Here is a 144,179-nt window from a genome sequence, read left to right on the forward strand (position 1 = left end):
GTTTCAGCTCAATATACAGAGTACCACGTCAGGTATTGTCATCTGTTTGCAGTGTGTAAAACCTCCCAAGTCTGCTGAGAGTTATCTGCTGAAAATAAGATTTGCAGTCTCAACATTGGTGCAAACAAGCGATGGTGGATATATATTTTGCATCCTGGGCAGGAGAAAGCTTTAAACCTCCTCTGTGTTTTAATAGCTAAAGCTGAACTTGAGCTAAACGGGGACACCACCTGTCAGAAGGAGCCATTAGTGGGAAATCCCATTACCCGTAATCCTATAGGCCATGTGGTAAGAGCGCAGTAACTCGTCACCACTTTCTCCCTCCGGTGTCTGTCGTACGGCTCTGCTGGCACCGTTAACAGTTGTGCTGTCACATCAGTGGTCCTGGCGCCAGGCCCGTGAGTGCCAGTGTGAGAAGGAGGCACGACCCCTGGCAGACGTCCTCCCAGGTGGATCAAGAGGCTCGCTCAGGATATTAATGCCGCTCCGTGCCAGCTGCACTTTACAGGCGCAACAGTAAGTCACTTCATCTCAGGTTGTGTTGTGCCTGATGGTGAATGCTGTTCCCTGACCAGTCTGGACTGTCAGCTGTGTGCATTAGGCATGCTTCTCATCAGTCGTGGGTTTTTTTTTTTTTACATATTTCTTGAGCAAAAGCCTTTTAACTCGCTGTTCAACATATTTGGTATAACAAATGTTGGGTCGCCAATTTTACTAAAATAATACATTTCCACTTGTCTACCTGTGGTTAAATCAGATCAAAGGGTCACTACTTCAAATAATCTGTTTGAGTTCTAAAAGTTTGGACCTGGTGCAGAAAAAAAATTGTTATTGTTATTGTTGTTTTAAAAAATCAAAGGTCTTGTTTTCAAACCCAAGGTTAAGTTTGAGTCCAAGGTTGTGCATAGCAAGGCAAGGCAAGGTAAGTCAAATGTATTTATAGAGTACCAATCAAACACAGGGATATTCTCAGTGATTTACAAAGAAATGTAAGAAATTAAAGAAATACAGAGAAATATATTAATAAAAGAAATACATTGGAGCTTTAAAAGAAATGAAAGATAAAAACAGCATAAAGGTTTTTTAAAACAGCATAAAAAGTAGAATTAAAAAAGGTAAGAGATTTATTAAGTTAAATTTAATAAAGTCAGTAAAATCTACAGTTTATTTGAAAGCCTGTGCAAATAACAATGTTTTAAGTCCTGATTTAAAAGAAGTGAGTGTTTCAGCAGGTGTTCAGGGATTTTTTTCCACAGGAGAGGGGCGTAGGAACTAAAAGCTGCTTCACCTAGTGTGTCTCTAGTTAGACTTTAAGGCCCCATTTACACAACAATGTTTCATGTGACAACACCTAATCTATCAAAAAAAATTGTTGCGTTTACACAAGCAGGCAATGGTGTGGTTAGTCTGCCGGACCACAGAGGGGCGCTGTTGCTTGCTTTTGTAATGAAACCACATACACATGTGTGCAGGGAACAACAGGCTTTAAACATGAACAAAATCAAGGTTTGCACATGTGCAGTAAGAGCGCTCCGTAGCCTCTGCAGGGAGGAATAGCGACCATGAAAGAGTCTTTCCACCCTGGGAGCCACGATAAAAACTTCACAGATGCCGTGGATCCAAACTCCGATGTCGTGTAAACAGACCCCCCAAAAGTGAAGAAAGTTTTGCACCTACACTCATAGTTGTTGTTGTGTAAATTGAGCCTCAGCTGTCCGTTGACACACTAACGAGGCTCGGAGCCACTGAAAATCTGGCATCTCCGTGTAGACAATGGGAACACTGCTACTGAGTAAAACTATTTGTTTGCAATACTTTTTGGGATTTATCTTTCACCAGACATGTTGCTCCTCATAGCAGAAGCACTTCAAGGTTGCATGTAGCCTTTACAGTGGTTTCAGTTATAGTGCTGACATGTTTCAAGTGTGAATTTTGATCACCTTAATTGAGCTTTTTGGCCTGCCAGCATTAGGAAGTTCATTCTCTTAGAGATAATTGTGGTGACTTATTCCAGTGGGCTCCATTTAATGTGAAATCTCTTTGGAAGTCAAATTTTTCTCTTTTTTGTAGCTGTGGTTCTTCACTCTATTTAATAAATTAGACTAAGTTTGAAGAACTTGATTCATTTTGATGTAAACCAATTGAAACAATTTGTTGAGCTCGTCCAAGTATTTTTTTTGTTCAGTGTTGAACCAGATTTTGATTTGGTCGCTACAATAAGATGATCAGCATTTAAGATTGTCCCAAACCAAAGTCCAGACTGTACAACTTAACAGTTAATTGTAATTGCAACATAAACATTTATCTGATACTACATTGTTGCTATACTAACACATTGCTTCAGTTTCATAAACATTACTAAAAAGTAACTATTTGAGAACATAAGTATTGTTTTTTTTCACTAGTGTGACCAAGATGAAAATTTCGATGTGGTCATGCTTTGTTCTGTGGAGTTGTTCACTTGAAAGTGTTGCTATGTTGGGCCTGAGTGCATTCAGTGATCGGTAGGATTCATCTGAGCACATCCCAACAGATCGTTTCAGGGTTGTCCATTCTACCGTGTTTCAGTATTTTGTGTATTCTTGGAACAAGTCAGAATATCACTTTATTTCCTGAAGAAAGAAATGACAAATATAATTAGTACCTTGACTTTGGTGTCTCCCCACCACAAATACTGTTCTTGACCAAATCTTCACAATTAGTCCCTCACACTTTGGAGTGGAGCCCGGTGACAGACTGGTGACCCGTCCAGGGTGTGTTTTGCCCTCGCCCATTGTATTCTGGGATCAGCATATGGCCCCATGACCTGAACATGAGAGGCGGGATAGAGGATGGATGGATGGATGGATGGATGGATGGATGGATGGATTGGAACTAAATGTTTGAGAAACAAGTTTCACTTCCCATAAGAAGGATGATTGCCTTCCGCTTGCCTCGTGATTTTTCCTATTTCTCACTTCATCGCCAAACAAGTCTGCATTTTTCTTGTACAATCAAACCAGCTCACCCCATTAATCACTTCACCCTAACCTAGTGACAAGGGAAAAGGCAGCCTGCCAAAGCGGATTGCCACGGCCATGCTTCCAGGTCCAGTGCTGACTGTTTCCCTAAAGGACTCGGCACACAGACAGAACCTTGACCTTGCAGCGCTGCCAGGGAGCGACAAGGACTCGCCAGGCTGCGTCAGGCTGGACACACAACTCCACAGAGAGAGAGGGAAGGGGCGGAGAGGGAGAGAACAGGGAGGAGAGGATGAGAGAGTGGGCGGGGTGTGATGGGCACGCTCAGAGTACAGGAGGTGAGGGCCTGAGCTGCCTCTCTCGCTCCGTCTCTCTCTCTCTCTCTCTCTCTCTCTCCCTCTCTCTCTCTGAAGCTGGAGGTGAATGAGTAAGGATGGTGCCTCGCGTTCATCCTGCCAGTGTGGACTCGTCGCCAGGCCGGTCGCTGTCTCCCTGTGCCGGTAGGGCTGCTGCTGCTCTCATGTCAGCTCGGTGTTCTGTTTTCTGTTAGGGACCCCTATTGTTTCATGTTCTCTGGTACCGGTCGTGCTGCCAGCGGCATTCAGGGCTGCTGTCTGGGCAGGTGTCGGGCACAGCGGACTGCTGCAGCTGCACTGGCATTATCCACCATCCCCATCACTGTTCCTCCTCCCCACCTCCACCCAATCATCCCCACTTCCATCTCTTTCCTGTAGTCTGATGTCATTACAGCTGATGCTTGTGCCAGAGGAGGACCACAGCTCGCTGCAAACTCGTGCTGAAGGGGTGTTGCAACTTCTCAGACAGTGCCTGCTCTGTTGCTGTTGTTGTTGTTGTCATTGTCCTTTCAGTCCCTCCTCCCCCTCCTTTCTTTTTTCACCTCCCTTCATGCCGTGGCTGTTGTGTCCTCCAAACAGAAAAATAGAAGGTGGTCACTTATTTTCAAATCAGCCTCAGGCAGAATATTGATGATGTGCACTTCCTGCAGATTTTGTGTTGATTGTTAATGTTATTTGATTGATCCGATCAGGGTACATGTGATTACCTCCATTGTTACAAAGACCTCACTGGAGTGTTGGTTAGAGGTTTTTAGACATTCCTTTGTATCCGAGTTAAAGCATGTTAAATAACATTTTGAATGACGTTGACGATAGTAAGCAAAGGTTTCCTTGGAAATTGGGATGTTTGCCCATATCAACGTATCATATTTGTCTCACCCAAACAGTTGTATTTAACCAGCCTAAACTATAGGTGGCTTTCAAAACATGTCCAAAAGATATGCTACCTCTGACTTTCCAAGAAGCAGTCGAGTCTAAAGTTAACAAACTAGTTTCTCTACAAACCCAAGCGAGTAGATGAGGTGCCAAGGACCCAGTTGTTCTGATGCCTAAAATTGCAATTTTGTTGAATACTCACACAGTTACTCCGCCCAGCACTCCCACGGTGGATTGTCTACCTCAAGCTGCCCAAAGCTAACAAAGTCGAGTTGCTACAGAAAATTAGCCAAGTAGTTCTGTTACCAAAACAAATACATATTACCAAGTACTATTGGGTCCTCAAAATACCAAAGTCAGTAAGGTGCTGAGAGCAAGCCTATTGATTTTACTTACACAACCTCTCAAAATAATTTTGATTGATCCAACCGATCCAGATATGTTATTTGTTTGAAACCACCAAAGCTGTTGTGGCGCCAAAACTTTCGAAAGTTGTTCTCATTAAAAATGGTGTAGCTGTTGGCCTCGTTGCTTAACAAGTACTTCCTAAGATGTTCTTGAAAGTCAATTCTTTACCCAAACAAAGCAAGTAACCAAGGTAAGTGAAAAAAACCAACAACATGATAACCAACATACAATATTAGCAGAAGCGTTTGAATGTCTGGTTATAATGCAGTAACCTATTTCAGTAGTAATGCGAGCAAAACTGATGCATAAACCTTCTGTTGGCCTGTTCATAGTCTGCTGAACTATGCGATGGCCGATTGTGTTTTGTTGTTGTCTTTTTTCTCAATCTGCCGCATACTGATTCCTCTTTTTGCTGAGTACAGAGTGGCCGTGTGATGAATCCCTTATTGATCCTTTAAACAGACCCGGGAATAGTTCATTACATCAGGCCACTCTATGCTAAGCTCGGCAGCATTCAGCTAACAAAGTTGAGCGGCTCCTGCGCCACACTCCCCTACCGCTGCAAACGAAAAGGGTGGTCACTCACAGTCAGCCTTCCATCACACAGCATTTTGCTTCATATCTTAATACAGTTTAATAGGTTTTAGCAGAGCTCACATTAATTCAAAAATAATGAGCTGCAGGCCATGGCCCAGGGCTCAGGATTATGGGTAATGTGTGATCTTCATGGATAGAGTTCCATCTCTAAAGCTAGATCTGTTATTTTGGTCCTCAGTGTACTGCATGTCCTCCGGGGCGGGATTTTCAGATTGGTTAGATTGTGCAGCATTAAGCTGCTTGGTATCAGATAATTCTACAACGTTGAAATCCTCCGTGGTTATGAATTAAAATGGGCCGAGCTCAGCTGTTGTTTTTATGCTCACAAGAGTCACCGTGCATTCAGCCTTTTGAGAAGTTCCAGTTGAGCAGTTTGCAGCAAAAGATGGAGAATTAGTCTTCTGTGAAACATTTATTTACACATTTTAGCCCACCTGAGCCTAGTGTGCAACCCACATGTCAAAAACTAAATGCTCAGAATGGTTAATTCGTTCCAGTCATGATGGGAGTTGTTCTCCATTCAGTGAGGGGCAGTGAAGCATTTCAGTCAGTTTGAATGCGAAATACATCAGCGTGTGCTAAATAAATGATGGGAGCTTTTCGTCAACGCGAAGAAGGAGGGAGGGAGGGAGGGAGGGAGGGAGGGAGGGAGGGAGGATGCTGTGACATATGTCTGATGAGTCATCCTGCAATGTCATTCAAAGGCTCCGTTACAGACCCAAATCACCAAACTCAGGCTCACTTTACCAGTCTGTCAGTCATCATCACACCGAAGAGTCTCCACTACCACGTCTTCACCTTTTTCAAGCCATGGTTAATCAGCCTATAGAGTGATCAGATTAGCTTCACCATTTGATATTGTTATTGGTTTGAAATGTGTCTCTTTCAATACAAACTGAAGTCATACAAAGTTGATGTGTGATTTTCCCCATTGGCAACACTTTGGCTGTATGTGGAATAATCCCTTCATTGTGGCCTATGCCATCATTTCCTTTAAAAGTGTAGATACAAAAAGTGGCACATGTTTGTATTCCACTGAAATTGAGCTTTTCTTCTCTGATTTAACATCCTCAGTGCTTCACATTGTTAGTCATATTCACACACTCATACAGCGATAGTATGGCTGTGGTGCAAGGTGGTCAAGTTCCATTCCTACTTTATTTCAGATTCATTGTCTTACTTGAGGACACTTATGAATGTACAATATGGACAGGGTGAGAACGGGGAACTCACAAACTTGGGATTGAAAGATGAATTGCTCCATCAATTGATCCCTCGTCCACCTTCATCTACCCATTGTTGCCTTGTGAATAGAGGAAAAAGCTTTGCGTCGCTGTTTTATTAAAGTCTTGGATGAATGCAAAGGAAGGCAAAGGTCTTGACTGTGGTATTTTCACACTGCTGTGCCAGTGTGTTTTGTGGTGGCCATGATGGGACACAGTTGGCTGTTTTTGTTTGTCAAGGCTCAGTTTAATGTCAGTTCATCACTTTGAAACCTTGTGATTTACATATTCCACTGTACACAATGTAATACAAATGAGCTTTAAGTCAGTGGAGGTTCAGTCTTGGTTCATGTTCACCTGGACAGTGAATAGAAGATCAATAGATTACGTTCCAAAACTGGTAATCAAAAGAGAATACAATTCTTAATGATGTTGCTGTCCTGTTCAATCGGAAGAGGAATAATTAATAATCATTTGTTAACAGCGCAGTATGTAAGATGTAAGAGTGAAAAAGTAAACTGAGTGGTCGTTAACTCTTAATGCTTTTATAGCTGGCCCAGAAGCAACTTTCTCAGTCTTCAACATTCATGAACACAGTGCAATCTTCTATAAGACCAGCTAGCCCAATGAATGGGAAAACATTCTGTTGGAACTGCTGCTGTCCAACTCTTCGGATTATGGGAGACTGGTTGCTCACTAGGAGACAAACCTCTGCAGAGAGGCAATCCTCCACCTCTCTGAGTCTCAGTAAGAAGATGTTTGGTTCAGTCAGCAGGCCATGCAGATTATAAAGTGTTTATGCATGCCCAGTGCGAGTGAGCCCATTGGGCCTCTGGGATTGTTGTGGCAGAGACAATCTGCAGGAGGGTATTCTGTCAGTTCAGAACAAACGCTCCAGAGAGACTGTACCACTATGGGGGATGAAGAACGGGCTGTCAAGTGTTTTACTCTTACTCATATGCCAAGGTGAGAGTTAGTAATAAAGTACAGTTGGTTCCAATCAGCGTTGACACACTATTTAAGAGTGTTTTTGGGGTTGTTACAGGCTTTTGGTGCAATGGTGCATTCAGGTACTCACGTGAACTGGCTGCTGCTTTACTTTGGCTTAAAAAAGGCTCTTACAGTAAGCATGAGACATTTTAAAGAGAAAGTTTAACCCGCTGACTGCTGTATCTCCCTACAGTGTAGATCATTAGAAAATATAACACAACCGAGATCAAATATAAATATTAAACCGCTCCCAGTGTAACACAGTCAAGACACAGTGTTTGAGTTGGATTGAATTTCGCTGGGATTCATCAACATTAATACGCAGTGGGACTTTTTTCCATGTGTGAACTGAAAGGAACTTTCATAGTGTGAGTGGTCCTCGAGCTTAGCTGAAACAAATGGAGTCTCAAGCGTTCAGGTGTTCCGTGTCGATGGAAAAGCTCATCCTCCTCAAATGCCTCAAAGGCTGAGGAAATGGTTACTACACTTCTGGAGTCATGTTGTTTGACAATAAATCCTGACGAGGGTTGCAAAGGGACGGAACATTTCCGCTAAATTTCCAGAAACTTTCCATGGAAAGTTAAGCTGGGGAATTTTGGAAATATTCCAAATTAAATAAATATTTATAAATGAACTGAATTGTCGCTGAGCTGACATTGCACGTGGCCACCTGAATAAAATGACTTTAGAACAAGCGTACGTTCAATAATACGTTTGAAAAGTCACTAAATGAGACAATCAAGCACAGGTTGCTGTGTTGACGCCTGCATGACACATGATCACATATTTTAACACAACAGACTACATTTTAACTCATAATTCATATTACCCGCAAATAGATTGGTCATGATTAATTTCAGGGGATTAGATGGCCTGTAAAGGAATGTAATTTTATTTATTTTTTAACTCACCATTAATAAGGATTCGTCCAACAATAAAGCAAGCTGCTCACTAAGCGCTGCTTTCGAGGTGACTGAAAGCGTGTACAGAAACCTTTATTCATTCACAGCAGTCACACAGGTAGAGGTAAGTTGTGTTGTAGCCACAGCTGTCTTGGGCTACTGACAGTAGTTGTAGTATTATTCATAATCATGCGTTGTAGCCACAGCTGTCCTGGGCTGCTGACATTAGTTGTAATATTCATAACCATGCGTTGTAGCCACGGCTGTCCTGGGCTACTGACAGTAGTTGTAATAATATTCATAACCATGCGTTGTAGCCACAGCTGTCTTGGGCTGCTGACAGTAGTTAACTTGTAGTAATATTAGCCATAATTATGAGAAGGGAACATGAATGCCAGTTGAAAGTGCTAATTATTCCCTCTATTCAAAGGACATAGCAAAAGGGAGATATGGCAGGCTCTTACCTTGGTTATGGTTATATTAACCCTTTTACCACCTCAGGCTCCAAATGTGCATCAGAGTTCATCAAACTGAAGCCTTTTTCAACACAAACTCTCCTCTGGGTTGTTGCAGAAAAACCTCCTCCACCCCCACTTGGAAGGGATTTCTGCAGATGGCAAGCCTTGTTTGGCCATGTCAACAATCACATCAGAGTATGGTTGTGAAAATATTTTAACATGGCTAAAGGAACTCAAAGTGAGAAGTCAGAGATTTTAGCGCTCTTGCCAGAAACATGCCAGCCTCATACATGCTCTTGTTTTGAAACCATATTGGTAATCCATTCACCCATCCCAACCCTCGTTGACTTCCTTAGCATTTCCCTGGCCCAGGGGTCAGCAACCTTTAATGCTCAAAGAGCCAGTTGGTCCCGTTTCCCACTGAACACAACACCCATACCCGCATGTGCACTCCAACTCACCCATGCGCACACATGTCTATATTGTCCTTCACAATATCACTGTGATATTATGGTGAATAATGTCAAACAAGCACACTACAGCAAAAGCTTGTACTTTACAACAGACGTGCACATCAGTCTTTTATGTTGACACTTCCACAGACAGACCAATAATTACATTTAAAACATGACAAACAGAAACTCCCATAATGCATTGCAGCTCTCAGCTCCTTCATTGCTCCACATTATTAAAATGGAAGATAAATGTAGGAGATCTGGATTGTTAGAACCATGAGTGTGATGGTGTGTCTTTAATGTCCTGTAGTTGTTGTGTAATTCACTAGAATGTTCCGTCACTCTCAACAAGTCTGCAATGAACCTCCCGGAATTGTAGTGGTTTTACTGTGAAAGGTACAGGAAGCTCCCAGCTTCAGACCCCAGTTGAGCCGCTGTCATGACCTGCAGCATCAATTCTACGTTCTTCATGCCATTATTGTTGTAATGACTTTACATCACTGCTCGTTCACGACCCGCCTACATTTTACCACTCTTTGCAGCGGGACTGCGCAACGCAATTGGCTCTGGGTGTGCTTTGCCTTACCTCCCATACCACCCTGCTCTGGGATGACCTGTAGTGGGACAGAGGCTCAAGGAGCTGCAGTGGATGGACGAAAGAGCCGCGGGTTGCCGACCCCTGCCCTGGCCACTTTATTGTGTTCAGTCAGCAGCTTCATTTATCACATTAAATAATTTTTGCCTCCAACAATTTTTTTCCATTTGTCAGTGAGATTCAAAAGATTTGAACATAGATATTCCAATACAAAGTTCAAGGTTTTAGTCAAGTCTAATTGTTTTACTTTGCTAAAGGTGGTGTTAGTATTTTAGTACATCTCACTTCCTTCCTTTGGTTTCCTCAGCATTTAATGCTTCACTAAAGAATAACGTACCTTTTTTGAATATGCAATAATATTAACAAAGACAATAATCATATCATCCTTTCTTCAATCAAAGCATGCCTAATGCTAACGTGTGGTTCGCCCACAAAATGATGTCACCACAGTGGTTGGAGATTTAGATTTAGAACAGGTTAACAATGTAAAGAAAACATGAGCAGTTCCAGCAATCAGCCATAAAGAGACCTCACATCACAATCCACATTCATTAGTAAGTCATCACGACTGTACTGTGTTGTATAATCACTCTGATCGCTTCAGAAATATTTTTGTTGTGGTTGTAGATTTGCTCATCATAAAAGATTGTGTTTTGGCTTCGGTGGTGACCTGCCCTCTCTGAGTGCTCTCCTGGTGTTTTCTACTAGTTTGTAAGAAAATCAAGCGTTAAGCATATCAGACCTGTGAAGTACGTGGTTGACTTTGAAGATGCAGTCTTGTTAAACCACTTGACTATCTGAAATCTGATGACCTGTGATGCTTGTGGCTTTTGCTGAAGGTTTTTGTCACGTTCAAGCTGAAGGAAACAAGTTTTGAGGTTCAGATATTTCCGAGGCTGGAAGAGGAGGATGTACTGCACGTATCCCAGGTTAAATAATGAGCTGCTCATCCCCAGCTTGAAAGTAATATAAGTAAATACCAAGTGAAGTTTAATATGTTATGGTGATCCACAGTAGACAGTGAGCCTGATGTGAGCAAGAAGCAGAACTGTTACGACCCTCAGTTGTTCATACTGACTCCAGTTATCACTCAAGCTTCAGCTCACAGAAGACTTGCCAACCGCAACAGACCAAGAGCGCCCAAGTTGGATTATTATTTCAGTGACTGTCAACATAAAACTACCACGTCCCAGGAGAATATGGACTGGGAGTCATGACACCACGGAGGCAATACTGTTCTTACTGTCCTTTCACTGAGCATGTGCACAACAAGTAGTTACTAAGAAGGTGATGCATTTTCAGCGTACTCAACAAGTTGTGTTTTACCCCGTTTCAAATGAAGATGGAGTTAGCGTGTTTCAGTAAGTTTCAATTTAGGAGCATTTTAGAAAAATGTTGTTTCAACTGGCACCAGGCACTGTTGTCAAAGGAGTCTTATTGTGTTGTTTTCATCTGATGCAAGGATGATCAAAAACATAATGGCTGTGAAATTTAAGATCGAAAAGAAACCAAACATTAACCACTTTTATTTTTACCCACTGTTATGTAGTAATCATTTTACCTATGATCAACCGTTTGTATAAAAGTTGTGCCCATGAGGTTCTAACTCACAGTATTTTCATTGGAACTCTTCAGTCAAATCCTATTGTGTAGTTTAACTGTAGTGACTTGTTGGTTTGATCCAGTTCTACACTTGATGTCTTGATGGGATGGTGTGGAAATTGCCTTATTCTGTTGCTGTGGTATGAAGATGTGTTGGTAATGAAGACCCAGGTGTCTTGATTTTACATTTACAAAACAATGACCCAATTCTCATCACCTGTGCTCCAGACATTGGCAGCTTCACTGCAGCCCAGTCTCGTGGTAATCTGTTTTGTCAGGTAGTTTAGAGGCCTGTGGGTAACGTGAGAGAATAAGGTTGCCCACAGGCATTATGGGGAAGAGGCTGCTCTTGTCTGGCGATTACACTCAAACTGGCAGGCCCCGATAGGCTTGGCAGTTATTCAGAGACTGTATCTATCCCTTCAGGACACAGAAAAACATTCTTGTCTTGGGGGAATTCTTGCTGTTTGAGTCACCCGTTGAAGATGCTGTACTTGTCAGTACTTCCCTCTTTCCCAATGTGACAGACAGTTTGTGGCGCTCACCTCATTCAAGAGCTGCTGACAAATGGTGGAATTAAGACCGAAAATAGAAACACGAATGGGAGGATGTACAGACATGCTTCCTCTCATTTTTAACAGCTTGTGCTTATAAGATATCATGTATTTATTTATTGTTTCGTTGAGGGAAATAACCTCTACTGACAGTTTGAATCGTATTTCCATAGAAGAGAATGTTTCTGAGACATAAATGGGAGTAATCCTTCCAGACGTGTTGAGGCAGTGTGTGAGAGGTCCCCCAGGGTTACAGGCAGTATTCACACACAACACACACAATCTGTCCTCACTTCTTTATACGTCTCTGTTAGACGAATAAAGCTGAAGTATTTAAGAAAGCTGATACACCAATTACTTGACCTCATCATCCTTGCTTTCATGTTCAAACGCCATCCTGGGGACCTGCCCGGGGCTGTCAAGCTTTCCAAGGCTTCTTCTTAGCTTCACTTGCTGTGCAACAACCTTGCCCTGTGCAGAAGCGCAAGTTCAGAAAGTCAGCGGAGGTTGTGTTGGAAGAGCAAACCTTCTGGAAGAGAATAGATGTTATGGGGCACGAAGTGACACCACAGACATCTCCATCACAGCATATGATTGCTGTAAATATAATAAGGCAAACACAAGCATTTTTAATGACCCGTTCAACCTAAGTATGCATACAATAGAGTCCTCTGAATTCTTCCTATTGTGTGTGTACTCTCCTGAATCCCTTATATAACACTGCATCTGTCTCAGTTATCCCAGCATCCCTTGCACGTACACGTGCTGTATGCACAACTCACGCTCCGGATGTGTTTGTGCTGATCCTACAGACTAATATTGACTGCTTCGCCAGATGGGACTTGCAATTAGTCTAATTACAAATGCTCAGCAAACCTGCAGGACAGAAGATGCCTTGAAACTCAAACCCAAACGTCAACATAACAACAATCTGATGTCAGCGAGCGTGAGTTAAAGTGGTCATTTATAAGCCTGCCTTTGCAAAGTTATGTGAAGGAAAATTGTGCAGATTGACGTGAACGTATGGTGGGGGATCCTGTTTGGAGTATTAGGGATTACTCCGAGTGGAGACAATATGACTGAGAGCAGCATTAGCAATGGCTTGTAATGGCATGTGAGCTCTGTGCTGATAATGCCTCAGGGTGGAAGTTGTGTTCTAGTGGACATGGATACGGGGAATGTTGCATCTCTATAAGTGAAACATTATACAATCTATATTATTTATCATAATTTACAGTAGCGAGCACATTAGTAAATGCACCTGGCATTGCCTTCACCATTGCACTCACTTATTTGTAGTAATTGTTACATCGGACACTTTAAATGTTTGTTTATATTATCTTCGGTTGGCTAGTTATTAAATTTACTGATTAGCTGGTTTGTTCTCTGTACTGTTTCATACAATCAGTTCATTACCAGTTCCTCTTGGTTTGTCACAAATTATTATTTGATGTGACTTTCAATTGAAAAGCAAGAACGTAGCTATGATCAGTGTCCAGGGTTAGTGCTACTTTAGAGAGTTAAAAGGGCGACAAAACTTGATTGAAAGTAAGGAAATGCAACTCATCTGTAAATACAGTAAAGTCTCGCGCATTGTAGCCCACAGGTTAGATACTTTTAGGACTCACTAAGGTTTATGAGGTCAACAGTAGCTAAAGTCAGGTTTTAGGGATTCACCAATACCACAATTTTTAAAGGACACGTACAAGTACCAACCTTTAGCTACTTGCTGATACTAGCACCAATACAGGAACTGATTAAATGCCATAAAAACTAAATCATACTCCATGTGCAAACAACACATGAAGGCTATTTACCGTCCTATGCTACTGTAGACCGAGGGACCAAGCTCACTGTCAAAGAGTGTATTATTAGACTTTAATCGTGTTTAGCATGTAGCATCACTGGTGTGTGAGCCTGAAACTCTTTAGCATGTAGTGTGTAGCACGGCTCAGAATAAAATCCTCCTGATTCACTGATCAGTTAAACCACTATTGAAATTGGGCTAGCTCTCCTGGTCCAAATGTCTCTGGTGATTAAATTGGTGATGATTAAGTTGCTGGTGTTCTACCAACTCTCTTTCTCCTCCTCTTGATATTTTGGCTGAACATGGTTTACAGTCTACCTTACTTTTGTCATTCTTATCAATATTAAAGAATCTCCAAACTGTGGACATCACTCATCCTCTCTTGTGGACCTCCAAGCGATGTTGTTGATGGATGATGCTGTGTGATACTCACCAGGTCATAATGGGGATCATTCAGGAGTACGAGTATGCGGCAAAGTTCCCGGGAAATTTGTGTGTGTGTGTGTGTGTGTGTGTGTGTGTGTGTGTGTGTGTGTGTGTGTGTGTGTGTGTGTGTGTGTGTGTGTGTGTGTGTGTGTGTGTGTGTGTGTGTGTGTGTGTGTGTGTGTGTGTGTGTGTGTGTGTGTGTGAATGGGATTACCGGGTGAAGTGCTTCGGGATGGCTCAAGCAGTTGAAAGGTGCTATATAAGTAAAATCCATTTACCATTGTTCACCAACATTGTTTAACTGCTCGCACTCAGAACTCATGCTGTAAATGCGGTTGCGGGGGCCCGGCTCAAGCCGACCCCTCCAGGTGCCCAGTCAACCGCCCACTGTCCCACGTCACCAGCGTCATGCCGGGGGTCATATCCACCGTCCGTAGTAATCCACTACGCAGCAGAAGACAACTGGTCCCAGTTAGTGTGGTTGAAAAGTCTGGTTTCAGAAAACACCCTTGACCCAAGATGTAATCTGCCCAGTCGCAAATATTTAGCAGAGGGAGCTCTACCTGCATTGTATCCTTAAGTAACAGAAGAAAAAGGAAAACAAAGACAGTTTCATGGTTGTACTGTTTAATAAATAGTGCTTCGGCAAGATTCATGTTGTTGTGATTTCCCCCTTATTGCATCCAAGCTAAATATTAGCATATATTAATGTAATATGAACAGGACTGTTTTAATATAGTCACAAAATCCTCATACTAGTGTGAGCATGCATCAAAAGTGTTGATTTCAAGCTATCTCAAAATATTGAGATATACAGTATATCGTGATTTCGTCATATGGCCAAAGAATATCGAGATATTGATAAAAGGCCATATCTTCCAGCCCTACTTGCAACACACTGAAATCTACTCTTCTGTAGTTTTTGGAATTTAAAGATAGATGACAAAAAGAAAACAAAACTGTTTTGTTATTCTGACTGAGACTAAAACTTCATTATTTGTGTGTTTGGTTAAACTGGACAACCTCACTCTGCCTCCCACACAGCTGCAGTCACTGTTCCCTGAATGCAGGGCTATATTTGTTCCCTCACTATTTAAGTATAACTCTGTGGGTGTGTCCTGCACTGAACTACTTCCCCATTTCTTTAAGCACAGCCGAGGTGTCAGCTGACAGGAGGAGAGCAGAGTGGACATTATAAGACCTGTTATGTGATCGCGTGTTTTCCACTGAGGGAAGCTGAGGCCCCGTTTAGTGTCCAGTGAATGGCAGGCCAACCGATCTGACGAGTGGAGGGAGCGATTACAGGAGAAAACACAACATGGCGTTTAGGTTTTATTAGGGTGCCGATAGAAGCCAAAAATAAACCCCCCAATCAGCCTGTGTAATCGAGTGTGTCACACCAGGCTGCCACTCCCTCCTCCTGACGGGCAGGCACACACAGCTCACTATGCAAACCTCCTTCCACTTCAGCTCTGGGTTTGTTCCCTGGCAGAGGTGACAACTCCAGCAGGAGGAGAGAAAGAGTCTTTATTGCAGATGCCAACATCAGCAGAGCTCCAGAGCGAGTGAACGTGTCCAAACAGAGGTGCTGCCTGTCCTTCAGAGTGGGGTGTGGCAGGAGCTGGCAGAGGCGAGCGTCAGGCAGGTCACTTCTTACCCAGTCCCGTTAAACACAGCTACGCTGACGTTCCTGCAGAAGTCCATCACTGTGGAAGAGAGGAGTCCTGCTGTCAGTGCCGCTTGGGATATCTAGGAGGACATACGTCTTTCCAGACGGGTCAGGACTCCACTGTTCACTTGACACCACGACGGTAGGTCCGTGTCCTTCCCATTATTCCTCCAGAGGCTTGATTTTTGGTAACTCCAGCAGTACTACTACATATGCTTCTTAAGGAAACAGTTTTCCTCTTTGAAGGGACACAGACTGACATTTAATTTTCGGAGTTGCTTGATTCCATTTTTCCTCCCGTTGCTGTCTGTGACATTTCAAATCCATCCTGGTAGGCCTGAGCCTGATGGGTTTTATTCCTTCTTCTTCTGGTATTTAATAGATCCTCCCTTTCCTCCTTCATTAGTTCATCCTGTGCCTCACAGCAGACGATGTACAACTGCTCCTCCTGCACTCCCAAACCTTTTTCTTACCCCTTCTCTGGATAATGTGCCCTTGAAATCAGCAGGGGCAGCAGGCAAATCCACAGCCTGTCATGGCCACTCAGCCTGGATCACAGACGGCATCATGTTGCACCGTTGGTCCTTGCTCAGAGCAGACGGTGGAGGGTGCAACCCTTCACTCTCTCAGACAGTAGAGCTCTACACTCCATGCCAGTTGTGAGCGATGAATGAGAGTAAAGAGGAGGGAAATTAAGCCGACTATTGTTTCATAATTGTGTCCTATTTTCTGATCCTTCAGGCAACGGTCAACGGTGTTAGCAAGGAGGTCATCCTCGCAGCTTTGACATTGAGAGGATACAATCTTGCACTATATTGAAAAACTTGAATGTATTGTTTTTACTAAGATCATTGCTCCTCCAGTGGACTGTCAAGCTTTCAGTGTTGACTCTCATCATCTGCCACCCTGATGTGAGTTCAGTGAGAACAGAAAATGGACGAGTGGCTAGAGTGTTGCAGTGCGTTGGTTCCCATCCTGTTGTCTGAAACCCCAGAGCTTTGAAATCCAGAACAAGACACTTGTACATAGATATACGTTTATATAGGAGACCTTGAAACATGTTCAGTGTTTTGGTTTAGATTTTTAATCTTTTTAACTTTTTTTTTCCTTTCTACAAAGTCCATTTTTTAAATGTTTTTCAATGTCAAAATCAAATACAAATATAAAACATTAAGCGATGTATAAAGGTGTTGAAAACCAGAATGAGAGGGAACAGGAGCACAATAAGATAAGAATGCTGTTTTTTTAAACCCAAAATTGTAAAACGAAGCAGGTCAGGGACATGTGTGTTACAACCTCTGGTCATCAGATTTATTGTTTGGCAGTCTGAAAATGAAAGTCCTACGTTCCATACACTCAAGTTTTATGATAATTGATATCCATTGATTGATTGTAGGAGGTTTTCCACAGAGCCATATCCTTGTCTCACTCGGCCTTTTTACATCCATCGCTTGGTTCTTGAAGGTTGCTGTTTGTGCATGTTGGTGAGAGTGGGTTTGTCATGTGTGTTTGGCTTCACTGCAAAGTTCTAGCAAATCGAGAGACTGGATTCAAAGTCCACTGCACCCTTACTTTATATGGAATGCAATCTGTGACTATCTATCATCTTAGATAGATCAGGTATTATCTCATGTTACTTTCTCCATAATAATGAGGCCAACAAATGTTACTTAACATGTTTTATATCCTGATTAATGAATGTTTGCTTGTTTTACAGAAAATTCAAAGTGAAGGACTTTACAAACTGGTCACATAATTATGCATAGAGGCAAGACAGTGCAGGAAAACAAACACCATTTATAACATTTTCCATGACCTGCTGGTAATGATGGTGTGATACAAACTCTCTATGGTCACTGCTGCATTGCAGACGAATGTGATATGACGAATGTGTATATGATGTACCTGATTCCCATTTGTTTCAGGTTGGAAAGTGTACAGCCCTTATGTGAATGTTATTGCTGTAAAAATCAGTAATCAACATGTCTGCCCTCTGCTGCCGTGACACATTCTCAACAGCAACACTGGTTGATGATTTTCTGATCCAATTTTCTGATCTGTTATTATGGAAACAGATACTCAACAGTATATGTTGTAAGAGTTTCGGCAGCGATGGGTGGACTATTCCTGGCACTTTAGCAGAATTGACAGTCACTGCTCCACCTCACATAATTAATCATCTCACACACTTGGTGCCTGAAGGACACCTGGTTACACAGTGAGGTGATTGGCGACCAAAGTTTCCTCCGTTCAGTCGCTTGATTTTATTTGTGTTGTCAACTGCAACAAGGAAAAAGATTAAAGTCCAATGAAAGCCACATTTGTAAATGTACAAACGTTGTCTCCCTACTTCTACACGGCTTGGCCTCTCCACTTTGGATAACTCCAACTCAAGAGATCCTTTCATAGTTCAAGTGTTTGCCCTTTTAAAGTTGGGGAAATCAGGTGCTTCCAAACCTCAAAAACATAGCTCACTTTCCCACTTTCTCTCAGACCACTCCCTTCTCCTCAGGAATGAGAACAGCTTCGTTACAACCACACCAAAAGTGGAGTTTTATTGGTATGAGAAGGCAGATGTTGAGGTGTATTACCCAGCTGTCTCTTGCGTCTGTAAAGTTTGGCAAAATAACAGCATGGAGTGTCACTAAAAGCAGCAAACAGAAAAGAAGTAATTGCAAAAAGTAAAAAAGATCAAGTATGTGCTGCTGCAATGATCTGGGGCCTCATTAATAAAACTTTGCATATGATTCCTACTAAAAATGTGCGTGCGCCCAAAAGCTGAAAATGGCTTGCGCCAGAAAGAATTTGGATCAATAATACTGTGTGTATGCACATCTGCATGCACTTTCCTTTTATAAATCACAATCCACCTGGAAGGTTGTTCATCTCCCAGCCTCAACACGCCCATTTTCTACCATAAATGGTGAATGCAAAGTGCCACGTCAATATTTTTACCTCTCAATCACCCTGTTGATCGTCGGCATTTGACGCTAAATCATCACAGAAAAGACGAAGAAAAAGAGTTTTATGGAGAGAGAAATAATCATGGAGGAGGTGGAGGTCAGGAAAATGTTGTTATTTGATGATCAGGGTGGTGGAATCACTAATAAAAGAAAAAACAAGTGATCGGCAGCACGTCGTCACTGCTGGAAATAGAGAGATCAATGACTGCAGAGGTGGAGAAGAAGAGTCTGATCTGAAAGTGGAGGTCACAGGAGAGTGACATCATTGGGCAGCACCAGAGCACACTGCTGGGTGCAACAACCCTCATGGTTGTGACAGCCAGCACGTGTCCGGGTCAAAGAGAGGAGATATTTTGGTGGAGACACAGCCAACCAATATAGTTCTATTTTATCTGTTTGTTAAATGTACGGATTAAATATTTGAACAGGGACTGTAAAAAGGGTCAGTGGACTTTGTTTCATCCTGTCACTACAGAGTTGGAGGCGCATGATGATGAGGAGGTCGTCTGTCTCCAGCAGCAGAGCCTCCCGAACACATGACTGTACTGGTGTTGTGCCAAAAACTGATTCTTGTCCACGCGAGTGGCTTTTCTCAGGATTTACAACCATAATGTAAAAATATACTAAACTGTATCATGCACCACGTACACTATACGGAATAGAAAAGGTTTCATCAGATGACATTAAACTTTCTCAGCAAATTATGTTTTGCCATCTTGGAGTAACAGGGGTTGTGATAATTAGGGAGGCATTGCCCTGTGCTGTCTCTTTTAACATACAAACAGTTGAAGGTTTGAGCTTCACTGTGAGACACATCATGAGACAAACAACTGTTAAGGTTTATTGAGCTCGCCGCAGAAAACACCCACGTTTACATACTGAATATTGCAGACTGTAGGAAATGTAGCATGATGTCTGAAAGAAGTGGGAAAAGAAACAACCTTTCAAGCACGATGGGATGGATGATTTGATCCTTGGGGGGTTTGTCAGAACTATTGATGCATGAGTATTCGTATTGTGGAAACACTGTTTCCATACACAATGCATTCATGTTTTGCATGTCAAGATTTTTGGCAGATCAGAAGAAGTCCTGCTGTCCTCCAGAGTGCAGGGTTTGTATATTGCTGCACACATCACGGCAATGGGTCAGAAGCAGAAAAGCACAAACATCTGCAAAGAAATGCAACTATATCATCACATAGGATGTTTAACTGACATCAAGCAGCTTTTGTCAGAACTCCAAACCATTAATTTACAGCAAGTAACTTTAAATGACCTCACAAACATTCTTCAGCCACACCAGGACTGATGTTTGATGCCTTAACTTCACATAAGTCTTCTGAATTACTTCCCGTTGTCAAGACTGGAACAGTTCCTCTCAGTTGAAGGTTTGCTTTAAAGCAAACTGGCAGAACAGCTTCCTGACTCAGCGGTTGAAACAACTCAGGACTCAGTATTTAACTTGAGGTGCTGCATCCTTTCTCATGCCAATGACTGAATAGCAGCTGAGACTGTAGGTTTACTGATCCCTGGCTATAGTAGTCACAGCAGTAACAAACAGAGCCACACTGAACATCCAACTCAAGGACTTTGTTGCCTCAAAAAATATGACATTTTCCCACAAATAATTAGTACGTAAAGTAACTGAAGTCACTGGCTTGCTCCTTGGAGTTAAACACGCCAAACATACATGATTTCTTATAGAACACTAAGGAAAACATGCCTCTTTATTAAAAGCAATGAACAGATAAGTGTTTTCATAAAACAAAATGGTGTATATACCTTTTAGTGGCATAACAATGAACTTACAAGCCTTAAACTTGTAAGTTTCTGAGTTGTTTTTACCCTATTTGTCGTGCAACATAAACTATTTTACCAGTGAGTAACTAGCTGTTCTAGTGTGTCTATCAGGAGTAAAATCACTCGTTTGATTACTTACATCCATTAATGTCACAATGATTTGTGTGAAGAAAACTGATTGAAGTCTGCCTGCCCAGGCTAGAATATATTATGAACAGTTCCAAATATGTCTGGAGGGGATTTTTAAACAGCTTTTCCATTCCTATCTGCATTTCTGCCTCTTGCCTCAACTTATCACCGAGAATCTAAACTCACCCCGATGCGATTGAGGTACGAAAGAATCAGCAGCATCACCAGCAGGCACTCTACCTTTCTCAATGAGTATTACTTGGATGGGCTGACGTCCGATTGCTAGGAGGTTTATTTTTATGGACTAAATGTGAGCGAGTTGGTCGTCCAACTGATGGTTGCCGATGCAGTGTCGCTCCCCGTATCTGTGGAGGACATCTGAAAAAGGCTTCCTGTCTTCAATCAGCAGATAGCATCGGAGGTTAGCGCCGATTGTCCGCCTGCCGCTCAGACCTGACAATAACAAACACTGCAGATAGGAAGTGATGATAAAAGCTCAAACCCCAGCGTGGAACACACGTACGGACAGCTAAAAGCATACAAATGCGGTCACTCCGGATTTATTCCCGGCAGTGACCGATTGATTTTTGAGTCTGAAGCAGCACTATGCACTATGATGAATGTATTACACTTCACTCAAGCTGGGATTACTGCAGGATCGCTCAGAGGATGAATGACACTTAATACGATTTCACTTTTTTGGACATAGTTTCAATTGTGAATGAAAACATGACACTGAAGACTTCTGCTAAGATCTGAAGATCTGGACACTTTATTGGCTTCAATGGTCAGAAAATCAAAGGTTTTTAAAAGCTGTGTTTAAGCAAAGCTGAAGACAAATGTATCTTCCCAACTTTCTGAAGGTCCATTTAAAATGAAACTTTATGAAGATTAATGTATAAGCACTATTACAGATCAGTTATTCAGGCCCCATTTACAATATTTACAAACAAAAACACAAAACTTTAGTTGTGTTTTGGGTGTTTGTTTATAACTGAAAACAGAACTTTATGAAAAGAGCTCCAAAAGCGGAATAAAAAAAAAAAAAAAAGTTTACTTGAAATGTGAAAAAAGTTTCCCACCATGTTTTGACTGATTCCCCCACTATTACTTAACGAAGTAAAACATGTTTTGGTACCCAAGAGTGCAATGTGTGATGGAGTTTGTCAAAAACCGTATGAATTCTGTTTGGATTTTTAATCAATGAGTTACAAGTAGAAATGTCATAAAAATTAGACATTGCAAGCTTTCATTTCTCTTGTTAGGAACTATCCTGACTGTGGTATTGATAAAGCCTAATCTTATCATATCTTCTATTGTAAAGATGAATGTATTACATGACTTGGAGCACAACAAAAATCAATCGGCAAGATCATATGGTCCCTGAACTTTCCATTTTAAATGCTATTTATTTGTTTTTTGTTCACTTGTTCCACTGCATCAACCTTGATTCCCCACCCCTGGTGATTGGTAACCTGCTTGTGAATATTCCCCCTTATCTGAGAAGGTAGCAATCCTGCAGTCAAAAAAGATGAAATAAAAAATAAATGGATGAAAGAAAAGCTGAAATATTCCAAAGACTCTGGAATCAGGAGATATTCCATGAATTGAGACATGGTTTATGGCTGTGGGTAATGTTGTGGCTTGGAAAAATACTCTTATCTAACAACCAAAATTATCCCTGATGACCGTAAAGCAAGTGTCCTGATCTATTGTACACAGTGGAGTGGAATTACACAGCAACAGACACCCAATAAAGTCAGCATGACGTGTTTTTCCAATAGGTGTAGTTTCCATTCATTAATCACTTCAGATATTTTCATTATTAATTGAGTCTTTTGGAGCAAATAAAACCAAATTGAAGAAGATAAGTGAGACATTTGCAACAATTTCTTGTATAATGATAAATGGTAGTTATCCTGGAAAGTGATTCAATGAACTTTGGCCAAATAAACCTTCTTTCATCCGTAGAAATACCACAAAACTGCTTCAAGATAATGAATGGACAGAATCAGATTTTTATTGACTAGCCTTGCGTATTAGCTTAAATAATGAGGGGTTGCAGGCTGTAATGTTGAAACGCCACAAAGTTTAATGGAATAAAAAGAACCAGGAGCTAGTTCAGGGCTGGTGCCAGGGCCAGTTCTTAAATGAGCACCGCCAAACAACCGATTCTTTTTTCACTATTAAGTGAACCAGGTGAGAGCCACGTCATTGCGTCACTCCAGAATGTAATACGTCACTGATTTCACCAATGTATGGCTGACAGCGCTCATACAGGTACAAGGAGACGGACTGCATTCATCGGTTTGGTCCGGGTCACTGCATCTAGTCTGGCCTGAACCTCGGATGAGCAAGAACAAGAGTCTTGTTTTAGTCCGGAGTCCCAGAGTGGCCAGAGAGAGAAAAAAACATGTGAATGGGCTCAGGGCTTATTTTTCAACATTTGAGCATTACATGGTGAATTTCTGCTCCTTTCACTTTACTTCTGGACTTGTCTGAATCAAACGCTTCAACATCAAGAGGAATGGAGTTGTAGAAAGATAGAATGCAGCTCTACAGCCATTTCCAATGACAACTTATGTAAACACACTCTGATCAACAACAACAGTTGTCTTTCACATGAAGCGCCATTAAAAGGCATAATTTATGGATTTAAAAAATCCAAGCTTTCATTTACAGTAGTCAGGAGTTTGTTTTTTAGTTGCTGATGAACCAAAAGTCTCCTTCATTATAAAGAAGTTCTGTGGTAGAAAATAATGGACTGTGAGCGGAGCAACGCAGCCTCATGAGGACCTCAGCCTGCCGTCATAACATGAAACAAGACCTGAAAGTGAAGCAAGTTCCAATGATGTTACGTGCAGCAGCTCTGCAGCACAGTAGTTTGAGAACCACGGCTCCCCGATCGCAGATTACATTATCTCGTTTCCTCGTATTATTAACTTCAGGGAACGACTTATTATGTCGTTCCCAAGTGTTATTTACATTTTTTTCTCTATAACCACTCCTGGGCCCTGTGTTTGCTGTAGATTTCAGAAAGCTGGTTCAACCTATTTTCCACCTCATAGGTAGCGATAACTCCTGATAACACCTGATGACATGTGAGCCCGGTTCTAGCTCCTCTCTGGCCCAGCAATGATTTGGGGCCAGCGTAGCACCCGTTTAGCCTCAGTTTAGCCGTTTGGTGGTGGAAAGACAAAGAACTGGTCCCTGGCTCTGAACTAGCTCTTGGTTTTTTTCGGGTGGAAAAGCCCCCCACTTAAACTATTTCTTCATTTTCATTTCCATTTTTAAAGCTGCAGAAGATAAAAGTTGAGTTGTAAGCTGAGCCTGTGTCTTTGCCCTTTGTGGCTCACTAACGGTGCTGCAGATTCCAGGTGTTGGTTTGGATCTAGAGCTTAGGGCCAGCTCAGGAACAGGATGGAGGAAGAGTTACAGCAGCAGGATTAGCAGAGATAAGCTGAATAACTACATTGTGGTGGTCAGAGGAGCTACTACCGAGGAGCGTAGACATGGAACAGATTCACTTCCCATATGGTCATCAGCATAATATCAACTGTGTTTGCATCTGTTTCCATCGGACTCTGCAGCCTGCTGGCTATAAGGCCCTGTGTGTGCCGGTTTGCATGCGATGTTACCTACATGTGCACATGCAAGTGCATGAAGTGTGTTCCTGCTTGATGTGGGTTGTGCATTCTGCTGCTCCACGCTGTTGAGGAGCATCATGCTTGTGCATCATGAGGGCTAGTAGTGTTGAGTTAATCCCCCCCCCCCTCCCCAGCCCCCAGGCCACACGTGGGTGGGTTCTGAGCTTGGGGATTACAAGGCTGAACCCAGGCCAAACGGCTTTAGAGCGAGCAGCTCTAGAGCGAGGGGCGGGCCGGGGCCACGCTCGCTCGAGGCTCTGGGGTGACGTGTGTTAAGCACAGACAGAGCGTGAGGGCAGTCTCTGCTGGGATCTTTGTTTTCACATCCAAATGGACCTTTTCCCCTGCATCTGTAAACAGGGTGCAGGTCTCACACCGGAGATAATTATAAGTGTGCTGGCACTGGTGAAAATGTGCTTCAGTCGGAGCATAAACTTGGTGCAGGCTCATACAGGACACAGTTTGTGAGTTAACAGCTGTGGAAATAATAGACCTGTTTGTATATATTTAGCTGCAACTCAGCAATAAAGTGAGGTGTAAAAAAGAGTTGGGTCAAGTATAATTTCATATTTCAAGCTGCAACAATCACTCTAAATCCAGTAACGCAAACATTATTCTTGCCTGGATTGCTTGCATTATTTTAGGCCCCATATACACGACAACGAATACAGGTCTCTGCACAAAACTTTCTTCACTTTTAGGGGGTCCGTTTATACAACACCAGTGAGCAGATTCACTGTATCCACAAAGTTTTTACCGCTGCTCTCAAGGTGGAAAGATTCTTTCACAGTCACTATTCCCTCCTGCAGAGACTGATGGAGGCTACAGAGCCTGTTACTGTGCATGTGCATCTCTCCCCATCCCTCCCCTTCCTTCCGCTCATCCACTTATAAACAAACATGGCGACCCGTAGTGGTGTGACTCATGGTCTGTATTTTAGTTGTATCCTCCATATCAATAGTTTATAGTTAAGACTCTCCCTGATAGCATCCGATGCATCATCAGTCCATACGGATGCCAGGTTCTCTACATTTTTATTCATATTTAAAGTGTATTGTTCTCTAAAAACATGTCTGTGTGGTTTCACTACAAAATCAAGCAACATCGCAATGCCTGGCATACTAACTAGATCATTGTCAGTGTGTCTGTAAATGCACTCCTTTGTTTAATGGGTCACCTGAATTGTTGTCATGTAAACAGCGCCTTCGAGAGCGTCTACATAAGAATGCTGGCCTATCATCCACACGAGGCAGCATTTTTGAAGCGCAAAAAAATATTTTTTTTAACACGGGTCCCAGAGTGGGGAACCTAAAACCCCAGCATGTGCCCTTCACACCCCAAGGAATGGACAGCAAAGACGATCATCTGTGGAAGAAAGTTGATGTAATCGCCCCCCCTCTCCCCCACCGTGGTCCGTGATGTCATCAAATAACCACAACAATCATGGACTACAAGTTCCAGTGGAGCAACAGAAACTACTGACGCTAGCAGTAGGAGTAGCAGGGCCATAGATCTATAGAGCTAGCGTTATATAAAAGGTTTATGAGCAGGAATCCACTTCGAAGTTTCTATGTGCTCTGTCTCCTTCTGCGTTTTTGGTGCATTTGGTAAGTCACAGCGCCCCTAAAGGTATGGTGTGTGTACTACATGCCCTGAAGCCTCGTGTTGAGCTGTGTTCATAGTGACGTGTGGGCCGAATTCTATTTTGAGAACCTCTGGGAGAATAATTATCGTTTTGGCTCATGTGGATTTGGCCTGAGTCCAAGGACACAAAGTGTTTTTCAAAGCCTATATGGTTCAACGAATGTCAGCCTGTCTGAACAAATAAGTAAGGCCTGCTAACTCAAATTAAAACGAATCAAGTCATGAGCCGAATGTCCTTCTCAGAGTTTCTTTGTTGTGTGTCAGATACTCTGATCAGTGTCTTTATATTGGCTCTCATTCCCAAACCCATAGTGCCAAAATAACTGAGGCAACAAGTGCCAATAAAACAACATTCTTACAAAACAGGATACCAAGCTTTCCAAGCTTTTAGCTGATCTAACATCAGCTGTTGCAATTCAGCAGTGTTGATCCAAACAACACTTGATGCAGAGTTTCATTGTGGTGCAATTGTTTGTCAGCAAAAAGTGGAACAAATTGCTGCATGATGACTGAGGCTCATTGGTTTTGGAGCATTTTCAGGAGCTTCACTGCCCACCAAATGTGAAGTTTAAAGGTTTTGCAGCTCTTGGACCAATATTAAAGGGTTTTCATGTGTACATACAACACTGCAGCACATCAAGTTATTGTAGTGGCTACTTGTGGTTTTGCACCATTAAGAATTCCTGTAGATAACCATAAACATACCCTTATAATCCTTTGACTAATTGACTATGTAGAACACTGTCACCCAGAACAGCATTGTCTCTTCTCTCTCGTCATTAGAAGACATTTTAAAACGTGCTCTATTACAACATTGATCACTTACTTCCCTCTGCAGGACTGACACATCATTACATCTAATGGAATATGAAATAATAATTTATCGGTGCACAGATCCAGGCTGCTGGAACTAAGCATGGAGCTATATGTTCATCTCTCTAGTTACATCAGCCGCAGTGAAGACAACAGCCATCAAAGTGTAACTCACTGAAGTTAAAAATGTGGATTTCTGTAAATGTTTCAGCCTGTTGTTGATGTTGCATTACCACAATGAGGTAGGATTAGGATTACACAATGCATGGGTACATGTTTGGTCAATCGGAAAGAGCATTAACCTTCCACACACTGTACGATTTCAACCATCTTAGGTCACAGCCCACCACACTCTACCACATAAACTAAGCCACAGCAGGAAGTTTGCTGCATGCAGCCTGGAAGCCTAAAACACACGCTGACTCACAGCAGGCATGTTACACAATCACATTATTGTAGTGCAACACATACGTGTGATTGTGAAATATGTGATCACATCCTAAACATAAACATGTGCGGGGCCTCACGGTTATGACATATGTTTGGAAAAAATTCCCCAAAAAAGAAAGAGGAGGAGAATATGGATGCGACCGTGGCTCAGACAGAGAGGCCAAGTTGAGAAGGTAATCTTGCAAAGCTTAAGGTAAAGTATTAGCACTTTTTAGCATTTTACATCAGCATCTACCATTCTGGTTTTTCATTTTCCAACCAAACACTTTATCTAAATGAAACAGAAGCTATAATCCCTCAAATATCTGACACCGTCTGATATTAACCACAGGCTTGTGAGTGCTGTCTCAGCCGTCCATGAACCTGGCTCACAGTGCGACGTTACGGCCACCGATTAGAGCCACGACCAAACATTTCTCCCACGATCGCAATCTTTCTTCTGCAATAGCCAAAAGCTGCAGTGTGGAGAAGCCTTTAGGCCCTGTTCACACCACACCACTTCCAGTGAAGGCACATTGTCTTTGTGTTTCTCTTTCAGCAAAGTTTTGTGTTTGGATGGTAATGGTTTGAATATGATGTCCATTTGCAAGGAAAGGACAGAGACAATGTAGTTTTCCTTTTAGGCCACTAGTTGGTGTTGTTTCTATGTAATATAGACATGCACAGATGCACACCGACACCCCCCCCCCCCCCGGTTGTCTGACCAGAAAAATAACAACCGGTTTTGCCAAAAACTCTGCTGATCCCCATGCCTGCTCTATGCTGGCAGTGAATAGAGCAGGCATTTGCTCCACTCCAGGACAATCAAAGTCTTTCATTGACTGATTGATTGATTGATCGATTGATTGATTGATTTAAAATAGGCTTATTGCAATGTTAAGGTTTTTTGATGACAATGGTCGGTTCCAATTGTTTTCTGTTACCTGAATGCGTCATTACAGCGGGTTGGCCTGTGACTGGCTGAAAGTGGAGAAATGGGTGGGTCAGGTGAGCGTGCAATGTCTGCATGTGCTGCCTGTGTCTGTGTCAGGAGAATGGAGGAGAATGGAGGTCTTGAACGCTCCAGGTTGAACTCTGTCAATGTTTAAAAGATCAACATTGATGGAGAAAAAAAAACCAACATTCTTACAAATACTCATTGGGTGGTGTAACATTTTTGTGAACAGTTTCTGTGTGTTAGAAGTGTGTGGAGACAGCAGAAGGCTGTCTGCTTTGATCTGGTTGCTCCCCTCAGAGGACCATCGGGCTCAACACAGCAGGGGGTCAGAATAATTTCTCCCCGCAGCTGCTGTTTATTGCACGCTTGCTTATTTTCACATAAGTTCTCAGTGCGGAATAACACGCACATGTACAATACCTGGCTAAATATATCAAATACACAGACATACATGGGGGGTTCAGACCGTGCAATTCTCATCCACTACGGTCATGCATGCGTGCTTGTCTGTCTGTGTGCACCATCACTTAAATCGTCACATTAAATCCATCCTGCTGTAAAATGCTGCACAAAGCCTTTGATGGTCTGAGTTAGCTCACCCATTTCTGGTGTCGGTCTTCTTCTTCTACTCACAATTGAAAACAATTTCCATTTCTTTTGCAAACAGGCGCCTTGACAAAGGCCCTGAAGCAGGTTCACTATAGTATCATCAATCTTTCTGTTAAATTAGCCGCCATCACTCCAGAATAGCAGATAATAACAATGTGGCTATGAATGTGTTTATGTAACCGCGATCAGATAACATGAGCGGTGGAATGGGTTAGTGAAAGAGAAGCAATAGGAGAGTTGGAGAGAAGGACAGTTCTGGCAACGTTCGCCTCGGAAACTCAGTTCTCCACACAGGGAGCGAAGTTAGCTTCAGAAAGCTAAACCGGATCTCTGGTGTCTGAGGTGTAAAATGGGAGTTTTGGACTTGCGGGGCTGCAGCTTTGTGTAGAGCTGTGACCTTATCAGGAGCACATTAAAACACATTTCAAGTTAGCTTCAGGCGAATCTAACAAATGCTGGCCAAACAAAGGCTTGCTTACTGTTAGCTGTGTCTTCAGCACCATCCGTGGGGGCGTGCTTGCTGTGAGGCCGCGGTGTGTTGGGAATTATTACCGGGTCAGAATCTGGCGTCCCAAATCCGACTTGAGCTTACTCAGTTGCCAAAGTGAGCTTCTGCTTGGCAGGCCCGGGGAACTGCACGGCTGGAGGGGAAAGAAGTTGGCTTGCAGCTATGTGGGTCCCGGTGAAGAAAAGGAGAAAAAAAAAAGAAGAAGAAATCCACAGCTTTTCTGCTCATCCAGCGAGGTTAAAAGGTTCTGGTCCGGTCCGCCTGAGTTACCACACCGCTCTTTGTGTCCCTATATGCAGTTGTGTGTCTTGCCTGATGGGAATCTGTCTGGGAGACAATGCATTCCTTTTATACCTGCACGTCGTGGTCCTGGCACCCCGCTGTGTTCACAATGGCCTTAGCCAATCAGAGCAGGATTCGCCTCAGAGGTTCTTGGGCGGGTGCTCCGGCTGGTGACGGAGGCTTTGGATCTCCCTGGCACTGGAGAGCAGTCAGAGCTGCATCCGGAGACCCCCTAGTGGGGGTCACGGGATCAATGGCAAATTTTTACAGGCCCGTAAAAGTCATGCCCCTCCCCCTTCATGAGGATGAGTCAGCAATGGACGTCTAGGGCTCAACAATAGTTTCTCTGAACATTTGTTTGATTAGGTTATTTATTTTGTATGGAACACTTTGGCTCAAACAATTTTATAAATAGTTTTGCGTTAAGGAGTTTGAATAAGCATTGAGAATGAGATTGTAGACCATCTTTCTACCACTAATGTGCATTAACATTCAGGCCCTGTTCACACTACAACGTTTTCAAGTCAAAAGAGGATTAATATAGTATGATTACTTTGTTTAGTACCTAGTAGTTGTGTACATGCTCAGTCGATGGACAATCGGAACTATGTTTCAAGACATGACAGCAAATTCATGACTCCCAGTCACCAAAGTGCAGATAAGCTATGTGATAAAGTTCAGTATTGTGGTAACGATACTACTAAATTCAAACATTGTTTTTACCCTGAATTTATTTAACATCTTCGATATAGGTAAGTTTTTGTTGGGTTTTTTTGGGAGGGGTTATTTGTTTTTTTATATATTTGATGTAACATAATTGTCTATGTTGGTGTCCTGAGTTAAAGGTATACAGGAGGATTTTCCCGAATTTTTGGAAAGAACCGCCCTCTCCACCTTTTGAAAAAAATGCGCATGCGCAACGCTGTACCTGCTCCCGAGACGGAACGCCTACTAAAACGCGTGCGAGAGACGTGCACGAGCCCAGTTCTCCTCGTGCACGCTCTGTTTACAAGTCACAAGTCGGCATCGCTCACATAAGCTCACTTTACAAGAAGATTTGCACCAGAGGGGGTGAAACTGTATAAAAATGTCGGAGAATAATGCGTGGGGTCGGCCAGCGGCATGATGAGAACCGTGTGGAGTGAGCTGCGCGCAGGGACGAGCACGTACGACGGGCTTACGTCATATATCACCAGAATGATTGACAATTGGGAGGACCAGTTATTTTGATGATCCACCCGGAAGAAGAAAATCCTCTACTATACCTTTAAGATAGCTTTTTAATTTTTTTCACTTATTTCTGCTTGTTACCTCCTCTGTAGCAGCGGTGCTTCCCGGCGCCGAGCAGAGCATCTGGGGAGGTGGACGCGCAGACACATTAGTCTCCGGCTCCCCTGCTCATGCAGACTGCTCAATTTACTTACCAACCGGAGCAGAAAATGCAGTGTCAATGACTCTGTTTTCATCCCCACTGGATGAGAACCAGTTCCATTCAGCATGTGAAAGTATCGCAACAGTGGGAGCGGCATGTTGTCAACTCTAAAGTGTGTGGGGCGGTGGTTGTCAGAATCCCAGCTGGTGCTTCCCGCTGGTACCAGGAGCTCTGAGGAAGTGAAACTGTTGTTGTGATGAATGTAACTTGCTGCTTTGCACCAGAGTGTGACAGGTGCGTCTGTACGACAAGTCCTTTAAAAAGACATCTGGTGCTGAGTTGTCTCTTTGCAAACTGGCCTGGAACACACTCGTCCAGCCACTGTGGAGCAGCTGGCTGTTACCTGCATTCCTCAATGGGCTTTTTAGTGCTGTCAATTGACGGCTACACAAGGAAGTGAGCAACAATCAATGCAGTGGCACAGATGCATGTAAATTGGCTGAAAACAAAGAGCCACAGGTCTGTGCTGGAGCTGTAACTTAAGGTGATATTTATTGAGCACTCGACTCTGGTAATCATTTCAGTTATTCCTGTCATGTACAGTCCGGTCTGGTTCCAGTTGGTGTTTGGATTCTGCACACGTACCTTTAAAAGGTCACAGGGAGGGGAGACTGGAGCAAAGTGCTCTGAGCTCAAGGAAAGAGCTGAATAATACGACGTGTTGTATTGCTAGAGCTTTTTGATCAACATCAGGGAGCCATTAGAGTCATGTTAGAGTCCTTGTCATTACATGACATCACATCACATTACATTATAGCCCGTTATTTGACAATCAAGGAAAAGGAAGCAGTTGTCATTGCACATGTTTAAATAATGAAACTGGTCAAGTTACTCAGACTAAAAATTCTGATGCCCCAGAAGTGAAGAAAGTGTGTTCTCTCTCTCCCTGGCTTCTTTCAGTTTTTATAAAGTGTGTTGCTCCAACCAGCCAATCAGACACCAAACCCTATATAGTGTCAACAGGGGTTTGGCCAATCCCAATCAAGGTAGGCCCTCCCTTTGACTCCTCCAACAATCAGGCAGCTCTGCTCTGGCACATGGCACCACGAGAGGAAGTACTTCCTATTCTTAGGAAAACTTAGAATACAACGTTTTTTTGGACGAATGTGATGCATGTGAAAGTGTTTAAAAGCTGTATAATATGACCCCTTTAAGTTAAAGGTATCCTCAGTATCCAGTCACCCTTAAATTAGTGAAATGTTGGTACTACTCAGCTTAATGAGGTTTGAATAACAAAGACACTAGTGAAATAGTTATTAAATAGACCTAATTGGTTGAATTTAGGTATTAAAAAAAAGGCTAAAATAGTTAAAATCATGGGTTAGTTGGGGATGATTTAGATTATGTGAAGTTTATGTTGATCAGGAAAACATTTTTTTGTGCTAAAGAAAAAATGAAACACATAATTCGACTCACTAATTTATTCTATTCTTCTAATGTCTTGACAAAATCAAATCAGACAATAACTTATTTGAAGAAACATAGTACTCGTTGAGGGTTAACAATCAAGACAGCAGGTGGAAATAATCGGTTTGCTGCACATTCCCTTTGGCTTTGGTGACAGCAGAATGTGAGAAAGATCAGTGAGTTTTACGATTGTGTGGAAACAAACCCATTTTGAGCCTATAAACTATTCGAGTTGATGCTGAGTCACATTATGCTAATGGGCCCTTCCCCTCTGTTAGCTTCTGGCGCAGCTTCAGACTCATTTGCGAGGTAAAAATACATCCTATCTCTTTTAACCAGGGTACTGTCGGGCTAATCACAGTGGAGATAGAGATGAGGGGGCTAAAAATAGGCAGCTGTCCTGCTCTGTGTCGCTGCATTGAATCAGGAGTGGTGTGAGTTAACCACTGCAGCTTTACCTTGAGCCTTGTGCACATGCTGGAGGCTGACAGTGACCGACAGGCCTGATAGTGTGAGGCTGCATCACGTGTTTGAATAATGGACTGAGGCTGTACATTTTAGGCATTTTATTTAAAACAAAACCTTTCAAGATCCATTTCTTGTGCTTTAGAATTCAATTTTCTTAATCTTAATCTTATTGTCAGAAATCTGTGGATGGTATTGGTCCTCCTCGTAGAAACAGTTGTCCTGAACTTGTCCCTCAGTGTTTCAACCTGCTACACTTTATAGAACCTTTAGCCATCTGGGAGATGTTTGGCTTCTCTTTATTAAGCTCTGTAATAGTTCATTTGCCACTAACTCCTTCCTCAATCTCACAAATGATATGCTGTAATAAGGATCATTTTCCACATTACACAGAGTCTTGAAGATATATTTTGTTGAAGTGTATGTTCAGAAATGATATGCTTTAAATGGAAAAAAATAAGGCTTTATTTCTGAATCAAACATGTGATTTTTCTGGAACTGACTTCAGTGAGTGAAAAATACAAATTTAATACCAGCAGAAAGAAGGCAGACAGAAAGTCCAGATGAAAAAAGAAGAAGAAATAAAGAGGGTTGCATAATTCATCTCAAAAGTTTAACTGATGCATCAAATCAGTGGTCATCACTTTTTGAATTGAACAGGACATTGGATTTCTTATAAGAAAGTGTTCCCTTGGTGTGTGTGACGTTACATAATTACATGTAACACTTTATAACACATAATTGAAACATAATTTATTTGTGTTTATTTAGTGTTTATTTAGTGTTTATTTAGCGTTTATTTAACGTTTGTTTGAAAACTTGCACTAGTTTTTTGTGTTCATATTTTAATTGTGATATTTTGAATTGTAATGCATCATCAGGTCAACTGTCTGTTAAGAAAAGAGTTTGCCACAGCAAAGGGACAAGACAAGCACTCGCTCCTTTAGCAACATTCACAGAACAACAGAAATGTAGAAATTACGAATTTAGGGTCACTTTCTTGATAAATGGTTAATAACTTATGTAAAGTATACACAAAGTAAAGTTTGAGGATAGATTTCAGTTGAAGCTATAGTTGTGAAGGCATCACAGCACTGATTGAACTCCAGCTAGCTTTGGTCAACAGGAAGCAGCAGGTGCCACATCTTTGTAGACTCGTGTTTTTTTACAATCTGACCTTGGACTAACTGTAAGCCTCCAACCAAACCAACCATATTAATCTTCATTTTCACAGTGCTTTGCTGTGTGCAGTTGCATAGCAGTGATAAAATCTTTGTTTCGCTAGATACACACCCCTTGTTTGGGTAATGATGTCAATGTACGGAAATGAAGAGGCCCCTCGCCACTCTGTTGCTTTGGTTGGAGGGAGGGAATCACCCAATCAAACATTGGCACCAAGACGGGCGGAGACGTGAGTCAGACGTTCCCCAATTACTGGGGCGTTTGTTTAAAGGATGCTTCAGTTGGTCATCTGGCCAGGCAGCTGTTACTCATTCTGGATTGGCCAAGATAGGATCACTGGTCCTCAGTTTTAGACCTTTGATCAGTGGTGGAAATTATCAGACGCTTCACATGTACCTGAAGGCTGACATCTTAGGACAGTCATATGGAGAAGTGAGCTCACATTACTCTAGTTGTATACCCTCCAGGAACAAAGAGGACGTCCAGGGGTTTTCCCCTCCAGCCTCGACCTTACTGCCACCATTCTTGTGCTATTAATATAAACACCACCAGAGCTTCCTCTCTCTCTCTCTCTCTCTGCTTCTTACTTGTTGCCTCTTCCCATTTAAGACCGTCTCGACCACTCATGCTCCCGCTGCCACACGACCCACTGCGCCCTGCAGGAATTCCCTCCCTCTTCCTTCCAACGCCCCTCCTTGACTTGAACGGTCTCTGAAGAAAGGCCAAAGTTTGAGAGGTGTCCTCAGAGAAGCAGGGGAGAAGGCATTGCGCTGTCAGGGAGCCAACACCACTCTTCAGCCTGGGGACGGAGTTCCGTGAAAAAAGCTTGGGACGGAGGAGTACTAAGATCAGGACCTGGGACAGAGGTGTACCGTGATCAGGGGTGGGGATGTTCACTGGTGGGCAGCATGTGGTGTCTTCAGTGTGCCTCTGACAGGACTCAGTCTTTGCTGGAGCTGGAGGCAGACAGCTGGTGAGTGTGTTGGTGCTGCTGTAAGATACATGTCATGTACTTACTCTTAGACTGTCGGTGGATGTTGAACTGATTGCCCGGCTCCACTGATGAAGGAGTCATTAATATCCAACAGAATTACTGCTGTCACTCATTAAGTCAACTGGCTTCCATGCAGTGTTTTTTCTTTTATAATTGTTTGGTTTAAATGCGGAAGAAGATTTTTATTGGCAGTACTTGATTCACCAGTTCAGTGTAAAGCCAATGAATGCGTAGAGTTTTTAACCCAGTGCCTTCTATATCTACGTTCAATTTAATCAGCTTACAAGAGTGTCTCGTGAGTAAAAGAAAGACAATTTGGTGAAGATGCACGGCCAAACAAAAGAGAATCAGACAGGAGCTCCCTGTGACTGACAGGTCGGAGTAATTAATTCAGGGCCACGGTGCGATGGTGGGAAGAGCATTCAGTTTGAAAGAGCCACTCTTGACAACAGAACTGTCCTCACAGCGCTCGCTCCTTTTGACAGATCAGTCACATCATTAAGAATCAATCAGAAGGCAATTTATACACTGTCATGGAAAGTCATTGGACAATGGGGGTTTTTGAATTGAAATGTGGGTCTGATGTCCGGGGCAAGGTGAGTGTAGCAGGATGATGCTTTTCTATTGGTGGACTGGAGAGTTAGTCACTATCTGGTTGCCTCAAGGCTTATTAATCAATGGATCAATGGTCAAAGCGTCAACTCGGGGGAAAGTTTGGAGACCAAGCGTTTTCAAAAGGATTTGAAATTCTCTATTTCCATGACTATTTCCAGATCTGCTGCAGTCATACAGAACAGCTTTACTTACAATGTGCTATTCTCGCTACAACTTTATTTTTCCATGTGAGTAGTATTCGTCTAAATTTAACAGAAAAAGCAGCCAGAGCATAATTCTTTATTAGACCACATTTCAGAGCACATAATTTTTGCATTTTTGTTTCAGAAAAGTTTTGTACTTACAAGTGCAACATTTTGAAAACAATGTTAATTTACATGGAATGGCAGAAACACTGTAAACGATTGTTGGTCCATTTGTTTCGCTGCTTGTTTTTGTATTGAAACCACACACATGTGCAGCATAGAAGAATCTGCTCTCAACATTAGCAATGGGAGTATGAATAGCTAATCTGGCACAATGCTACTTTTAGCATTATTGTTTTTGTAAATGTATTGGCTTTAAAATCAAACGTGTCATAATGGCTGATATTTAGCCTGAAATCTAATTCTTTAAATACATTTGGTGGTTTTGATGGCTTTAAATATTATTGGTTATTATATGAAATTCCCCATATAACTTGCCAGTTTTAGTTGTACGTTTTTAAAGTTTACTGGCCCTTTAATTTCAGATAAGCCTCAAGGTTGATATTTCAAGACAGTGAAAATGCATGTGTGATGGCCAGCATGCACCTGAAGCAGCTTTGATAAGTCTGAGAACCTTAATGTATGTGAAATGTCTTAGAATAATGTCATCTTGACACTGTAATTTCTACTGCAAAGCCTGAGTTCAAAGAAGACAGCTGCTCATCAGACAGATTGAGATCAGTGGAACAGTGCTGTGGTGCTCATGTGTTGCACTCATTCTATAAAAACTGATGTTCTGCCTTTATGTGCTTCGATCTCATGCCCAGTGTTCACATTTGCCCCTCCTTTGTTACCAGTTGACTGTACAAGTGACTAGACTGTACAAAACAGAAATGACTACAATGCCGTTCACGTGACTCTCCAACTTTGTCAAGCTGTTAAAGATTCCATTACTCGGACCAGAAAGCAAAAAATAAATAAATGCAGAAGCAATCAGTACCAGAAGCTTGGGAAACACATGAGATAGTTTTAGGGCTGTTAAAACTGGATTATCACATAAAAGGGACAGCAGCTCTGTGATCTCAGCGTTGCACCAAACTTCGGCCAATTTGCGAAAAATATGCTCAGTCATCTCATTAGAAGTTTGTCTTATTACAAAGTTATTGCTTCCAAAACATGTTTCTGGCATTGGAAAGGAGAGAAAGCAGCACATGAGTAAATAGCTCTTTTAGTGAATATCTCAAGCATTCAGACGGAGGATGAAGCTTTAATTGCATGTCTACATTGTAGACAAAAGATCACTCTAGATCAGATGTCAGAAGACAGACTGTAAATGATGTTCTGTCAAAATGACAAGAGGAGGAGAAAGATAGTTCATACATCACCGGCCCTTTAATCACATTTGGACCAGCAGAGTTAAGGCTCGTCCATACTTTCTGTGCCACGCGTCCGCAGGCAGCTTCAACTTGTATGTGGACTTTCAGGGTTTACAATGGTACGTGTTCCATAATGTACCGGAATGATTCAAAAAATTGTCACTCTCAATACACTTCTGGTGGCTGGCATTCTACTCCTTTTATATTTCACTCCAGGAGTTGTGAACCGTCTGGCTCTTGATTCTTTTATTTTTGATCTCCTCACACATGCGCCCAGTTGGGGTCCAATGCGACTGCGCATACTGTGGCCTATGCGCAGTCGGAGTGCAGAGTCCACGTGACTAAAAACTTGACGGCACATGGCTGACCGCAGGTGGGTCTGTGTGGACTCCGAGCTGTGCTACATGCTACATGCTAAAGAGTGTCGGGGTTCAGACACTAGCTACATACTAAACATCATTAAAGTCCGATACACTCATGAAGAGCGAGCTCAGTCTACAGTCTGCAGTAACATAGCGCAGTGTGCAGATAGACGCTACACACTGCGCTATGTGCACTGTAGGCGTAGTCTGACTGGAGCCTTCAAGACTGTTGGAGGTGACGTAGCGTTGACACAGATACAGTGCTGAGGTGATTCACATAGCCTTCGCATATCGTTTGCAGATGGAGTATGAATTAGGCTTTACTGCATTTAATAAGTACATGTAGAGGTACGGCCAAGTTGCTAAAGTTCAGTACTCATACATTTAAATACATTTAACAAGGTAAAATCTATTGAGTGTGGATGTGGAACAATAAAATCTCTTTATTCAGAGAGCAGTAAAGAGAGCATCTGTGTATATGATCCTTAAGTCATATGGAAAAAAGTAGCATGTGTAGACGATGTTAACGATTTACCTGGAGCTGTGAACGATAACGGAGTAGCTGGGCAAAGATTTTCTTGATAAACTTTAGAACTCCAAGCAGCCTCCATCCTGTATGTGTATGATATTTTACTGAACCTACTGGAGCTTGTACTTTTGATCTGTAGTGCTAAAAGAACTGATGTTGGCTTATGTATTTATCTGACGCTATTTAATACAGGTGGTGTAAACTATAGATTCCCATTCCTCCCCATATTTTTGTGTATTCAGCCATGAAATGTGATTTTTTTTTTTTTTGGGGGGGGGGGGTCAATTTGGGGATTAATTATACTGAATCATCTCCCTTCATCTCTTCCTATGGAGTGTGAGTGAATTGGAATGCAAAGCGTCTTCCCTGTTCGGCTGCAAAACACGTGTCCAAGCAGCTTCCCCTGCTCAGGTGGAGCAGCTACATTTAGCCGTTTCATTTTTGTTGAGGAAATGAGCATTGGAAGTGTTGTTTACTGTGGCATGAGCAGCCCAGTGAAGACTTTTAACAGGCCTGAAGTGTAAGCATGCTTTCTGTTACGATTCCTGGAGGTTTTGCTGCATTTCAAGCATATTATGCTCCTATACCCTGGAAACCGATGGATTCTGCCAATTATAGACCCTCTGCTAGAGAAACCTACCTTTCAGTCTAATTGAAGCACTCTGAGGCTGAATAAATAAGTTCCATTTATAATTAGGAATGACTCGTGGATTCCCAGGGCAGTTTCTTTTTTTTTGTGGGGGGGGGGGGTTAATTAACAGTGTGGAGAGTCCAGATTAATGAAAGATGACATTTTCTGTAATGAGCGAAGGGATCTCATGACGGAGGATCTCCAGCCTGCCCCATTGCAACCACGACTGACCAGAACTGCCAACTCCCGCACATTTCACTCTGAACTCTGATACGACCAGTCTTTTCTTATGCGTAGCAGGAGGGTTAGCTCAGTACTGAACTTCTTCAAACAACCTTCGCATAATTATTACCTGTGACTATTATAATGAAAACACCATTTTTTTTTTTGTTACCTTGTAAAGGACTGTGAATTTCCTTGTGTTTGAATAGTGCTCCATAAATAAATTTCCCTTGCCTTGCCTTGCCTTGCCTTGCCTTGCCTATATATAGTTCCATTGGTCCTCGTATTTCCAGAAAAGAAATTCCATCAGAATATGAACAGGAAGCCCTATGGTTGTATGACACCCTATGGAGACTGTAGCTACAGTGTCATTCCTTACATTTTCACACAAGGGTATCTGGAAATTAGGCATAGATTACAGACAATGGCACAATAGTAAAAGTGATGTCCCATTCATCACAATCCAGCCTCCTGTTTCCATTTTTTTCGGCTACCCACCTCCAACACACAGTGTGACAATACAACAAACACAGGTAAGCTCTGCTTCTGGCCTCTTGACTTCTGTCCTGGAAGAAAATGCTAAATATTTGTATTTCTACTCTCGTGTCAGTAGCTCATGCGTGCTGTGCTACTTTACCATGGATAGAACGGATAGTGTGTTTAATTGAAATGTCTGTGTGCAGTTGAATACATGTTTAATCTGGCATCCTGTTCTGCCTCGGCACAGAAGAACAGGCTGAACTACTTGAAATCAAAGCCCTTAGGAGGGAGGCAATGGGATCAGGTTGCTGTCTTTCTCTCCTCGTGAAACCGTTTTGATTTCCATTGTTCAGGTTTCTGCTGATGTCTGGTCAAGGCCACTTGACAAATTGCTGCTGTAGAAAAGATATGCATCTGTGGCTTCTGATGTTACTAGTTACTTATTGCAAAATTAGTAGTTACCTAACAAAAATATAAGCTGTAATCAGGGTTGGGAAGGTTACTTGAAAACTGTAATCTGTTACAAATTTTTGTCAAGTTACTTGTCAAAAAATGTAATCAGTAGCTTATTCTAAGTACTAAAATAAAAAGTAACATACCGGAGTACTTTTAGTTACTTTTGGATTACTTCACCAGCAAACAAAAAATAAAGACAAGAAAGAATAGAATGTGTGTCTGCTCAGTGTGTTGACACGTCTTATACTCAGGAGATACAAATTGCACTTAACAAGTTTTAAACTATCAAAACTTAGTAACCAATCAGGTGTCAGACACTGATTTATTTTTTAAAGAATCAAAACCCTTGTTAATATAATAATATTACTATTAATATACCACTATATTAACATAACCACTCTATTCAATAAAATGTGCCCATCTTTTCCAAAACTCTCTCTCTCTCTCTCTCTCTCTCTCTCTTTGTCTCTCTCTCTTTCTCTCACTCTCTCTCTCGTCCCATTTCCTCGTTGGTTTTAATGTTGTCTTTTTCCGGACTAAATATGAATGTTTGATGAGAGGCTGTATCTGGCAGCATGAACCACTGATTGATAATAACTGAACAACCTGCTACTGAGTCAACGAGCAGACTTTAAACACATTTTAGAAATTAAGTTATGGCACGTGTCGCCCCAATTAATCCCTAAAACATGAGATCCTCTAAACGTATTGAGAACGTCTTCCTACCATCAGCACCAGTACTGGTATTGGCAGGTTACTGGCAGGTTATGAACTAATAAAACTAGTTGACAGTCCAGGTGTGTATCAGTGAAGTGAGCAGGTTTTATCCTCCCAGATGTTTCTTCAGGTGAGACGTCGACTTCCTGGACGTTCACAACACTTTCACTGCTGGGAGGTGTCATTAGCATTGTACAGGAAGGTTAAACATAGCGAAGAGAGCAGATGGCTGCAGTATCCATGGCAACGCGTCAGTGCCAGTCTGAAAGCGTTGGGAAGTGTTGCAATGCCAGCGGACGATACCTGCGACAACTGCATTTGTAGTTTATTCCATCTGATTTTCTATTGTAATCCCGCTCAGTAATCCCAGTTTTTATCGAATATACATGTAACGAGATTACACATTTTTTTTATGTATCGTAACGGATTACAGTTAAAAAAATGTTGTATCCTAATTACATAATGCCATTGCATGTAATCCGTTACAACCCAACCCTGGCTGTAATTTGGAAAAATAACTCGATCAGTTTTTAGCCTGTCTCAAAAATGTGCTCAAAGCTGTGATATTATATTGTTGAGCACTGATGTTGACACTTCTTGAACAAACAAATGATCAATATGCAGATCTGTGAACAGGAAGCTAATGTTTATTCAAGGCTTCTAACTTACAATCACACATCCTTTCTGGTTCTGTTAACAGGCCGGAGTTACTTCAGGAGAACTGAGGCTCTCCTCCTAAAGTTGGGAGCCGTCAGTGAAATTGTAAAAATAGAGTGAAGCACTTTGACCAAAGGTGAGCAGGCCCGGCGGGATACAGCTCTTCAATTGTTTCCATGGAAATCACACATGAATTATATAATAAAAAAAAAAACTAAACTAAATATCGTTGTATTCAACAAAGTAAAGGATTTGTGGGACGAAAAAGAACTGAACATCTTATATGAATGTCTGATTATTCCATATCTTTCTGACTGTGTTGGAGTTTGGGGAAGTGTCAGTGAAACAAACATCCAGTCACTTTTCATCTTACAGACAAGAGCCATTAAAATAATCAGTGGGAAAAAAATACAGGGATCCAACAAACCCATTAGTCAGACAGTTTAAATTGTTGGAATTCCATGACATGGATTATAGTATTCTGAAGGTTATGTAAAAATCTCAGAAAGAAACATTACCCATCAACATTCCCAATAAATTAGCAAAAAGAAAAATCAACTATAACTTTAAAGGAATAGAAACCTTAAATAAAACTGAATTTAGAACCAAAGTAAGTAAACATTGCATTTCGGTAAAAAGGGTTCTTTTCTGAAACAAAGTAGACAAGAGATGGAAAGATTCTAAGACACACACACTAGATTTTAAAAAGTGATTCTTTCAGATAAAGGAGACGAGTATGTTAGTTTAATGTTCTTTCTCCTCCCTTTCATTCAGGAATTTGAAAACTTTTGTTCCGTATCGTATTGAAGTATAGTTGGGTTTTTCTTTAACAATGAAGGAGATAAACTAAACTATGTTCTCCCAAAGTACTGAGCTCACTGAAACCTTGAGAGTTATAATGGAGACACTAGGTGTATAATACTATTCATTCATGTTCTGGTACATTCCTAACACAAATTGAGTTTGTGCTCAGATTCTCGTCATCTGTTTTAAAAGCTCTGTTTGTTTTGGCTGAGAATGTCGTCGTGGCGACTTCCTTGTCTGTTCAGCTTTCTGTCTTCAGTGGTCATCATTTATTTAGATGCATTTCATTTCGCCCAATCAAGCCGTATCGCTGTTAAGGATGGCCTGCGGCACTTTCCGAATTACACAGCGGAACATGTTCAGAGGTTGAATGTGTCTATAAATGCGGTCACGTTTCTCCTTTGTCACATGCTGCGTGCCGACAACGTTCACACAGGGCAGCGCACTCAGGAAAGTGACACAGCAGCAGACTAATGTGGTGTGTGTGTGTGTGTGTGTTGCAGTGTGGAAGGTGATGCTTCAGGCAGCGAGGTGGGCGCCTCGGTGGACCCTAGCGGCGGTTACAGTTGCGTCCCAGTGACCCGCGGCGGCGGGTTTGGCCCCGACCACCTGGACAGCCAGTTCTACGGACACATCCTCCTCCCCGGCCACCTGCGGCCACGCCGGCCCAAACTCCAGCACTCACAGTCCATCCTCCGCAAGCAGGCCGAGGAAGAGGCCATCAAACGCTCCCGCTCGCTGTCTGAGAGCTATGAGCTCTCGTCTGACCTGCAGGACAAGCAGGTGAGTGAGACGGTTCCGGACGCGCGTCATGCTCATGAAAACAAACAGAAAGTTGTGAATTATCTTACAAAAACCTGCTGGTAAAGTATTTGATTTAATCAACAAAGCTGCACAGCTCATTTGTTTATTGAGAGTAGGACAGAATACTGTGTGTCATGTGAAGATTGCAGCATGTAATCCACAGGGATTAGCATTCACCTCTGCAGTTACCTTCAACACTGCTGTTTTACTTCAGTCTTTTTTCTGTTTGGAGTTCAGAAATGAACAAACAAATCCTCCTCTAGCCCCTAGACCACCGCTTTGTGAAAATGTCTGTGGCTTTCAGTAGGAAATGTGTCTGATCTTCAACAGACAAGACAATGTCAATGTTGTTTAGTCCACTGTGAAAGTGGAGCTGGACACATTTTAAATTAATTTATCAGTTCATGATCAATCCTTTAGTTTGATTTAATCTTTTGCAACAGAATAAGACACCAGGGTCACATTTGGTAGTAGATTGTAGTTGCATTGTTAACTTCCACTGCAGGTAGAGGATGTCTTTCCATCCTAAATGAATGATTATTTATGCGAATGCAACTGAAAAACTGTAACATTTTAGAAAAAGCTTCAGCGCCTATATAGCTAGATAGGTTGACAGACAATATTAAATAGTCTAACTCGCAGGTGAAAATGTGTAATGGTCCATTGCATGGTCATTTTTTGAAAACGATGTCCATTTAAAGGGCAACAGCAGAAATGCTAAAAACGATGTAGTTTTCCTGTAAGGCCAGTAGTGGATGTTGTTTGTTTTTGTAATGAACCAAACACATGTAGCAGAGTAAAATGGGCTCTAAACATTAACAATGGGAGAACACTGACATTATGATGGACAAACAACCAAGTTGGATTGTTATTACGGTGACTGTCAAAATGAAATTACCAAGTTCCAGAAGAATATGGACTGGGAGTCATGACAGGAAACTTTGTCCTGATTGACTCCACTGAGAATGTGCAGAAAGACAAGTTGCTGTGGCCATTGTGACCAAAACCAATAGCAACGTTTTCACTATCTCAATGGAGATGAACACAACACTTCCTATATCACTTATGGGGAGAGTAGCAACAATTAAAATGATGGTCCTGCCTAAAATTAACCACATCTTTTCAATGATTCCAACAAAACCACCAAAAACATGGTTTAATAAATTGGATTCCCATATCTCAAAATTCTTATGGAAAAACAAACCATCACGTATAAGTTTAAAAACACTGCAGAACACCAAGGACCAAGGTGGTTTAGAACTTGTAAACTTTAATAATTATTATCTTGCCAATAAATTACTTTACGTTATAAAATGGATTAATCAGAAACTTAGATGAAGGCTGGCTGGACATTGAAAAAACCTTCTGTGAAGATCTCCACATCAGAGACCTTCCTTTCTTCAGCCCTGTCATCAAAAAACACAACTGCTTTAAAAGCATCATATAAACAATCTCTGACAGCTTGGTGGGAATTTCTTAAAATGAATGGATCGTCACTCATTCCCTGCAAACTCACACCTTCTGGAACAATCCTGACATCCTGCAAAGGAAGAAACCAATAAACTTCACAAGATGGCAGAACAAGGGAAGAAGAAACTTGGAACACCTTCTCTTCAATAACTCTTTTATTCTGTTTAATGATCTAATAGAACCTTATGGTATCAGTCAAAATAACTATCTGGAATATCTCCAGCTTAAGTCAATAATACAAACAAAGTTCAAACTAGAAGAGATGAACCTAAACTGACCTCAGACAGTGACAAACCTCCTGAAGATCTCAGCACCAAAACCACTTTCTAAAATCCTTTAATCCTGTCATGTTCCAATACCACAATATCCCTTCAACCTCCAAATGGAAAGAAGATCTCCCATTTGCCCCATCTGCCCCACTGGGGCAGGGTTGGCCCCTGCTGCCGAGCTCCGGGTCTGGCTCGCTCCCGGATCTGGGGGGATGGGGGACAGTGGGGCTCCGGGTTTGGATGGACAGCTGACTGGAGGTGACCCCCAGGGGTCTGTGTGTGTGTTTGTGTTTGGGGCACCCCCCAGAACCTCCCGCTGTGGTCCCACCGTGTTCCGGGGTGAGTGCGGCTGTAGTACGGGGGGCACGCTCACTCAGACGTGGCACTCCCCGGGGGGCTGGATAGTGGTTCTCCCTCCCAAAGCACGGCTACCATCCTGATCAGGTTCCACACCACCTCATTGCAGAGCTGGTAACTTTACTCTGAGTTTCTCAGTAACTCATCACCATATCACAAGAAGGAGGCCTGCCAACCAGAGAGGAAGAAAAAACAAACTTTGGCCTCTTGTAAATCCTTCTTATTGTGTTGTGGTCATGACCCAGAGCTTATTAACTTGACTCAGAGTTTGTATGTGGACAGAGCTGAGTCAATTTAGATTTACAGACGTAGAATCAGCTCCTCCCAGTAACATGATCCGATATCTCATTGTTCACCAATTTCTACTAAAGTTACTAAAATTACTTCTGTTATAGTAGTAGTAGTATTATCTTCCTGCTCCTGTTACAAACCAGAAGACTGGACAATATACTATGTACTGTGATGCATAAAAGTCCCCAGAATAAGATTAGAATGGCACTCTGTGTGGGATAAATGAGACCCTCTTGTTTGGCCATCACAGTTTCTAGGCCATTATGGTGAAAGCCACTGCTGTGTCTCTTTTGGTTTAGTGGAGTTGATTGGGCTCTTTGGCCCTCACAGAGCTGGTTAGTGTCATTTTACACTGTGAGGCCAGAGGTAGAAGACGACCTCAATGTGTAGAAGGACAATATAACTTAAATGCTATGCAACTTCGAGCTACTGTAAATTGCTCTCTTCATTTTAGTTTACAGTAACAAGCTCAATACGAGAGACTTCTGATGGGTTTCTTTCAAAAATGAATAGATTTCTAAGTGTTCATCATTTACATGTTTATTAACGAAGTTGGTTTCTGTTACATTCGAAGGTTGCCAATCTAAAAATTGACATTTATAGTATTTTGTTTAAGCTATCGTCACTCTTGGGTTTAATTTATAACCAAAGCAGATGCAGATGAAATGCTTGTCATCTATAAACAAATTTAAGGAAAACTCAACTTTCCCCATTTGTTCATCCTTTCACAATTACCAACATGCTGCTTGCACAGAAAATGCTGGATGTGAATCCAGAGGTGATTGGGCTACTGTCATGGTCTGCTACCCCCGGTTGACAAATAGGAATCTTTGAATTTGATATTGAGTATCACACTTTTCACAACAAGATGCCAAACACAATGTCTGAGCAGTATCTTGCTTTTAGAAGATGATGACATTTGAGAAAGATCTTCCGGATCTTTCCTGTGCATGAGAAACACTGATGATGATGATATTCAGTCCAATCAATTGGAAGATGTTTGAATGACTGTCATGTCCATCAGGTTAAGGTTTTACCTTCACTAAAATATCCTGCTTCTGGCCACAAAGTTATATGGTGGATCAATGGACATGACTCTGCATTTACTGTATGTACATCATCAACTTTGCCTTTTCTGCTTACAGGTGGAGATGCTAGAGCGCAAATATGGTGGGCGTTTTATAACCCGGCATGCTGCCCGCACCATCCAGACAGCCTTCCGTCAGTACCAGATGAACAAAAACTTTGAACGTCTTAGAAGTTCTATGTCTGAGAACCGTATGTCCAGACGGATCGTCCTATCCAATATGAGAATGCAGTTTTCCTTCGAAGGGCCTGAAAAAGTCCACAGCTCCTACTTCGAGGGAAAGCAGGTTTCACTAACAGACGATGGCACCAAACTGGGTGCACTGATGCAGTCCGAGCATGGTGGAGAGATGGGAGTGCAGGCCAAGACACCCACCACACAGAGTGACTTTACAGACGCTATTACGGAACTCGAAGATGCCTTCTCCAGGCAAGTTAAGTCTCTCGCTGAATCGATAGACGATGCTCTAAACTGCCGCAGTTTACATGGTGAGGACAGTCAGTCGGAGCCAGGACGAGGCCATGCAGATGTGGACAGGGAGGTCAGCTGCCAAATCAAACCATCTCACAGTGCAGAACGTCGTAAACTGGACGAGATGACAGCTTCCTATAGCGACGTCACCCTTTACATTGATGAAGAGGAGCTCTCTCCACCTCTGCCTCTATCTCAGTCTGTCGATCGTCCCTCCAGCACAGAGTCAGACCTACACCAGCGATCTCTCACCTCTTCCCAGGACTACTGGTCCCTTGCTCACAAGGATGACAAGGGGGACACAGACACCAGCTGCCGCAGCACACCTTCCTTAGAATGCCAAGAGCAGCGGCTGCGGGTCGACCACCTGCCCTTGCTGACCATTGAGCCTCCCAGCGACAGCTCAGTGGAGCTGAGCGACCGATCCGACCGCAGCTCTCTGAAGAGGCAGAATGCCTACGAGCGGAGTCTCGGCAACCAGCAGAGCAGCCCCAAACACATCAGTCACGGCCTGCCACCACGCGGGCCCTCTCGAGAGGATGACGCCTCTCGCCATCGTCCGCGACAGCTGGAACCCCACCTGGCCATCAACGGTACGGCGAACCGACAAAGCAAGTCTGAGTCGGACTTCTCGGATGGCGATAATGATAGCATCAACAGCACGTCGAACTCGAACGACACCATTAACTGCAGCTCCGAGTCCTCGTCCAGGGACAGCCTGAGAGAGCAGACACTCAGCAAGCAGACGTACCACAAAGAAACTCGCAATAGCTGGGACTCGCCAGCGTTCAGCAATGACATCATCCGCAAAAGGCATTATCGCATCGGCCTGAACCTTTTCAACAAGTACGTACGCCTTACCACACGAGATCTACTAACAACTTCCTGTGTTGCTTGTTCAAAGTGGCTAAAGCATGTTTGATCATCCCGTTTGATCATTTATTCTTCATTCATTTCTTCCTTAGAAAGTACAGCCACAAATATTTTTTAAATAATAGTAATTCAATTCACAGATATTCCAGATGCACTTTTTGGTATAATCAAAGTTTGATTTAATCATCATGTAAGCATAGAAAAATGATGTGAAATAAATACTTATCGGGATCATTGAACACAACCTTTAAACATGAAGTAAACTCGGTTGATCAAGGTTTTGCTTCTTGGTTAGTCTTCAATAGAATTGCTTTACCCTTGCTGCAAATTATGCTTCCTCCACCTCACTTCCAAAATAGCAGTCACTTTTAAATGTTTGCGTTCATTCTCTTTCAAAACAAATGTAGCAGTGCAACAAATCATCAGTTTTTCATGCACAAATCAAATCCTAGGGAGAGTTACCACAGTGGACCGTGAAGACATTAAAATTACTTTGTTTCCTTATTCAGTCTTAGTCTGATTTGTGATCACATCTGCAGATTCTTCTTGTTAAACTTCACTGACATTTCAATTAGTTTTAAAGTTGTGATTTACAACCCTAAAGAAAGACAAAAAAAAGTTATGCAAATTCAATGTAGTTCATTACATCCACTTTTGATTTTTTTGATACTATAAATATGCAACAATGTTGATTGAAGCCTGACAGTCTGCCTGTTGTGCTTGAGGTGTAAACGAGAGCAAGATTCACTCTGCCCTCACTTCAGCCTGAGCACTCCATGTGAGTGCTCAGGCTGAAGTGAATCTGTTTAATCAGAGCTGATTGCAGATTTGGTTTCTTTCCTGTTTAGCCATCATCCATCGTTCCACCCCTCTGCCTCCCTCCATCGCCACCCCCCCCCCCCCCCCCCCCCATCTGACACACATTAGGCCCCAGGCTGGAGTGCAGCGGGATAATCGCATATTCGGATCGCATCGTCACTCACTGTTTTCTCCCCCTGCCTCTCTTCTTTTCCCGTGTCACCAGGAAACCAGAAAAAGGCATCCAGTATCTGATTGAGCGAAACTTTGTCCCTGACACTCCGGTGGGCGTCGCCCATTTCCTGCTGCAGAGGAAAGGCTTGAGCAGGCAAATGATTGGCGAGTTCCTGGGAAACCGACAGAAACAGTTCAATAGAGACGTCCTTGAGTGAGTTTGCAGCAAGTTGTGTCTGTATTTCACACGCAGATAGATCATTCCGGGCTTTTGATTTAACTCGCCACCTCTGCCAGTGTAGAGAATCTGAGTTTGTAAGCCATCATTTAGCCGCAAATGGGGTTGGCAGTTTGCAATCTGCCCCCATTCAGACAGTCTTTGGAGTTTCTAAGGATGACATAATAACTCCAGTCATCCAGGAAATAAACAGAAATAGGAGCCACTCAGGAAATTGCTGCGATGCTTGGATAAACATACAGATACTATTTATATCCCCCAGTCTGCTTAAATAAGGAGGGGGGAGTCATTAAGGTCATGTACTCCTCAGTAATGAGTCTTTGCTTCCAAAACATAGTGCCGCTGCCTTATGCGTCAAACTGGACAAACTTAGTAGAACATCTTTTTTGAAGCACATTGAGATGCAGCAGAGGTCAAAGCTGGGAAAGATCCACCACAGTCGGGTTGACAGGCTGATCTAAAGGGCTTGTTCATCAAACACCCATAAATCCTGATTAGCAGGTACAGAGGCATCAAGGTGAGCTGGCAAGCCGAGTCACAACTGGGATCTCAACTGGGAAAGTTGAGATCCCAGCAACTGGGCCTGCTATGTTGAGTACACACAGTTGTAAATGAATAAAAGATTAAATCAATTATTGTAATGTGGAAATGCAACATGGGTTCCAAGAGGATCCAGTTCTAAACAATTGGGAACCAGAGCAAACTAATATACCAGTCCTCTCCCACTGTGGGGATTCCTATCAAATGATTATGTCACTGAGCTGTGTCTTTTGAAGGCTATGTGCAAAGAGATTTTCTGTCCTTGATGGATTTTGGCCATATTACAGTTTCTCTTGGACAGAGGCTCTTGTCACATAGCAATAGGATATCAGTTGTATCGTTAGCTGGTTTTAAAATTTTTCAAAGATAAATCTCTCATAGCTGATGCTATTATCAGGCACAGAGCTTATCTTTGAATTGACAGATGCATTACACCAGTTTAATTCAAAAAAGGGTCATATTATCCAGCTTTTCAACACTTTCACATGGGTCTCCTTGGTCCAAAAAGGTTGTATTCAAAACTTATTGCCTCAAATCCAGCTTTTTCTTGATTTTCCTCCATTTGAATATTGGATCATAGGAGCTGCATTCAGAATCTGCTGTGTCTGTGTGAGCTGGACTGGCTCCGCCCACACATGCCCATCTTGGAAAAAGGAAGAAGTACTTCCTTTCGTGGTGCCATGTGCCAGAGCATAGCTGCCTAATTGTGGGAGGAGTCAAAGGGGAGGGGCCTACCTTGATTGGGATTGGCTGAACCCCCGATGACACTATATAGGGTTTGATTTCTGATTGGCTGGTTGGAGCAACACACTTTTTATAAACTGAAACAAGCCAGAGAGAGAGAGGACACACTTTCTTCCCTTCTGGGGGATTGCTCCAGGTATGGAGACGAATATTACTGTTTTTCAAAATAGGACCCTTTTAATATATTTTTTCACTTTTTTATTATATTTCATGTTGTATATTCTTTTATATAGTTCAATTTCCCTACACTGTATTCAGAAGGTACATTTCACTTAATAAAGTATAGAAAAGTCAACAAGTTCTTTGTGCGTGCATGCGTGTAGACCACAAGAGAAAAGAAAAGGTTGGGTTATTTTACAGAACCAGATTCAGGAGTGGGAAGCCATCTGCCTTGAATGTTTAGCATTAGATACTATTCAACTGAGGAACAAATAGGTCAGAAAACAACAAACCACAACAGTCAACAACAATTCAGACTGATGGGAGCGGAAGCCACAGTGTCTGAAGGATTTTTAGGAATCGGGGCGCCATGTCACTTCAGCCGTGAGATTGTTGTATTAAAGTAAGCCGTCCAAGTATGCATAGGCTTTTTTGATTTCAGGTTGATGATATACAGTCACAACAGAATGACTTTGAAACAGTACCGTCGACAGAGAAAATCTGCAGTGTCATCAGCTTTGGTCCACAGTTCTTACATCTTTTCAGTCCGTGTTGTATAAGCTGTGTCTTTGAGCACATCATGTCAAAGGGATTTCCATTATGTAATTATTTCATATTGAGTGTGAAAAATGTGATGTCTTAATACTTGGAATAACTCACCACAGGTGGTGTCAGCTTGCTGATGCAGAGTACAGATACAAGGAATAAATAAATGCCATGAAGTCTGATTCATGCTCTCTGCACAAATGATACACAATGGTTCTCTGTTGCCACGAACTATCTCCACACAGCCTCTTCATCAACACTATGTCACTTCCAAAAGCCTCACAGTCTACAGTATGGGAAATGCAGTGCATAGTGTCTATATCTACATCCTGTTCTACATGTACTGCGTACTGTAGACCCCGGGGCTAATCTGTTAGTATCAGTCATACTTAAATCACGTTTTGCATGTAGCATCGCTAATGTGTGAGCCCTGAAACTCTTAGCATGTAGCATGGCTCAGAATAAAATCCTCCTGATCCACTGAGCAGTTAAACTACATAATAATAATGCAGTGGTTTCATAAAGCGCTTTTTAGGACATTCAACGATGCTTTACATTGCATTATTCATTCACTCCACACTTGATGGTCGCAAGCTACGTATGTAGTCACAGCTGCCCTGGGGCAGACTGACGGAAGCAAGGCTGCCAAACTGTGCCATCGACCCCTCCGACCACCTTACTATGGCATGTAGTCAGGCAGGGTTCGGAATTGAACCTGCAACCTTCTGATTGGGAGATGACTGCCACATTAACCAAGCCAGCCGCCCTTACATTGGGCAAACTCTGCTGGTGATGAAGTTACTGGTGTTGTACCAACTATCGTTCTCCTCCTCTTGATATTTTTCAGAACATTATTTTACAGTTCGTCTTACTTTTGTTATTGTCATTACTATTAAAGAATCTCCAAACCACTCATCCTCTCTTGCATGCCTGTGGCTGACTTTGCTGATGCATGGTGTCATGTATTGCTCACTGGGTTTTATTGGAGAGCTTTCACAAGTACTCTGTGCAGTATCAGACTGGATACTGGTATCGGCATTGGTGCACCCTTAATTATATGGATACAGTAAGAGTTGCTTCTGTTTTTTAAGGTACAGTGTACAGTAATGAAGCATTTCTTTCATGAAATGCCAGAAATCAGTGGGAGGTTTGAGCCTTTGCATTAGAATACGCGAATAAGATTCTTCTGAAATGTATATATACCTTAAAAACTGCCTCTGTGCTCAATTTCACATCCTTTTGTATTGGCAATTCTTTGAAAATGTTGTGTACCACAGCTCTAAAGCAAAATACATTATTAATCTTACAAATCCTTTGGACTACTTTTATTAAAACAATGTAGCTATGTGGCGGAGACAGTACCCATTCCTAAGCAGCAAGAGCAGTAACACTTGGTAACCAAATGTTAAGCTACAGAAACTAGTAACATTAGCCAGAACCTAGAAGCATCACCGAAGTTACCAGGTCTGCTTGTAGTTTCTGAGGATACATCAATTGTTCTTAGACTTACACATCTGAAACTGAAAATAAGCCTTTGTACCACAAAGACAGTAGTAACCCCGGCTATTGGTGCAACATGAGCACCTCTGATTGTTACTGCAGTTATTACAGTGAGGTGCTGTATTGTGAATGCTCACCAGTGTGTGTCTCCCTGCAGTTGCGTTGTGGATGAAATGGACTTCTCAGCCATGGAGCTGGATGAAGCACTCAGGAAATTCCAGGCACACATCAGAGTCCAGGGAGAAGCCCAGAAGGTGGAGCGGCTGATCGAGGCCTACAGGTAAGCAACGGCATCCGACTAAACTTCACTTCCCCAACCAGCTCAGACATTACCCATTTATGTTCCCCAGAAAGAAAATAACTGGATTTTATTGCAAATACGGTCATTTATCAGCTTAACCCGACTGCTGTAATGTGACAGGTTGGTCATTAAAGGGTTCATTGCTATGTCTACTGTGTTTACCGTCAACACAGCATGTATGATTAATGGACAGCACAGGCTGGCCTTGCTCCATTTCAAAAACACCATTATTCTCCAAAACAAAGTGACACCAAAAAAGTCATCAGTTTAATTTAACATTGTGAAGCAGGGATCAGTGGAGTGGCGGAATAGTATTTAAAATCCAGGCTTTGTTTGGCCAGATCGTTGCAGAAGATAATTCAAAGAGAATGAGTTGAGAAAGTTGAGGAAAGGCCTCCCTCAGGCTTCTGATGGATGTTGTTTGGGTGTCATTTACTTCCCCCAAACCTCCATTGGAAAGGTACTCTCATGCCCACAGAGAATTCACTTCGATCAGCACTGAACAAGGACATTTCGGCCTCAGTAAACATGACAGTCACTGTTACACTGGGGAGATAATGATAACTGATCATCTGGCGCTGGCCCGCGGCCCCGTGCGGATCTGATTACAAGCTGCACTTTATGTGGACTCTAAATGGCCCATCTGACGGCCGCTGGCAGTATTGACAGAGCTTACTGGTCGTAACTCCAGGCTGTGAAGTATGTGACTGTATATGGCCAGCAAAACGTTCAATATTCATATCTGTAACACTGAACATAAGTGGAACAAATAAAACCTGGTTTATTCTGCCCAGCAGTGTCGCCCTCAGACTGATGCTTTATCGATTAATGACTGATTTTTTTCATTTTCTTTACAATTCAGATTTGTGGAATAGTTTGCTTGAACTGCAGTAACAACCACAGTGGTTTGAATTGAACTGAATCTCAATTTTTCTTTTTAAATCCTTTGTTAGCATCATGTCAGTGGGTTGTTGGATTGGACCATGTCACGTCTCAACACAACATTTGGCAGAAATATTGCAACTACGTCACATACTCGTTCAAATATGTTTTCTCATTTTTTTCATGTTATAATTACTATTACTCTAAAGGCAGACATATATGGATACATTAAATTTATAATTGTAACTTAATTTGTAACTTACAACCTATGTGGGCTTTTTGGACAGGAAGATGTTCTGCACAGCTGGACCAAACACACACTAACTGTCGGTCGAGGAGGTTCTCCCTCAATAGGAAGGTTGCAGGTTCAATCACCCAGCTGTCCACATGTCAAAATGTCCTTGATAATTATACTGAGTCCCAAACTGCTCCCAGTGGATGGACTGAGCTCCTTGCATTGCAGTGGTATGTGAGTGAATGGTGTGTGTGGTCAACACTGGAAAGTGCTTTATAAGTGAACTCCGTTTACCAAATGTTGCAGACGTTCAGATGCAGAAGGCACTTGTTCAGGGGTTTTCCAAACACTTTGTCTTCTTCTTGCCACCTTGTGAAAATAAATAAGTGTTTATATTCCTTATATACCTGTTTACCAATGGATCAGATTCCAGCAAGGTCACCAATCCATCACAGGACAAACACAGACAGACGACCATATGCACTCACATTCATACTTACAGGATGTGTTTAGAGTCACCAATAACTGTAATTGCATGTTTTTGGACTGTACAGGGAAACCTGAGTACCTGGAAGAAACTCACATAAAGAAGTGGTGTCAAACTCATTTCAGGTGCAACACACAGCGCAATTTGATCTTAAACCAGTAAATAATGGTAAATTTCATTAACTGTATATAGCACCTTTCAACTGAGTGAGCAGTCCCAAAGCATTTTAGTTTTACATCATGTTCACCCATTCATTCACACACCAATAGAGGCAGCAGCCATGCAATAGGAGCAGTTTGGGTTTCAGTGTTTAGCCCAAGGATACTCTGATATTTCAGTGTTTTATTTTTCTGAGGTTCGATTCTCATCTGGTAATAGCATGTGTCCAGAAGTCAAAATTAACAAATTAAAGATAAAACACTGGTCTTTTAAAGTTGGACAACCCAGAGTGAAAAGACAACTATTTAGTCCTTGTCCAAGTTTTCAGCGACTTACTGGATTGTAGGCTGTAGAAAATAACCACCTGCAGGAAACTTTCAGCCTACAGTGGAGTAGGAATGATGGGCGTGGTGCTCACCAGCACTTTACAAAGTTTTCAAGTTGTAACTTCAGCTTGTATTTACTGTCTTCACAGCCAACGTTACTGCATCTGCAACCCCGGCGTGGTACGACAGTTCAGAAACCCTGACACCATCTTTATCCTGGCCTTCGCCATCATCCTCCTCAACACAGACATGTACAGTCCCAACGTCAAGCCTGAGAGGAAGATGAAGCTGGAGGACTTTGTTAAGAACCTTCGAGGTACTTTGTGCCACCTCGCCGCACTGTGTCCAGCTTTACCTTCATAAAAGCCAATACTATGGCGTCTCCACCAGGATAAATATTCTCCTTAAATTGAGTTTTGTGCACGCACTCTGCATCGATTAATGACCATGTCCATAATGTATTTATATATATTTCTTTTAGTCATGGTGATGAAAACTTTGCTTTTGAAGCAAAAACACTTTTCAGCTGCCCACAACACAATTTAAACAGTATTAGCGAAGAGCCTCACAGCATGACGAACTCATTTCTCTGCCTATTGGAGTGTCAGCAATTAAAGTACAGTATTGCGTTGAAGAGAATCACTTGTCCTCTGAGAGTTGTGAAGGACATTTCTGTCCATACTCTGATATACGTGTGCCTCAGCCACAGTGTGTCGGTAAATTCAGGGGTTCATCAGCAATCATGAATTTGTGAAATAGTCATTAATCCTTTTCTCTTTCCCCCTCTGTCTGTGACAGGGGTGGACGACGGCGAAGACATTCCCCGGGAAATGCTGGTGGGGATATACGAGCGGATTCGCAAGAGGGAGCTGAAGACTAATGAAGACCACGTGTCACAGGTTCAGAAAGTGGAAAAACTGATTGTCGGAAAGAAGCCGGTGAGTTTGCCCTCGGGCTCCCTGTGTGTAGTACGCTGCCACTTTTATGGTCCTTTCCATTCAAATGCTGAAATGAGCCAAACATTCACATCCAAATGATACAATATGCCTCCGAGCAGCAGCAGAGCAAGCCATCTTCTTCACCGCTGACATGCTCCCAACCAAATGGGAATGAAAAGAGCATCCTTCACTTGCAACTGCTTTCTCTGCTACGTGACACATCACTTGTTCATTTTCAGAGACCTTCACGGTGAAATTCTGTAATATGTCTTTTGCCCCAAGTGTCAGCTGCAAAAAAAAAAAAAAATCTGACGGGACCGGCTGAGGCTGACACGCTCCAAAATAATAAGTGAGATAAACAGCCTTACACTCAATTATCTTCGAGGTGTTTATTTGGAATTCGACCCTCCCCTCCTGTCATTTGATGGCCCTCCTCCGACACAAATCTGCCAACAAAGTCAAGATCACTCAGCTTGACACGAACTGAAAACGAGGAAGAAAACACTGGCAGGGATACACAGATGTTTTCTCTCTGGTCCATTTGGCCTGGATTGAACATTCTCGTGCTGTCTTTGTTTTGATTTGTCATCAACATTTCCATGTTTCTTCTGACTTCTTTAAGATAGTCTTTGTTTTTGTCTGTTTCTCCTTAGATTGGCTCGTTGCACCATGGTCTCGGCTGTGTGAGTATTGCTGTATCTTGATTTTGCAGTGTACCCAAGCTTCTCTGAATGATTGAAAAACTAGCTCTGACATGATGCAATGTTTGTGCAGGTATTATCTCTACCCCACCGGAGACTGGTCTGCTACTGCAGACTTTTTGAAGTTCCTGACCCCAACAAACCACAGAAGCTGGGTCTGCACCAGAGGGAGATCTTCCTCTTCAATGATCTACTTGTGGTACGATCAGAAAGATATCAGTGTTCCAAATCACAGAGAACAGAGACTCTAAGCTCTTTGCTTTTTTGATAGGTAACAAAGATTTTCCAAAAGAAGAAGAACTCTGTGACGTACAGCTTTCGGCAGTCCTTCTCACTTTATGGCATGCAAGTGTTGCTGTTTGAAAATCAGTGTAAGTTTCCCTGGAATCTTCCCTATTGTCTTACACCCCATTTCCACGACGGTTCAAGGAAAACTGACATTCTCGTGGACAGATGACCAAGTTCGTTTGTTATTAAAGTGACTGTCAACTATAAAACTACCAAGTCCCAGGAGGATATGGACTGAGAGTCATGACATGATGGAGAGTGTTCTGATTGTCCAGCTCCTGAGTATGTGCAGAACTACTGACTACAGCCTTAGGGCACATGACCAGTAGCAGCGTTTTTGCCATTTTGACATGGAGATGTAGCATTTTCAAAAAGGTGCATTTTGAGAAAAAGTTCCACCTTGGGAAAAAGTTGTGATTTCAGTGGCTCAGAGCAAAAGTGTCATCTTAATGCACACCCAAGTCGTTGAGTAATACCACTCTGAACAGGGACTTTTTGTGATGTAAAGGTTGACCTTAGTGTTTCAATATAATCCTGGGGAAACATGTTCGAGTGGAGACATAGCAGAGGTTGTAGTTTGTTGTCATGCAAGAGGTTTCAGGGAGGGGCAATGAAAGATGAAATGTAAAAAACAATAAAATGAGGTTTGTTTCTTGCAAATTTAAGAAAAATGTGAAAATGAATGAATATCCATGTCAGACAGAGAAGATCAATGTTTTGAAACAACCTTTAAAGATGATCGTATTTCAGATGAAAGTATTATCGTCATTATGTCCTAGATTACCCCAATGGAGTGCGCCTTACGTCAGCTATTCCTGGAGCTGACATCAAAGTCCTCATCAACTTCAACGCACCCAATCCTCAGGACCGTAAGAAGTTCACAGACGATCTGCGGGAATCTATTGCAGAAGTCCAAGAGATGGAAAAGTACCGGATAGAGTGTGAGTTTGAATTAACAGAAACGTTTTTGTGAAAAAATAGATTGTGGATTATCCTTATTAATCTCCTGCTGTGTCCCTTGCACAGCTGAGCTAGAGAAACAGAAGGGAGTGGTGAGGCCCAGCATGTTGCAGAGCTCGGGGTTGAAGAAGGATGCGGGAAACGGGAACCTGAGCCGAGCCAGTCTGGACGACAGCTACGCCATTGGTGAGGGCCTGAAGAGGAGTGCGCTCAGTAGCTCCCTACGTGACCTCTCAGACGCAGGTAAAGTTCCTGGCGCTGTAGCTTCCCCATCGGTAGAGTTCACACCCAAGCTTGGGAGCTGGACGCTGACTTAATACTCTTCTCTTCAGCTGATTGTAATTGATGTGGAAACTTCAAGAAGCCAAGTTCCTGTTCTTTCTCCAGGTCTGATTTGGTGATTTGGGCATTAGCCACAGCACCTGACCTGCCACCCAATCCTCAGCGTCTGAAGCAGTTGAGCAAGGCTATGGAAATGAGTGTGTTCAGTAATGGGCCCAGGTGTAATTTACTAGAAGCTATGAACTAATAATCCTGCATCACCATGGTGGGGAGAGGGATGAGGGGGCAGCGTAATGTAGGTCACTATGATCAATGTGAGCGTCTTAGCAATGCTTCAATTCAGGTGGGATACAGAGAGTGGCTTCCGCTCTGCGAATGCATGAACACTGACGTCACATAAGCAGAGATACTTTAAAGAAGGATTTGAACTTTTCAACGATTCAGAGAAGCCAGCCAATAGATCTGAATTCCAGGGACCTTCTGTATATTTCATATCATATCGTCTGGGTCACTGAAATCATACTTATCTAGATTCTGGATCAGAAGTGACAAACATAAGGCCCATGGACCAAAACCAGTCCACAACAGCCTCAGAGCCGACCAAACCACCAAGCAAATTGTCAACATTTCAAAGAAAATATTTATTTTCTAACAAATTTCTTCAAAATAGTGACACAAGACAACACTGAAACCCAAGCTGAAATATCGGCATGAAAACTAGTTACCTTGTTGTCAAAGCTGGGCTGTCAGCCATAATGCAACAGTTATAGGAGAAGTATTCTGGGCATTTCACATTGCACCAGAAGGTTTCATTAAAATTGGCTTTATGTAGCGATTCGTGTAATTTTCAGTAGTAATTGTTTGTTTTTTATGCAAATATAGACATTTTTGTCACATATACTCTTTGCCATAACAATGAAAAGTTGAAATTTAAAGGTTATTATGGCACTGTTTTACTGGTTCAGCTCACTCGAGATGAAATTGATCTGTATGTGGCCGCTGAACTCAAATAAGTTTGACACCTCTGTTCTATTTTGTTATTTTAGTAATTCAAGCTGCAATTAAAGGAGAATTTATGGCTTTGAGGATGCAAAAGTTATTCAAAATGTTGTTCTCCAGAGGACTGTCACATTTTTGAACATCCTCATCATGTCAGTGTGCAGCCATTTTTTGTTTTCTTTCTCTGTCAACTTCGAGCCTGGTGGAGTGCTGCAGAATGGACTCCTACATTTTTGGTTCAAAAATCCTAGATTTAAACTGGAAGCTTCAGGATCAAGAAACGTCTGTGGATCAAGAGGATGCATTTTCCCAAAATAATGATTTCCTGTGATGGGAAAGTCTCCTGCCAGAAGTGCTCAGGTCACAGCGTGGACTCTGTTAGTCCTCCCATACCTGCTGCTGCTTACTAGATGTGTCACCTTAGTGAAGTAGCATCCGCCCATACTAGTGAGACAGTATGTGTGCACCTCCAACATGTCATCCAGGCGTGTCTAATCTGTCATGTTACATGTCCTGGGCAGGCAAGCGTGGGAGACGCAGCAGTGCAGGATCACTAGACAGCAATATGGAAGTAAGTGTGACGACACCAAAGCCGAGCTGTCCTTTGACTTTATGTCATTCACTCTGAACACGCAAGTCTTTTTGTTTTCCTCAGTAGTGTTCTTTTCTGTTTTTGGTGGTTTTTCTTCTTATTGTGAGCACCGTGGTTGCTGTGCATGCATTTGGGCTGAACCTGGCATGTTAACCCTTCACATACACAGCATGACTCGACTGATAGTGCCCCCAACTCCCATTGGAGCAGCTCTTTGTGGTGTGGTAGAGATGTCCTATTGTGTAGGATTTCTTCCTTTTAGCTGTTTCCTGAGTCTTGCCCTTGTTTTGTTGACCGAGTGAACCTGACAGCGCTCTGTCAGGCTGTGCTACTGCATGCTCACACAGCTTGAAGTGGCTGACTCACTCCGCTTCCTCTCACAACCCGAGAAGACATACCCACACGCTTTTCTTTTACAATGTCACAAATGCTGAATGAAGAATGTGAGAGACCTTTGTATGGGATTCAGAGGTAATACTTGTGATTTTTAGTTTCTGCTCCATCAGACGTAGGCATCATCAGACCAGCTCCTCACTCTGCTGGACCGGCTCTCAGGGTGTCACCGGGAAATCTTCAATCAAATCAAAATTACTGTCTTTATTAGCAATATTACATCTGGAATGGTCACATTTTTCATATTATTGGGCATATTTATATTATTAGTTGATCCCACAATGGTTCAGTGAGTTTTAAGTCCAGACAGGTCATCTCATCCTCATATATCATCTCATGGTGCCTTCATATTTACTTTCATCTTTACCTCCTATCCCATTTGGCTTTAGAATCTTTGTCATAGTCATTTTGATTTACATACATTACATACCCATTGACAAATAAATATATACAGATGCATACACACACACACACACACACACACACACACACACACACACACACACACACCAATCGTAAATAGCTATTTTGGTTATTTCTGCCAGCCATTCACTAAGTGGAATGATATTTTTTGTTGTCCAATATCTGAGGGTCTTCCTACAACCTGTGGTCAGGGCCAGTCTACACCACCTCATGTGTTTAGTGGATAAAACCACTCTTTCTGTGATTATTTGCAAAGTGCAGGGCTTTGGACCAAGATTGTTCCTAGTATTTTTGTTAAGAAGTGAAATTATGTTTCCCCATAACATCTGTGTCAATTGGCATTCATATAGCATATGTATAAATGTACCTCTGTCATTTTCACATCTCTAACACGTTTGATTCCCTTAATTTGAGTTTAGCCATCTTACAGGGGGTCCAATAGCTTCTATGAATAATCTGGAGGTCCCCACCTCCTAATCGGCTTTTTGGCTCCTGTCATCCAAATACATGGGGAAACGGAAAATTCTCCCCCAAAATCACCGATATAAAGCACCCCGAACTACTCTTAACTGTTTGCTAACCGTGAGTCTCAGCCACAAACCGAGGGCATCGCCACGACCACGAGACCCTGCCCAACAAGAGGATGTAACATATGTGTGGAAAATTCCAAAGCAAGTCCCCTTCATGACGATTTAAAGCGACAGAGTAAATTATTTTTCCCCCGAGATCTTAACACTGTAGCGGATGGAGCCATATCTGCCGTTGGTGCCAAACAGCGCCCCCTGGTGTCCAAAGTTTACCTCTGACTGCTTCCAAACCCACATAGTCTGAAAGAGGACAAAAATTCCTACAAAAGTATGGTATTTTTATCCACATACTCCCCCGATAAATATGGATTCAGAGCAGTTGTTTGCAAAATTTTGGAATTAACAATATCTCTCTCCCACTCTAGCTCTGACAGTTAACGATCAAAGTGAGGTGCAGCTGCTGTGAAAATCTACAGCAGGATTGCGCAATCCTGCTCCGGGGACCGGGGGAGGGGGAGGGGGAGCATCTCAGTGACATTTTCAGGATCTCATAGGCCTAGCATGCCCGTTAGCATTCTAACAAACATTATCCGATTGAGCTGAAATTTGGTAGGTGGCCTAATGGGGCCGCTGCGGTCATGAATCACTACATAATTAGCTGGTTTTGAGCCGTTTTTTTCCAAAATAAAAGTAATTAAAAAAATACTTTTTTTTTTTAAGTTAAAAAATGATCATTAACCGGTCTAGAGGATTGTGGCCACCCCGATGGGCTTGAGCCACAGGTTACGAAAGGCCAGGTTCCTTTTGTAATACGTACACAACTGACAAAAGCCCTCAAATTCATGTCGGTGGATGTTTTGGAAAAAACTTTTCCTGTTCCATAAGTGCTGCGTCATTCACACCTTCATACAACGCCGACAAAGGTCACTCCACCAGGTCACTGTCATGTATCCCACTGACCTCTGTAAGAGGCCTGGCCTGAGGCCCTGACCTCTGTAGGAGGCCTGGCCTGAGGCCCTCAAATGTATGTCGGTGGATGTTTTTGAAAAACTTTTATTGTTCCATAAGTGCTGTGTCACTCATGCTAGAATGGAAGTCAGACTTGATTCTTCATCGGGGGAACCTGGGGAGTACCATACTGAGATTTTCAGGTGGATCCGCTAGCTTGAAGCGTAGCATGCCCGTTAGCATACTGGCAAACATTGTTCGACTGAGCTGAAATTTGGTAGGTGGCCTAATCACGAATCACTAGCTAATTAGCTGGATTTCATGCCGTTTTTTCAAAATAAAAGTCACAAATTATTAATTTTTTTTTTTTTAACTTAATCAAATATTTTTACCCGTTTATAGCCACCCCCCCCCCCCCCCCCCCCCCCCCCCCCCCCCACGGGCAGTCTTTTGCGAGGTCCCGTCCAATGCTGCTTGCAGCTTCAATTATATATGAATTTCCAATTTTTTTCACAGTATTACAAATATCATTAAATAAGTCAGGAGAATCTGTATTTGGAGCATAGTTGTTAATAATAGCACATCTGACGCCAAAGAGGTTTGGAGGTTTTTCTAAGTATTATACAACCCCAAAGAATTGTCCTGATCTTCTGTGAGTGATGGTTTTTGCATGTTATGCATAGCTCTGAAAAATGTGTTTTGTTCTTTTGCTTTTATTTGAATTGCTTTATCTTGTTAAGTAGATGTAGCTTTGTTCCAGATAAAAGAAAAAAACCAAACTGTGAAATGTATCTCTGTGCACATATGAAGCTCCTGAACCTCAGTTTGTGTTCTGTATGTGTTTAGTCATTTGGAAAACAGATGTACTGTTACTGTGACAGGAAGTCACAAGAGATGTCAGCCATTCTGAAAACCGTGAAGTTGTTTGTCTCTTCATGACAGTGCAGCACTGCACCCTCTGACACACTCTGCACGCCGAGCCTCAGATGCATTCAGAGGCGGCTGTGAGATGTTAGCATTGATAGACAAACAAAGATAGTGAACCGGAAAAGGATACGGAGTCGCTTTTCTACGAGCTAACTGGCGCAATCAGGAAATAAATCAGCAGGAGCTGCTCATGTATTCATCTTTTTGTTTATAATATCTGAGTTTATAAAAACTGTACAATGGTATACAAAACCATTTGAACTAGGGATGCACCGATACCATTTTATTCAGGTACGAGGACAAATATGAGTACTAACCTTTAACAGCCAGTAGATAGATAGATAGATAGATAGATAGATAGATAGATAGATAGATAGATAGATAGATAGATAGATAGATAGATAGATAGATAGATAGATAGATAGATAGATACTTTAATGATCTCCGAGAGAAATTCACAATTCCAGCAGCAGCAATATGGAAACACAGGGGCATGCAGGGTTACAAAAAACAAGCAATAGGTAAAATAGAAGAAATATAACTTCAGTATAAACAAATAATTAAGCAAATAATTAAGCAAATAAACAAATAATTAAGCAATTAGTAACATTAGTAAGATAAGTAGTGTGTGTGTGTGTGTGTGTGTGTGTGTGTGTGTGTGTGTGTGTGTGTGTGTGTGTGTGTGTGTGTGTGTGTGTGTGTGTGTGTGTGTGTGTGTGTGTGTGTGTGTGTGTGTGTGTGTGTGTGTGTGTGTGTCTCAAGGGTGCGTGGAGTGTGTGTAGTAAGTCCAGGGCTTTGTGTCCGCTAAGGCCTCCCCCGAGAGGTGTTGAAGAGTCTGATGGCGTGGGGGAGGAAGGATCTCCTCAGTCTGTCAGTGGAGCAGGACTGTGACAGCAGTCTGTCAGTGGAGCTGCTCCTCTGCCTGGAGATGGTGTTGTGCAGTGGATGCTGTGGATTGTCCATAATAGACAATCCACAGCATCCACTGCACAACACCAGTAGGCTGACACTGAGTTCTGATGTGTCTATCTATACACTGTGCTATGTATTCTGTGGATTGTAGACAGAGGGACCCATCTCACTGTTTTATACCGAGTTGTTTTCAATCAGGTACACGTTTGCAATTAAGTTTTGATTTACATTTACATTCAGGTGCAGTGATGAAACCTGAGTCTGCTGTCTGGAGTGTCTGACTGAGGTTTATCTCTGTGATCTGACTGGCGTTTCTCTTGCAGGGATCCATCATTAGCAGCCCTCACATGCGTCGGAGAACGCCGTCCAGCCGAGACTGCCCGTCACGCCACAGTGGCCAGTCACTGCCCAACTCCTCCTCGCTGCTTGGGTCTCTGTTTGGCACCAGGCGGGTCAAGTCCCCCAGCCCCACTCCTCAGCCCCTGCACCCTACTCTGATCTCCCACACCCCTCACCCGGCCAACCTACACCACACGGCACGTGTGGAGGCGGAGGTGGTGGGTCCCGTGCACCCGCACCACGCCCAGTTCTGCCACATGACCCAGAATCCTCCGCCATACCACCACCACCACCACTACCACCCCCCTGCCCACCTGCAGCACCCCCCTCACCAGTTCCTCCCCGCCTCATCCCATGGCCAGCAGCAGCCACCCTACCCGCCTCACCCCCATGGCCATGGGAGCCACACGCCACACGCCACACATGGCCCGTCGCACCACCACGGCCAGCCGCCGCCCCCCTCCCAGGGCGCCAACAGCACCAAGCCCAAGCACAGCGGCATCAGTACGGTCGTGTGAGTGTGTGTGTGTGTGTGTGTGTGTGTGGGTGGGGGGGGCGTCGCAGAGACGCTCAGATTGAACTTTGGGTTATCCCTGGAGGCGCTCAGCTGACGGGATGACAGCACTGTGTGTCGCTGGTCTCGGGATGTGAAGCCAGACCAGATCCTGTGCCTCCTTCTGCAGTTTTTGTTCTGTTTGCGCTCGCCACTGGGGCGGCTAATCCAACCTTTTGTTTTGGTTTGTTTTCCCCTGACCAGCCTCTCATTTAATGTCAGGTCATCGTCAGTCTGTGAGGCAGCTGACGATGAAAGAGCATGCACAAAGACCACAACTACTGTTTCTCAGTACATTAAAGCAACACGATCAAATATCTCGCTTACTAGTATTTTACAGAAGAACTACATAGTTATCTCAACTTTAGCGTCTACAAACTGGTTTTATCTCATGTGACGGTGAAGTGACTGGACAGGCGAGCAGTCATGTGTGAACATAAGTGCACCTCAACTAATCAATCACCTGATCAGCAAGAAGCTACATCAACTAGGAAACTAAAATAGTTTTTTCTGACTTGCAAATTATGAACTTGTTTGTTCATAAAAATGCTGCAATCTAACAGCAGTTTATCAAAGAACTCCAGATTAAACTTTTTACTGCAAAAATAATTACTGCTTGTCTTATTTGCAATAAACTGGTAGTTTCATTCAAAGATCTGCAGCTCTTATGACTTTGCTAATTTGTAGAAAGATTGCATGTAATTAAACTCATGGTGTTGAGAAATAGAATGAGCCAAACAGGAAATATTCAAGCAGAGTGTTTAGGCCTGCAGGAACATTTCTTCACACCGTCTGCAGGTTGCTCTTATAACTGCTCCACAGTCTGGAATAGATTTCACAAATTCCTCTCTCGAGCAATAAAGACTTCCCCATTGAGAATATATGATTGGCCTTGACCTGCAGCTCAACAATGAATGGAAGTTCAAACCATTTGATGTAAAAATCGCCAAACTGAATAGCCTGTATAAAATGAGCCAGCAAGTTAAAAAAAAACAAAAAAAAACCCCCGCTGTCATATTGCAACGTTACTGGACCGAGTTAAAGGTCACTGGACTGATGTTTCCGTCACAGCTTTACAATCCTCTGATGCATCAGGTGGGAAAAATAGTCTCCAAGAACCCAAACATTTGATCACAATGTCCTGGAATCTGAAGAAAATGTTTGATGCATCACAAGTTTACAAGAACTCAAATAAGAATTCACAGATTGGACTTGCGTGAAACAGTCCTGAGCTGGAGAAAATGACATCTCCAAGGGATTTGTTTGTGGTGTTGTTGTTTTCACACGTGACTGTACAGACAGACTGTCGGCCTTGGCGGTAGCTGTTCGAGTATTTAATGTAGCAGTAGCTCACAGTTCACTGTGATATCTCTGTTAGCAGTGATAAATGTGCCAATTATTGAAGCATTTAACTGATTTAGTCACAAAAATTGCTTTATTATGTATATTGTGCATCGTATTTTGTAAAGTAATAATATCAACTGTTATTCTAATTATTATTACTGAACAAACGGCATCAATTAAACTCTCAGTATTATACTCACACATAGGTGGCGTAGTTTCACTGTTATTAAAAAAACCAATGGAAGCATTCATTAGTTAGTCGGTTGTCAGCTGGAATATGACTGTAACTGGTTGCCTTTGAGTGCGAACTCAGCCGGGGTGCACCTGTCTGCCTCGGCTAGAAGTCACCTCCTTCCCCACTCTGGAAAAATAAAGGACGCCACGGTGAGCAAGCAGATCCTCCTGCATTTTCGCCCTGTAGAGCCGGCTGCTACCCTCGGCATCATCGTATTTTTTTAAGCTATTTTTTTAGAGTCTGAGAAACAATACAAATGTAGTAACTGCGAACTTTGCTCGGACATTCTCTAAGTCCGAGGAAGCGGAAAGGAGGTTTCTCTATGTTGGAAGCGAGAACAAAATGTGACTGCCCCCCCCCCTGCAAGGAAGCTCTCAGCTGGCTGAGTGTGCCCCCCCCCCCCCCCCCCCTCCCCCCTCCGGTAGGCCGTTCACCCCCTCTGGTTCTTCCGACAATGACACACGTGGGAGGAATCAGTGATTATCAGGCTATGGCAACAGAGACAGCACCCTCACGCTCGGCTCACCACAAATACGAGTTTTTATATCAATCATGTTTCTGACATATGATCATGGGACGGCTGGCTGCCGCTCCCGGCCGAACCCGAGCACAGTATCCCAGGCTGTTTGTGTGTGCGGAGCATCTTTTCTGTTGATTGACACCAGATCTGTTCTACTTAGTTGATATCAGTGGCGGAGGTTCGTCTGGATCTGCTTCAAGATCTGGTTCATGAGATGCTTTTTTTTTTTTATTACTTGTGCAATATGTATTTACTTTTTTGTCTGACTACAATCTGTTGATGGTTTGTTTGATTTAGTTGTGCTAGCGCCCCCACTCGTCCTCCGTTCTTTGCGTTCTTTGTGTTTTCATCCTTGTTGTTTCAGTGTTGGTATGGGTGCGGATGGAACTGAAGCTTCATCACTGCCATTTTCTCAGTTTTGTTGGTTCTAAAGGATCATCAATGTTACAGTGAGTAGAGACCTAGCGGTAGAATAGTTTGAAATTGCCAGGTAATTGAAGTCAGCTACATCTTATAGACAGAACTGTCTTTCCCAGTAGATCACCGGATCTTAGTGTACCACAATATTTGGAACGGAATCCTGATAAAGCTGTGAGAGACATACTCTATCATCTGAATCAGAAATGACACACGACTGCTGTTGATTGACACTTTCAAGGTTCAACATTTTGAACGTTTTATACAGGAGTCATTATCAAGAACTAATCAATTGACCTCCATTAACAAATGACTCAGGCAACTTCATCGTTGTCACATTGGATAAAATCATTGGTGTACTCCAGGATCTACGCAGCCATAGAGTGAACAGCAACCTCCAAATCGCCCATGATGCACCAGTCAGCAGCCCCCCTACTCTGTCGCTGAGTGGCGAGTACACACAGCATTCACTGCTTTGATTGGTCACTGTCTATTCGTACTGTGCAACAGGAGGACTGATGAGCCAATCAGAGGCAGAGTAGGGCGGTTCATGACAAGGCAAGTATTGCAAACCAATAAAATCACACCAGAATTATATATGTGACAATGAGCAAATACTGTGGATGGATTGTCAGTTAGTCATCTTACATGTGATTGTAAAATTTAAAAAAAGTTTTGGGGCTGCTTTAAAAGCAGACAAAAATGGGCAGTGGAGAATAAACTGTATCCCACTTGATCCAGTGGTGTCGTGTTCCCTGGAGAAGTGGCTACACTCTCCATTTTTGCCTTGGTGGTTGGTGATTTTGTTAAAACTGCAGTAAATTTATGACAGGTTTAACATAATCACCAAGTCCACCTGGCCTGGATGTAAAAAACACTCTTATTCCAGGTGTACAATGTGATGTAATGGTGCCTCTTTTGATTGGACTGTGTTCACAAGTAGAACACAAATGTTGTCGCACATTGCATCTGCTTTCCTGTATAACTCTGAACTGCTGCTGATGGAACTGAGGAACTGCAAGGAGCTGGTGAGACCCACCAGGAGCGTGTCTCTCGTTCTTGGTTTTATAGCAAAGCAGACCATCTTATGCTGCTATAATGGGAGCATGACATGGGAAAAGAGCAGGGGGACGGTCTGTTCTACAGAAGCAAGTGACAATATTTATCCTGGCTCTCATTTAGGATCCAAAGACATGATGTGGCCTCTTTCTTCCAGGATGATGTGCAGCAGACCAACAATGTGGTGTCCCAAAGGCGCCTCTCTGTAACCCGTTACTGGTTTATAGACTCCTCGTAAATTGTTTATTAGCCATTAAATGCATCATGATTACACTGGTTTTAAAGTCTCATTGCATGAATTTCTGCTATGATTTACACTTGATTGGATTCTAACAGCCTTCGTTCAAGATATTTAAATGTGTCTATTTTATTCGATTTCATTTCATTACATTCACGTCTATAGAGTCGTTCAAGTGCGTCACCATTAAACAGGAAATCAGTTGTTGAATGAATCTAAGGGACCAAATTAAATCATCAAGAACAAATTCTGGATGTGATCATGTAGCCAAAGAAAAGTGTTCCTCCTCTACATGTTGATGATATCCACTCAGTGTTTCTCGTCCTAACGCTTCAGTTCCTACAGGAGGCGGATCTTTGGTCAAGCCTGTCCAGAGTCCACGTGAGGTGCTTTGTTGCATGCCATCGATGCCTATTGTTTTCTCTTTCTCATTTCTATTAGCCGTCGTTCCATCTAGTAGCGTGCTTGACACAACCCTGCCCTTTCAGCGTGGTGTTGATTTCTGACTGATGCTTGTTTACATTGCGATTATGTCTGACTTGTTAGTGAGCCCTTTCATGTTGAATTTGTGTCAGTCCACTCCGGCATGTATTTCAACTCAGTTTCTGCTGTACAATACATACAGACATGGCAGGACACTGCTGGGTGCAGATAGAAATCCGTCACGGGGAGTCTGAAGTGTGAGGGGCTGAAATGTGAGGAGGGTAAAGAATGAGATACTCATGTAAATAGTCTGTAAATTATTATTAATTATTACTACTACTCAATGTCTGCAGTTACATTGAAGGTGCATTCCTGCTCCCCTCTGATCTTTACATAATCATCAAACTGCTTCTCAGCCTCCAACAGAACTGACTTATCATAGGATCTAGAGATTAAAAGCCGTTCTGGCTTATTTCCTGAAATGCTCCAGTTTTTTCACACTCACAGCCCATTTTTTTAGTCGAAGGGAAGGAAGGAGTGCTCTTATTTTATTATGCATTCTGTTTCTGAGTAGATTAAACCCTGTTGATGTAAAACTAGTACTGTGACAATGTTGGGAAAGCAAAATAAAACAATATACCATAAATTCCAAGCTGCTTCTGAGCGTCTTTGTTTAGTTTTCTCGGACTGGATAGTTGCTGAGGTCTTGGTCAGGTCTTTGCTCACTAACCACTCTTCACTGGCAGTAATGCAACTTTATGGATGTAAAGTGCCGTTTAACCCAAAAGAAGAATGAGAAGAAGACCACTCATCACCTAATGGACATTTCCTGTGATCAATGTGTAACCATACATCGTTTTCAAAATGTTGCCACATGAACGTCAAACTTTTCTGAAATGAAAATGTAAAAGTGTGCTCACTTGAAACACTCTTGTCTAATTGGGGCCGTAGTTTGTTCTGACATTGACTTTTCTGCTTTAAAAAAGTACAACTGAGCACAAATCAGACCCCATTCTTCTGTAATTTAAAGAGTCTATAATCTGACCTTTATATATTTGTTTGAGTGTCCAAAAGCTGCTGCACAGGCTTCACTGAGATATCACTTTCTACTCAAACAAGGATCTTTGATCCTTATGACTGCAAAAACTACATGGATATTTTCTTTTGGAAAGAATTGAAGGCGTGATTATTTGTCATCAAAATAAAATCCCTGAAACTCTTCCTCAGGTCAGTGGGTCAAACTGGATCCTATTCCCTCTGCATTTTAATGATTGCCAGTGCACATCAACGGTCTGAGATAAGTGACTCTTTGATTTCCTGAAGCTGCCTCCAGAGCCATAGAGGATGTCATACAGTCCTTCACAGAATCCTTCACACAGACCCAGAATGAGGAAAAATGAAAAAGCGCCTGCGTGACGACAACATTGACCTTCATGTGTATGGTTTCTGGAGTTCCCCTTGATTATCCCATCATAGAGGAGCAATGCTGAGGACGTGACAGCAGTGTTCTCAGGACTGTGTGCGAACAGCACAGCCCACAAGCTGCACATGCATGAGTATCACTCTCCAGAGCTTCCCGACAGTACAGAGGGCAACACAGACTGTAGGGAGGCTATGACCACTGCTGAAGGTCACAGTAGCATTACAATCATTCTTTTCTAGGTCATGCACACGCAGCACGCCTTGGCCGTCCGCCCGGCTGCGGCAGGTGGTCTGACTGACAGTTTGCACTGTTTGACTGTCCGACCCTCGAGGTTGGGAGCTAAAAATAGAACGGGAACACAAAGCAGCAGGTTTCACCTCCAGAATGACCTTCAGCTTCTCTCTTTCAAAGTTTTGTTTTTTAATATATTTTAAAAGAAATCTTCACTGTTGGCTGAACCCTGAATATTGATTTTTTATTTATTGATTTTTTTAAATTTCAAAACCCCCCAAAAATGTTTTGTTTGATTGCGCTTGTTTTTTTTTCTTTGCATGCAGCGCCATCTAGTGGAATTCTGCGATTTGTTCAAGTGCTGTTGGAAAAACACGGGACAGAATCTGATGTTTTATTGGTGGTTAGTGAATAGAATAGAATAGAATAGACTCAAATAATAGTATTTGATTAATCCCAGAGGTACATTCGTTGGAGCATTGCTAAACACAGAAAGAAATTCAATTCAACCTTTATGGTAGACACAACTTTTAGAAATATCTGCAAATCAGAAATTGTTTTGTTTTTTTAAACTGAAAACACAGAGAACCGTTTTGGATTACATAAATATGCCACAATAATATCAAACTGCTTCTTGTTTTTATAAAATACCTAATTATTTTGTAAGTGGTGATTTATGCACTTACAAGCTGATATGGCAGACAGATCTGAATACAAACTTTGAACAAATCGCTAAATATTCTGGCAGATTGTGGAAAGTATAAAAAAGAAGCAAAAGGGAAGTTCACACAATATAGAATTATGTAACACTAAACTGCATAAACACTTCATAGAATTGAGCTGATGAAGGACAGTTTTTGTTGGAAGTGAAAGACAGAGGTTGGAACTTTCCTACATTATCTGTAGAAATGTGCACCAGTAAGACCATTCTGGATCAAAGTGGCGAAGATTCTAAGCAGCTGGTTTGGCTCAATGGTGCCACTGACTCCTGAACTGACTCTGCTGGGACACAGATCACAAACGCACCAAATACAATCAACTGTGGATTTTCTCTTATTATGGCTGGACTGATTCCAGACGAGATAGTGGAAAACAACTGGACCTCTTAACGTTTAAGAATTGACGAGTATGGTTGATACTGTATCCTGTGAATCTATGCTTAACAGACCCAAAGGAAACAGGAGAGGATGCCACCTCATGGGTCCATTTTAGGATTTGTGAAGATTCTGCTTGACTTCCAACAATAACAAAAATAAGGATTTATGACATCCTGAGCTCCCTACCTCCCTTTATTTTTTTCTCTCTGTCTCATATTATGCTTTTTATTCCATTATAATAAAATTATGTAAATAATGTCTGTTTGTTATTTTCCCTTGTAACCCCGAAACTAGGACCATAGGGGTTAGTTGGTCTGTACAGAGTACAGAGTCATGTTGTTATTGTCTTTATTATTTGTGTTTTTGTTTCTGTTTGTTTTGTTATTATTATAGAAAAAACATAAAAATGTGGCCATTTTTTAATAAAACAGAATAAAAATGAAATAGATAGCAATAAATATTTCTATATACAGGGCTAAGCAGTGACTGGAATAAGCATAGAAAAACACTATTTACAAAGAGTGTTTATTGTGTTTTTCTGTTAATTTCATTCTACTTTGGTTAGAAGCTCTAAAATAATCACTTAGTAATGACCAAACGTTGTAGTAACTTTAATAATGTAAACTTTAATAATTGTATTAATTCCTCTTACTCACATATTGACATGATAGTACTCACCTAATGGTATGATAATACATTGTAATAGTATTAAAGAAAAAGAGTATAATAATAAATAATAGATTGACATACTAATCTTAAAGCGCTATAACACATTTGTATGCATTTATATAAGGATGTTGATTCACGTCTCGAAAGTGGGGTGGAAAAAGTCTTTCAAAAAGTCTGTATAGAGGGAACATTTATTTTTCGGAAATCAAAAAATCAACTTGTAATTCACGAGTTCCTTTTTAAAGGTTAAATTGCTAAAATATAAAAACATACGACTGTTTAAATATTGCCCGGTGTCTACCAATGAGAGTGATACAATCTACAGCTTATTTACATAGAAAGGAGACTTTACAGAGGGTCTAACAGATGCGAGCAGCTTTGGGAGAAATAGAATGTTCGAAAAGAAAAATATGAAAATGGTCATATATACGACGTCCACGTTTACGAGGGTCCCTGAAAGCATCTCGACGCTGGCTGTGAAACGTCATCATCACGCGCCAAAATTGGGTCAAAGGTACCCGACTTATATATTCGGAGAAGATCTGGATCAGATGAGCTATGAACGTCCACAGACTACTGGCCCTGTGCAGACCGGCCCGCTCCGGGAAGCGGCTGGCCGCTTGCAGCGTCAGACCGGTGGGAAGACAAGTTGTGGAGCCGCGGAGGAGCTTCCAGACTCACCGCAGGAGCCTGGCGTACGCTAAAGACCTGTTCCTCGGTCGGGTCAACCAGGTGAGACAACGGGGAACCAGGTGACGTAACAAGGGGGAACCAGGTGCCGTAACCAGGTGAGACAACAGGGAACCATGGGACGTAACAAGGGGGAACCAGGTGCCGTAACCAGGTGAGACAACAGGGAACCATGAGACGTAACAAGGGGGAACCAGGTGAGACAACAGGGAACCAGGTGCCGTAACCAGGTGATGTAACTAGGTGAGACAACAGGGAACCAGGTGCCGTAACCAGGTGAGACAACGGGGAACCAGCTAATGTAACTAGGTGAGACAACAGGGAACCATGGGACGTAACCAGGTGAGACAACATGTCCCGATACAGCATCAAGGTAATGTCAGAATCTTCTCAGCTTGCAGTGCTAAGATGAAACGTGTGTGTTTCTGTGGAGGCTGGTGAAGTTTCATTGTCACCTGAATCATTATCAACCTGTCCCTCAGCTGCCCCCACTTCACCCCAATTTACCTCGTTTGAGTCTGTTCCGTATGACTCAATATCCATATGAAGTGATTATCAATTTCTTTAAAAAAAAAAAAAAAAAATGACCTGCTCGGTCCCTCGAGTCTCTCTATTATGGCTTTATATCCATCCAAATGTCTTCCACACCGCTTGACCAGGTTGAAAGTGTAGAGGTGCCACAGTCAACTAGTATCTCCCAGTGGTCGACTAGCGCCTTGCATGGCAGCTCTGTCCCATTGGTGTGTGAATGTGAGCGTGAATGGGTGAATGAGCTGATCTGTAAAGCGCTTTGGGACTGCACTCTGTGGTTAGAAGGCGCTATATAAATCTAGACCATTTACCATTTATCTGAGTGACAGAAACACCCGGAGTGGGTGGTCAAACGGTAAGAGAACAGTAAAGTGAGAGAGAGAAATAATAAAACCCAAACTCAAACACACAGAGTCCCTCTAACGGTGATGGAGCTTGAAGTTTTGTCTTGAAGTGATCTGTGAAGTGCAGTCCACCATCGGGTACAGAGGACTGAACAGCTGGATGTCAGACATGGTTTTACAATAAGATGCTATACGGCAGATTTATCTGTTAATACCTGGTGATTCCTTACCTGAAGCAATCTGTGTGTCTTGCAGAGCGAGGTCTTCCCTTATCCAGAGATCGGAAATGAAGAGTTGGAGGAGATCCAGCAGTTCGTTGCTCCGGTGGAAAAATTTTTCAGTGAAGAAGGTCCGAGTAGAGATATGTTCACGTGAAGTCCGTTTTAAAATTTGCTGCTTCTCGGGATTCTGTTGAATTGTATTTTTTAACTTTCAGTTGATTCAGCAAAAATCGATCGGGAAGCCAAAATTCCTCCGGAGACTCTGAATGGGCTGAAGGACCTGGGATTGTTTGGAATCATGGTTCCTGAAGAGTATGGTGAGATCACTTGCTCGTTGATCAAACTATGGGTCAAATCCTTCCTGATGCAGCTCCTGCTTCTTTTTGCTGCTCCATATCAGTGATCAATAAGTGATAACGTTGAGCGCTAATCTGCCCAGTCGACATTCATGGAAACTTTGTGTTATACAGGTATAGTATAATGATACAGGCCCGAGCCTGGGGCTTTGTGCCTTTTATCCTTCTCTTGTGGGCCCCTCTTGCCTGGGTGGGGGGATTTCTTCTCTGCACTCTCCGTCTGGTGCCTTCCGGGTTGGGACATGGCTCTCTGGGGTGGTTCGCCGGGGCCTCCCCGGGTCTGGGGGGGGCGCCGGGGTGGTGGTGTCTGGGCCCGATGGCCTCGGGCGCCAGGGTGGTGCTGCAGGCCACAACAGTTCCAACCACACCCAGTGGACAAACCACACACACAAACACACACACACACGCACACACACATTCCACTCCTCATCGATGAGATTTTGGTTGGGGAAGGGCTATTCACCCCTCGAAACGAAGCGTTTACAGATGCACACTTTAAACAGAGGGGTAGAAGGACATGGCGCCGAAGGACTCGCATTTCACATATATACACTTCTAAAGTTATGTAAACCTGTTGTGTTTTATACTAGTAAGAACGGCAGTAGTGTTGGCGTATGGAGCTTCCGTGTGTATTTGTTTGGTAGAGATCGTGTTTGTAACATTTTATTATTACACTGTATAGTTCCAAAGTCTTCTAATATGGTGTTTTGAAAACAGGGACCACCGAGCAAACAAGGAAGCTCCTCCGCTTTCGCATGAGGAAATATTTCTGAAGTCCAAATACAACTCAAAAACTGAAGTAATCCACGTCTCCGTCTATTTCTTCGCCTTGATGTGGAAACAAAGCAGCCAAGCTGCTGTAACACGTTGAATTTGGGACGGCAGGACGATGCTCCTGCTGGAAAATCAACAAACATCCGTGGTTCAGCTCTGCTGATATAACGGTGGCGTATTATGACGTCCAAACTGTGAGACGAAGCGAGAGGGGAGGGGGTGAGCAGAGGGAGAGGGGTGTCCCAAATCTAAGGGCTGAAACTTGTATCCCTCGGCCTTTGCCCTCGTTTTGGAGGGGAAGGCGGAGGCGGCGGGCTAAGGGGTAGGCGGAGGGGTACAAAAGAGAATTGGGATTGGGCATAAGTCTCTTCCTGTTGCAAGAGCAAAAACTGTTCTGACATCAGAAGGCTCTCAATCACATCATATTGTCTGCCAAGCTGCCAAACAGGACAAGGGTTAAAAACATTTTTTTTTTTTTTTATAGTGCAGCCTGAATGGGTTACTAAATATATGCATGTCTATTTGATATCTTGGATTGACTGTGTTCTGAATCAGCCGTTGGTTTCTTGTTAGCAGATTGTTTGATCTGCCTCTCTGGGATGACTGGCTGGGGATAGATTACAACTCTGCCACAAGGCTATTTGATTGATTAATTTTTTTTTTAGCATAAAGGAGGCAGGTCACATGCGGAAATCTCCCCAAAAGGAGTAATCCTTCAATAATTACTGTTCATAGTCAACATTTTGAAATTAATTTGGTTGTCAAATTTTATGCGAAGTTTGCTTTCCTTTGTTTCCAAAACTACGTTTTCTGCAGGATGCAACATTTTGCTGTAAAAGTTGAATCTTTGGTGTTTTTGCCCTAAGGGGGTCTGGGATTGTCCAACACCATGTACGCCCGTCTGGCCGAGATCACCTCGCTGGACGGCTCCATCGCCGTGACGCTGGCTGCACATCAGGCCATCGGACTGAAGGTGAAACCAACAAGACCAGAAACAAATGCTGGACAGAGCCGTTGAGGTGAATCGTTGACGGTGTGTGTGTCGGGGGGGCTGGGTTCAGGGAATTCTGATTGCCGGGAACGAAGCCCAGAAGCAAAAGTATCTTCCCAAACTGGCGTCAGGAGAACACGTCGCCGCTTTCTGCCTGACGGAACCTGGAAGGTGAACACACTCCTCATCCTCCCAATTTACGACTGAGACACACGTATACAAGTAGTGTACCGTATTTTCTGCCCTATAAGGCGCACCTACATTAATTGACATAATTTACAACTTTGTTCATATATAAGGCGCACCGCCCTATAAGGCGCATGGAATAGACCAGTGGTCAGCAACCTTGACAGCTCAAAGCCATTAGGTTACATTTTCCACTGATTCTAACACCCAGAGAGGTGCACACACTTTATTTTGATAGTCCTACCTGCAGCCTATGCCAGGAGGAGACTACACACAAAACCTTCTTCACTGCTGGTTGACAACTTACAACTACCAGTAATAATAATGATAATAAACTAAACTACGTGAAGTAAGCAACAAAAACACAACACAACACAATTATTACCGACACCACAAACCAAATAGAACCCCCAATAATTGCATTTAAAACACCACAAACAGCTGCAATGAATTATGGGAGTTTCTATCGGCTGCACTGAGGAGCTCAGGATGTCCCATCATGCCTTGCAGCGACAAATTTTGTGTTGTTGGAGGTTATTGTGGGTTGTTGTTGGGCTTGGTGTTGTGTTGATTGTGTTTATGTGGTTTTGTTCCCCAGTTTAGGGAGTCATTATTTCATCTAGTTTATTTTGGTTTGTTAGAATGTTGGTGTGCAACCATGAGTGATGAAGGTGTTGTGTGGAGTGTCGTCCGCTCTGAAGCTCCGGTAGCGAAGTTAGAGTTGTCAAAATAAAAGCTTCTGGGTGTTCAGCTGTCAAATAGCAGTCTGGAGCAGAGCAATTCTTCCATATATAAGGCGCACTGGGTGATAAGGCGCACTGGCAGCTTTGGAGAAAATTTGAGGTATTTAGGTGCCTTATAGGGCGGAAAATACGGTAGGTATACCTGTCTATAGTGCGAAAGCATAAATGTTTGCTTAGGATAAAACACATTCGTAAACATCTATGTAATATTAATATATCTATAAGTAGTATTCATATAGAAAGTATGCATTAAATATAAAACAAATAAATATGTTTTTACTTTAAGTATAACTGCACCGTTGGTACGAAAATACTTGTAAATATGTGTGTCATACTAACATCATAAACGGTACGTAACAAACATCTTTATCAATTAATCGATCAACTTTATTTATACGGCACTTTTTATACAAGTAAAGTAATACAAAGTGCTTAACATGATTTAAAAACAGTGCAAAGATAAGATGGATCATTAAAAAGCAAATGAACACGTGCACACATGCAGACAGACACACAAAAGAAGACAAGCCTAGTGGTGTGAAGACATGTGAAGACATGGCAGGGCACCGAGGACTAAGGTGAGGAAAGGTCTGCATTTTGGGCCGGCCACTCTGGGGGCGGTACATCCTCTAACCACAGGGGGCGCCACTCCACAGATCCCCCTTCAGCCGGGCAGACCAGCCAATCCCACCAGATACGTTGGGGACCAGCTAGGTGCCCAGGGCAGGGAAACCCACTAGATGGCACTACCAGGAGAACCTGAGGTTCTCTGGAAGGCTGTTCCACAAACGGGGGCCATAGGAGCTGAATGCAGCCTCCCCGGGGGTCTTGGTTCTAGCTTGAGGCCCAATTTAAAGGCCGGCACCAGAGGACCTCAGGGCCCGTGAGGGTCGATATGGTAAAAGCAGGTTGGATAAATAGGAGGGTGCAAAACCATTAAGACACTTAAAAAATAATAAAAGAACCAATGCAGCGATTTTAAAACAGGCGTGATGTGGGCCCGCCCTCTGGTCCTCGTCAGCACTCGTGCAGCAGAGTTTTGTAAAAGTTGTAGTGTTGATAAAGTTTTCTTGGGGAGACCAGAGAGCAGGGCGTTGCAATAGTCAAGCTGACAGGAGATAAAAGCATTAGCACCTCCACACTTGCCTGAGAGAGAAGTGGGCGGAGTCTGGCGATGTTCTTCAGGTGATAAAAAACAGTCTTTGTGACATTCTTGATGTGTGGAATAAAATTAAGCTCAAAGTCAAAAGTTACAGATGAAAATGGGTTAAAATCTAGCAGTTTTGGTAAAAGTTTCTCTCTCTGGAGTTCAGGATCTACAACTAAAACCTCTGTTTTGTCCTGGTTTGTAGGAAGTTTGCTTCCATCCATGACTTAATGTGTAAAATACAGTTAAGAAGGGCATCAATCAGCTTTGTGTCATCAGGAGACACCACTACATACAGCTGTGTGTCGTCCGCATAGCTATGGAAGGTGATGCCATGTCTCCTGATGACATCCCCTAGTGGCAGCATGTATAGATTAAAAAGGATTGGGCCTAAAAGTACCCCCTGGGGAACCCCATAGCTGATTTCATGAGTTCCTGAGGAATGTGTATCCAAACTTACAAAGAAGCGTCGATCTGTGAGATAAGAACTGAACCACTTAAAAACATTACCGGAGACGTCGACCAGATTCCTCAGTCTATCTGGTAAAATGCCATGATCAACGTGTCAAAAGTAGCACGAAGATCCAATCAAATCAAGACTGTGAGCTGTTGGGAGTCTTGATTGAACGTGATATCATTTTAAATCTTTAAAAGGGCGTCTCTGTGCTGTGGTTCTTCCTAAAACCAGACTGATGCAACTCTAAAGTGTTATTTGTAAGTATAAAAGTATAAAATTATTTAATTGATACAAAAAATTGTTTTCCAAAACTTTGCTTAAAAATGGTAAGTTGGATATAGGACGATAGTTATTAAGAACCTTGGGGTCTAAACTGCTCTTCTTCAGAAGGGGCCTTTTACTTTTACGTTTACTAATTATTTTTCTTCTTCTTCTTCTTCTTCTTCTTCTTCTTGTTCTTCTTCTTCTTCTTGTTCTTGTTCTTGTTCTTGTTCTTGTTCTTGTTCTTATTCTTATTCTTATTCTTATTCTTATTCTTATTCTTATTCTTGTTCTTGTTCTTGTTCTTGTTCTTGTTCTTGTTCTTGTTCTTGTTCTTGTTCTTGTTCTTATTCTTATTCTTATTCTTATTCTTATTCTTATTCTTGTTCTTGTTCTTGTTCTTGTTCTTGTTCTTGTTCTTGTTCTTGTTCTTGTTCTTGTTCTTGTTCTTGTTCTTCTTCTTGTTCTTCTTCTTCTTCTTCTTCTTCTTCTTCTTCTTCTTCTTCTTGTTCTTGTTCTTGTTCTTGTTCTTGTTCTTGTTCTTGTTCTTGTTCTTGTTCTTGTTCTTGTTCTTGTTCTTGTTCTTGTTCTTGTTCTTGTTCTTGTTCTTGTTCTTGTTCTTGTTCTTGTTCTTATTCTTATTCTTATTCTTCTTCTTCTTCTTCTTCTTATTCTTATTCTTATTCTTCTTCTTATTCTTCTTCTTCTTCTTCTTCTTCTTCTTCTTCTTCTTCTTCTTCTTCTTCTTCTTTTATTCTTATTCTTATTCTTATTCTTATTCTTATTCTTATTCTTATTCTTCTTCATGTGCGCCCTGGGTGGATTTGAGGCCCAACCTACTAAACACTCTCCAAAACTCACCATATTTGTCACGTTCATATAGACTGGCGTATGTCTAGTATTGCACTGAGGTGAAATTAGGCATAAACCTATGAAGAATCTTTTTTCATGGCAATTTGAAAACAGGCGAGACCATTATTTTCATTAATTTGCTCCAACTTTAAGAGTACTTTACTCCAAATTCCTACAGTAATATTCCTTGATATTGCTTGTAGCAATAAAGTATGTCTAGTATTGCACTGAAGTGGAATCATGCATAAACCTATGAAGGATTCCTTTTTATTGCATTTTGAAATCAGATGAGATCATTATTTTCGACCAACAGATCCAAGCTTAAGAGTACTTTACTCCAAATTCCTACAGTAATATTCTTTCATTTTTCTTGTAGTAACAAAGGAGCGTGCCTAGTATTGCACTGAAGTGAAATTGGGTGTAAACCTATGAATACTTGTGTTTCATAACAAATTGTAGACAGACTGTCTGTCTGTCTGTCGTTGCTTTCAGGGCTTTTATTTTGAAGGATTTCCTTCCATCGTTGCAGCTGTACGCTGGCTTTTGTTTTACCGTAAAGGCGTTAATGAAAGCGCAGTTAAAATTGAGTGCGGGCTCACTTGAATCATTGCTCAATACATTTATGGATGGAAAAGAAAAAGATTCTTACCAGTAGCTTCCAATGGTTGATGTCGTTGAAGAAAGTGATAATTCCAAGATAACTTTCAAAGTTTATCTGTTAGCATTGAACAATGACAAAAAACAACCACATTTACTTTACTTACGTGTGTGTGTGTGTGTGTGTCTGCGTAAATAAATGAGAGTGAAAGAGAGGTTTGTGTTTAAGAGTACTTTTCTCCAAATTCCTACAGTAATATTCTTTGATATTACTTGTAGTAGTAAAGGAGTATGTCTAGTATTGCCCTGAAGTGGTATCAGGCATAAACCTATGGAGGATTCCATTTTATTGTTATTTGAAAACAGGCGAGACCATCATTTTCGGTCAACACATCCAAGTTTAAGAGTACTTTTCTCCAAATTCCTACAGTAATATTCTTTGATATTACTTGTAGTAGTAAAGGAGTATGTCTAGTATTGCCCTAAAGTGGTATCAGGCATAAACCTATGAAGGATATCATTTTATGGCAATTTGAAAACAGGCGAGACCATCATTTTCGATGAACACATCCAAGTTTAAGAGTACTTTTCTCCAAATGTATACAGTAATATTCTTTCATATTTCTTGTAGTAACAAAGGAATATGCCTAGTATTGCCCTAAAGTGGAATCAGGCATAAACCTGTGAAGGATTCCATTTTATGGCAATTTGAAAACAGGCGATAGAACATTATTTTCGATCAACACTTCCAAGTACTTTACTCCAAGTTTCTGCAGTAATATTCTTTCATATTTCTTGTAGTAACAAAGGAGTATGCCTAGTACTGAACTGAAGTGAAATTGGGTGTAAACCTATGAAGGATTCCGTTTTATTGCATTTTGAAATCAGACCATCTGTCTTTCTGTTGTTGCTTTGAGGGCTTTAATTTTGAAGGATTTCCTTCCAGCATTGCGGCCGTACACTGTCCTGTGTTTTACCGTAAAGGCGTTCATAAAAGCGCAGTTAAAATTGAGTGCGGGCTCACTTGACGGCAGTCAGTAGCTCAGTGAGGCTGGTTTTAAAGCTGAATCTTTTTTTTTTTTTTGTTCATTATTTTTTAATTGACGCAAACCCACCGCCAGACGTCATTTGGAGCAGCAGGAGGCAAGTCACAGTGCTTTACAAAGAAATGAGAGGAATACATTAAAGTTTTAGAAGAAATGAAAGAATGAAGAAAAGTATAATAAATAAAGTAAGCAATTTAATAAAGTAAGTAGAATCTATTTTTTTATTCAAAAGCCCGTGCAAATAAGAACGTTTTAAGTCCTGATTTAAAAGAAGTGAGTGTTTCAGCAGTCTTCAGGTGTTCAGGACGTTTTTTCCACAGGTGAGGAGGTATGAACTAAAAGCTGCTTCACCTTGTTTGTTTCTGACTCGAGGAACACTGGGTGAACCTCTTCCTAAGGACCTCAGAGGTCTGGAGGTTTGATATTTGACAAGTCAATCTGAGATTATTTAGGCCAGAGATCATTCAAAGCTTTATAGACCAGAAGGAAGATTATCTGGATGAGTTGTCTGTGACAGTTATCTGACATATTTTTTTTACTGAGGCCTGTTAACACACCATTACAGTAATCCAACCTACTGAAAATAAATGCATGAATGAGTTTCTCAGAATCTTGTTGGGTCAGAAATCCTTTGATTCTTGCAATATTTTTCAGATGGGAGTAAGATGATTTTGTTATTGTCTTAATGTGGCTGTTGAATTTGAGGTTTGACTTCTAGTCCAGAACTACACCCAGATTTCTGGCCTGATTTGATGTCCTGAGTGGCCTGGAGTCAAGATGAACACCGACCTTTAACCTTTCTTTTTTGGGGCCAAAAACAATGACCTCAGTTTTCTCTGGGGTGAGTTGTAAGAAGACACATCCAATCAATAATTGGAGGGTCAGTGTGAGTGGGTGTAATGATATTGAACGGACGCCGGGGGGGATGTATAGCAATATAGATACACCTGTGATATAAACATGCTTGTGTATGTTGCAGAAATACATCAAATAAGTGTTAATTGCACCTTTGAATCATACTTGTTAATGAATAAATTCTCCTCTTTGGGACAATAATATTTTTTAACATATTCAAATTTAAATAAATGATACACTTTCAATGTATTTGAATGGCATTGGAAACGTTTAAGCAAACTATTTTATTGATGCACCAGGGGCAATTAAAATAAAGTATTGTCCCTCGGGCAATACTTTAAGTATTAGTTCTGTGCCAGAAATAAATTAAATGTTGATTTACATACTTGTAAAAATATTTTGGAAAAAATGGGATGTCCCATAAAATCAAGAGTGCCTAATACCCCCCATGAAACTACACGATGGGAATTTCTCTGCCTTTTATGAAAGGATTCCAATATTCTTCCAGAGAATTTTCCAGTGACCACAACAACTGTCGCACTGAAGTCAGTTTCCAGCTGACAGAGGAACATCAGCGTGGTTCTCCTGTGAGGATGCAGGCTCAACAGTTTCTCTGAGTTCACTGTGGTTTCTGAACTCCGTCAGCCTCACGTCTGCTGTGCTTGCTCCGTCAGCGGGAGCGACGCGGCCTCCATTAAGACCCGGGCCACGCTGTCCGAGGACGGGACGCAGTACATCATCAACGGCTCCAAGGTGAGCTTGCAGTCAGCTGGACGTCAAATCGTTCTGGAGGATCTTCCTCCGTCGCCGGCGCTCTCACGAATGTGTCCTCAGATCTGGATTTCAAACGGAGGGATGGCAGACGTCATGACGGTGTTTGCCAGGACTGAGGTGGAGGTGGACGGTGTCAAGAAGGACAAGATTTCTGCCTTCATCGTGGAGAGGGCATTTGGGGGCGTGGTCAGCGGCAAGCCCGAGGACAAGCTGGGCATCCGAGGGTCTAACAGTAAGACGTCGGAGCGTTTAGCCACCATCTGTCTTTATGAAACCGTCTCTCACATTTCTGACTCAAATTTTGGTCCAAGCAGATCTTTCCATTCTACGTAGACTGAGAAGTAATGCACTGTAAAGTAATTCACTACTGGAACGCCAAAACCTTTCACCAAAACTCACTTCTAACTGTCCACTGTTGTTAGAGTGAGTTGAATTTCCTACATCTGTTGTTTTGCTTTTATTGTACAATTACCATTACAGAGCTTCTCCCTCTCTCTGTGTCTCTGTCTCTGTGTTGAAGTTGCAGATATTATTATAATTACAGTTATAATTCTAGTAGATTCCGGTTTACTCATTAAGTTGAACTAATTAATTCTGTTCCTCTGTAGGAAACATTAATGCTCATCTCCAATGTATCTGGTTTCTTCACAGCCTAAATAAACCCGAGTTCACCTTCTAGAACAGCTTTCTGCTTTAGAACCAAAAACATTTGTGTCACTTTAGACAAGATATAAAATATTTTGAACCAAATATACCTGCTAAAACCTTAAATGGGAATAACCCAGCCCTTGAAGTTTTAAACAGTTTCACAGACACAATAAATGATGTGTCTTACGTTTGATTACATTTTTAGCATTTGTTAATATTTTATATATTTTCAAGTAATTTTTTAGGAATTTTGTTTATGTCTTAGCAGTTTTACCTTCAGGATCCATTCTTAGCTATTATAGCATTCTTAGTTATTTTTGGTTTGTTTTTAGTCGTTCAGCTGTCTCACCTTTCACTTCACAGAGTAACTATATTTCCAGTAGAAAGTCCAACTCACAAATCTATTTTCTGGTAATGTTTTTATTGCTTTTGGTGTTTTAAGTTTTATTGCTTAGGACTATTTAGCCGTTTGTGAAGGAAATACTGATGCTACGATGAAATGAGGCACAAATAAAGCAGAGTGCCTCTTCACATAGATCAATTCCACATTCAAATATTAGTCATTTTTTCCATTTTCATCCAGTCTGGCTCATCAAAGTGGATTGTTTTCCAACACCACCCTTCGAGTTTGTTGTATCTTTAATATATTCGACAGTAAGAAGATTAATCACAGCAGTACTCCTACAACAAGCTGCAACTGTTGCATCTACAAACATCCAAACACTCCTGTTTCTGATCTTTTCAGCTTGTGAAGTGGCTTTTGAAAATGTCCCGGTGCCATTGGAGAATGTTATTGGAGAAGTGGGAAGCGGCTTCAAGGTGAGATTCCCAGCGGGATGGCGTGGCTTTTTATTCTTTATCAGTGGCATTTCTGGATGTAAATACTTGGTGGGGCAAGATTAGATTTCAGGTCTAGTGACACCAGTTTCAAAGTAAAGTGCGTGCACAACCTTTTAGCCAGACTATACAACCGTACAGGTGCTGATCCTGTATTAATGTTGAGCCTTGGAGACAGACAACCAACAACAACAACAAAACAAAAGTAACTAATGGGATTTGAACCAGATCATACTGATCCAAAGACTGCAGCACAACCACTGGTAAGGCTACAATTTCTAGATTCTTAAAAGGTTTTGTTCAGTGTGCTACACAGTTTACCACTAGTTCAGTTAAGTTTCTCTGCTAAAGCAAGAGTTTCAAACTCAAACTCAAAAATAATCGACCTGATTAATTTTGATTCTTAACTGCTGGAGCTGCTAGCAAGCTGGTATTTGTGCCAGCCAATTATTTCTGACCATCTACAGTATAAATCAGGGTTCTCAAACTCACATGTGACGCCACCCTGGGCGGTAAGGCAATCGCGACTGGCTACAGCAATTGCCTGATGCTCGACAATGAGATGTCAGTTGTTGTGATGTGCATCAATCTGAAATTAACAGTTTGAATTGCTTCAGACACAGGGGCAAAGCACTCTTACAGGTTAGCTTCATACTTGCTGAACACAGCAGAGGCCGTTATTTTGACACTGAACAACACTCACCGCATGGCAGGAGGACAAAATACACAAAACCCTCTTCACTCGTGGTTGCCCACCCACAACTAATAAACCAAACTAAACTAAATGAAGTAACTAACTACCTGAACTAAGCAATAAAAACACGATCATTACCAACACTACAAACCTAAAATAACTCCCAATAATGACATCTAAAACATGGCTGACAGAAACTCCCATAATGCATTGCAGCTAATCAGCTCCGTGATCACTACAATGCATTATGGTAGTTTGTGTTTGTCCTCACACAGTAATTATGTGCTATGTGAGAGGAAGATTTATTGACAGATAAGAAAATATTGTAGATCACCTTAAAGAATGAATAGCATACTTTGCATGCAGTCCTTTTAGTAAAATTCTCCACTGTGAGATCAATAGCCACCTTATCTTCTGATGACACCAAGTGGGGCTCAGCCCCGCCTGCCCCCAATGACCAGTCACCGCTATTCTTCATGAGCTTTTTTGAGCCCTTTGCTTTGTGTTGGACAGATCGCCATGAACATCCTCAACTCTGGGCGCTTCAGTATGGGCAGCTCCTCCGCCGGGATGATTAAGAAGCTGATAGGTAGAAGCAAGTCGGGGCTTCAGATTGTAGAGCTTCTTGAAGATGTATCTGATTGTTTTAACTCCCTGCAGAGTTAACCTCCGAGTATGCTGCAACCAGGAAGCAGTTTGATAAAAGCCTGAGTGAGTTTGGGATGATTCAGGTACAGCGGAGCTTCCACCTCACTGGATTCTCGAGCGTACGTCTCTGTCCAGACGTCACCCAGCTGTTTTCTCTCTCTCGCTGCAGGAGAAGTTCGCAGTGATGGCTTTGAATGTCTTCGTGATGGAGAGCATGGCGTACCTGACCGCGGGCATGATGGACCGACCCGGAGTCCCAGACTGCTCCCTGGAAGCCGCCATGGTCAAGGTCAGGAAGTGTAAAGGCCAAGAATGTCTCTTAAATATTGACAAGTGACAACATAGTGACTCCCTTGTTGTGTTTAGGTGTTCAGCTCGGAGGGAGGCTGGATCTGTGTCAGTGAAGCTCTTCAGGTCCTCGGAGGTCTGGGATACACAAAGAACTACCCCTTTGAGCGCTACGTCAGGGACTGTCGGATCCTGCCCATCTTTGAGGTATAGTGTAGGGATGGTGCCGATCCGATCCAGTATCGTTATCGGATTCTGATATGAACGTAATTCATGGATCTGACGTTTCCGATCCAACTTGCGGAGATTTCCGATCCATGAAGCCTCATCTGTGCTTCTGCTGAAATGAGTCCACATGTGTCTGTTTCTGCGGCTCTGCTCTGCTCTGCTGGCTGCAAAATGTGGAATGGATTTCCTGAACGGAGGCGGGTCTCAATGAGACGCTGAGTAATGAGTCAGGAAATCCATTCCACAGTTGGCAGTCAGCTTGGCATGCTACGGAACTAGTGCCGTTGTGTGAATCGAATTTTCATGACAACATGTCGCTGTTTGGACGGACTTTACGCTCAAAACACAACAAAGTATCGACGTGTATGTTTTTAAAAGCATTGTACAGCGAGGCGGACACTGCAGCCAGACGTCACCATTTTAAAGCGCCAGCTTGCCAAGGGGAACAGCTCATTTCTCTGCTGCAGCAGGTGATTCACACCTCCGTGAAACTGCGTCCTACTCCACGCTAAACTCCCTGAAAATAGTCCCAATCATTTGTGTTGCCAGAGCTGGAAAAATTGCAGTTTGTGGTGCTTTGCTAAAGAATTTCTCTAGGAATTAATAAAGTGATTGTGACATTTTAAAGATGGAAGTAGTTTATTATGAGATGATGACGTCACACAGACCCCCATATTGTCCAAAGTGAACAAAATAGTTTGTACTGCTTCCTTTTCTGGCCTTACACTAACCTCAAGTTGTCTTTTGAGATGATACATGTATACATTCCTACATTTCATACTTTTCTGTAGAGAGGACTTTATTACTGCCGCATATAAAATCAACAATAATGATAATAATATTAAAGCAAACACACCTCTGGCATCAGAATAATATTGGTATCGGCAGATATTCAAATTTGGGTATTGGGAACAGATCGGAAGTGAAAAAAGCTGAATCGGTGCATCCCCCGTATACTGTTCATTCCATTTTATACTCTGCATTATAGACAAAGTTATTTTTTCTTTAATTTCACACTCGAATCTTCAGGCATGTTGTGCTTTGGGTCATTGTGTTGCTTTGCAGACGGAAGCATGTTGTCTTCCTGTGCCCATATTCATAAAGTGTCTCACGGCCTGTCAGAGCTCCTGACTTTGCCTAAAAGGTCCTAGCAATGAATCTTAGCTTAAAAGTGACTCAGGATGTTTCTAAGAGTAACTCCTAGCAAGGAGTTGACGGCAACTGTTATCTTAGTGAGGAGGTGTGGTTGACCCCGTTGCTATGCTACGCAGTCTGCTGAAAGCTGTGATTGGTTGCTACAGAGTGGAAGACAGAAAAAAGCCTCTGTGCTCCTTGTAATGAATGGAGAGTAAAACTAACCATCAAATATCTTGGGCTGTATTAAAAATGTGTAATCATGAAAATAATTTTGCGTCATAATATATCTCAGAAAAATTTGGCTAATTTGTACACAGCTTACTACACTACTAACTTCTAACTTTTCTCAGGGCCCGCTTACACAACAATTTCAAGGTAAAACGAAAAACTTTTGTTGTATTTTGGGCATCTGTTTACACGACAACACAGCTCTAAGCCACTAAAATATAATTTTTGAAAATGTTTGGGCAAAACAAACAAACAGCACCCACTAGTGACCCAAGATGAAAACTACATAATTTTCAGTGTTTCTGCCATTTCCATATAAACGGGTATAGTTTTTTTCCAGTTACTTTCAGGCTTGAATCAGCTTCAAAGATTTAATATGAAGCACAAATGGAAGTTATTTTGTTCAGTTTTGTTTTTCTAACACCATTTGAACACTCATATTAAAAAAAACTGAATAAATAATCCCCACCAAATACTCTAAAAAGCAGCTTGGTTTGTTCAGATTATAATAATAATCTGAAACTGAAATAATTTTTTTCTGCGTGTCCACCAGGGGGGGGGGGGGTGTGTTCCACCAGAGCGCTGTTCATGTCAGTCACCAGTTGATGGGAAAGTGAAATCTCTTATGCATTAAAGTGATTTTACATATTTTGGATATCGCATACCTTTTCACTACAGAAAACACCAGGGTTTACACACACACTCGCATACACACACACACACACACACACACACACACACACACACGCATCTGGTTTTATGATGTGATCTTGCTGGATTCATCTATAGGAATAAATGTGTTGTGTCTCCACAGGGAACCAATGAAATCCTGAGGATGTACATTGCTCTCACTGGAATGCAGTACGCAGGAAAAATCCTCACAGCCAAAGTCAAGTAAGAGCATGAAGCCCGGACGAACTCAGAAAGCGTTTCGCGTTTTCGCCTGAAATCGTTTAACATGTAGACAAAAACCACAGTTTTCTCATGATGTATTGATATTGTATTTGTATTGTGTTTAAGCAGACGTGCCGTGTCGCTCACTCGTAGGAAATTAAAAGAAAACACTCCGACAATGTCAAATCAGACTTTCTTCCAGTAATCGTCATTTTCTGAGATCAGTAAGCATGCTCACACCTGATTTCTGGACCGACTTGTGTACATGTGCTCTGTAACAGCTGGCTTCTGAATCTATCATTGTCGAGGATTTAAAGAAACACTCAGCCCATAGTTTAATTCACATCCAGATTTATAAGAAAACTAGATTGAAGTCAAAATGTGGCTGGAAATTATGCTATTTCAATTCTTCAAGACATTTTCCTATTATGATCTTTATAAACAAAGTGGTGCAGCTTGATTTTGAGGTTGTTGGGTTGTTTTGTTTTGGGTTTTTTTTTATTTCCCTACAATGAATTAAACTGAAAATGTCATCATGCAATGCAATGTTGTAAATTGCGAATACGGTAATTTTCTTTAAATTTATTATTATTATTATTGTGAATAACATGAGTGTCGCTTGTGTTCCTGACTTAGAGTTTCAATGTTTTCCTTGAGGAATATCAAGCAGGAGCTGAGCTCTCTGAATGTTCACAATGTCCCTTGTGATTGAAAAAAAACTTTTTCAGTCAGAGCAGAAATGTCTGATAAAGTCTCGGTTCATGATCCGTCAATCTCTCGCTTCCTATTTATTCTCTATGTGAAATGCTTGAGCAGTACCTCAAAATCTATCAACTTTTTGCAAACAAGGCACGGGGAGCTGACTTTTGATGCATTGCGAAACATTTGTAAAAGGTCTAAATTAGCTGTAGTGGAACCAAAACGAGGACAGATTCAACTAAAACTAAAGTTAGTGACTGACCCACCATGTGCAGAATCAAGCAACGGTGAAGACGGTCTGCTGTTCCAGTTGAGGTTAGGGAATAGAAGGGGAGAAAAGGAGAGCCTTATCCATAGATTATAAACTTGTATGCCCCCTGGGGCACATGTTTGAAACCCTTAGTTGACTGCCAGTTTTATTCCTATAAGTGTTTATATGAAAAGTAAACCTGTGGATGAAACAATGAGTTCAAAGGCAGTGATTTCCTTAGTTTTGGTCACATTAAAACCGCAGACCAACCTGAAACAGCCTGCTTTCAAGCCTCCAGCAGTACTTGTCATCCCTCTGTCTCTCTCCAGGGAGTTGAAGAAGGGAAACATGTCAGTGGCTTTGGGCATGGTAGGAAAGAAGCTGCGCAGCTCCCTGGGAGGTACAGTGGACTTGGGACTGACGGGAAAAGACGGAGTGGTGCATCCCAGCTTGGCGGTGAGTCCAGTTTGTGAGTGTCTGAGAAGTTTGAAGAGTCACCTCCTCAAAGCCTGTTACTGTTTCTGTCCTCATCTGCAGGAAAGTGCCAAGAAGTTTGAGCAGAACGTCAGCTTCTTTGGCTCCACTGTGGAGAGCCTCCTGTACAGATACGGAAAGGTGAACGCTTGAAAAAAAAACAAAAAACTGCTCTAATATTTTACTGATCTGATGGTGTTGAATCTCAGCCCTCCCAGAGACACTGTCAACCTTTTGTGGAAGTTCTCCGATCCTGTATCATCCAATACACCTCACAGGACTTGATCACAGATGACTTGAACCTCTGCCAAAGCCCTTGTTGCCAGGTTCAAACACTGTAATTATTTAGCTTTAATGGTCAACAGCACATGGAAGCCATTTTTCTTTTTGTTAGCAGGTGGCTACTTGTTTAGAGTTAGCTGGTGGCTACATGTTGAGCCGGTGACAACATGTTTAGAGTGAGCTGATGGCTACATGTTTAGAGTTCGCAGGTGGCTACATATGTTGCTGGTGGCTATATATTTAGAGTAAGCTGGTGTCTACAAGTTTTGAGTTAGCTGGTGTCTACAAGTTTTGAGTTAGCTGGTGGTTACATATTTAGCTGGTGACTTCATTTTTAGAGTTAGCTGGTGGCTACATGTTTAGATGGTGACTACATTTTTAGAGTTAGCTGGTGGCTACATATTTAGAGTTAGCTTTTGGCTACATGTTTAGAGTTAACTGATGGCTACTTGTTTGGAGTTAGCTGGTGGCTACATGTTGAGCTGCTGACAACATGTTTAGAGTTAGCTGGTGGCTACATATTTAGAGTTAGCTGGTGGCTACATGTTGAGCTGCTGACAACATGTTTAGAGTTATCTGGAGGCTACATATTTAGAGTTAGCTGGTGGCTACAAGTTGTGAGTTAGCTGGTGAATACATGTTTAGAGTTATCTGGCGGCTACATATTTAGAGTTAGCTGGTGGCTTCAAGTTTTGAGTTGGCTGGTGGTTACATATTTAACTAGTGGCTACATGTTTAATTGGTGACAACATGTTTAGAGTTAGTTGATGGATACAAGTTTCGCTGGTGGCTACATGTTTAGAGTTAGCTGGTGGCTACATATTTATAGTTAGCTGGTGGCTACAAGTTTTGAGTTAGCTGATGGTTACATATTTAACTGGTGACTTCATGTTAGAGTTAGCTGGTGGCTACATATTTAGCTGGCGGCTACATATTTAGAGTTAGCTGGTGGCTACATGTTTTGAGTTAGCTGGTGGTTACATATTTAACTGGTGGCTACATGTTTAGTTGGTGACAACATGTTTAGAGTTAGTTGGTGGCTACATATTTAGCTGATGGCTACATGTTTAGAGTTAGCTGATGGCCACATGTTTAGAGTTAGCTGATGACAAAATGTTTAGCTGGTGACTATATGTTGATCTGGTGATAACACGTTTAGAGTTAGTTGGTGTCTACATATTTACCTGTTGGCTACATGTTTAGAGTTAGATGGTGACTACATATTGAGCTGGTGGCTACATATTTAGAGTTAGCTGGTGGCTACAAGTTTTGAGTTAGCTGATGGTTACATATTTAACTGGTGACTTCATGTTTAGAGTTAGCTGGTGGCGACATATTTAGCTGGCAGCTACATATTTAGAGTTAGCTGGTGGCTACAAGTTTTGAGTTAGCTGGTGGTTACATATTTAACTGGTGGCTACATGTTTAGTTGGTGACAACACGTTTAGAGTTAGCTGGTGGCTACATATTTAGCTGGTGGCTACATGTTAAGAATTAGCCGGTGGCTATATATTTAGCTTGTGGCTACATGTTTAGTTGGTGACAACATGTTTCGAGTTAGATGGTGGCTACATATTTAGCTGGTGGCTACAAGTTTAGCTGGTGGCTACATGGTTAGAGTTAGCTGATGGTTACATATTTAAATGGTGACTTCATGTTTAGAGTTAGCTGGTGGCTACATATTTAGATTTAGCGAGTTGCTACATGTTTAGCTGGTGACTACATGTTTTGCATGCACCTTGAGACCCCGATTAAGGTCCTCGGTCCCCACCAGCTCCCCGTGAGCGATGCTTTGTGAATGACAGGGGTCATTCGGTAGAAGTTTTCCCATGGGGATTTATATGCTTGTTAGAATCTAATTAATTTATGGAACATATGGGATGTGGGTGAGAGAGACTAGGTTTTAGTTGAAGTCTGCTGCTTTTTCTGAAATCCTCTCAGTTTTGATCTGAAGCAATTCAAACCAGGAATACAAACATCATTTTTTGGAGACACTGTGAGCTTCCAAACACAGGAAGTCCTCCATCACCGCTGAGAGCTAAGTCCAAACTGTTTACCAGGACCTCCTGTCACAAGTACCTGGTAGAGTTCCATTAAACTTCTGCTGCTCCTGTCAGACCATCGTGGACGAGCAGCTCATCCTGAAGAGAGTCGCAGACATCCTCATCAACTTGTACGCCATGACAGCTGTCCTGTCCAGAGCCAGCCGCTCCATCAGCATCGGCCTGAGGAACCACGACCACGAGGTACACACACATACATTTAACCACAAATCACTTTGTGGAATTATACCTAAACTGTTAATTGAGCTAACATGCTAAAGTACATCACAAGTAAATGGAAGTCATGTGACTAATGTGTTAATGTAACATTAGCATTGTACTTGCAGCAACTACAGATTATCTTCAAATGCAGTCACGTGGTGTTTATTGGTAGAAAGTGGTGTTGCTGTGGGATTACAAAAGTAACTGGGATTAACATTACTTGAGACCATGGGTCTGAAATACACAGCTAAAATTGGAACGTCTAAAAAATGAATGAATGAATACATAAAATAAAATGGCTAAAGTGGCAAAAAGCAACAATAATTAAAACAGCTTAAAGTGTCTGTAGTGTCTTAAAGCTAAAGTGTCTTCGGGCATCTTCACATTCCCCCGTTTGATACGGACCAGATTCTCTTCAAAAAACATTTTCACTTGGGCCACGTGAACACTGCCACAGCTAACGAGTTAGCTAACTCTGAATCGCAGCTAACGAGTGAGCTCTGGTGTTTCTACTGGGTGGGGGCAGAGGATGTGATGTAGTGCACAGTGCTTTCTGGGTCGTAAACAATCAAAGCTAACCGTGTGAATCAGAAGAAGCAGACGCAGAAAGAAAAAGTTGGAAAATGTCTCACAGGAAGACATGGAGTAGTGAGGAAGAAGAAGTGAAAAAGCATTCATTGTCTAAAGACTATATATCGGTTGATTGTGGCTACACGTTAGCCACGAGCTAACTAGCCTAGCCACCATGGTTTTTTGGTCCGGACCAATCAATGAGCCGTGTTTCTTTGCTTCCTCTCTGTTCAGTGTTTGTTTCGGGTGACTGCCGTCATTCTTCAGATGAAAGCTGTTGTTGGTTTTTCAAGCTAAATTTAATTAGCATCAGTCCGAAACAAGCAGAGTATAAAGTACAGTGCAGCCACACAGTTCTCCTGCTTCCACTGGAACTGAAGCGTGTTTATCAGAGGGAGAAGCTCTGCCACTCGGAGGACGTAAACAACAGTAATCAGAAGCAGGGATGGAGGAACTAAAAGAATCCACCACAGAGAGAACTGTTGGAGCTCTGGCATAGTGCCATGCATTTCAGGTTTGTCCTGAAAGGTCTTCCTGCCACGGTTCTCTTCTAGGTGCTGCTCGCAAACACGTTCTGCAGCGACGCCTTCTTCAAGAACAACTACTGGATGGCTCAGCTACAAAAGAGTAAGTACAACACTAAATCCTAATTGAGAACAGCCTCCTCTTGTTTTGCTTTGCCTTTTTTTAACAGCATCTTTGTATAAAAGACTTGCATGTGTTGTAGAGTTTCCCCCCTAAACCGCAGCCCTCCGCCTCCCGCTTTCATTTTCACACTGCACACGTTCCTTTTAATAGCGTCAGACTCGACCCTTCTGCTAATGAAAGCTTCTCTTTCTTTTCTTTTTTTAAAATTCATTCTACTTTGGACCTTCCAGATTCTCCAGAGAACAATGACGCCAGCATCAAGAAAATTGCTAAGGAGGTTCTGGAGAACCGAGCCTACATCTGCTCTCACCCTCTGGAGAGAACGTACTGAACACTCTGACTCCTTCATTTAAAATCACTGCCTCAAGAGATTGACGTTGATAGTTCTATGATTTATTAACTATTGTTCTTCAGACGAAGCTCCATGTGGAGCCTTTTTGGTGTTGCTGGAACAGATTTCTCCTCATCTGGGGGTTTGGCGCTGTAAAGCAACATATTAACATTTAAAAGAAAATAAAACCATGTTTCTGTTCATTTCCACACAATGTGACTGGAGCTCACATGCAGGAAGTAGGTGGGGGGGGATGCAGCGTGCCTTCAGGCCCTGAGCCAGAGCCACGTTCACACAGCTGAGGGAGGGAACAGCACAATAAAGAGAGAACAAACCAGTAAACAAGCTGTAAAGTGCTTTAAACACAGGGGGAAAGCCTTTTAGGCTTCAATGACTGGCATCTGTGTGCTCATTTGGATAAAACCTGTAAAGTGAAGATCCAACAGCCTCACTCTCATCTGGTTACCTGGGCACTTTAAAGATTCAGAGTCCCGGGCTGGTTTGGAGAAGTTCAAGAATCCGTCTGGACTGAAGAGTCCTGGTGAGATATAAACGATCCGTTACATGGTATCTGGGTCTCTTTTAAGAACTGTAATCTGGTCTAGATCAGTTTGAAAGTAATTGCGTCTGTCGTGTGTCTGAAAAATCCAGGTGAAGTTTGAAGAACATAGGTGAGTTTTTTAAAGAACAACATGATGAAAAACAACTGTTTGACGGAGCTTGAATTCAAGTTTGAATAAACCCAGTGGGTCCAGAAAGTCATACTCGTATGAATGCAAATGTTGAAATGTTCCAGTGGTCTCTGAGGGTTTCATGAAGCCACAACAATATGTGTTGAAAATGTCTATCAAAACAATTACAACAGAAAATGACTCCCATCTCAACATAAAGCCAATTTTAAAGAAACATGGTGCAAAATGTCCAGAAAACGGCTCTCGTAAGTGTTTCAACAAACGCACCCTGACAGCATTGCTTTCAGGTGAGTTTTACTTTTTTTTAATCAATGTTTTCTTTAAAATTTCAACAATTTCCTTGGTGGTTTGGACAGATTGGAGTCTTGTGGACCGGTTTTCCATGATCTAAGTCAGGGGTGTCAACTTGGTAATATCGACCTTATGTCTCCCTATTAAAAAAAAAAAGAAAAGAAAAGGTTTAATTTGTATTTTGAAGTTACGTGCCTCTCGTTAGCATTTTCCAAATCAGTGGCAGGAGCTGAAGCTGTGTCGTTTCCATCTGTTTATGGATGGTTTTATTTTGGGGCTTTTATGAGCATCTGCAAAGTGAAACAGTTGTATTACATCTACACACATGGTAGAACAGCTGTTTGTTGATCATTGAGAGAGTGACAGAGAATGTATTGGATGGTTTTTTCTTCATTCCAAGTGATTGCAGGCTCGGTTGTGGGAAAACTGACCTTTTCTCCCTCATGACTTGTGACAATGGAGGTCTGATTCATACAAAAGACTGCAATGAATTACACAATAAGAAAAAGTATGACACTAGGAGCTTGAAAAGCATTGTCACCTGCCATCAGAACATCAATGAAGCAACAATTTCATGGATGTGTGTGTGTGTGTGTGCATATTTTTTTTCTTTTCTTTTCTTCACCCTCCAGCCTCTGAGCCACCGCCAGACCATTTTAGGAGACGGTCGACCCAGAGCTATTGGTAGGGGGGGTGGATAAAATTAGAATTAGCATGTAACAGGTTTAAATTGACCTTATTTATATACAAATCACATATATAATATCATTTTTTGATTTTCAGGTTGCTACTGCCTGCTACTGGCCATATAAGGAAAACCGCGTTTTGGGCGAATTTCTCGAATTTTGCCACTTTTGACAAGTTTTGTGATTTAATGGCTCAACAGTAACGTATCATATATTACATTCACACATTTGTCATGCTAATCAATGTTTTATTTGTTTATTTTAGGTAGAAGTAGCCAAGTTTTCAGAATATTTGCCACTGTGGGACGAAAGAGAACAATGCTAACACCAGAACAATTTGGCAACAACCTCAAGATAGTTTTGGGGAAAACAACTGACAGATCCACTGTTGCCTTGACAGAATTCCGTGCCGCGATGGAAAGACTGTTCAGCCATTATAATCATTAATAATGTGCATGCTATTGATTTTTTTTTGGTGTGTTCTAGTATAAACCATACCTTTTAGTTCATAAATAAACAAAATAAAACAAGTAATCACTATATTTGTACACAATGTTGAGACAGAGTCATTGTCCATTATCATATATAGCTGAAAAAAGCGTGCAAAAGTGTGATATACGCAGTACATCAAAACATGCCAGTAGCAGGCAGTAGCAGAACCAAAATTGAAAATGCAGGTTACTTGTGTGTTTTATATATAAATAAGGTCAAAATAAACCTGTTACACGAAGGTTTTGGGAAAAAAGGTCATTTATCCACCCCCCCTACTATTGGAGTCCCATGTGCAGGGCAGCTTCCAGAACCTAATGGGAGGCAGCCTACCCTCCAGCTTGATGGTTCACCCAGACAGTGGAGGTCCATATCTACACATTCTGGATGTGAGGGGGGCCAAACAGAAAGGGACGCCCCGAGCTCCCCGCTCCCTCAGGCCGAGCCCCCCCACCACCCCCCCAACTGCAAGCTCCAAAGCGCAGCTGCAAAATCTATACATTTAAAACAAACTGAATGGAATAAAAAGAAAAATAATATTAATAAAAATAAAGAAATTAGAAGGGGAAATGGTATTAATAAGGACAAAATACCAATTGATAAATAGAAAATACATTTTAAAAAGTATTAGTAATAATAATACAGATAATGATAATAAAGCTGGTTGACCTGAAACCCAAGAAAGAAAGAAAAAAGGGGAAAAACACTTAAGAGAATCTTTTAATTTTGTGGGTAATCTTTCTTGGCACTATAGTCCTCCTCACGTCCTCCCTCATATATGATCTGAGCAATGTAATGTTAGAATTCAAATGTTACATAAGATATAAGTACAGAGAGAAAGGAAAATAAATAAGTACAATTTAGATATGTTATATAGTAGATAGTATAAAACATACATATATATATATATATATATATAATTCAGTAACGAAATACATAGTATAATAGCTGACGATACGATACAAAGGTATGAGTTTATATACAAGATGTAAAAAATGATCTGAAAGCTGTGTGTGTGTGTGTGTGTGTGTTTTAAGAAAGTTGTATAAATATTGCACATAAAATAGAACCATGGAAACATGGATATAAATTATATAATAATAATTGTGTAATAAGCACTGAGGTGAAAAATAGATAAAGTAATAATTGAAGTAATTGATTCTTCTGTAAATCAGTTTCTGGTTTAAGGGATGAGGGGGGAATTGGTTCAAACAGAAAGAGCCTCTACTGTTGAGTTTCCAGTGGTCGTCGGTGAGTTCTCTGAAGGCCTCTGGCAGATTACTTCCCCCTGGCAACAGGTGATGGCTGAAACATGATTGGTTAAAAATGTTAACATGGAAATACACATCTGGAAGCAGCACAGCCGGGGAGAAGCTCTGAGAAGAAGCGGACAGAAAATTTGGAATAATTAAAAAAGTATTCATGGACATAATGTAATCGATATCAATCTGTGATTCAGATATTTGTCTTCGGCCTGCAGAGAAGGCCTTAGAAAGAGTTGACGAGTATGGTTTTCTTGGCAATAGTTAGGGCTGTGAGGAGCAGTTTGTTTGGTTTATTCAGGTTTGTTATTGATGTGTCGCCAAGTAAACAGAGTGAGGGGGACGTGGGGACGTGGCAGCCCATTAGGGAGGAGAGCGATTTGGTGACCTCATTGCAGAACTTTTGAACCGGTGTGCAGTACCAGGAGGCATGACTATAGATGTCTGGTGTATTTAAGGTGCAGTTATTAAAGATTTCTGAGGTGAAACTCATTTGAAACATTTTCTGCCCAATGCGGTATGTTTGGTGAAGAATCTTGTACTGTATTAGTTGTATATTTGCATATTTTGACATAGAGTAGATGTTTTAGATGAGGTGGTTCCAGAAGTCAGCATCAGGAGCAATCAATAAATCTGTTTCCCATTTTGTTGTTGGTAATGTTATAGTACTGTCTAATTTAGGTATTATTTTGTATATTTTTTACAGTTTTTTTTTTCTAGAGGTTATATTAAGGAATTCTGAAGTGGGATGTGAGAGATGGAGGTTAAAGTTTGCTGTGTTACATTTGACATGAATGGATGACTTGATTTGGAGGTATGTGAGGTATTGATTGCTCCTGATGCCGTACTCCTGGACCAGGTGGAAAAATGGAATTTGTTTGCTATTAAAAAAGATGTGTTCCAAGTGTGTGATACCTTTGTCTGACCATGTGTAAAAGTGAAGTGTCTTTTTGTTGCTTCAAAAATCAGGGTTGTTCCAGATGAGTGTGAGTTTCCATGGTGCTACAGTGGAGTCAGTGATTTTGTGGAATTCCCACCAGAATGTCAGAGCTGTTGATATTGTTATTGTTTTAAAACAGGGGTGGTGTTTAATTGGTGGGACGATAAAGGGTAAGTCTGTGGTAGGGACACTGCCACATGCTGTTTGTTCCATGTCTAACCATATAGTGTCTAATTGTTGAGGGTGGATCCATTTAAATATATACTGTAGTTGATTTACAATGAAGTATTGATGGAAATTTGGTGCTGAAAGTCATCCCTGTCTTGGGTTTCTGTAGGGTTGTTAGTTTGATTGTTTGTGTTTTATTTTTCCAATCATAGTTGTTGATAATAGAATTAAAAGATTTGAACTAGGAAAGGGTGGATTTGAAGGAATTGTATTATTATTGTTCCTCTGTTGAGTCCAGAGCGTGTGGTACAGCTCCACCAGCTCTCCAGGGGGCCGGACCAGTAAAATAGTATCATAATTAACCGTTATGCTAGAAATGTATCCATATTTTGTAAAAATGCATCCTGGTGGAAAGTATAAAGGTACAGTAAAAAGGCAAATAACTAAATAAAGTCTCCTATTTGAAACATTTTGAAGCATGCACAGTAAGTCTCTGATGTTTCCTGCTGCATTCCTGATCCGTTTGCTCGGGTGTCATTGTGTCACAATGAAATACTGAAAGTCCTCAGCAGTTTGCTGTGGATCTTTGTAGTTTGACACTTTGGAAATGCATCATGTCGGCCAGACTGGGCCTTATGGTTTGCAGTGCGGTGAAGTTGTGGAGTTGTAAGAGCGTACCGCCAGCTTCAGGCCTGGGTTCCTGCTTCCTCTCCCAGTTCCGCCTCACGTGACTCTCTGGAATGGAGTCGTTTCGATGAGCCATCTTGGCGTCGGGCGCTTGGAGCTGCGTCCGAGTCTTTCCTGAGGATCCACAGCACACGGTGAGCAGACAGCTCGAAACACTTTGACACGTAGGGCTCACACAACCTGACAACCTGACGCTCAACGTGACAAAAGTTATCAGCTGAGGAACCAGGGCAGTGTGCTAGTGTGTTACTCGGGAGCAGGCATGTGCTGGCTTCAAACATCACAACATCTGGTGCTTGGATCAGAAGTGATCAATATATTTGGCCGTCAGTGCTGAGAGGAAGCACACTGCAGTCAGGGGTTGTTGAGCCCAGACAGGAAATAGTCGACTCCTGGATGCTCTGCCACGGTGACACAGAGCATTCCTCAGTGTGAGTCTCAGCCTGGTGTCTCATGCTCGCCACATGCAGTAACTTCAGCTCTTACACATATTAAACCTCTCAACAAGGCCTGGATCTTCTCACCACTGATCAATTAGGATGAAGAGGAGTAGTTTGGGTGGGCAGCAGCACTCAAAGCATTTTAAAGTAAAAAAAACAACAAAACACTCAACAAATGATGGTATTGTTGATGAGCAAAAGTGAAAATCCAACCTCGGGTAAAACAACGATGTTTCTGGATTCTATGCATTACTTTTCTATCCCTCAACACGACTGACTGCACACCTTTGTGCTTGTGCCTTTCTGCTCTCGCTCCTCCTCCCTCTCATACATATGTGTTGATTTGCACTCGCTAAACACTTGATTCTGCTCCATTTATCAGCAGAAGAGTTACAAACATAAATCACTGGCCTAGTTGCATTCACATGGTAATCACAGTATTAACATTGTAAAGACACATGGTTTCTTTGGAGAGCCATTCAAATGTAATGTGTTATGTTTATTCTTATAGTTCTTATAGAACAGACAAAATATTCTCAGAACTGACCATTTATCTTTGAAAAACAATCTAACTGATCATTTGAGTTTTTCCATGAACTCTGCACATTATGGCCTCAGCATGCTAATAAATAATCTCCACATGGCTGGAAACATGTTCTCCAATCAAAGTTCTGGCTCACTTTGCATTTCCAGTCACCACTATAGAGTTTCTCTAATTGCACTGCACAGACAAATGCATTTGTAATGTGCTTTTGTGTTTCAGTCAGCAGCGCCGCGGTAAATCAATACGTCTGATCGTGAGGCTTCACACTGCAGTGCGTGTTCACTTCTGGGTTCATTCCCAGTTCACAAAGCACAGACGTTCTCCTGACACTACTTACATGATGTCGTCAAGTCTGAAAGGGAACTTGTGTATTGAAAATTCAATAAAGATGTTGCGTCCTGAATGTTTGGGACCTTCTTTAAGTTCTGTGTTGAGGTTTTTGGTAACCGACTCCATTTGCTGCTCTTTTGTTGATTTTCTTTTTTCCTACAAGCTGCAGGAATGTTGGGATCCATCATCCACTGCTTCTATTACAGCTGCTCAGTACAGTTCACGAATGTTTGTTAAATGCTTTGTTCTGATTGAATTTATTTGAAAGGGAAATTGCAGTATAATAGTTTCAGTACAAAACCTCAAACTGATCCGCTAGTAAGAAAGTCTTGAGCTATTGGTAATTCCCAGCTCTTGTCACTAGTTGGGAGAGCTCACATCAACAAAGACCTAAAACGTTTGTGCAAAAGTGTTTCATAATTATGACTTATCCTTTTTTAACTCAAGTGTACGTTTCCTTTTCTTTTTTAAGTGGCAGAAATACGTTTCAATAGTTGTTTAATTTGCATTCATCAGCCAGGAATATGGCGACGTTGATTTGAAGTGAATCCATGTTGCTTTGCGGTGTCGTACGAGGCCTGATGATTCCTTGTACGTGGCTCCACGACTTTAAACTTGCATGTGCAGCCCACAGAGATGGAGCTCAAGTGTTTTCAAACTCTTGTGTTTTCAGTGACTTTGAGTGTCATTGTTGCATTGTGTAAATTCACCTGAGATGGCAAAACAGCATTTGTGATATTTTTGACAGCCAGAAGAACGTCCTCTTATATAGCACATAATCACTGTGTGAGAACAGTACTCCCTGGTTATTGGTCTCGTCTTGCTGCTTCAGGTTGTGTTTTCTCCTGATCCACACCAATCGTACATTTGTGGGGCTTGCTCCTCTCTCACCATGCAGTGTGTATTGGGTGCAGTAAAATGTAAGCGGAACAGGCTGTGGCTCCGTTCATTCATTCAAATCCATGATTTTGATTGGGCTTTTGAAGTCCAAAGCCCGTCTAACAACGTCATTAGATGCTTAGAGCTGATTGGCTGGCTCTGATTGAGGCACTGCTTCACAGAACTGGAGCGAGTCGTCACAAATACCAGCTTGTCAGCAGCTAAAGCTAACGCAGTTTAGAATCAAAATGAATTGGGTTGATCATTTACTGGACTATAAGTTTGAAACTCTTATTTTAGTGGAGAAATTGGTGATAAACTGAGTGACATGGTGTGAAAGAATTTCGAAGTGCCTTATAGTTGTGTATATCTGTCGGTGGTCTTGTGGTGGAATTTTCATATTTGCAACAGCAGACCCAGGTTCAATTACCTACGTTTTGTTTACTTTGGCAATCAGTGTTGTCACTAGACCTGACATAAAGCCCTGCCCCACCAAATATTTACATATAGAAACACCACTGACTATCTATCACAGGGGTCAGCAACCTTTAATGCCAAAGAGCCATTTGATCCCATTTCCCACTGAACACAACACCCAAAGAGCCACACGCATTTTATTTTGACAGTCCCCCATGCAGACCATGCCAGGAGGACACGACACACAAAACCTTCTTCACTGCTGGTTGACAACTTACAACTAATAAACTAAACTACATGAACTAAGCAACAAAAACACAACACAACACAATTATTACCAACACTACAAACCTAACATAACCCCCAATAATTACATTTAAAACACGACAAACAGAAACTCCCATAATGCATTGCAGCTATGAGCTCCTTTATTGCTACACATTATTAAAATGGAAGATAAATGTGGAGATCTGGATTGTTAGAACCATGAGTGTGATGGTGTGTCTTTAATGTCCTGTAGTTGTTCTGTAATTCACTAGAATGTTCCGTCACTCTCAACAAGTCTGTAATGAACCTCCTGGAGGTTTTCCTGTGAAAGGTACAGGAAGCTCCCAGCTTCAGACACCAGTTGAGCCGTTGTCATGACCTGCATTCATGAGCCTACCTGGATTGGGATTGGCTAAACCCCCGATGACACTATTTAGGGTTTGATTTCTGAGAAATGAAACAAGCCAGGGAGAGCGATGACAGACTTCCCTCACGTCTGGGGCGTCATTCCAGGTATGGGGATGATTATTATTCGATGGAAAGCCATTACAATGTGAATTTTCCATATTATGACCCCTTTAAACATCACATGACTCTTTATTCCAGACCGAGACTCAGTGTATTTGAAATTAAGCCAAGACTACTTTTTTTTTTTTTTCAAGTGAAAATTTGAGTGAAACAGCAACACAGTTTATAACACCAAAAAGTTTAGATACTGTAGGAGTAACTGGCTGCCTGGAAGTACTTATCTGTACTTCAGCAAATGACTCAGTAGGCTTTACTCACAGAAAAGATGATGTTAAATTCTTACCAGCCAGGTGAAAGGGAGGAGGTGTGCCAAAGAACAGGGAGGCGTGAAAGCAGAGCTGAAAGTCCTGATTGCGTAGCTCCCAGGGCCACATGTCCCGGGACATAGTGGGCTTCAGGACATCGGAACCTCCAGCGAAGCTAACGTTATTAGTCTCGTCACATTATATGCTGTGAACATTCAGCGTCAAACTGAAAGAAGACATCCTTGTGAAAGGTCATCGTTACGGCTAGGCTGGGATTCCTGGCACGTCAATAAAAAGAGCCATTTCTGTTGCTGTGAAATCTCAAACTGACAGAATCACCTTCCTGGGTTCCTCCACGCCAGCGAGTTGAGAGTGCACTGCGGACTTGATGCTGCGGACCGAGGCAGCGGGTGCGGGAGTGGAACTGGTGTTGGGGTTAGGTCCTCTCTCCACGGTGGCGCTGTGGTAGTGCTGACAGTAGGTGAACTTCCGTCCCGGTGTCTGAGAACATCACAGGAACAAAACAGTCCATCTCACTTCCACGTGATAGGCGCTCATCAGATGTCTGTGGAGGACGAGTCCACGAAACTTTCATGGATGATTTGTCCTTATCCAAGGAATGTTCCAATAAGTCTTCAGAGCGATTGGGTCAAAAGTCAAGTCTGGTTCACAGACAGGTCCAACAAAAATGTTTTTTGTAGTAACGCAGTCAGTTTTACTCCGACTGATGTCAAACCAATGCCAAAATGTTGCATTTTCCATTCCCTATCCTGGCCATGCTATTATGAAAATACCCCCCCGACCTTTGACTTCCAACAGCGAACCAGGTTAATGACAACACTGCATCATGTGGCATATCACAGGATGTGTATCAGAGAATGTCTGCACTGTACTGTTAAAAAAAAAAAAAAAGTGGAAAGGACCTCATGACATGTGAAATACAGTTTCTTGTTATATTTTATGATGATGACCGAGTTTCTTTCTCTCTGAGGATAAACTCTTTGGGTTCACTCTGTCGTTTTCTGTGCAGTTACCGGTACCTACTATTGTCATTTACTAACTTATTAAGTCGTACTGTATAGAGTCATGCTTTTCCAGTGACAGCCTGAAGTTTCAAACTTTCACTCACCAGTTTTTCACCACAAAAGAATTCAGCTCTAATTGTGTCAGCTGCTCTTATGAAGCCATTATCAAGCCTTTTTCTATGTAAAGCTCTGGGTTCATTGTTTTTGACAGATTGATCTTTATCTTTAACGTCGCCAATTTTCCGCCCATTGGTTACTTTGCGAGCTGACACTTGTGTATATTGGAGACACTTTTTTGGTCTCATTTTATCTTTTTAAAAAAGTATATATATTGTTCTTTCTTTAAGTAAATGATGCACTTTTAAATGCAAAACTTAGCAGTTTTGTTACATCCATTATTTAATGCTGATTCACCTATTTTTAAGACATATAAATGTAATACCTCTTAAAATCAAGATGGCTTCAGGGCCCTGATGAATCTTTCATTCCACCCATTGCTTCACTGTGCATTTATAAATAATAGGAACTGAAAAGTCTTTAAAGGCATGATGCCAATTTAGATTAAATAAAACCTACTAAGAAGTCTAGAATTAAACCCTCAATTTGCAAATATTTTACTGGCATCTGAAATGTTTAATTAGAATGCATCCTTACTGTATCCTTACTATATTAAAAAAAATACATCTTTTAATAGTATTATAACATGATATGTTGTTTGCTGTGGGTTTTTTTCAAGTGAAATGTGAATCAGGTCCCAAATAACCCTAATCCTAATCCAAGGGTCCAAAATATTCCTGTTTATGTAATAAAGGGAAATCCGCAAAATATAGCAGGAAATATGACAGAAGTCACACTTTTATGTTTCTTTGCTGTGAGTGTATAAAGAACTGGAGAAAAACAATCACATTTTGATGATGTTCACATTTGTCAGTGGGACACCAACTTTGGCCATGTGTCTCTGGAGGAGCTCCTTTGCTCGTCTGCTGAAGTTGAAGGTCTGGATGCTGTAGTTGAGCACTGGTTGGTCTGCAGGTACGTCGGCTTGCAAGAAGAATCCAGTGTTGGGATGTATGGTTGGTTATTCGCATTAAAATTACTGAAAGTAATAAATCACTGCAAGTAATTTATGAAAATTTTTAATTATTAATGGAAGTAAACTGTCATTCCCTCATTAACAACTCCTAGATTAATTGAGTAATTACTTAAAAGTTAATAAATTATCAAAATAATTTATTAATAAAAAATATTCATTTGAATAAATTGATTACCAAATAATGAAATTGGAGCTAGAAGTAGCTAATACCAAAATATCAGTCTTGTTTGTAAAAAGGGTTATTTAAGTTAGTTAATATTCCTGTGCAAAATATAACAATCTTAAATAACAGCGAAGGTGTGAGATTTGAGCACAGACTGTTACAAGCCAGTGAATTGTCAACAATAAATACACAATAATTACCAGGAATCGATCAATTCAGCTAAGAGGTGTTTATTAACAAAAATGTATTAATTCATAAATAATTCCGAAATTATTTCATAAACCAACACAATCAAGTAACAAATGTCATCTAACACAAATATCTAATCTACTAAACAGCAACACTATGTACAAAGAAGGGTGTGTGTGTGTGTGTGTGTGTGTGTGTGTGTGTGTGTGTGTGTGTGTGTGTGTGTGTGTGTGTGTGTGTGTGTGTGTGTGTGTGTGTGTGTGTGTGTGTGTGTGTGTGTGTGTGTGTGTGTGTGTGTGAGTGTGTGTGTGTGTCTTGGGAGTCTGAGTGGAGATGTAATGACCAGGAGTGTCCACCAGTTGGCGGTGGACCATGGAGGTTCAGTGTGAGTGGAGGCAGGCGTCTGGTTCGGGGCGGTCATCTTGACGACAACTGGGGGCACACGGCCGCGCGGGGAGGGAGAGCGCAATGACTCCATGTGACCACCAGGTGGGCGTAAAGAGAGATTGCGATGACTCGCGCAGCCACTGGAGGCACTCAACTCGCTCTTTCTGGGGACGTGCGGTTGCTTGGCGACCAGATAAACAAGATGTCCGTCACGCGCATGCGTGGGGGACGCTCGGAGCAAGCGGTGTCACCGGGGCAGAATCATCACTGTAACGTCGCAGTATAACTGGATGTTGAGACATGCAGTCAAACTCCAGTGACGATACGGATATATCACGGCGACACAAGTTAGTGGTTCGGATGCTAATTGTGGTTATGTGGAGATGCGGCTTCGTGTCTGGCTTCCAGGATCCACAAAAAGAGAAAAAGGATAGTCCAAACATTGTGTTCTGCTCGCCAGCGGGCTGAACCTGGGTTTGGTTCATGTGGTCCACTTTGTGCTCTCTTGAGCCCCGTCTCCACCGCACAGAAAGTACCAGCCTAGACGGGTCTAAACCGCTCCGGCTCGCGTCTCACGACATGTAAAGCAGTCTAAACCGCTCCAGACCGCTCCAAAGGCGACCGCTTTTCCGCTCCCCTTCCGTTGGGGTGCCGGGGACCATGGAACGGGTCTGAGGTTGAGCTGCTGTCTGCTGATTGGTCAGTGATTTACCACACGCCCTCAATATGTTAATGTGCTGGCTGGATGAAGCCTCTGCTGTCAGTGTGGTCAGCTTTGCTCTGGTTGTTTTTATTTTCATTTTCTTTTCTTTGCTGCTCAACTTTAGTGTTTGTGGTGAAAGAGGGACTTGAGGCAGGGGGAGACCGGGGGGAGGGACTTTGCATCGCGTTGGAGTTCTCTGTTTGCAGCATAGCGCTCGCCGTGGCGCTGATGTGCGTCCGTGACACCGGAGTCTGGAGCTCTCGTCTCCGGCGCTGACCGCGCTCCGGCAGCTCCGCTTTCCAGAGGCGGTCAGCGTTCTGTTCAGCCGCGGTCAGTGGCGCTTTATCGCGGGGACGGACCGCGGAAGCCATGAAAAGTAGCTTGGAGCTCGGAGCTCGGCGCCTCCGTGTTCCGGCGCTGCGCTGTGCGGCGCGGCGCTGCGCTGCGGCGCCGGAGTGGAAAACCTCCTGGGTTTTGAGCAGAAAGCTCAGACTCCCGTGTCTGTGCCTCAACCAACCGGGGGGAACGCTCCGGCCACTTGCCCCACACCCGAGCGCTGGAGTGCGAGGCAAGTCGCTGGCCAAGCGGCCGAGCGACTCGCTCTCTCAAAACAAATACGGAAGTTGCGCTGCAGCTCTCCGCTGCAAAAAATAACTGCTGCAAAAAATAACTTTTTTTTTTTTTCCGCTGCAAAAAATAACAGTGCAAAGTGGAGAATTTAAACAACAACAGAGGATTTATAAGATCTACATCTGACGACGTTCTTTTCTGTTATAATGTCACATTTCTGCGGAGCTCATAAGCCCCGCCCACTTTTCATGCTCCTCTCTGCTGTGGAGACACGACCCAAAATTTCGGTCGGGGTTGTGCTTCCGAACTGCTCCGTACTGCTCCGCTCCGCCCCGGCACTTGTGTGCGGTGGAGACGGGGCTTTAGTCTCCTGGTGCTGCAGAGACCTGCTCCCTGCTTGGAGACCAGGTTGAGAAGCAGGGGGCAGTTGGTTGGGAGCTGGGTTTAACCAGGTTTGCATTTTGGACACCTGTGGTGTCCGGGTCGGGCTCAACCAATGATTGGGCTTTTCCAACCTGGTGCTTGCGGCCCTGTCCTCCCCCCTGCTGTTTTATTACCTTCCCATTGTTCTTGGAGTCTGTTCTTTTAGGGGAGAACTTCTTGGGGGAGAGCATGGATTCTGGGCCCAACACCAGCATCTTGCTTGGGCAGTTGTTCAACTCTGCTCCCACACATTTTTTAAATTTTCCTGAAAAAAGGCTGAGACGAGTGAGTTGATTTGAAAACACGTTGGGTCTAAGTAGATATTGGTCCTTCAGAACAAGTCAGTACAGTTGTTTCCTGTATTGTCAGAGACAACACATTGTCCACATGACTGAGCACAGACGCCAAACTCCTTGCTCATACTGCGAATCATGTCAGCCGAGGGGAAGAGGTCGTACTGCACCATTGGATCCAGCAACCTTACTTCACACCCCCAACTGAACCTGGGAAACATGAATGTGGGATCTTCATGTGGAGGGAAATTGAAATGACATTGCTTATGTATTGAGATTGCTCCCCAACATTGATCTTGTTCGAGATGTGTGGTCAATGAAATATTAAATGTGCTGTTGATGGCTATCATAAATGTACTCTTTAAATTGTTACAAAATCTATGTTTTAAGGTCAAAGGCTTGATATTACTTGATTTTAATGCATGTTGACTTGTTATAATATTTTGTTTTATGCATCTTTAGTTGTTATAGTAGCCATTGGATAGACTCTCCTGATTTTTTGTTTTGTTTCTTGTAGGTCATTATATTGTTGTTATTAATAGATTGTTTTTTGACCTGCAACTTCAATCTCTGGATTTCTCTCATATAAAATGTTGTACATGTAACACACAACCGCATTCAGGTAACATGATTGAGTCTGTCATTCATGCTTCATGGATGGATGGATGGATGATGATGGGCAGATGGATGGATGGACAGACGGATGGCACTCTACAATAGTTAGTTGATAATGAATGAATTTTGTTGTTTGCGTTTAAAGCCTTTGCAATGTTACAAGATCAGAAGCCCATAGCTTTAAGCCCAAATTACTTTTTATGCAATTAAATATTTGTTCTATCAGTTATAATCTATGGTGCTGCAGAGCAACATTTCAAAGTGAGTTCTTCTTCAAAATAATAACAAACAGCCACACGAGGCAACTGCAGTATCTGTTGACGTGAACCTTGACAAAGCTTGGAATCAGGCTGAGGCTCTCGAGATCCCAGTGTCGGGATTTCTTACCTCATAAGGATCGATCGCTGCCATTTATGTTGTGCTTGGCTATCGATAATGATTAATAATTATCGAAGATAGTTATTAATTATGTTATTGAAATTTAATCTGATGTGTATCAGAACCTCGGAGCTCCACCTGTCTTAACAGGAAATAATAGCCAATTCAGTTATATCAGTCTCATAAGATATACTAAACAGTTAATTAGGAATTTCAATTAATAGTTAAATGAACTACAGTTACCACAATAAACAGTAAAGATTGAAGGATTTTGGAGTTCTTGACACAGAAGAGGTCGACATTTCATTCTCCTTTGTGCTCATTAATAACACAGCAAGTATCAGAATCAGAATCAGAATCAGAATCAGAATTGTCTTTGTCATTGTAACAGGTACAACAAAATTGCATAGAAAGTTTGGGGGAAAGAAGGACAATGTGAGGTGAGGAAAGGAGGGGAAAAAAGGCAGATTACAAAAAAAAAAATCTTTGTCTGCTTCCTGTGTGTCTCTGCTAAAGGACCATTTCTAGAATGACTTGATGTGAATGAGACTTGTTTTGTAAAACGTCAGGAGTCGTCAGATGGTGTTCAGTTACTGTGTGATGTTGTCTTTGATGTGATATGTGTAGGATTGTGAGTTAACTAGTTAGTAAAGCAAAGATTAGCATGCAGACCCTGTGTCTGTGGCAGAGCTAACGTTGGTTTACAAGTTGATAACTGCTCCTAATATCATTATCTATAGAACTCAATCACTGTAACAGAATCAACACATCTTCATAAAGTTAAACAGTTCTATCATAGCATCAGGTTTAACTAATCTCAGGTAATGCCCAGTTGTTACCACTTCCTTGGTGTCTTTGAAGAAGGAGTTCAGTTGTTGTCCTGCTGGAGGGAAGCTGGTGTCTCCTGTTGTCAACAAGCCTTCCAAATGAAACGACCATATTGGTCGTTTTTTCAAGCACCAAAATACGACCTCTGCAGCGCCCCTGATGGCAACAGGAGGAACCATGGACTGCAACGCATTGTGATTTCTAAGCGCATATCGATTGGGATAGACCTTTTTCACACTTTCGCGTCTAAAACTAGATGTGAGGATAACCAGCATCCAGTGGCTATCGGTTTAGCATTGGACAGTGACACTCATGGCTTAGTCGCGACGCACTTGTTGTTGTTGTGTTCCTGGTTGCTCTTGTGCTGCAAGAAAACAACCTTCCCTCTCTTACCACGCCTTTCATACGGACCCGGACCAACGGAGGCAGTGGATCCAAGCCATTAGAAGGGAGGAGGGTCCGACGTTCTGTATAAAGAGGAGCACTTTTGTATGCAGCCGGCACTTCACCCCAGAAGATTTTGTTAGCGGGTGTTTGTTTGTTGTTTGTTTCCACGGCCCATTTTGTTTGGAGGACTAAATTAATCATTATGTAAATAGTTCTATTGTTCTTAGTTATGTAAATGTTTGAACAGTTTTTATTCTTTTAAATGTGCTCTTAAAGTAAAACACACTTGAGCAAAATACTGTACTGTTTTTTTTATTCATTTAATTTGTGGATTGATTGAGTTTAATTGCAAAAAGTTAAATGAAGAAGTTCTAGTAAAAACAGACAATTCTGAAGACCTATTTAAGTTAACAATTTATAACCTAAATTGGTAGTGGATTATGCTGCAAATGAATATCCACCAAATCAAAACATGAATGTTTGCTAAATATTTAGATAATGCATCTTTTCTAATGGACACATCCACCAGGTTTTAATGTATATTACCTGCTCACAATATAGTTGAAACCTTGACAAAAAAAGCATTTTTTTTAAACACGTTACATTTCCAGTGACACTTGCAGAGACTGAAGATGCATATGTTGACCAAGTGTGGGCACAAAGCACATGTTGGGAAGACATCACCTTCCATCATAGGAGGAGCAGGAAAGTCTGGAGCCAGGTGGTGCAGCATGATGTCACCGCAGGACTTATCAGGTGGGCACTGGTAGGACATCGGTGAGCCCCATGGCAGAGGCCCAGATTTGGATGGTCATCTAAAACAGCGTTTTTCAACATTTTTTGAGCCAAGGTACACTTTTTTGTTTGAAAAAATCTGGAGGCACACCACCACCACCCGTAAATGTTAAAAATGTTAAACTCTGTAGTCTCTATTAACAATATAAAGTCATTCTCATCAAAGTTTTATCAACAGGAATCAAATAAATACAGAAAAAAAGTATTTCCCAATTTTTGTTTTTTTTGTTTTTACTCACTCAGTGTGAAACCTGGACCTGATGGATGAAGAGCTGAGATCCTGGTTAGATTCTTCCTTTTCAAAAACTTCTCCCTCACTGTCACTGACACAGTACTTTGATACAAGATGGGAGCAGCGCAGGAGGTGGAGATTAACCAGGTCTGTTAAGTTCGATTTCACCGGCAAATTTATGTGCTGCCCTCTATTGGTGAAGAGTATTTATACATGATTACTCTTCAACAAACTGCTCTCAAAGCTGACAGCGGCTGTGAGAGCAAATGATTTTTAGAAAAAAATGTGAAATTGGATACTTTCCCACGGAACACCTGACTAGATCTCGCGGAACACCAGTGGTTGAAACACACTGATCTAAAACAAGAGCCATGAGTGATTGGGACTCCAGTTGGACTTGTTCTTCTCCCAATGTCAGGATCAGGGAGTGGTCCTACAAACACATGAGTAACATAATCACAGTAAGTTATAACAAAAGAAACAGTACAAGCATAAAAATACTACCAACCAATAAATTATACCTGTGTAAGCTCTGTACAGCTGGACTGAAGACATCATTTTCCGACCGTTTTGGGCTTTCGCACCACCACCTCACTGGCAGGTTCAGGGTGGATCCCCTTACAAGAAATAAACCAATAAATATGTCAAATAAATAAATAAAAGGACAGGTGAGCAATTTGGTAGGACATGGATGGATAGATTTGTGAGAGTTAAGATTTGTACTTAAATGACTAAAACTGCAAAGGAGATTGTCACATGCTAAATGATATTACAAAAGGGGAAAAAAAAGGCTCCACTTTTTTTTAACCTGTGTTCTTGGTCTGTGCCATCTTTGCAGCTCACTTGTGCAGGCCAGTGCACGAGAAACAGTTGGCAGCTGGAGCTGGGAGGAGTGTGCAGTCTGATAAAGGAGGGCAACTACATGGTTGCAAAAGCCTTTAGCAGCTGCTCAACTACAGGAAAAGGCCAACAACTCAGCCTTATCAACACCCAGTCAGATCTAAAACAGATATGTGTTTTTAGCACTTATATAAATTGATACTAGTTAAAGCATAATTAGCTTTAATTAAGTAATATAATCATGTTTAAACATGAACTGCAACCGCAGCAAAAGAGAAGGCAGTCTATGCTTCTAAATACGGTCCATTTTCAATGAGAGCAGCACAAACGGGAAGTGACTTATCCCACGAAGCGCTATTTCCCATTGTCGTGAAAAAGGTCCATTGTGAAGGTAAGCAGTGGATGACAATGGATTAAAACATTTGTGTAAAACAAATGTGAACAGACAACTCCAGATACGGTCTTCAGAAATACGGTTTTCAGAAATGTATCTCCACAAAGTTAAAATGCAGCTTTCGAGATGACGGCTTTGGGTGATGTGTTCATGTGCTAGTTATGTGTCGGAAGTCCATCTCCCGACATGTTACTGGGCTGCGGGGCTTATGCAGTAGCTACGTTACATGCTTTTTCAGCATTATTGATTTGAAGGATTGGATTTCAAGGTATCTTTATAATGGTGTCAAGTCATTATAGTGTCCTGATGTCGGAACGGGACAACGTTAGGTGTAATGTTAGGTTAGGAATGTTAGGTGCATTTAGGGTTATAAATTGATGAGGAACGCGTTTATTTGAATTAAATTTACAAATGAAATTGATATAAAGAGGGGAAATTATATTTTTACCACATTTTGTAATGCCCCTTACTAGTGTTAACATCAAGCCACTTTTTACATGATAGTACAGTTCAAGAGCTTTGTATAACAGCTGGTCCCATGATTCTAGCCCCATTTGTTCTTGCAATAGAAGCTATAAAAGAGGCACCAAAGTCAGAGTTCAAGGGTCAATATCTCTGAGCAGGAACAAAGTTGAACTTCTAGACTGACATAATCTTACCCCATCAATCAAGACCTTTCCAATGATGTATCATGTTTAGTTGTATGACAAATTCTAGATTTTCACCCCTCTGGAGCAGGCCTTTGACTGGTGTAGATTTCTGGGAGACATGTGAGGCTCAGTTGATAAAAATTAAACTGAAATAGTTTTGTTGAACATAATGGGGGAATCCTTCAATGACAACTTTGTTTTGCCTAACTGGAGCCCATGGGTGTCATCTGTGGCCTTGTAAAAGATGATTTTTCATGGTTAAACCCTGTTTCAGAAATATCCTATCCTATTATTGGGTGGACTCGTCCATTACCCAAGCTGAAGTCACCGAGGTTGTTGTGAAGCTCCTCGGTGGCAAGGCACCGGGAGTGGATGAGATTCGCCCAGAGTTCCTTAAGTCTCTGGATGTGCAGGGACTGTCGTGGCTGACTCGTCTCTGCAACATCGCGTGGCGGGCGGGGACAGTACCTCTGGACTGGCAGACCGGGGTGGTGGTCCCTCTCTTCAAGAAAGGGGATCGGAGGGTGTGTTCCAACTACAGAGGGATCACACTCCTCAGCCTCCCCGGGAAAGTCTATTCCAGGGTACTAGAGAGGAGGGTCCGGCCGTTAGTCGAACCTCGGATCCAAGAGGAACAATGCGGTTTTCGTCCTGGTCGTGGAACACTGGACCAGCTCTATACCCTCCACCAGGTTCTCCTGATGGTGGAACACTGGACCAGCTCTATACCCTCCACCAGGTTCTCCTGATGGTGGAACACTGGGCCAGCTCTATACCCTCCACCAGGTTCTCCTGATGGTGGAACACTGGACCAGCTCTATACTCTCCACCAGGTTCTCCTGATGGTGGAACACTGGACCAGCTCTATACCCTCCACCAGGTTCTCCTGATGGTGGAACACTGGACCAGCTCTATACCCTCCACCAGGTTCTCCTGATGGTGGAACACTGGACCAGCTCTATACCCTCCACCAGGTTCTCCTGATGGTGGAACACTGGACCAGCTCTATACCCTCCACCAGGTGCTTGAGGGTTCGTGGGAGTTCGCCCAACCAGTCCACATGTGTTTTGTGGATCTGGAGAAGGCGTTCGACCGCGTCCCTCGAGACGTCCTGTGGGGGGTGCTCCGGGAGTATGGAGTCCGGGGCCCTTTGTTTAGGGCTGTTCGGTCTTTGTATTCCCGGAGCAGGAGTTTGGTTCACATTGCCGGCAGTAAGTCGGACCTGTTCCCAGTGCACGTTGGCCTCCGGCAGGGGTGTCCTTTATAACAGATTCTGTTCCTTATATATATGGACAGAATTTCTAGGCAGAGCCAGGTCGGTGGAGTGCCCTTGTCACAGGTGGAGGAGTTCAAGTATCTTGGGGTCTTGTTCACGAGTGGGGGAAAGATGGAGCGTGAGATCGACAGGCGGATCGGTGCAGCGTCTGCAGTTATGCGGACGTTGTATCGGTCCGTCGTGGTGAAGAAGGAGCTGAGCCAAAAGACGAAGCTCTTGATTTACCGGTCGATCTTTGTTCCTACCCTCACCTATGGTCATGAACTATGGGTCATGACTGAAAGAACGAGATCCCGGATACAAGCGGCTGAAATGAGCTTCCTCCGTAGGGTGGCTGGGCGCACCCTTCGAGATAGGGGGAGGAGCTCAGTCACCCTTAGAGATAGGGGAGGAGCTCAGTCACCCTTAGAGATAGGGTGAGGAGCTCAGTCACCAGGGAGGAGCTCGGAGGAGAGCCGCTGCTCCTCCACATCAAGAGGAGCCAGCTGAGGTGGCTCGGGCATCTGTTTCGGATGCCCCCCGGACGCCTCCCTAGGGAGGTGTTCTGGGCATGTCCCTCCGGTAGGAGGCCTCGGGGCAGACCCAGGACACACTGGAGGGACTATGTCTCTTGGCTGGCCTGGGAACGCCTTGGGGTGCCACCAGAAGAGCTGGAGGAAGTGTCTGGGGCGAGGGAAGTCTGGGCTACTCTGCTCAGACTGCTGCCTCCGCGACTTGGCCCCGGATAAGAAAATGGATGGATGGATATTATTGGTTCTCCAAGACACTGAAGATATCATCATCTGCTGTGTTGTAGGAAGTAAGATGGAGGTCCAGAGTAATTTTGTCATCAACATTATCCAGTAGGTGGATTTTCTTTACTTCTTGAGAACCCGGTTGGCTCGCCCTGCTTTTGAAGAGCTTCCCAATCCTTTTTCCACCTGTGAAACTCATGTTTGTTTCCAGCAAACCTGGGGAGGGATGTTGGTTTGAACTTGATAGTTGGAGTTGTATAACTGGAGGTTGCCATCTGAAAAGATTTCTGTGCTTCCTCCTCCACCCTTGCCTGTATGAAATCAGCTGTCCTTGAAACCATTGTAGCTGTATGGAGTTCAAGTTTTTTCAATTGACCCCGGAGGCCCTTTTGAAGATCTGTAGGGATCCACCTTTTCCACCGACCATATACTTCATTTGTGGTCCTAAGCAGCTCCTTAAGGTGGCCAATGATGAAAATATATGCCTCCTGATTTAGATTACGTAGGTGACACAGCAGCAGAACGTTCACATTCTGTCTCTGCTGCCTGTAATGCTGTGGGTACTTCAAGATTTCCAAAGAGCATTCTGGATGAGGCCTATTACCTCCTTTAGTTTCACCTCACACTCTCTTGCAGTTTTTTTCCAGGTTGGCTTGTTGCTGTTCAGTTAACACAGCTTCTTCGTCTGTGCCCAGCTCCGCCTCCAATTCTGCAAAGATGCTGTTCTCCACATAATTATTTACTGCCAAACCCTTTTGAAAGGCACCAGAAGCATCTAACCAGAACTCAAACTGGGTTCTATTCAATCACCACAGAGTCATTCTTTCCTTTTCTCCATTATTTATTGGACGTAGGTACAGCCTTAGTTGTAGGTGTAGTTGTAGTTGTAGGTGTAGTTGCGGGTAGAAAACCTTTTAACAGAAATCGCAAAGAAAAAATCATGTCACTGTACATGTATCCACACAAATGCAACTTATTTCACAATGAAATGCGTTTCTTTAAGAGAAACGCATTTCATTGTGAAATAAGTTGCATATTGTCATCCAAACTCACATGTAAACAAAGTACTGGAAATATAGTCATCAACACAAGAGTATTTAGATTAATTAAGTTGAAGTTAAGTACCTATTTTGGAGTGTTTTACTCCAAGAAAAATTCTCACCTGTCATTGACCGGTATTTTAATCACCACAAATCTGACTTTCAATATATAAAATCATGAAATGTACTCCAATGTAAATTAAAGTACATGAATTAGCAAATTCGTTTTTTTTAGTAGAGATTTTAAACTCAATTTTAAATGTAACTAAATGAAGTAAAAAAATCACCAATTAATTACTGAAATCAAATCAGCGAGCTCAAAGGAAGACACAGCACACACCACAGTTTGTCAACACAAAGCAGCAGAGAGCCTACATGTTCTGCCTTACCGGCTGCCTTCCTGGTTATTTGTAGATGCTTTCCTGTCTCTCTGCACAGGCTCACAACCAAGCAGAGCACTGGTTTCTCTGCTGAAAGCTGCTGGAGCTTCAGTCACCTTACCTTGCTGTGTGTCTCCCTCAAGCTCTGCAGTAGAGGCCTTTGCAGGAAGCCCCTCCTTAATCACAATTATGACATCATTAAATAACAAGGCAATTTTGACTTGACTGTGTGTGTGTGTGCGTGCGCGCGCGTGTGCGTGTGTGTGTGTGTGTGTGTGTGTGTGTGTGTGTGTGTGGGTGTGTGTGCGTGTGCGTGTGTGTGTGGGTTGGAGGGATATGGGTATGGCTGTATACAGAACTCAGGGGCTGGGAGTGAGTTTGTGTGTGGTGATGGTGGTGGTGGGGGGGGGGGGGGGTATTGGGGCTCCTAGGGGTGAGAGAGTGGCTGTTCTCCTTTGCTCTTGCTGGTCTGGGGGGGCTGGCCCAGGGCTCGGCGGCTGCAGCCTTCTCTGTCCCACCGGGTTGGGGTGGTGGTGGGGGGTGGGGGGGGGGGGGGTCTGGGGCTCTGCACCCTTTAGCCTTCTCTTGTGGGCCCCTCTTACCTGGGGGGGGGTCTTCTCTGCACTCTCCATCTGGTTCCTTCCAGGTTGGGGCATGGCTCTCTGAGGTGGTTCGCCGGGGGCCTCCCTGGGTCTGGGGGCTGCCGGGGTGGCGGTGTCTGGGCCCCAACCTCACATAACCAAATTACCAACCCAAAATGAAGCAGGAGCTCATTTGTAGCTCAAGCCCATTTACAGGACGTCTCACATGACAACACCTCGTCTGTTAAAAGAAAGGAGTGTGTTTACACTGCAGCAGCGGACACACTGACCATGTACTTGTTATGCCAGGCGCTGTTGCATGATTTCATAATGAAACCACACAGACATGTGTGCAGAGAACAAAACGCTATAAAGGTGAAGAAAATGGAGAGAACACAACATCCATATGGACTGGTGAGGTATCGGATGCTACCTGGGAGAGTCTCAACTATAAAACTATTGATGTGGAGGATACAACCAGAATACAGAACCTGACTAATACCACTACGGGTCCGCCATGTTTGTTTATAAGTGATGAGCACAGGTAAGAGGAGAGAGGGAGAGAGAGATGCCCATGCACAGTAACAGGCTCTGTAGGCTCCATCAGTCTCTGCAGGAGGGAATAGTGAGCGTGAAAGAATCTTTCCACCTTGAGAGCCGAGATGAAAAGTTTGCGGATGCAGTGGATCTGCTCACTGGCGTCGTGTAAATGGACTCCCCCACAGGGAACAGAGTTTAGCGGATATGCTCCTATTGGTTGTGGTGTAAACGGACCCCCCAAAAGTGAAGAAAGTTTAGCGGATACACTTGTATTCGTTGTCGTATATAAACGAATGTCGACTCGTGTGTTGGTTGGCATTACACAAATCAAAAAAAAAAAGAAAGATATATTAACAGTAACAGTATATTTACTTTATAATGCAGTAAAAATTACAGTGAAACCCATGTATATCATATCATATAGCATCACATCATATTATATCATATCATATTATATTAAATTCTGGATGATGACAAAATGAATAGAACCAGGTTGAAGTGGTTGTCTGCCTATTGATTTTAAATACCGTATTTTCTGCCCTATAAGGCGCACCTACATTGATTGACATAATTTACAACTTCATTCCCTATAAGGCACATGGAACAGACCAGCGGTCAGAAACATTTACAGCTCAAAGCCATTAAGTTACATTTTCCATTGCTTCTAACACCCAGAGAGGTGCACACACTTTATTTTGATAGTCCTACCTGCAGCCTATGCCAGGAGGACACTACACACAAAACCTTCTTCACTACTGGTTGACGACTTACAACTACCGGTAATAATAATAATAATAATAAACTAAACTACATGAACTAAGCAACAAAAACACAACACAACACAATTATTACCGACACCACAAACCAAATAGAACCCCCAATAATTGCATTTAAAACACCACAAACAGCTGCAATGAATTATGGGAGTTTCTATCGGCTGCACTGAGGAGCTCAGGTTGAATTTGTCGCTGCAAGGCATGATGTCCCATCATGCCTTGCAGCGACAAATTCATGTTTTGTGTTGTTGGAGGTTATTGTGGGTTGTTGTTGGGCTTGGTGTTGTGTTGATTGTGTTTATGTGTTTTTGTTCCCCAGTTTAGGGAGTCATTATTTCATCTAGTTTATTTTGGTTTGTTAGAACGTTGGTGTGCAACCATGAGTGATTAAGGTGTTGTGCGGAGTCTCATCCGCACTGAAGATCCGGTTGCAAAGTTAGAGTTGTCAAAATAAAAGCTTCTAGTTGTTCAGCTGTCAAATAGCAGTCTGGAGTAGAACAATCGTCCATATATAAGGCACACCGGGCTATAAGGCGCACTGGCAGCTTTTAAGAAAATTTGAGGTATTTAGGTGCGCCTTATAGGGCGGAAAATACGGTACAGTGATGTCACACAGCGGGAGAAGCCATGACACTTGTGTAGCAGTTGCAGTTGCCGTGGCAGTTTGGTGAAAGCTGCTGTAAGCGAGTGGCAGCTACCTCTGAAACCCATGTCTAAAAACTGGAAAATATCTCTCATTCTGTTATTGGCAGAATGAGAGAGAGAGAAACTTCCGTGGCACACCAATGAATGCTGCCGAGGCACCCTGGTAAAGCTGACAGAAGAGCCACAGCGAGCTGCCCCTGCCAATTTTGGAGCTTGTCACTGCGGGTTTCTCCCATCTGCTTTGTCTGGGAAGATTCAACCAAAGCAGAGCGAAACAATTTATTCCAAAAAGTTTCACATGTTTTGATGTGGTTTTTGTGTCCGTGCTCACAACGGTGTGGGACTAGTCGTGCGCCCCCCAAAAAGGCAGAAAAGTTCAATTAAATGGCCACCTAGGATAGTAATCTTTGCGCCTTGACGCTGAGGCAGACCTACGGAAAATACTGTTGTTTACCATCTAATTTATATTTTTATATGCAGACTTATGATCTTCCTTGGTGATAAGCACAACATCTAGTTTGTATGTCAATAACATACCGTAGCTCACATGTGTCTGATCCCATACCAAAATAAATAAAGCCTGCTTGGAACCAATATGATACTGAGACTTTGCCCAAAAGCTTGATGTGTGAGTGTCTGCCTCAGCTTAAGTAACAAGAGGAAAGAGTTGAAGGTATTCTACTGCAAACTACGGCCAATTAAAGCAGATACTTGCAGACAGTGCAGTACACTGTCTTAGTCTTTATTGACATTTCAGTGAAATTGTTTTCCAAACAACAAAGTGAACCTTGTGTTGAAAAATGCATCAGTGGCTACATTTTAACGGTAACACAGTAAAACAAAGACAAATTGATCAGAAAACAATATTGGGCATTTATAGGCCTTCACGTAGGGCTGTCATCTATGAACTAATCATCAATAATAAACCAGTGAGATCAATATCTTTACGACTACTACTACTAGTGTTTTGCTTTCAATTTGCACAAAACTGAACTTTTAAGCAAATAACGTTTTGCTACTAATTAGATGGTTGGTTGATAAATAAATGAGCCTGTAACTTACCCACAACTATGAATAAAACTACATGAAATTATGAATGATTACAATTTGTTTTGTTTCACTTGCACACAAGTAAAGACATGTTTGCAGATCTTTGACGATTTATGTTGAAGCACAGAGAGTCAATAATACCTGCGAGGTTGTGGAACTCTGATTTTTCCCTGTGGTGTCGAGCTCAAGCTGTCCAGTTGTCACACAAACTCTGTCGCTGTGGAAACAGCTGTGAGGGTGGACATGAAGTGTGCTGCAGCTGCACTCACCTTCATCCAAATAAACCACAGCTTCCCCTTTACTGGAGGATTCATTTTTTCAAACATTGTTTACGATCCAAGTTAATGTTATATGAGGTGTAATGTGATGCCTGCTGATTTACGTGGCAACAAACAAAGAAAACAGGAAGTAGATCAGCTTTTCTTCTCCTACACATGGCCAGATTCATATTTTACGAGGCCTCAGGGCAACACTTTGCTGTGGACCTCCACTGACCTCACAACCTCTCACCTCCCCCACTGAACATGAACCCCAGTACCACCACCTTCCCATCCATCTCCGCAACCTATTACACACAAACCCATTTCTTCGCTTTTATTTGATAAGGACTGTGAAATTACACAAAAGAAGAAGATCCAGTGCTTTATATATAAGAAAACTGACAAACTCTTTCAGATGGTATTCATCTATTCATCAGTGGGTTTACTGTGAGCTTCAACCAAAACAATCTAGTCAAAAACAACTACATTGAATGAAATCTTCAGCTCAGAGGAAAATAACAAATGAAGAATGTTTATAAATTGAATTTAAAGTTGAATAAAATAAATAAATAAAAGAGCAGTACTGTGAAAAATTGTGATCGAAATGTTGATTAATGTTTAAATATTGAGGAAAAAGTATGTGAACTATGTGCTATGACCCGTACATTCGAAATGTCAAGAGAAAAAAAACGTTCAAAACATTTTCAAAACGTTTGTAACCAGTCCGGAGTAACGCAGGACGGAGGCTCAGACTTTACAGGAGCGGAAAGCACCTGAGGTTTTATAGACCTGCGAGTTTCACCCAACACACCAGAGAACAAGTCCCGCTGAAGACAACTTCCCTGTGCTGAGCACTCTCCTGGGCGTCTTCCATCCTAACGAGGTCTGACCAGAGCCAATGACTCAAGTTTACACACCTGGTGGCAATTACGCACAGGCACACTGCGCGCGGAGACCGCTGTGTCGCGCGCGCTCCTCTGAGCGGGTGTATGTTGCAGATTCTTGGTCGGGGCCCCTGCCTTTGGGATTTTGGGGGCAGTGCTAAATTCAAATCCGCTCTGGTCTTCTTAACACACGCCTTCGCTCCGCTCCGGCAGTCTGCTGCAACTTTGTGCACTGGGAACACTGGTACGCGGGGGATGGCTCGAGAAGACCGCATCTAACCGTCTGCTTCGTGGAAATATGGTGGCGCTCGGAAGGGAGGATGGACGCCGTTGATCCGTACAGCCGCCCAGCGCGCAGGACGCAATGGATCGTCAGTACCCTGGCATACCACTACGGACTGGACCGAGGCGTGGAGAACGAGATCATCGTGCTGGCCACGGGGCTGGATCAGTACCTGCAGGAGATCTTCCATCACATTGACTACCAGGGAGGAGGCAGGGTGCCCGTAGAGGATTTTAACATCCTGTGTGAGGTTCTGGGACTGTGCAGAGACTCGGAGGACACGGAGAGCGCCGGCGTGCTGGACGATCTGCCCAGCGAGCTCACGTTTCGACACTTCCACGCCAAACTGTGCGGATACTTCAGCACCAAGGCGGGCTGTCACTATGAGAACGGTCGGCTGCTGGTGGGCAAGGACAGTGAGCACATAGAGACTCAGATCCGCCTGCGGAGCCCTCTGAAGCGGCGAGAGAAGCTGCTGTCCGCGGGCGCGAGCGGCGGCGCGTCCTCTCCGCCCTCCCCGGACGCGCGGCACGCCTCCGGCTGCAGGCTCGGCTCGTGCACCCGTGAGTGCTACGAGGAGATCGTGGCCCTCGAGGAGGCGGAGGATCGCGTCTCCAAGCTGGAGGACGAAAATTCCAGTTTACGGGAGCTGATCGAGGACATGCGGGCCGCGCTCCAGAGCAGCGACGCTCGCTGTTTGGCTCTGCAGGTGAGAGAAGATCAAACAAAAAGTTTTTTTTTTGTTTTTTTTTATTTAACGCTTCACACCCATTCAGATGCTTGGAAAGTGACCACATCAACATTCCTTTCTCACTCTTTATTGTCAGTAAAGTCAACATTAAGTGTTGAGAGGTGGCAGTGTTTCAACGCCTCCAGAAGGTTTTTGGTGGATGTGTTGGAAAATGGTTTTCTCAAAGCTCAAAATACTGTGTGCCCCCTCAGCCCACCCAACTCTCATAACCACTTGGTTTTTAAAGCACTTCATTGTATTGTATCACTGCCATTATAGTTGCAATACATTCAGGAATGGAAAAGCCAAAACCAGCCTGTAATTCAATCAAATCTGGTCAAACCAAGAAGCAAACTGTAAAAGAAAAGACGTTGATTTTCGTACAATGGATTTTCATGAAAATGAAAATTCGACCTCCAAAACACTCTGGCTGTCGCTTCTAGGGACAGTTTTTATGTCAACTGGTCCAAGGGTGAAATGTTAAAACACGTCAATCTGCGAGAAAATAGCCGATAAACAGCAGTATTTTCGCTGCTGGGCGGAGCTTCTGACAACAATAGAGTGACGTCACTGGATGTGCACACACCCAAGTTGTGTTTACATTATGGAGGATCAGAGTTTTGATGAGGAAGAGGCTGAATTTAATGATATTTCATCATCATCGGGCATTTCAAACCCAGTTATTGATGAAGAAGACACAGAAGGTCGTTCTGCCATTGGTGACTCTGTTTTGAACGTGTTTGAGGAAGCAGAAGACGCTTCATCCTCCATTCGTCCTCGTCTCCTCGTCTCAGCAGCCGCCAGTTTTCACCTTTGAGGCGTCCTGACTTTTGGCAGAACGACCCGGCTTCGTGAATCATGTCGAAGCGCTTTTCCCACTGCGCCGAATCACCGAAGATGAGTCCAGGTGTTACTTGATCGTCTACTAGCCGCGCGAGCTAACGGCTAGCCGCTCCCTGTGCTCCTTTTCTCCTCTCTGGTCTCTTCCAGGCTCAATCTTTCGTCAAGGCTCATAAAACGCCGACTATAACTTCAAAACACTGTTAAAACTTGGATATTTAAGAGGTAAACAAGCCAATATAAACACCACAGATGGAGATCTGCACATCTCTTGACATCACGCTCACGAAAAAGGATTCCCCCGACTTCCTCGGCTGGAGATTCAAAATACAAATAACTTTGTTATGCGACAACAGTGGTGGGGCAAAGTCGGAGGAACCTTATAAGTAGTAGCCAAACTATCGTTTTTTGCAAAGTACTGTTTTACATTTCACTAGGACTTTAAGGCTGTATAGGCCAGCTGAAGATGAAATTGGACTGCATGTGGGCCCTGAACTAAAATGTGCTTGACACTGTTCTAAAGAGAAAGTGTTCTGTTGGAATAGAGTTGCATTGGCAGAGGAGATTTTAGTGCGAATGGTAGCAAAATAACACATTTCAAGAGGTTTAAACAAGACCAGTCCTGCTTTTTCATGATTTTCACAAATCTTGTGGATTCTAAACCAACATGTATCTAAATGTTTTGTGCACCTATTTAATGATGTTTCCTGTGACATCCATTGGCTCTCCATTGGTCTGCATGAAGGAAATGTACTCACTTGTCCACTCAACGGTTATAAGTAACAATTACACTTGGTGTTGCTTTAATCTACATATGAAGTATATTTATAGAGGTATCGGTAATGTATAGTGTAATCATGTGGCGCAGTTGTTGGTGCTCTCACCTCACAGCAAGAAGGTCCTGGTTCGAATACTGTCCGGGGTCTTTCTGTATGGAGTTTGCATGTTCTCCCTGTGGGTTTCCACAGAGTGATCCGGTTTCCTCCCACAGTCCAAAATATGCACCGTGGTTCCCCGAGCAAGACCCTTGGCTCCTCCAAAGTGCCATGTGTGGCTCTGGTAACTAATAAGGGGCTATTAAAGAATAGTAACAATAAACCATACACTGATCTGTTGGCTGTACATCCATAATGAGACTCTCCCACTCCACCACAACAGATCGGCTGAGTGTAGGAGGTTTCAGTGCAGTGAACTCCTTGACATGCTCAACAAACCTGTTTGACATGGTTTGAAGATTATTTTTGTGCTTGATCTCATCATCAGATCTGCTTTTAAAGAGATGGACATGGTCAGTGACAGTATTCAGGTAGTCTATGGAGTACATAAGAGCCCAAAGTGTTGCCAGGAGCAATCACACTTCTAACAGCAGCATTCAACTGCTCATGCGAGGCGCAATGGATCCATGTGGTTTCCTGCACACGTGAGCTTATGTAGCAGACGCAGTTGACACTTGTCAAACCGGGAACCATTCTTACAAGCTTGTTAACATTTGGTGAGCCCGTGTTGATTTGAGTCTGTTAACGGTAACAATTGCTGTGTTCTTCAGCTGCTTCTGTTTCAAGGTTCACCATGTTGAGTCTTCAGAACATGTATTGGAATGACTCAACCAGACTAATTCTGCCATGGCCAACCAGTCACTTCTGATTTCAGTAAAGCATCTTCACCAGGAGAACTGCAGCTCACTGGATCGTTTTCACACTATTATGTGGAAATCTTAAGGTAGAAAGTGAAAACTCTCCTACAACCATACTGCATTTATAGTCCCTGTGATTAGTCGTCTTCCTTGTCCTGATGTTGTTTGAATATCAGTAGTCTGTCTCCATCGCGCCTGCATGTCGTCATGCATTGATTGTGCCCATGCAATTGGCTAAATAGATTTCATGATTCTTTGAGAGTTTGAATGTGGCGCGGATGTTGTGGCTATCATGTACTTGACTGTGAGAATTGCAGAGCTTCCAACAAATGTATTAAACTTGGGTTGATGCAGTCTGTCGGAGTGTGGAGCAACTTGTTGTCAGACGTTAAAGACTATGAAATGAAAAAAGTAAAGCATAGTCAAGATGTAGTTATATACACCTTTGAATCTTTTATATCTCACAATCAAGAAGGAAGATACAAGGTTAATGTTTTGTTCTTTCACTTTTTCACCCCCCTGCATTACCTGAGTATAATTTGGCCGAGTGGTTAAGAAGTGTACTTATAATGCAGGTGTTTGAGTTCCCTGGTTTGAGCCTGTTTTGCAGGACAGGCAACACATTTCCCAAAATGCCAAATGAATGATTGAGGGCCGAGACACAAGTTGACTTGAATTTTGCTAAATAGAATTTACGTCTTGATAAAAATCCGTTTTTTTCTCTTTGACATAATTTTACTGCGCTACTGTTGCTTTTTGACACTTAATCTCAGTCTTTCTCTGTCTTTTCCCACCATGAACCAGTGGCAACAATTATTATCTCTGCTGGCCCAAGTGCTACACACAACCAATAATGTAATAATGACCAATAATTTGAAAAATGGGGCCGACAGGCCTAATGATGCTCTGGTGTGCCCTGCTCCTGACTCACCAGCAACAAGTATTTTTGATATGTTGAAGGCTCAAGTTTTTCTCTCTTTTGGTGATGAGCTATATTGAATGTTGTCAAAGTTGCATCTGTCCACCTAATTTCACGTGGACTTTCCTCTTTCAGGTCGGACTGTGGAAAAGTCACTCTAAACACAAATCAGACGAAGGCTGCTTTGTTGCTCGCCAGAAACAAATGGTCCAGAAAAATCTGATCAACACCAACCTGAAGAGCAGCACCTATAGTAATCTGAAGAGCCTGCAGAACATCATCCAGGAAATCGAAGTGCTGCGCAGCTCCAGAGACCGACAGGTGGAGGAGGCCATGTTGTGCAATCAGAGACTGGAGCAGGAGCTATGGAGCACCAAGGAGACCTTGGCAGCACTGGAGGACTGCAACCGGGCCCTAAAGAGGGAGCAGGTGACCATGAAGATGAAGGTGGAGGAGGCCCGGCAGGTGCTGCTCAGTGGACTGGGAAAAGTGAAGGAACTAGAGGCCAAGGCCAGCCACGTACCAGTTCTACAGAGACACATCCTTCAGCTGGAATCTGAGTTGCTCTATCACAGGTAACGGGGGGGGGGGGGGGGGGGGCAAAATGTGTTTTTAATGCAAGCCTGGCAAATACAGTAGCAACATACTTCATGATAGTATACTAAACTAGTTTGCAGTCATCTTGAGAACAAAACTTCTTCAAATCTTTCTGTCGTTTTCTTCTGCGAGTAACTCATCCTCACCATTGGGAGCATGGACACAAAAAGCTCATCAAAAGGTGCAGAATGTTCTGGAATATCTTGCTCCGACTTTTGTTAATGATTTGGTTGGCTGTTTCCGAAAAAAATTACAAAGAACTGCAAAAAAATGTCCCATACAAAGTGGATTAGAGGGTGTATGAATTGGAATTGAAATTTCATTATACAGAATTCCTACAGCATAAAGATAAAGGGGTTTATCCATGAATTTCTTGCTTGTTGCAGAAAAATAGGCTTTGTGATTGATCAAAGTTTGGTTCAGTAAAATACTCTTCATAAATTACCAAGAGGCTTGGGTTATGTATAAAGTTAATATTTTACCAAGAACCAGCAGTAACATAATTTTGATTAATAATGATGAAAATAATACTACATTTGTACTTTGTCGTATCAAGTTCTCACCATTTCAAAAAAAGAGCTCTCTTCTCAAAGATGAATCAAATACAACATAAATGAATAAATCTACAAGTTGCATGCGAAAGTATGAAGGTGAACACAACAAGGCTTTAGCTGCATTCATTTGTTTTGTGGAAAGTTGCAGTATTTTGCAAGTTGCAAATTACTGATAGATTTGAGAAATGTTTGTTTCTTGTCTCAGAATGATTGATAGTTTCTGCTTGCTGTTGTCTCGCGAATGCTAACCTTTTGTGCGTTTTATAACTCATTGCTCAAGGATCAGCATCTGTTGGAAACTTTTCAATTTTGAGCTACAGTTTTGTTTTCTGTTATTGTTCACTGATCAATTTGTTGCAGTAACTTTTGCAGCAACTTTTTTAAATCCTGTGTTTAAAAAAAAAAAAAAAAAAAAAAGTGGTGCATTATAGTCACTGTTTATGTTTATCGAATTACTTGCTGCCTGAAGTGGACATACTTTTGCTATAAATGAGATTGTAACCACAATGTTGTTATGGGACCTTATTGTAATTATTCAAACCCAATCTGTGCCTCATGAGGAAATTATCTGGCAACCCGTTTTTGTTTTGTGTTGCTTTATGCAGCATTTGAACAGGCGTTTCAAGGCTGTACAAATGTTAAAGGGGGAATCTCCTCCATCAATTTGACTGTATAAAGCTGAGTAAAACATTAATTCCTCTGAACATTGGCCAACGCTAAGCTCTGCTATTGCCATTTTTTCAAGTAGTAAAATCTTTGGAGAAGGATTGGAAAACATGGGTAGACAGTAGATTTTGTTTGATTCGCCTGCTACCAAATGGTAAGTGTAAAGTGTCACGTCATGGTGAACTGGTTTGTTTCAGACATGCTGGAATCAGTCAGCACCAAGTCCTGCCTATTTTTTGGAAACTTATTAGGAAAATCAATTTATCAGCACATAATCAACCTGGAATGACTGAGTGGGTTGGTTTCCACTCACTCCCACAACAAATTGAATTGATGCGCATGTGGCCTGTTGGAAAACTTCACGTCATAAAAAGTCCATGATACAAGCCATCAGTAGACAACAGCAACTGTTGGGCTTTTTATTCTTGGATACTTGCAAAGCTTTTATATCCCCATTGGACCTCTACATCAGGTTCCTGGTGTAACATCCATCCATCTACCCCATTCTCCTCCTCCACACATGGCAATGTTCTGCTTCCTTGAAACCATCTTATTATATTCCTCCATTTCTATTATGTATTATCTGTGATTATTATATGTTGCTAATCACACTGGTGGTTAAAAAAATACACGTGGTTTTTTGTCGTGAAAAGAAATCCATCAACTTGGCTGTTTTTCACATGAGGATCATCTGCAATCATTCATGTACAGTCCACAGGGGCCATGGTGGATTTAATCAGAGGTCGGGAATCCCTCTCCCACTCAACTCTTGCTGCATTGCCTCAGCAGGAGAGTAAAACTAATGTCTCTCAGTGTAACCCTAGCCCCTGTCGGTGGGGGAGTCAGTCCAACACTTGGTGGTCTTTTCTCCATGATGGGGAAAAGCCATTGTCGAAGGCTCAACAAGCCACTTCCTCAACCCAGTCCTGGGGGAATCAAAGCTGGTCCAAGGCCAGAGAGCTAGATTCTGTCTTCTTGGTCCAATTTGGGGCTCTGATCCAACTTGCCATGCGTTGTACACCTCAATCAGTGAACGATCAGGGGGAATCCTAATAATTGTTTTGTTGTTGTTGAGGAGACAAACTCCCAATGAAATCAACTCAATCTAGTAAATTTGACAGGATGATTTAACCGAGTGAAGAGTTCTGGACTTGCCAGAGGTTGAAGCCTTTAAACATCTCGATTGGCTTCTGTCAAACCTTGAACAAAACAAGAATCCGGTCAACCACGAGGAGCCAGGGCTTGTTTTGGCAGGTCACGTTGGATAGAATCAACCATAATGAATCATAATTTTACATTTGGTAGAATAAAATGACTGTTTATCTCTGCCTTACTCTTTATGATGGCTTGATGTGGAGTACGATGGCAATTTTCTGACTTGTTGTGTTTTTAGTTCATGGATATTTCTTGTGTGGCAGGCCGGTCCTGCCTGAGCTCCACTACTGCAGGGAAGTACTCATTTTGGTGGAAGTAAGGGTGTAATTGGACTTTTTAAAGTACAAAGCCTTTAGTTTAATGTTTATCTCTGTGTCCGTTGTGTCTGCTCCGGCTATATAATCAGTGTCTGCTCTGCAAGTCCGGCTTTCTCAAGGAGAGATTCTTTTAATGTCCACATAATACTGCTATTGTGGCGTCCAAGGCAGAGCGGTGTATAACAAGATCCTTGTGATTAAAATCCTCTTGACTACCTTCATATAGGTGAGTAGAAAACAATACGTTCAACAGTCCCCTTCTCCTAAAAGCCACTAAAGCTATGCAGACTGCGTTCCAAAGTCTTTTCACTGCCCCTCCATTCAGGCCCTAATGGCAAATAATTCAACGCCACAAAGGCAAGCGAGAGCTGCATTGAGTGAGAACCTCAGCAGACGGGACTGTTTTCATCAATCTTCACTCACTTCTTTCACTTGGCTCCCAAATGAACAATAACACACAGGCACCCCCATCCTATAGATCTTGGCAACCACATCCAGTGAAGGCCTCACTGAAGGCGTCTAACTTTGAGGAGATGGGAGCCAGTAAGTTGTGAGAAAAAGCTGCAATGTTTGGTTTTTCAATTTTACAATGGGAGTTACTGGCGTTTTGGTCCCTCCTTGAGTTATCCCCACTTAAGTCATTACTCTTTCACTCTGTCTCGCCCTCGTATGTCTCAGATGTCACACAGCTTTAGAGGCTCAGTAGTATGTCGAGGGGTCTGCTGGAACGAGCATGCGTAACTTTATCCCGCCTGCTTGGTTCTTAAATGCTGGACTATGTAATGAGATTAACTGAAGAGGCTGCTGCTACTCAGAGAGCTGCAGGCGGGGTGAGAGTGAGCACCAGCTCGCCCTTTGAAATCCATTGTAGTGTCAATATAATTGCACATCTGCAGGATGCTGGATAGAACTCCTGCTTGCATTAAGACCGGGCATCTCAATTCACTTGAATTGGTAAAACTGTGGGGTAACAGACCCAATGTCTAAAAAAAAAAAAGTCAAAACTGTTAAGCCAACTGAATTGTAAAATGGCTGAAATAGCAAAAATTATTGAGACCTCTGCAAAGTGTAAATTTGAAAAAATATCAAAACAACCACAAAGGCTGAATTTAGTTAGAATTGCTAAATTAATAAAAACCCTAAATTCACCAGGGAAATAATGTCTTCAAAAGCTAAAACTGCTGAAAATGTTAGAAAACAATCTTGGGTTTAAAATTATAGTTGTGAAACATCAACCTGAGACACATCTTGTGTAGATATAGCAAAACTGCGTGTAGTGTAGATTGAATATTTTGAGCCAAGTTACCCCTTTTCTGAAGTTGAAGTTTTAGGTAAAATAGCTGTTCAGGTCATGAAGAATGCAGAAGCCTGAGTGAGACCATTTAGAAGATTTCTAAAATAATCCCTCAGACAGCTACACAGAAACACACTATCATAGCCACAAATACTTTCAGCATTTTGGGGATGCTCAAAGTCGGTGGCGCTCGGAGCCATAGAAAACACACATTTTTGAAAACTTCCCTAATTTGGACCATTATTGAAAGGCTCGGTCTCCATGTAGCTTAACACAGTCGTGGTGCATAGCACATGACCATTAGCAGCATGTTGCTGCTAATGGTCATGTGCACCACGACTGTGTTAAGCAGTCGTTGTGCACATGCTTGGTAGCTTGTCAATCAGAACAAAGTTTCCTCCGTGTTGTCATGATTCCCAGTCCATATTCTCCTGGGACTTGGTAGTTTTATTTTGACAGTCGCCGTACTAACAATCCATCTTGGTCGTCTGTCCACTACAATGTCCATGTACTGCCATTGTTGATGTTTAGAGCGGATTGTTATCTGTTTACATGCATGTATGGTAGGGGTGTAACGGTACACAAAAATCACGGTTCGGTACATACCTCGGGACAGAAGTCACAGTTCGGTACGGTTTGTTACTCAGTTAAGGGGAAATTGGAAAAAAAACGTTTTTTTTGACTTGCCCGAAGTTGAATGTACATTTACAAGCTGGGGTAATGTATGAATTCGACCAACATAACTTTTTACTTAAAAACAATTGTTTCTTTAATCAAGATATCTCAATGAAACTTTCAGGGAAGGTGTATCTCTTTGTACTCTTCAATCTGAAGGAATAATAATATACATTTTAAGTTTGTTCTTCACAGCAAAAAGTTCAGAGTTGCATGAACTCCCACAGTCTTTATTTGAGGCCAACCTCTGGGCTTTTTGCTGTTGGTCTGAAATTACTTTGATAGTATTAAGATTGGAGCTGTCATACCCCTCTACTACATACTACATACTGCCACACCTTATTTATTGTATTAGTCACTTTTTATCCATATACATTTTTTAATAACATGGTAAATGTGTGCCATGTATCTTTATTATATTAACAAATCAAATCCTGTTCCTCATCCTCCTCATTCCTTCCAGCTCAGTCAACTTTTGTTCTGAACCATAAAAAAGTTATGAAACTTCGGGATTAGAAAGTCAAAATAATCAAAAATACCTCGTTTTAGTTGAAGTTGTTTTTATGTATTGAATTTGAGTGAGTTTTTAATACATTCCGGTGATGATCTGATGTTGACGGAAGTGTAAAATTCAAAATGGCGGACGACGAGAACTTTCCCCGAATATGTAATTTGCCAGAATCCCGAGGAATTTGCGCAACACTATCAAATCAGAATGCATGTTTTCCAGGTAAGATGCAGCACGTCACTAACCAGAATGGGGAACACCAATCGGGAAGAACATAGCAGCCGATCATAGGGCCACAGTCATTGGCGTTCACACGAGAATCATGTGGTCGTGCTCTCGGGGTGAGAAATGGCCGCGCCCGGCGATGGCGTGATCTGTCCAAGTGATTTTTGCTGAAAAAATGTCAAAATATCACCAAAAAACCACTAGCCCGTTCGGCCAAGTTGGGTGGATGATTCAGTTGCCCGAGCAAAGCTTTTACTAGCCCCGGACGTTCAGGAAAGCCTTAATGTCCAGCCCTGGTCTTAAAATGTTTGTATACCTCTGGACCGGACCAAACGTGCCTGGACTAAACGGTATGGCTACCAGTACGTACATTGTTACACCCATAATTATGTGGTATCATTACTAAAACAAACAACACCCACTAGTGGCCCTACGTGCTAACTTCTTCATTTTCAGTGGTAACAGACATGAATTTGAAAATGTTGGCATGTAAACGGAAAACATTTCTGAGACAAATTGATGCTTTTTCATTTGAAACGTTGTGTAACTGGGATCTTCATGACCCATTTTACCTTAGAAACCTGCTGTCAGCCCACGTTGACATCTTCTCACTATTGAAGTCTTCTGATTATTGGAAAAAAGATGAACATCCTGACTGAGACTGATGTAAGTGACTTGGTAAAACTAGTTTATGACATTTGTCAGAAAACATTATTAACATGTAAAGTCTTTACTTGACATGTCTCTAACTCTCAGACAGATAAAAGCATTTGTAGGAGCCTAAACACAGTTCTTTGAGATTGGTTAAAAAGATAAATAATTTAAGTTGATGTAAAACAGCAGCAATGTAAGACGTTTAATTTGGTAGGAATTAGGAGGAGCATTTACAAGTATTTTAGTTCACATGGGCAATGATGTAATGAGTTAATCATTTAAAATGTTGTGGTTGATTTAAGTGGATAAAAGTTTAATTATATTATTTGCAATGTTGGGGAAGGGAAAACTGTTTGGTGGTTTCTGGGGCCGGTGCACCTTTAATTGTTTGTTGAGGCTCCCGGGTGGGTGGAGTTTGGGGGGATTACCTGTGAGAGGAAGTCAGGCAGGTGAGAGTGGAGCCGCACAGTTTTTTGACCTCCCTCTCTCTGTAGCTTTGGACATTTTTCTGTACGACCCTTTCGTTTGTTTCTTCAAGTAAACTGTTGAACCATACCAGTGGGCCTGTGGATTTTTTTTGTTTACGATGTGGATGAAGGATACAGAGAAGAGATAGAGCGTCAAGCCAAGGCCACATCTCAGTGGAAACTACAGCATTTCAGTCTCAAGAAGTGTCATATCCAGCCATTACTGCCGCAAAGCAGCATGATTCATTGAAATGGTAAAAAAAGACACATCCAAAAACATTGTTTATCCTTACATGTCTCTCTGCACACAGCTGTGTAGAAAACTGAACTCCGGGTCCCAAAAGCTGTGCAGGGTGGACCCTTGGAGTACCGACCTAAAGACAGCAGGTGGTTCTTCACAAAATGGGAGAAACATCTTGGAATTCCCAAGAACACAGCCATACAGTGGAGTTTGTGTTTGTGTGGTTGGTTTAGGAACAAAGGTTCTGTGGTGAGGAAAGCCCTGCATTGAATTGGAGTGGTGCTCAGTGGATACCACCTCAGAAAATGTTGGTCTCTCCAAACATCTCCACATGATCAAACAGTATAAATAGCATCAGAAGCTTATTAAATTAGCTATGGAAAATTCCCAAAGGACACATTTACTCCAAATATAAGCAATATTTACTTCTTTTTTTTGCCAGTCAATTAAATTGTCATTTCGACAGTGACAAATGCAACATAATCATTATTGTTGATTTTATGACACTGTAAAACTTCTCTCTACAGTAAGATATGAAATGTATGCTTGTATTCTCTTAAAAGACAACTTGAGGTTAGTGTAAGGTCAGAAACGGAAGCAGTACAAAGTATTTTTGTTCAATTTGGACAATGTGGAGGTCTGTGTGACGTCATCATCTCATAATAAACTTGTCATATCTGTAAAACCTCAGAATCACTATTAATTACTGGAGAAATAATTTAGCAAGGCAGCACAAACTGCAATGTTTCCAGCTCTAATGCAACACAAATGGTTGAGACTATTTTCAGGAAGTTTAGCGTGGAGTAGGACGCAGCTTCACGGAGGTGTTAATGGTCTGCTCCGGCGGAGGAGCTGCTGTTCATTGTTTCGATGCCGCTGTTCTCCTTGGAAAGCTGGCATTTTAAAATGTAGATGTCTGGCAGCAGAGCGGCACCTCACTGTTAAATGGCTTTGCAAACCTCTACGTTGATGTGTTGCTTTGCTGTATTTTGAGCGTCAAATACGTCCAAACAGCGACATGTTGTCATAAACTGGCCAGCTCACTGGCTGCAAACTGTGGAATGGATTTGCTGACTTATTACTCCACGTCTGAGTTGAGTATTTTCTACGTTATGGCTGGAAAATCCTGACACAAGCCGTCCGCGGTACAGTCATGCACTGGGGCTGCAGACGGACGACCTCCTCCTCCACCCTCTGCCTCCAACTCTTGAGTGACTGAAGATAAAACAATGAGTCCACTGAGCCTTTTTACAAGTCCTTGTTCAAATATGAAATTCTTATATTTAATAAACAGATAGCTAGTGTAAGAAACTGAATCCACTTGCGAGATGACCACTGTTGTACATTTGAATGTTGTTGGCTGCTTCTGTGCCTTCCCAATGGAAAAATCAATAAAAGATATTTGACAAAAAAACTAAACTGATAAAACTGAGCTTTATCGGTCTGCTGTGTCTCCACCAAAATGTCGCTTTCCCTCTCGGACACTGACACGTGCTAGCCGTCACAATCATGAGGCTGTTTTGGGGTCACGCGGCGTTCTCTGGTGCTGACCCCATGATGTCACTCTCCTCTGACCTCCACCGTCATATCAGACTCTTCTCCTCCACCTGAAATCCAAAAATATGGATGAGGCACTTTGCATGAACCATTTATGGTAGCAAGTGTTGAGGGCGGGAGGATGAACTGTCATCCTTCCAGGTGGATCATGATTTACAAAAAAGTGCGTGCAGATGTGCGTATGCACGGTTTTATTGCTCAGACTTTTTCTGGGGCACACGCAATTTTCAGGTTTTGGGCACATGTACATTTCTGGTAGGAATCCTACGCAAGGTTTTAGAAATGAGGCCCCAGAACTTTTTAAGTATTTTTTTGTTTTTGTACTTTTAAAGGAACAATATATAATATTTTAATTGTAAATCAATGAAACCTTAAAGTACAAGCGAAAGGAGACAAAACAACAGTCATAGTGTTTAAAAGCCCAGTTTTGTGACATGCTGCAGGTTTAACAACCAAAGTTGGTAAGTTTTCCAACTTTCTGAAGCCATTGCACCTTGCAATACACATTGGTGTCACAAGATGGTTGAGTGGTGTTGAGTCACTCAAGTGTTGCCAACTCTTCTTGCAAAAAGCTTCAATTTTTGTCTGAATATTGAACTGCTTCTCTTTCACGTTAAGAGATACAACTGCTATTTTAAATCTGGAACTGCCATTCCATAGAGTGCAGTGTAGTGTTGTATTAATTAATGACGGATAGTAGAAGTGTATGAAATCTCAATTGTCCTGCCCATCTCTTTTTTCTTATCTGACTCAGTCGCTCACCTCCTCTACAGTTCTCTCTCTCTCTTTTTTTTTTACTATGATTCAGTATGAGTCAATAAATATACAAGGTTTAGGATTGAATAAGTTTCAGACCAAGGTGGGAAGGATGGACTAGTCCATATACTAAGCCCTGACTAGTCCATATTTTGTCTGGGTTGTCTCAGCTTACAATTAGCAACTTGCTTAAAGACGCGTGAATATGTAAAAAGCCAAGAGTAGGGCGCATACACAAGTATATCAGGTTGTTGAAAAACTCATCTTGACTTTCTAGTTACAGGTTCGGTTAGAGAAGTACAAATATTTACCATTAAAACTAATTAAGTTTAGCAGAACAGACTTATTTATAATGACACCAGTCTTTCAACATCGAACTCGTTGACAAAACACAAAAAAACATCTTACTATAGAGTCCTGTATGATTCACTCTGTTCATGTCCCCCAACATGGAATGGAGGCACAAAACACTGATTTACATTTTTCAAAACGAAGATGAAGCAAAAGCAGAAGTCTTGTCCAGACAGACGCTCATCAAGAATTATCAGATCGCAAAGCTATGTTGTTTTCTGAAGATGTAGTTTTTGTGTGCCATCCACCATAATGTGGTACAAGTGGTACCATCGTTCTAAATGTGCTTCAAGGTAACAAAACCAGTGAGCATTTCTCCCGAGAACTCAATTTGCATCTTGATGGACTTTTGGGTTTTCAGCATTTGCCAATGTACAAGTTCCCTTGTAGAGAAAGTAAAAATGTAACTCTGCAAAGACCTCCCAGCTGAAGTCAGATTCACGTGGTCATCAGAATAAAATTCAAGGTGTGTGGGTGTTGCTGCATAACATATTTTCGTTATGATTGCTTTGGATTGACTGTGAGAACCAGAGCGGAGTCAGATGGGCCGCACCTTGAATAAGACCAAATGAGCACAGAAAAGTCTTTGTGAAGCCATGATTGTCTCAGAAGTGTTACTTCAAGTTCTGGAACGTACAGGGGGAGCCTAAGTCAGTCTGTGTCATGTATAGGGCTGTGTGGGCTGGAGGGATTATACAATAGGAAGCAGAGCGAGAGGAACAAAAAGAGATGAGGGGGAGGAAAGCCTACCATCTGGAGGAAGGAGCAAACACTCATCTGTCATTCCATGAACTATGTTTTTCAAGGCTCGGAGGTGAGGAAAGCCTTCTTTCATCACCACCTTTTTTTGTTGTCGTATTGAGCAGAGTCAATATCACTTGTTTCATCCAGATCTCTGAGTTTTATTATCTTCCTTGATTCCAGGTGTCTCACTTCATGGATTTTGAGAGGGAATACCCAAGCCTGTGTGTCCTGTGTCTTTAAGCGTGAACCTCCCTTTTCTTTTTAACAGCACGTCTGCAGACTTGTGGCGTGTACGCCTCTCACCCCTGGCCCTCCGCGGCTGGCCCCAGGGGAGCTATAATCTCTGGGCCCTTTTCATGACCCCTGCGTGGTGCCGCAGAGCAGGGGGGGGGAAGAGGGGGTCCTGCAGGCAATTTATCTGCCTTGGTGCAAGAGTTGCAGCATTGTGCAGGAGCAGGTGCTGCCATCACATTCATGCGTTTTAAAAAATGTGGAAAAGGACTCACTCGAGGGATGTCTGGGAGCATTCTACTGCTGCTGCCTGACTGCTGTTTTTCAACGGTCTTCTCAAAAGCCTGAGCTGCCAAATGTGCTGGTTTTCATCTTGAACTGCTGCCCTCTCACCCTCTTTCTGGTTTTAGAGGTATGCTGACATCATCAGAAATAACTTGCCCACAAAATACCTTTGCAGTGAATGCCACCCACCCTGACTGGACTTCTCTTCTGATATTTTCTCTCTCCTACCTTTAATACATTAATTTATTTAACTTTAGGTGTTTCTCTGCACTCTGCTTGCTATAGAAACCTGATCCATCTATCCATTCATCCATCTTCAATCCATTTTGCAGTGGTACTATGGAGAGCAAAACGGTCCAGTCCTTCTTTTGCCTACAAGCTTCCTGGATCATGGCCATGGTGTGGTGCAAATGCTTACTTGATGGAGTGATCTCCGAGGTATACCATCAGGAGAAATACGCCTTTACTTGCCCAAGGGGTCTGGCATGGAGACACAGACACTGGCCTCTATAATACCCTCGTGATGATGAAACAAACAAGATGGTTGAACCTGGCTGGAGGAGAGTCACGAGGACCCACCCCTCCGGCCAGGTCTGGGGATAAGGCTTTTCGGAGACGGTGTGGTGGTGTGGAATCCAATAGGTGCCTGTCCATAACCCCAGAGTAGGTTTAGTATAGTAGGTTTACCTCGGCCCACCACCCACTAAGTCCAGTTCATAGCCTCTTTAAAAGTCACACAAGTATTTTGGATTAAGTCCCCTGTTGGCGAAAATCAACAATCAAGTCCCCACCCAAGACTGCTTCGTTTGTATTCCAGAAATGTCCTCTCGGCAAGATGCAAAAGGACTTGATTCATAGCCGTCGGCTTGGTAAACAGAACCCTTCCCCCACTCGCCATCACACCGCAGGTTTCCAGTCAAAGACCAACTTCAAGTTCAAACTCAGGTTTACGGCATTCCACTCTTTGCTTTATACCTCTGAGGTTGGAGAAGTCTGTCACTGACCAATGACACTTGGCAGAAGAAACTGCTCTGGTGGAAGTGCAGGAGGGAGAACGCCAAAGCAGCAGTATGGGGGCAGGTAGTTGATGAGAAGTTCACTTTAGCGGCACACTGTGATAAACACAGGGAGAACTCTCGATGTTCTGGCTCCAGCAACAAACGGAAAGCTCACCCCCCACATGGCAAAAGAATGGCCTTTTAAAGCTTGGCTAATGGGAAACAGGATGCTATTAATTAGAAAAACTCTGACATAGCACAAATGATTGACTGCTACAGTACAGTTTTGCCTCTGCACTGTTTGCACCTTAAGGAAGGCACTTACAATCCATCCACATTACATTAGTACAAGTTCAAAACTTCTTATTCCTAAAATAAACACATGATCTACTAATCTCTTAGTGACCAGACAACATATGTTCTTAAGATTTCTATAACGTACTTGGCCTTTTTGCCTTTCGAAACTTGTTTCAAGTCTCAATTTAATGTTGGCGAGAGATCAGCTTAAAGTTATACAGCAACCTAATCAAATGAAGTTAAAGGAAATTTGGCATTTATCAACTTATCTGTTCCAATTCTACATTATTTACTGAAAACTGTGGAGTCTGTTTCATGTTGCCTGAAGATGTATAAAGAAAAAATGCTGTCTGGATTGATTTATACCATACCCATGGCTTAATGTTGTATTGTTCTTCATGTGGAAGGGACAAAATGATAAATGTTAAACTTTAAAAATTAATACTGAATTGTAATCTGTAATTGTTACTTTTTCCAGCAACTCAACGGTATGCTGCAAAATATCCTGATGGACACTTTTGATAGCTGAGCGCAACAATCATCCAACTTGAATCAAGCTGTACAATTAACCAAGTAATTGCTAAAACCACTTTTAGCACAACAAGTAGTGCGTTCACTAAACATCGCTCCTAAATAAAACTTGTTAGGGAATCGGGACATGTGTTGACATATTACATGAACGTCCTGAAGACCTCGGCTTAGTTTAGTTGAAAGCTGTCCTTGCAGGGTTATTGTCGGGTTAGTTAGCAGCCACTGTTGCAGGTTTATATCTCAGTGTTTGTGTTGAATATGGTTGAATTGCTCCAAGTGTCATGATTATTTGCCAGTTTTCTCTGGACCCAGTCTTCATGTTGCCTTGTTTAAATGTTCTAGATCAGAGGTGTCAAACTGGGCCCACAAGAGGTCCAATTTGGCCAAACCACCAAGAAAATTGTAGAAACTTCAAAGAAAACAATGTTGTTTTTTTTATTTCATATTTCATGGACAAAACGTACATTAATATTGAGACCCGAGCTGAGATGTTGCTAATGCTGCCCTGGAAGTTACCTGGTTGCTATCAAACTGGCCTCAGTCATGCTGTAAGGGGGAGTTTGTAAAAACACCCAGAATGCAACAGCTGCAGAAGAAATTTTCTTTCAACATGTCACTGTATTTTGCACCAGAAAGTTTCATTACAATTGGCTTTATGTTGAGATTGTTGGCATTTTCTGAAGTAATTGTATGCTTTTGCAAAACTAGAGACATTTTCATCATTTATGCTCTGCACCACAATAAAAAAAAAATATCTAAAAGTTTAAATTTAAAGGTTATGGCACAATTTTACTGTTATTTTTCTGGCACTCAAAATGAAACTGGGCTGGGCATGTAACCAAGATGTCCTGTGCAGCAATACGTTTTTGAGAAAATCTGTTGCAAGAATGAGTCCAACTGGAAACGGGAAGTTCGTGGGCTTGTGGACCAAAACAAACCACTGGAAGATGCTACAGTGCTCAAAAGTTAGGCAAATGGAAAAACGACATACAATATCAGTAGTGTATTCTTGTTAAAAATTGTGTTTTTATTGTCTTTTTTTTTTTAATGCTGCTGCATTGTTTTGCTTGAAATGGATTACACCAGATTAGATGACGGTAAAGCAGAGTAATGTTGCCAACTAGAATAGTACATTGGCTAAATTATGTTGAAATAATAAATAAATAAATAATGTAGAAATTTGCCTCATTAATTTGAGATGAATGACAACACGATAGAATACTAACCTAGAATGTAAAAAAAAATGTGTTTCATCAGAGCAAACTGTCTTAGTAAGTTGCTAAATACTAATTTCATAGTTACAAATACCAGTTGGGATTGACATTTACCGAAGGCAACGTTTTTACAGTTGTGTGTAGTAGTTACAAAAGCACAAAGGCTTTTTGGTTATTGCACAGAACACATTTGAGTCATTAAAGTGAAGCTAAGCAGTTAATGAGGAAATGATGACGATGAGCTAAAGATACGAGGGAAATAATCTGCACCCACAAGAATTGGCTCTGGATTTACAGACACATTTGAAATCATGTGCAACCTTGTGACATCCTGGCATTTTTTTTGAAAACACTATAGTTTTCAAAAGAAATGCCAGGATGTCACAATACATTGAACAATGTGCTTTTTGAACCTTTGGTTATAAAAGTAGTGAGTTCAATCTGAACTTGATCAGTCTCTCATGCAATAAAACCTTGGAACATATTTGACCTTCACTCAGCAAAATATGTAAATGAAGGGATTCGCTTTGGCAAGTTAAACCCATATTTACTGCCACATTGGCACAACATGCAATCCCAGTACTTTGAGAGCTGATCAGATTCTGTCTGCTGAATGCTGCAGTCTAACCACAACCCAGGAATTCATCCTGGATGGCTTCATCTCTGATCATCAACTTGCAACCCTCATACTTGGCAGCAGAAGATAAAAAGTTGGAATATTCAATGGTAAACCATCACAACCCAACCCAACACAATCGATCTCATTAGTAAACCATGTAGAAGTTCAAGTTGTCATAAGGCAACAAGCCAGCTCTCGAAGGCATTTTTAACCTTCATGCAGGGTCAGAGGGTTCTGAACCAAAGGCTCCGGCCTCCATGAAGTATTCAGTAGACACTGGCTGCTGCCTTCTTCCAACCAATGTCAATTAAAGTCCAATTAGTCACAGCGAAGCCCACAATGAAAAAGCCTCCTAACCAGACCATTCCAGAGTCAGAGCCTCGGCAACCTGCAGAGGTTTTGTGCGCCTCACACCGACGCTGGTCCAGCAGCAGCTGCTGGCCTTTGTGAACTAACCCCCCACCCCCGCAACTCAAACACAGCACTCTGATTGATTGCCTCAAATCACGCTATAATTATTGACCTGCAGGAAAGTCAGTCGTTCTTTGAGGAAAAGCACGGATGGCGAGTATGATGTTGTCTTACAGCATAGCAAACCTGGTGCCAACAGGATATAAGCATGAGTGCTACGTGACTTTATGTTTTTTTTAATTTAATTTCAGACATGGCCTACTGAAAATCTTTTTCTTCAGAAAGACATCATCATCTGGAAACACTTATTCTGTGATTTATGAAGGCCCAACCCCCCCCCCCCCCCCCCCCCCCCCCCCCCAACACAAAGCAAGCAACCTAGGAAAGTCAAATTGTTACCATTCAGATTGATCCTTCTAAACTTGCAGCCCTGGGTTTTTCCTCATGGGAGGAGGGTCCAGAATGTGACTGTGACATACAGGAATATGTATTTAGTCAAACATAGATTACAGGACTTGCAGCCATTTTCATCTGCAGATAAAAAGACTTGCAAAAGATTGACCGTGTAGCTCCAACTTGTTTGCTTTTTTTCCTCACATCTTGAAACGCGCTCAAACAAACAGCGCCGCTCAACCAGTGACCCACTTTACTATAAAAGTGCGTTAAAGATACTCTGTCTGGATTCAATTATCCCACCCAGATTTGCCGTACACCATCACAGGCTTCTATAAAATTATCATGGCGGTTGTAGCTGTGGCGTAATATACACTCCCCCTGTGTTACACGATATGTCCTCTTTGATGTTGCCAATTGGTTTGGACTGAACTTTTCTCATTTGTAATGGCTTGAAGAGCATTTCAACTCCTTCAGCCACTGTCGCTGTCTGCTCGGAGATGCTAGCTGCAGCCCAGATGACTATTGTAATTGAAGAACATAAACTTGGAGTACTCGCTTGCTCTCTTTCAGGTCTGAAGGGTCAAAGTTACAACTTCCAAGCAGTGCCAGGGTTGAGCAGCAGCTGAACACAATGGGCGTGTTGAGTCAGAGGTGCTGCTCGGGGACCCAGCATGCCCGCTGTTCGCCCATGGGACGCGCTATGACAACACCAGACAAGAGTAAGTAATGCTTGTTCTGTGAATATTTCTCATTCTGTTCAATCAGGCTGTTGGGATCCGAGGAACTTTCCACTTGGGAATGTCCGCCTATTTGAGTTGATTGAGTTCACGTGGCAACAACTTTAAAAAGCAAAAACAAAATGCTTACAGAGAGTACAGGAAACTCACAATTGCTCATCACTTCTACAGTGAAGAGATATTGTTCATTATTAGTCATTATCAAGAATGACAACGCATCATAGCAAGCATCATGAGAAACTGGAGCTGGAGCAGCAGAGCCTCTGGACAACAACACCAGAGCCCCCAAATGGTTCAGTAAAGTATAATCCCCAAGCAATACCGGGAAAAAAGATGATCCTGTCAGTGAGGCATCTCCACAAGCAAGGTTTTGTGGGAAGAATTAAACACAGGGTCGACTTTCAAGTTGCAAATACAACAGTCTGTCATGGCATGCTAAGCGGGCCTCCATAGTTATAAATATCCCCCTTGTCATAAAGGAAAGGTGTATGATGGGTGAGGAAACTTTTAGTTAAGGACCACCTGTAAAAGTCTATTCTATTTCCCAGCATCCTACAAAGGAATCCTCATCAAAGCTGTTGATCACAAACTGTTCCAGATTGACTGCTTGAGATGTTATGATTAATGCTGTTAATGAGTAAACATTTTAATGAGATGAATCACAGGGTTTGCTATCGATTCATTTTTATTAATCACAAATAAATATCGTTCTTTTTAAATATATATTAACTCTGTTTCATTTTATTAACAAGAAATCTGGCCAATTAGCATCAGTAGCTCCTGCAGCTTTATCTGGAGCATGTAGTCCGCCATTGTTTTCAAGGGACATCGAGGAGAGGGTTGTCGGCAACACTATGACATTGAGCTCTTGTAAGTCTTGTACGATGACATCATTGTTGTCAGCTAGGGTCTTGTCCAGCCACGTGTCAATGACGATGCAGTGTTTTCAAATTTCTCCACTCTGGAACCTTCAGAGTTTTCAGAAATATGCATCCATGTATCAATTGACCTTTTTTCCTACTCAAATCTAATTTCTGTAACGTCACAGCAGGTAAAGTCTCATCTAGTTGAAGCCCACCCAATGATTTATAGGTCCTTGAATCCCAGGCTGATGAATTTCAAGCGCACAAAAATGATATCTGCTTCACACTCAATGAAGATTTTGGAAGAAGCCATAATTGTCTTATTTTTATTCATTCTTTCATTGAAGCATTAAAAAATTCCTCTGATGCTTGCAAATGTCAGAAACATCGATCCATCCATGACGCTGTTTCGTCCACTTCTGTGTTTCTGGGCGTGTCCTGGCTGGGTCGCCAGTTGTCACAGGACAAACTAAGATACAACCACACAGACAACACTGCATCAATGTAGACTCACTAATTAACAGCAAATACATGTTGTTGCATTGCACATCTGACTGAAAAGAATAAGAGTGGCCTCAGTAATGGCGACTGTATGTTACGGCATCCAGTCGAGGAGCAGCTGTTTCGGTCGGTGGAGGGTCAGGCGGCCTCGGACGAAGAGGAGGACAAGTGGACCGGAGACCAGCAGAGGAAAGTGGATGAGGTGAAGAAGATCCTGACCAGGCTATCGTGCTGTGGAGACAGGTAAACCTCACACATTTGTGTCTCTGTTTCAGGTTTGCATCACAAAACCGGGACAGTTTCATGGTTCATTTAATGAAGACCGTTTGAATTTGGTGTTTACACACATGTGCTATATATAAGGAGAGAAAACCTCCTTTGCCATCCAACAAGGAGTTGTCTTTTTTGACGATTTATGTCAAAGCTCCTACGAACCATAGCTTGATGGTAGAATTCATCAGGAATCTAAAGCAAGAAGGAAGGAAGCAGGGATCAATATCACGATCACAGTGGGATCGGATCTGAAGACAGCAAAGGTCGACGACAAACTCTTCCTCCTGGCCGGATACAGCTGGAAGAACTCAACTCTTGATTCTTCTGTATCCAGAACAGAAAATGACTTTTATCTTTAAACCACTTTCACATTTTGTGGTATTGTCTTCCTGT

The 144,179-nt window shown here is 42.2% G+C and overlaps 3 protein-coding genes across 3 annotated transcripts in view; all 3 read left to right on the plus strand.

Annotated features, from left to right (window-relative positions):
* The first annotated feature begins 15,788 nt into the window (after positions 1-15,788).
* iqsec1b (IQ motif and Sec7 domain ArfGEF 1b) lies at positions 15,789-69,530 on the plus strand. The gene is made up of 14 exons (XM_080495054.1): positions 15,789-16,020; positions 42,678-42,957; positions 46,511-47,769; positions 48,821-48,982; positions 52,653-52,775; positions 55,035-55,201; positions 55,684-55,823; positions 56,477-56,506; positions 56,598-56,723; positions 56,796-56,895; positions 57,592-57,753; positions 57,839-58,015; positions 59,575-59,624; positions 64,099-69,530. Exons 3-14 carry the CDS (start codon positions 46,517-46,519, stop codon positions 64,630-64,632), a joined length of 3,024 nt encoding a protein of 1,007 aa, XP_080351180.1. The 5' UTR covers positions 15,789-16,020; positions 42,678-42,957; positions 46,511-46,516; the 3' UTR covers positions 64,633-69,530.
* A 3,301-nt stretch (positions 69,531-72,831) lies between these two features.
* acad9 (acyl-CoA dehydrogenase family, member 9) lies at positions 72,832-94,482 on the plus strand. Its single transcript, XM_080495749.1, has 18 exons — positions 72,832-73,055; positions 74,144-74,237; positions 74,325-74,426; positions 76,106-76,212; positions 76,301-76,401; positions 83,049-83,127; positions 83,209-83,380; positions 84,542-84,615; positions 85,841-85,916; positions 85,988-86,058; positions 86,145-86,264; positions 86,342-86,470; positions 88,671-88,750; positions 90,029-90,155; positions 90,237-90,314; positions 92,573-92,701; positions 93,844-93,916; positions 94,168-94,482. The coding sequence occupies exons 1-18, from the start codon at positions 72,882-72,884 to the stop codon at positions 94,266-94,268; spliced, it is 1,887 nt and encodes a 628-aa protein (XP_080351875.1). The 5' UTR covers positions 72,832-72,881; the 3' UTR covers positions 94,269-94,482.
* A 27,039-nt stretch (positions 94,483-121,521) lies between these two features.
* efcc1 (EF-hand and coiled-coil domain containing 1) overlaps positions 121,522-144,179 on the plus strand; it is a 34,092-nt gene continuing 11,434 nt past the window's right edge. Inside the window, exons 1-4 of the mRNA XM_080494817.1 lie at positions 121,522-122,256; positions 125,805-126,244; positions 141,983-142,131; positions 143,621-143,756. Coding sequence (XP_080350943.1) covers positions 121,585-122,256; positions 125,805-126,244; positions 141,983-142,131; positions 143,621-143,756 — 1,397 coding nt within the window. The 5' untranslated portion in view covers positions 121,522-121,584. The remainder of the gene's footprint in view (positions 122,257-125,804; positions 126,245-141,982; positions 142,132-143,620; positions 143,757-144,179) is intronic.

The sequence above is a fragment of the Blennius ocellaris genome (assembly GCF_963422515.1).
Source record: "Blennius ocellaris genome assembly, chromosome: 4".
In the NCBI taxonomy this organism is placed as follows: Eukaryota; Metazoa; Chordata; class Actinopteri; order Blenniiformes; family Blenniidae; genus Blennius; species Blennius ocellaris.

Bases quoted from the DNA above. Each gene is read 5' to 3' on its own strand.
- iqsec1b (XM_080495054.1), top strand. From the start codon at position 46,517: ATGCTAGAGCGCAAATATGGTGGGCGTTTTATAACCCGGCATGCTGCC. The intron at 47,770-48,820 runs GTACGTACGCCT...CCGTGTCACCAG, and splicing joins GGCCTGAACCTTTTCAACAA to GAAACCAGAAAAAGGCATCC. The intron at 56,507-56,597 runs GTGAGTATTGCT...ATGTTTGTGCAG, and splicing joins TGCACCATGGTCTCGGCTGT to GTATTATCTCTACCCCACCG.
- acad9 (XM_080495749.1), top strand. From the start codon at position 72,882: ATGAACGTCCACAGACTACTGGCCCTGTGCAGACCGGCCCGCTCCGGG. The intron at 73,056-74,143 runs GTGAGACAACGG...TGTGTCTTGCAG, and splicing joins TCCTCGGTCGGGTCAACCAG to AGCGAGGTCTTCCCTTATCC. The intron at 93,917-94,167 runs GTAAGTACAACA...TGGACCTTCCAG, and splicing joins GATGGCTCAGCTACAAAAGA to ATTCTCCAGAGAACAATGAC.